Here is a 144,179-nt window from a genome sequence, read left to right on the forward strand (position 1 = left end):
CAACTAGCAACCCAACTCTCTATCACTGCCCATATGGCTACTATTCACTTCTTTCCCCACTGTACCATCTTATTGTGAAGAACTATTACATACCTTATTTAGAACTGTACAATGGCCCATTGTCTAACACTGGCACCCCCAGAGAGCCCCACTGACCCAAGTTATCAGGCTATGGGATACTTAAATACAGAGAGCCAAACTAAACCAATGAGCTCAGCTTTAGTGCCATATGGTAACCTGCAACCATTAAAGTGGTTGTAAACCCTTACAAACCACTTTGACCTACAGGTAAGCCTAGATTAAGGCTTACCTGTAGGTCCCAGCAATATCTCCTAAACCTATATGGTTTAGGAGATATTTGCCCGAAAACGGGCACCACTGTCTACGGCGCATGCGCCATAGACAGCGGCGCGCAGGCGCACTGAGCGCGGCATTCTCAGCGACGGAGCTGCCGTGCGTGTCGGCTCCCGTGTGCATGCGCGGGAGTGACGTCATCGCGGCTTCGCCGAATGACAGCGGCGGAGCTGCGAGACCCCACCAACAAGATGGATGCGGTGGACTACAGGGGACAGCGGCGTCTTCGCTGGCTCCTGTGTCAGGTAAGTGACACATAATGGGCTACTATTCGATGCATAGTAGTCCATTATGCTTTGCCTTTGCAGGGAATGAAAGCGGAAGTAAACTCATCAGGGTTTACTTCCTCTTTAATATAACAATGAAATGTACGTCTAGTTTTAATATTAATCTATTCATGAATGTGGCATCCAGTTTATATACCTGATAGTGCCGAGGCTCCTATATTTCAGAAATGAGGTCTGTGTTTAATTCAAATATTATCAGAACATTGGCAGATAAAAAAAATTCCCTTTTTTTTTGGCCAACTAATGCCGCGTACACACGCTCGAAAAATTTCCGACAACAAATGTGCGATGGGAGCTTGTTGTCGGAAATTTCCGACCGCGTGTAGGCTCCAACGGACATTTCCCATCGCAATTTCCGACGAACAAAATTTGAGAGCTGGATCTCAAATTTTCCCGACAATGAAATCCGTTGTCGGAAATAGTACACAATTCCGAACGCACAAAGTTCCACGCGTGCTCGGAATCAAGCAGAAGGAGCCGCACTGGCGATTTTGAACTTCCTTTTTCTCGGCCTCGTCGTACGTGTTTGTACGTCGCCGCGTTCTCGGCGTTCGGAATTTCCGACAACATTTGTGTGACCGTGCGTATGCAAGACAAGTTTGAGGCGGAAAAAAAAACAAAAAAAACATGAATTTTGTTGTCGGAATGTGCGATCGTGTGTACGCGGCATTGGAAGGTGGTACACGGAAGCTGTCAGAGCACATTTGTTTTCTTTTCATACGAGATCCTGGATCTGAAAACGACAAACCTCTACACAAAGTAGAAGAAATATAATGCCGCGTACACACGATCGAATTGTCCGGCGTACTTAGTCCGGCAAACAATCCGGCGGATAGTCCGGCGGACTTTCTACCGAACGGACTTGGCCACACAGGGACACACGGAAAGTCCGGCGTTTGCTGGCGTGATGACGTACAGCACGTACGACGGGACTAGAAAAGGGAAGTTCAATAGCCAGTAGCCAATAGCTTCCTTTTCGTACTTGCTTCTGAGCATGCGTCATTCTTAGTCCGCCGGACTAGCACACTGACGGACGTATTGTCCGCTGAAACCCAAGTCCGGCGGGAAGATTGGACTGCAAAAATACTTTCTAAGTCCGCCGGACTTCACGCTGACAAAGTCCGCTGAAGCCCACACACTATCGAATTGTCTGGTAAAATGCGTTTCGGCGGACTAAGTACGCCGGACAATTTGATCGCGTGTACGCGGTATTAGTGATCCTCTTGAGATATATGAGGGTAACTAATTATTTGTAATTTTTTAGGCTCTATCAACTATAAATGAATGCTGAGTTTATTGTTCTGCATCTAAAGCTTTGATAAGGACCGGTAATGAGTTTTGTCTGTTTCCTTTCCTAGACTTGGGGGGTAAAATGTTCGTCTTCCCTAAAGAAACCAACACGGCTCATGTCATTCTAAGACCTACAATTACAAGACCATTGCAGGATGTCAGTGTCTGTCTACGTACCTACAGTGAACTTTCCCGCCAGTATTCCCTCTTCTCTTTAGCTACTCCAACATACAGAGATGCTTTTCTAATCAGGTTCCAGGCTCCAACCACGTATACGGTATACATAAACCATGGAAGCAATGTTATCAAGAGAGACTCAGAGCCTTTGGACTGGAGCCATACCTGTGTGACTTGGGACTCGAAAACTTTTGTGATCCAACTTTGGGCCAATGGGAAGAATTCCTCCCATGAATATATTTGGGGACAGTTTTCTAGTGTAACTGAAACCAGTATTATTCTTGGACAGCAACAAGGTTCTTATGGTGGAGGGTTTGATGCTTCTCAGTCATTGGTTGGCGAAATAAGTGACGTCCACATGTGGGATTATGTCCTGACTCAGGAAGACATCCAGAAAGTCATCTCTGGTGATCTCCATGGAAATGTCATTAATTGGAAGGCTCTAGTCTATGAAATGAACGGGGACGTTCTTCTCCAGCCTACAAATTTGCGTAAGTCTGTCATCTTATCTAAATACACTTTCATTTTTAAGATCCTCCAGCGTTCAATACAGAATAACTCTAAAAAATGATGATTTATTTGTCATGTACATCAGCATTGAGAGGTGACAATGACAATTATAAGTGAAAAAAATCACACAAGGAATCAATGTTCTCATGGAGTACAAGCAGAAGTGCTATCCCAGATTCCAGATAGGACTTTCGGTGGTTATACTTCAAAATGTGATCAGCCTGGAAATCCAAATCCGACCACTAACAGCGCTTATACTACATATCAGTGTAACCATCAATCACCTATTCAAATCATGAAGTACCTTTAGATCCAATACCTAATTCAAGAGCTTATAACCACTAACACAAAAAAAAAAGGATTATGTTCAATAGATGTGAACACACACTGTTCCACGTTAGTCAGTCCAGCATCACAGAATAGAGCCCTTCACATTCATTTGTATTTATATCATTAGCATGTATATTCTGTGCTCTATCTTCCAATGTGCCTGGATATGCGTGGGTACAGTCCTACACCTTCACCAAACTTTTCACCTCCGTGAATATGCACTCAGATGGCCGCTTACCAGACACTAGTCTCTTTTGAGCCTATCTCCGCTGTGCGGAACTCCTCTGTATGGTTCTGTGTGCTCCGTTGGTTTCTCACTCATTAGTTGCGGACATAGAAAAGATTCAAGGGGTCTGATATAGTGTAGTATCTTTTATTAAGAATCAGATTACCCTGCCCCCCTTACAAATTATGCTTACATTATAATCATTTTAAAAAAGCCAGTAAAATTTGGGGTGTCAGATGTGCCATACAAGCGCCTCACCAGTGGGCTGCAGCTCTCGTCCGTCGCAGTCCCCGTCTGAAGACCCGGGTCCTTGTCGGCTCTCACTCCCCTTCTCTGCTCGCGTGACCACGCCCTGACGCGTTTCGTGTTTACGTCTGCAGAGGGCGTGGTCACGCGACCTACGTAGCAGTCTTTTATACTAATGTTGTTGTAGGTGAGGGGCGTCGCTAACCTGGTGGTTATACTGGGATGATATTCAGCCACAGGCATCACCCCCATACTATATTTTTAAAGCCAGTGGCCGGCTGTCTTGTTAAAGTAATCCTAGCGGCTAGATAACCACTAGACTGCTTTTGCAACCCCCCCCCCCGTTGCTTTCTACGGCTTCCTCAGGCTCTCTCATCCAGCAGAGCAGGGACAAGGGGTAGGCAAGAGAAGCAGCTGCCCCAGGCGCAATGGTTTATTGCAGGGATGTGTGCACCTTGACCCTAAACCAGAGGGTAGGGGGGGTGCAGTTCAGTTTGGCATTGTTGCCCTGGGCGCTGGATGGCCTTGTCCTACCACTGCCGCCTGGGATCAGCTTTGATTGGGTCTCCGCTATGGTAACCTGGAAGTATGACCTGACATCACTTCAATCAAAAGCGCAGAGCTTGGTCTTTTAAATGCTTTTAAGGGCAGAGGAGGGATTTGGGGGGTCTTAAAGACTCCAGATCTCTCCATATAGAGGACCCGTCACATGCCTATTGCTGTCACAAGGATGTTTACATTCCTTGTGACAGCAATAACAGTGAATAATTAAAAAAAAGTAAAAACACTGAAAAAATATGTGCCCCTGCCCCCTCATGCTCGCACACAAAGGCGAACGCGCGCGTCGATCCCGCAAGCATGCAAACAGCAATCATCTCACACGTGTGAGGTATCACTGCGGATCGTGGGCAGTACTTCCAGCACCAGACCCCCTCTGTACATCTAAAGTGGTGACCTGTAAAGGCTTTTAAAAGCCTTGCCTATGGATAGTAAAATTGACGTTGTTTGTCGCCGTTGCAGGGGCGTGCTCAATTTTAAAGCGTGACATGTTTGGCGCAACATCATATTTTACAAAGAATCGGGTTATGTATTGTGCTTTTTTGCATTCAAATTCAAAAAGGTGTATTTTTGTCCCCAAATACTGTGTGACTTAAAAAAAAAAAAATTGCAACAACCGCAATTGTATTCTCTAGGGCCCCTGCTTTTTTTAACCACTTGCTTACTGGGCACTTAAACCCCCCTCAGTCCCAGACCAATTTTCAGCTTTCAGGCGCTGATGCACTTTGAATGACAATTGCGCGGTCATACAACACTGTACCCAAATGAAATTTTTATCATTTTTTCCCTACAAATAGAGCTTTCTTTTGGTGGTATTTAGTTACAGCTCGGAGTTTTATTTTTTGCTAAACAAACAAAAAAAGATGCAAAAAAAAAATAAATAAATAAATCATGTTTTAATAGTTTGTTATAAAATTTTGCAAACGGGTCATTTTTCTCCTTCATTGAAGTGCGCTGATTAGGCGGCACTGATAGGCTGCATTGGTGGGCACTGATGGGCTGCATTGGTGGGCACTGATGGGCTGCATTGGTGGGCACTGATAGGCTGCACTGGTGGGCACTGATAGGCATAGTTAAGGCGGCACTAATAGGCACAGATAAGGCGGCACCGATGGGCACAGATAAGGCGGCACTGATGGGCAAAGATGGGCACAGATAAGATGGCACGGATGGGTGGCACGGATAAGTGGCACGGATGGGTGGCACGGATGGGCACTGATAGGTACCACAGATAGATGGGACTGATGGGCACTGATAGGTGGCACTGATAGGTGGCTCTGATAGGTGGCACTGCTGGGCACTGATGGGCGGCACTGCTGGGCACTGATGGGCAGCACTGCTGGGCACTGATGGGCGGCACTGGGGTGCAGCACCTTTGAGGCAGATTTTGGGTGGCACTGTGGGTGGCACTGCTGGGTGGCACTGTGGGTGGCACTGTGGGCACTGCTGGGTGGCACTGTGGGCACTGCGGGCACTATGGGCACTGCTGGGTGGCACTGACAGGGGGGCACTTACTTTATTTCAGGATGGCACTGCGGGTGGCAGGTGGGCACTGGCAGGGGGCAGGTGTCCGCTTAAATTGCTGGCCGTGATCGGGACTGATGTCCCGAACACGGCCGCCGGCGATCGGCTTTTTTTTTTTCTCCTCGCGCTGTCAGCGCGAGGAGGAATACTAGCCGATTACCGGCTCCGTTTTATCACATGATCAGCTGTCATTGGCTGACAGCTGATCACGTGATAAGGGGTCGGGATCGACCCCTTACACGGATCGGTGATCAGGCGAGTCTCACGGACTCGCCGATCACAGAGCGCGCCGCGCGCGCCCCTCAGGGGGCGCGCAGGCCGCTCGTATCCGGGACGACGTCAATAGACGTAGTCCCGGAAATGTGGGTCCGCGCTATTGCCGTCATTTTGCAATAGCGCGGTACCCAAGTGGTTAAAAAAAAAAAAGCATATATGACCTTTTAGAGTTGTAAGTCATTTTCTAGCAAAAAATACTGATTGTAACACGTAAGCAAAGAATTTCGGAAAAAAGTCTGGAAGTGAGCTAAAAAACCTTTTCTAGGCTGAAAACAATATACCAGTGGTTCTCAACCCTCGGGGGTCAAATGATGATTTTCCAGGGGTTACTGAATCCTGGGCTGTTCCTGAAGCCCGCACTGCTCTCCCAGCCTTTTTGCGGCTGCCCGGCTGGGCTGTTCCTGGAGACCGCGGCCGCCCACTCAGCCTCTTCGCAGCCACCCATTCAGTTCATGGCATGGCTGGGGGGGGGGGTGGCAGAAACTAGAGGTCAGCTGACTGGTGAGGAATGCGAAATGGGAGGGGCTGGAGGAGACCCTATCTCCTGATTTTGGTATAGGTGTCACTGCTACGAGACACCACAAGGTCGGAGACACAGTGAGTAACACCACCTGTGATTATAGTTGCCATTAAAAGTCCCCACTACAGTTCTCAGATCAGCAGATGACCTCGATCAAGAGCACCTAAGTTGGCTGATCAGAACTCGCCGCCGGCACTGCCACTCATCCCGTTCCCCCCACCAAGGAGTAAGAGAAGGAAGAAAACTAGAGAATACATGGAAGGGAGAGGAAAGAGGGGGAGGAACAAAGAAAAAGTGAGAGAAAGAATAAGAGAAAGAACAAAGACGGCTAGAGAGAGGGATGGGGGAAAAAAAGTGAAAGGGACTCAGGGAGCGCTAAATGTCCGTGGGTTGGGGCGCAAATTGAAATTTCTTGTCTTGCCTTGGGTGCTGACAAACCACGCTACGAAAATAATTTTACTGTTATGCCGCGTACACACGATCGGAATTTCGGCCAGGAAAAAGACAGATGGGAGCTTTTCATCGGAAAATGCGACCGTGTGTAGGCTCCATCGGAATTCTGCTGGCCTAATTCCCGCCAGCAAAAATTTGAGAGCCTGTTCTTAATTTTTTTCCGACGGAAAAGGTTTCTATCGGAAATTCCGATCGTCTGCGGCAATTCCGACACGCAAAATTCCTACGCATGCTCGGAAACAATTCGACGCACGCTTGGAAGCATTGAACTTAATTTTTTCCTCGGCTTGTCATAGTGTTGTACGTCACCGCGTTCTTGGCAGGCGGAATTTGGTGTGACTGTGTAGGCAAGACAGTTTGAGCGGAATTCCATCGGAATTCCGTCGGGAAAACCATCAGAGCTTTTTCCGACGAGAATTCCGATCGTGTGTACGCGGCATTAGGGGTCCCCACAACTTGGGAAATTTTATCAAGGGGTCACGCCACTAGAAAGGTTGAGAACCGCTGCAATATACAGTTAAAGCGAAACTAAACCCTCCTAAACTTCTCCGCCCAAGGGTGCGGCCACCATATCCTCTGTTTGATCTGCAACTGCCATGGTGTTGAACATGTGATCAGTTATGACTCCAGCCATTTCATGGTTTGACAGTTTGGTGGAGGGCACAAGCGAATGTGACAGTTAGCAATCCCGGCATGCCAGAAATGTAACTGTTACATTGATGGGCTTAGTTCAGCTTCAACCCCTTCAATACCAGGCACTTTCACCCACTTCCTTCCCAGACCAATTTTCAGCTCTGAGGGCTCTCACACTTTGAATGACAATTGTGCGGTCATACTACACTGTACCCATATGACATTTTTATCATATATGGGGATTGAACAAGTCTCCCTCTCATTATGTGCCCACAAAGTCCACCAATTTTTTGACTTGTTCAATCCCTATATATATATTTTGGATGTTGGCCAGGGTTAGGGGTAGGGTTAGGGTTAGGGTTTCCCCTAGAAGAACAAGGTTAGGACTCAGAGATTTGAATATGGACCTCCGCCAAAGGTCAGGAGGCGTGTCCCCAGAGGTCTTCCCTTCCGACATTTTTATCTTTTTTTTTTTTACACAAATAGAGCTTTCTTTTGGTAGTATTTAATCACCACCAGATTTTTCTTTTCTTTTTTTTTTTTTTGGGGGGGGATATGAGTGAAAAAAGAGCATCAATTTTGTAAAGTTTCTATTATAACATTTAGCAAATAAGTAATTTTTTGTTCATAAATTTGGGCCAAAATTTATACTACTACACATCTTTGGTAAAAAATAACACAAGTTAGTGGATATTATTTAATCTGTGTGAAAGGTATAGAGTCTACAAGCTATGGTGCCAATCATTGAAAATTGATCACACCTGATATACTGACGGACTATCTAATTTCTTGAGGCCCTAAAATGTTAGGAAAGGACAAATACCCCCCAAATGTCCCCTTTTTTTTGGAAAGTAGACAGTCCAAGGTATTTAGTGATGGTGGCATGGTGAGTTTTTTGAAGTTGCAATTTTTTTCCACAATTCTTGGTAAAATTAAGAAATTATATATAAATAAATATATATATATATATATATATATATATATATATATATATATATATATACAGTATATATATATATATATATATATATATATATATATATATATATATATATATACAGTATATGTATATATATATATATATATTTATCTATTTATTTATTTATTTTTACACAGAATTGTTATATTAACACGTTATTTCTCACACACACAGCATATGACACCCCAAAATACATTCTGCTACTCCTCCTGAGTATGGTGATACTGTGGGACTTTTCCACAGCCTGACAACATACAGAGGCCCAACATGCAGGGAGCACCTTCAGGCGTTGTAGGGGCATAAATTAGTAATCTAATTTCCTGACGACCTATTAGCCCTTGTACACACGGTCGGACATTCCGACAACAAAATCCGTCGGATTTTGTCCGAAACTTGTGTTGCATACACACGGCCGGACAAAGTTTTCGGACAATCTGATCGTTCAGAACGTGAAGACATTATTTCGTTACGACGGGACTACGTTCAGGCTAGTAGCCAATAGCTTTGGTCTAGGAATTTGATCTGAGCATGCGTGGCACTTTGTCCAATCGGAATTCTCTACACACAATGGGACAAAGTCCGATCGGATCATGTTGTCGGAAAATTTTATAGCCCTGCTCTAAAACTATGTTCTGACAATTCAGGACTGTGGAGCGCATGAAGGCAATGGAGGAGACGGAAGGTCAGGGACCAGGGTCGGCAAAGAAGGGGGTGCTGGAGATGATCACCAGCAGCGTGACATACAGCAATGACACCTGCACCGTGATAGAGTCATCTGACAACAGCACCGTGATAGAGAGCACTGACATCAGCAGCGTGACATAAAGCACTCACACCAGCACCGTGATATACAGCACTGACAGCAGCACCGTGACAGAGAGCACTGACATCAGCACCGTGATATACAGCACTGACACCTTCACCGTAATCAGCCCCAGGAGGAAGTCAGCATAGCACAGGGATGGTGGGAGCCCCTCATAATGAGCATAGCACAGGGATGGTGTGAGCCCCTCATAATAAGCAGGCCCAGGAGGATGTCAGCATAGCACAGGGATGGTGTGAGCCCCTCATAATAAGCAGCCCCAGGAGTAAGTCAGCACAGGGATGATGTGAGCCCCTCATAATAAGCAGCCCCAGGAATAGGTCAGAACAGCACAGGGATGGTGTGAGCCCCTCATAATAAGCAGCCCCAGGAGTAAGTCAGCACAGCACAGGGATAGTGTGAGCCCCTCATAATAAGCAGCCCCATGAGTAAGTCAGAACAGCACAGGGATGGTGTGAGCCCCTCATAATAAGCAGCCCCAGGAGTAAGTCAGCACAGCACAGGGATGGTGTGAGCCCCTCATAATAAGCAGCCCCAGGAGTAAGTCAGAAAAGCACAGGGATGGTGTGAGCCCCTCATAATAAGCAGCCCCAGGAGTAAGTCAGCACAGCACAGGGATGGTGTGAGCCCCTCATAATAAGCAGCCCCAGGAGTAAGTCAGAACAGCACAGGGATGGTGTGAGCCCCTCATAATAAGCAGCCCCAGGAGTAAGTCAGAGCAGCACAGGGATGGTGTGAGCCCCTCATAATAAGCAGCCCCAGGAGTAAGTCAGCACAGCACAGGGATGGTGTGAGCCCCTCATAATAAGCAGCCCCAGGAGGATGTCAGCATAGCACTGGGATGGTGTGAGCCCCTCATAATAAGCATAGAACAGGGATGGTGTGAGCCCCTCATAATGAGCATAGCACAGGGATGGTGTGAGCCCCTCATAATAAGCAGCCCCAGGAGTAAGTCAGAACAGCACAGGGATGGTGTGAGCCCCTCATAATAAGCAGCCCCAGGAGTAAGTCAGCACAGCACAGGGATGGTGTGAGCCCCTCATAATAAGCAGCCCCAGGAGTAAGTCAGAACAGCACAGGGATGGTGTGAGCCCCTCATAATAAGCAGCCCCAGGAGTAAGTCAGCACAGCACAGGGATGGTGTGAGCCCCTCATAATAAGCAGCCCCAGGAGTAAGTCAGCACAGCACAGGGATGGTGTGAGCCCCTCATAATGAGCATAGAACAGGGATGGTGTGAGCCCCTCATAATGAGCATAGCACAGGGATGGTGTGAGCCCCTCATAATAAGCAGCCCCAGGAGGATGTCAGCACAGCACAGGGATGGTGTGAGCCCCTCATAATAAGCAGGCCCAGGAGGAAGTCAACACAGCACAGGGATCCTTTAAAGTAATTGAACGCACCTTCTGCAACTTCCCACTTTGGCTCAAGCCTGTTGCTCCTGCCCTACCCCTACCACCCCTGCGAAAGGGCCTGCCTCTTCCTCTGCCTGTCATTTTTTAAATGACCCTGTGACAAAACTATCAGTCCCTATACCGATGAAGGACTGCTGCAGTATAGGGCAGCGGTCAGCAGTAGTGCACCTCAAATCTATGTATTGTGGACCGATACCAGTCCTTATAGAATAGCAGACTGTACCTCACTCAACCCTATGTACTGTAGCACCCTACACCAAGTTACCAGTCCTTATAAGGACCTTTGTGGACCAAGTAGGTTGTGTGTGACTGATTAGCAGACTGTACGTCAGTCCCTATACTGCTGAAGGACTGCTGCAGTATAGGGCAGCGGTCAGCAGTAGTGCACCTCAACCCTATGTATTGTGGACCGATACCAGTCCTTATAGAATAGCAGACTGTACCTCACTCAACCCTATGTACTGTAGCACCCTAGACCAAGTTACCAGTCCTTATAAGGACCTTTGTGGACCAAGTAGGTTGTGTGTGACTGATTAGCAGACTGTACGTCAGTCCCTATACTGCTGAAGGACTGCTGCAGTATAGGGCAGCGGTCAGCAGTAGTGCACCTCAACCCTATGTATTGTGGACCGATACCAGTCCTTATAGAATAGCAGACTGTACCTCACTCAACCCTATGTACTGTAGCACCCTAGACCAAGTTACCAGTCCTTATAAGGACCTTTGTGGACCAAGTAGGTTGTGTGTGACTGATTAGCAGACTGTACGTCAGTCCCTATACTGCTGAAGGACTGCTGCAGTATAGGGCAGCAGTCAGCAGTAGTGCACCTCAACCCTATGTATTGTGGACCGATACCAGTCCTTACAGAATAGCAGACTGTACCTCACTCAACCCTATGTACTGTAGCACCCTAGGCAGACCAAGTTACCAGTCCTGATAAAGAGCTTTGTGGAACAAGTGAGTTGTGACTGATTAGCAGACTGCAGCAGAAGGGCAGCAGTCAAGTATAATATTCTTTCTATATTTGGAAGAAAGAATATTATACGTGCACAAGCCTATTACCATACCACTGATACCAGTCCTGAAAAGAACCTTTGTGGAACTAATAGTAACAGCTACTGTTTAAACTGACCCTCACTGCCTGACACACTGCTTCCTGCCTGTTCCTATATAAACTGGCAAAACAGAGGCTACTGGAACAATAACTGGTTACTGGAATAGCACTTTTGTGGACCTGATAGTAACAGCTAATGATGATGATGATGACTAATCTGGCTGTCCCTACAACAGCAACACACAGCGCCCTGTCCCTTTCTCTAAACTGACAAAAGACACTCAGGCTGCTGCAACAATCAGTAGCACAGCAAACCTATATACACCTAACACCTATACCAGTCCTGAAAAGAACTTTTGTGTACCAAATAGCTAGTGATTTATCTCTCCCTACTCCACACAGCAACCTCTCCCTATAGTGACAGAAGAAAGAATGTAAAATGGCCACCGGATCGGGTGTATTTATAAGTTAGGGGGAATGTCCAAGTGTCCATGTGCTGTCATGTCTCAATTGGCTGTCCTGTACCCCATGATGGATGTGTCATCATAGGTCAAAGTTCTTTTACACAGAAAAATGCGGAAGTCCGCCGGGCGAACGGCGCCAATAGTCCGCCGATTGGGCGGACGGCGAACGACCGGAATTCGCCGCAAAACGACCGCCGGGCGAACCGTTTGGCCATCACTACTACCAGGTTCCCTTACCCGCATTTGCGGCGGCAGCACCCGACAGCTGATGGAAACGACACTGCTGGACTCCAGGTCCTATTGTTAAAAGTCAGCAGCTGCAGTATGCATAGAAATTTGTCCAAATTTCATCCGAATTTCGTTCCATTAATTCAGATTCTTTTACGTTTGTTACTATTGTAATTCAGAAATTCGGATACATCTGAATTTCCGAATAATAATAAAAAAATTTCAGAATTTTGATTCGGAACGAAATGGACCACACCGTCTAATGCACATTAGTTTCTGGATACAAAACATAAATATTTAGAAACAAAATGAAATGGAATCTACTGATCTCTGAGAGTACCCAATTTAAAAAAAAAAACGTTTTATTCCAAATTCTATTATCTGTAAATGTACTTTGAGTTTATTGTTCAGCATCTAAAAGCTTTGATATGTAGCAGTAATGGTCGTTATTTTCTTCCGTAGACCTGGAAGGTAAAGTCTTCGTCTTCCCCTATGAAACCAACACAGCTCATGTCCTTCTAAGACCTACAATCACAAGGCCATTGCAGAAAGTCGGCGTCTGTCTACACTCTTATTCTGATCTTTCACGCCCCTATACGGTCTTCTCTCTTAGTACTCCCGAAGAGGAAAAGGCCTTTCTAATCAACATACAGCCTCCGGACACTTGTTCTGTATATATCAACCAGGAAGTCATTCGTTTTAAGACAGACTCAGAGTCTTTGAGACACACCTGTGTGACCTGGGACTCCGACACTGGAGTGGTCCAACTTTGGGTCAATGGGAAACTCTACCCGGAAGGAGCCTCCATGAAAGGATCTTCTATCCCAGCCGAAACCAACATTATTTTGGGGCAGAAACAAGACTCTTTTGATGCTTCTCAGTCATTGGTCGGTGAAATAGGTGACGTCCACATGTGGGATTATGTCCTGACTCCAGAAGACATCAAGAAGGTCATCTCTGGTGACCTCCATGGAAATGTCATTAACTGGCTATCTCTACACTACGAAATCAAGGGGGACGTTCTCGTCCAGCTAAAACACCAGCGTAAGTCTGTCATCTGTCTATATTCAGCTTTTTAATTAATAAGATTCTCCAACTGTTAGTATATAATTACATTGAAAATGATGATATAGTCCTCATGCTCATGAATAATAAGAGGTGACGATGACAATTATGAGTGACATAACACCCAACAAAAAAAGCAACGTTCTCATGGAGTAACTAGAACAACAAAAAATTTGGAACGGGATTCCTAATTATAAAAACACTTTCTTGTGATTTTATGATCCGTTTACAATTTTTTTTTTCAAAGTGAACACATTGAACACATTTTACTGAACCATAAGTAGGGATGAGGTTTGGGATCCCCATTACTGTGAGTTTATCAGAATCACAGCTTGAAACTCAAAGCTCCAAAATGCTCACCAGCCGAAGTCTAATGGTGCTTGTGTATATATGAGCCCTCAGGGGATTGCAGCTCCATGCCTGAACTTTAAAGGCTTCCCAGTCTTAGGGTTCAATATTGAGTTGGCCCACCCCTTGCATCTATAGCAGTTTAAATTCTTCTGGGAATGCTGTCCACAAGGTTTAGGAGTGTGGGAATGTTTGACCATCCTTCTTTGTGCAGTGGTCCAAATCATTGGGTGTGGGGTTGTTTTTCAGGGGTTGGGCTTGGTCCCTTAGTTCCCTTAGGTCCCTAAGTTCCAGTGACAGGAACTCTTAAGGCATCAGCATACCAAGACATTTTGGACAATTTCATACTCCCAACCAGTGCACAAATAAAGGTCCATAAAGACATGGATGAGTGAGTTTGGGGTGGAGGAACTTGACGAGTCGTGACCTTGACCCGATAGAATACCTTTGGGATGAATTAGAGCGCAGACTGCGAGCTAGACCTCCTTGTCCAACATCAGTGCCTGACCTCACACATGGGCTTTTGGAAGACTGGTCAAACATTCCCATAGACACACTCTAAGCCCTTGTACACACGGTCGGACATTCTGACAACCAAATTCGTTGGATTTTGTCCGACGGATTTTGTCTAATGGATTTTGTCTGAAACTGTTGCATACACACGGTCGGACAAAGTTGTCGGACAATCCGATCGTCCAGAATGTGGTGACGTTATTTCATTACGACGGGACTACGTTCAGGCTAGTAGCCAATAGCTTTGGTCTAGGAATTTGATCTGCGCATAGGTGGCACTTTGTCCGATCGGAATTCTCTAGACATAATCGGACAAAGTCCGATCGGATCATGTTGTCGGAAAATTTTATAGCCCTGCTCTAAAACTATGTTGGTCGGATATTCCGACGGAAACAGTCCGATGGAGCCCACACAGAGTCGGATTATCCGACAACGCGGTCCGATCGGACATTTTCCGGAGGAATGTTCGACCGTGTGTACAAGGGCTTAAACCTCGTGGACAGCTTTCCCAGAAGAGTTGAAGCTGTTATAGCTGAAAATGGTGGGCCAACTCAATATTGAACCCTACGAACTAAGATTGGGATGCAATCAAAGTTCATGTGTGTGTAAGGGCAGGTGTCCCAATACTTTTAAAAATATAGTGTATCATGAATGACTTTCATTCATGACTTATGGTTTACTATTGTGATGCTGTGACTGGCCACAGCTATCATATGGTACAGGGTGCTGTGATTGGCCAAGCACCCAATAGATTCCATTCATGCCTGTTGTTTACTAGGTGTCATGTGATTGCACAGGGATAACATAGTATCTGGGCAGATCACAGTGGTCCAATACCGAGCACCAAATTCCACTGTGTCCATTTGACACAGAGGTAGCAGATCGCTCCACCGCCACCCAGGGGGCACACCAGTGTGCATAAGTGGGGCAACATACAGGTACGTTGCGGCACCTTCTCAAGCCACCAGCCAGCAGTAAAATTACTGTTGGCCGGACCAGCAAGTGGTTAAAGGTTGGGGATGGCAAGGTTCTTCTGCCTTCTCCATTGTGAGTCCATAACTACCCTTCCTGGAAGTCTAGAGGGCTCTCTCTTCCACTCAGGTACACAGGCTACAGGCCTACATAGTGTTGGTCAGGGGTGACCCGTTTCCGAAACCTGAACTGCCAGACCTCACCCATGACATCACCAAAGGATTGGCAACAAATAAAGGGCACTACACTTGCCAAAAAAATCTGTCAAAACACATACCGTAAGTTTTCCTTGTGTTCATGGTCCAAGATCTGCAAACTATACATGCAGTAAAAAGGAATATATTTACCTTCCTGAGCTTTATCAGTGGATCTGTTTTTTTTTTATTTTAGATTTTAGCTTTCATTAACATGTCACAGTAATGATTATTTTCTTCCCTAGATTTGGAGGGTAAAGTCTTCGTCTTCCCCAAAGAAACCAACACTTCTCATGTCATTCTAAGACCTACAATTACTAAGCCATTGTTTGAAGTCAGCCTGTGTCTGCGTACCTACAGTGAACTATCCCGCCCCTATTCTTTGTTCTCTATGGCTGCTCCACGATACCCTGATGCCTTTCATATATACTTAGAGCCTCCATACACCTATAAGGTATTCAAAAGTAATGCAATGACTGCTTTCACACCAAACTGGAAACCTTTTTACTGGAGGCACATCTGTGTGACCTGGGACAACAGATATGAAGGGACCTATCTTTGGCTCAATGGAAAGCTCTCCTCCCAAAGGGGGCGCCTAAGTGGATATTATATCGATGCTGAAAGCAGTATTGTTCTGGGACAGCATCAGAGTTCTTTTGGTGGAGGGTTTGATGCTTCTCAGTCATTGGTTGGTGAAATAAGTGACATCCACATGTGGGATTATGTCCTGAATCGGGAAGACATCCAGAAGGTCCTCTCTGGTGATCTCCAAGGAAATTTCATTAATTGGAACTCCTTACGTTGTGAAATTAAAGGGGAGGTTCTCGTCAAGCCCGAACCTCAACGTAAGTCTGTCCTCTTACTATATACACCTTCCCTTTCTTTCTTTTCTTCCTACACATTTCCTTTTATGAGTATTTTTAACCACTTCGTACGCTTAGGCAGTATATAAACAACCTCGGGTTGAAGCGGTTATACCAGGATCATGGACACAGCGACAGTCATAATCCTGGTATCTGTTTCAGCCTATGATCCTCTTTTTTGTAAAAGCGATCTGAGCATCTATATAGCTGCCCAAACACTTTTACAAGGAGTGGACCGAACCCCCCCCCCCCCCCCCCCCGCCACCACATGCCACCTGAGTCCAAGTGACAGATGCACCCCGTTGGGGTCAGGAGTGCACCACAAGGTAGTGAACCCTATGGCTGACTGCTGTGGATGGCGCTCTAGGTGATTCCGGAGAGCAGGTATTCTGGAGCACCAACAGGTATTTCCCAGGGCGCGGAATCTAAGAGCCAGCGGGTGTTCCCCAGAGGATCCTAGTGGTGGGGATAGATTTAGCTGCAGTTTGGCTCCAGGTCGCGACCCCCAGGGCCTTCCAGTTCATGCTCACGGTAGAGTACAGGAAGTTAGAGAGGAAGCAGCAGACTGCGACAACAGGATAGTCAGGAGATAGCCAAAGGTCGGGCAACAAGCACGTAAGGATAATCAAGGAACACACCAAGGTCGGGATATGAAGCAGACAAGAACAGTCAGGAACAAGCCAAGACCAGTAACTATAATCAGACTTAGAACACACAGCAAGGGGCACACAGAAGCCAAACACAATATTGATCAGCAGGGTTGGCTTGCAGTGCACAGGCTAATATAATGTTTCCTGATAGGGATTGGGGTGGAGCCATGCTTTGAGGAGAGATTACATAAAACAACCAGGTAAAGGGCAGCTGGTCTCTCAAGCTGAACACATGGAAAGGTAAGCTGACAGACAAACATTACTGCAGATCCATGACACCACTGTTTCCAGGTTTTCCCATCCTACTAGGGACCTTGAAACCACTGTGGATGATCGTGCTGACTAGGGTTTAATCACTTCCAGTTTCGGTTGTTCACAGTGGCGGCTGGTCGGTCATCAAGACCCCATCTAGGTTGCAGGCGGGCAGTGGGCGGGTTGCAGGCTCCTACATGCAGCGGGCAGTGGCTCCTGTGTTCTCTCCTCTTCTGAATCACGGCGGCTTCCACCACGGTGTCTCCTCCCTCCAAGGTGTCTAATAGGATCACGTGTCCTTTCAGCTAACTGGCTTCCTGACTGGCCGGGGTGAGCATCAGTGTGGCAATAGGGAATATTCATTCGCTATTGTCCCACAACTTGGTGAGCTCAGAGTCCAGTGCTCTGCGCCCCGAGCCCACCCTTTTTTGAAGCCCATTAGAGCCTCTGACTCTAAACACATGCTTTAAAAAAAACACACACCCCCATTGGAATCCATTGTCCGGCGCCCTGAATGTAGATCAGGGGGCCGGATGCATGGATAGGTGCCCTTGCGGCCCTAATGGATGGGCCAACACTGGTTATTCATTTACCGGCCATCACCGGCTAGTAAAGCAGCTGATCAACCAATCTCAGTTTGATCAGATGCTTTGGGGAGCAGTGGAGCAATCTCCCAGACCCCAGATGTCTTTAGTGAGACGTCTGGGGCCCAATCTGGCCCCAGACTCCAGATTTCTCACTAAAGAGTACCTGTCATCATGTTGTTCATCCCTTGTGAAGGCAATAAAGTTCATCCAAAAAACATTTTAGGAACATAATGTAATAAAATGTTAATAAAATAAATAATTAAAAAAAAAAAAAAAACCTTAAAGCTCCCCCGTTGCCCTGTGCCCACGTGTAAAATGCACGTAGGTCCTTCGCCCAGAGCTTTTTTTTCTGTCGGAAAGTGGCAGGACGTTGTTCAGCATTCCTGTCCTCTCCATCCTGTCACTGAACACAGAAGGCGATAGAGGACGTTTTTGCACTACTCACTTCCTCCACCGTCTTATGTGTCCTTATGTCAGGCACTCAGGACTTGTGTAGAGCAGTGCATAGATCAGTGGGTAATTGAAACACAGCATGGAATTCAGTGGCGCCTGGTGCTCCATCTTTTGGGGGTAAGGCAAACAAACCACGGCCACCCCCCCCACCTTTGGTCCGTCGGTTGGTCCACCATCAGTCCAATTAACCAACTCTCCCCGTCACTCGCTCGTTCGTCTGCCCACCAGCCCCACACTTACCCCATCTAGGTTGCAGGCAGCTTCGACTCCTCCTCGGTGGCTTCACCCTTTTTTCTCCTCCTCATCGAAGGCTTCCTCCACATCGGCCAATATGGGAGCTTCTCCTCTCGGCCAATTGAATCTTAAGTCCCACTTCCCGATTGGCCGGGAGGAGAAGCAGGAAGACAAAAGTGAATATGAATTAGTTATTATCACACAACTGGACGGGCTCTGAGCCTCGAGCCCACCCTTTTTTGAAGCCAATTAGAGCCTCAGGCTGTAATCATGTGCTTCAAAAAAAACATTGAAATCCATGCGTCTGGCACCCTGCATGTAGATTATTCGCCAGCGCGTGGATTAGGGGGGTGGCGCCCCTGCACCCTGTATGGAGTGGTCATCACTGATGGAGGTAATAGTAATCTCCCCAATTGCTTGCCTCCACACAGTGTGGGTAGTTCTCTTGTAACCTCATAGAAACTATACTAACAGAATTTTGAATTAAAGATATAGTATCAACACACCAGAAAAGCGGTTACCTACAGAGAGACTATGGTGTCAATGGGGTTAATGAAAACTTAAAAGTTTATTGAAAAAGTCTATCACATTGTATAAAAAAAAAAAAATCACTAAATTTAACGTAGATACTATTTAGATTCATCAGCATAAAAAAAAGACAACCTTGTCTTCCCACACCTTCCATCCCCTCGCCCATTACATCAAAACAAGGGCCATAAACACCAGTGGATGTGTCTAAACCTTATAGCAAGTCTTCAGGCTCATCAACACCCGTGCATGAGTGCCCCTGGGAGCACACAATGATTAGGCAGAGAAGCAATGATTCCTCCAACCGTGTAGGTGGTCTGGTGTAGTGGTCATCAACCCTGTCCTCCAGGGCCCACTAACAGGCCAGGTTTTATGTATAACCTTGGGGGAGATGCAGACTAGAATACTGTAATCCAGTGATTCTCAACCAGGGTTCCGTGGAACCCTAGGGTTCCTCCAGAGGTTGCTAGGGTTTCCTTCAGCATTAGGCCATTTCTGCCTGATAAGTTCCCACTGACTCCATTGATCTTTTTAGCTATCTGTAAGGAGGTAATTCTTCCCAATGACCACAAGTGTAAGGACCATTCTTCCCAACTGACCATCACACCATTGTATCATAAGTTGTAGATTTCTCATTTTTAGCAGGGGGTTCCCCGAGACTGGAGAACTATTTCAAGGGCTCCTCCTTGCTGAAAAGGTTGAGAAAGGCTGCCGTAATCACTGAGCAGCAAATGATATCACCTGTGATGTATTTCAGTTATCTTGCAAACCTGGCCTGTTAGTGGGCCCTGAGGACAGGATTTGATGACCACTGGTCTGGTGTGTTGTTAAAGAGGAAGTAAACCCTGATGGGTTTACTTCTTCTTTCATTCCCTGCAAAGGTAAAGCATAATGGACTACTATGCATCGCATTTCATCGCATTGCATCGCATAGTAGTCCATTATGTGTCACTTACCTGACACAGGAGCCAGCAAAGTCACTGTTGTCCCCTGTACTTTCGAGCGTCCATCTTCTCGGTGGGTCTCGCTGCTCCACCGCTGTCGCTGGCATGCGCACGGGAGCCGCCACTCACAGCATATCGCCGTATCAGTGCGCCTGCGCGCCTCTGTCTACACCGCAAGCGTCGTAGACAGGGGTGCCTATCTTTCAGCAAATATCTATACGGTTTAGGAGATATTTTTGGACCTACAGGTGAGCCTTAATCTAGGCTTACCTGTAGGTCAAAGTTGGTTGTAAGGGTTTACAACCACTTTAACTGCAAGGAAAGTCAACTCCCTTATTAGATGCTGTATAAGCAGGGGAAACCCACGGTAGAATATGTGATCCCTCCGTGGGGGTATATAACCCCTCAAGAAAGCTCAAATGACACAATTTTCCCATCTAGTGGATCTTTGTAGACCTGCGGTGTGTGCAACAGAGTCACAATGTATCTCACGGTTCAGCTGATAGTATCTTAACCACTTGCCACCAAATCATGTAGCTCCAGGCATCACCCACGGGACCGTATTTTTAGATCCGACGGTTGGCTTTCTTGTAATAACAACCGATGTGGCTCGTCTGGGTTCCACCAGGAGACCAGAGGCACCAGCCAGCGGACGTTCTCGCCGGTGGGACGGGAAAGCCCTGACAAGAAGCACCGATTGTTATAACAAGGATTGGGAAGGGACATCCCTCCCCCTGCCGCCGCTCTGCCTGGGTCTCCCGTTTCACCGGGAGACCCGAGCGACAAGCCAACATGTTACTCAACACAACCCAATCTTTATTTTTATTTTTTTCCATAGGTTTGGGTAGAATATTTTGTACATTTGCCTTGAAAGTCATTTCTGAATATATGCATTTGATGCATTTGATCTATGCAAAAATGTTTTTTTTTTTTTTTTAAATGCCCCAGTAGGCAAGCGATTGATGTTACTTGGTAACCTGAAAAAAGTGAGCCAACTAATAAAGTGTATAGTGGTGGTCTTAGGCTGGATTCCCACTAGAGCATGCAGTAGTTCACAGCCGAAGTCCGGTGCGTCTCTATTTACTGTTTCGGGTACGATTTCAGCACAAATTTTGCGCTGAATTCGGACCGGAAATGGACCAAAAAATGCACAGGGCTCGTGTGCAATTCACACCGAAGCCGCTGCAGGGATATGTGGACTGGCTCCATAGAGAGCCAGTCAAAACCTCCTGCCATGCAGAAACCCGCATCCAGTTTGCATTATTGTGAACACAGCGTTAGGGCTCCTATACTTCTACAACTTTGGTTGTCAAGGTTGTCATTTTAACCACTTCCCGACCAGCCACCGCGGTTATACTGTGGCAGTTTGGCTCCCCTGGGGCCAGAATAGCAGGCACGCGGGTGCCCGCTGCACATCGGGGGTGCCAATGCTCGTGGTCGATGGTCGCGATGAGCGCCGGCCACGAGTGATCGTGACCAGGAGACACAGAACAACACACACTTCCCTGTTCTGACAGGAGTCACAGATCGTGTGTTCTTATTAGCTAGGAACCACAATCCGTCACTTCTTCTAGTTAGTCCCTCCCCCCAGTGTTAACCCCTTCACTGCCAGTGACATTTTTACAGTAATCAATGCACTTTTATAGCACTGATCGTTGTATTAATGCCAATTGTCCCAAAAATGTGTCAACATTTTCTGTGTTCGCCATAACGTCGTGGACACGATAAAAATCGCAGATCGCCGCCATTACTAGTAAAAATCCTGTAAATCTATCCCCTATTTTCTAGACGGTATAACTTTTGTGCAAACCAATCAATATACGCTTATTGCAATTTTATTGTTACCAAAAATATGTAGAAGAATACGTATGGGCCTAAACTGAGAAAAAAATTGCTTTTAAAAAAAAAAAGGAATATATTTATTATAGCAAAAAGTATAAAACGTTTTGGGTTTTTTTTCAAAATTGTCGCTTTTTTTTGTTTATAGCACAAAAAATAAAAAACAGCAGAGGCGATCAAATACCACCAAAAGAAAGCTCTATTTGTGGGAAAAAAAAGGACATTGATTTTGTTTGGGTGTAACGTTGCACGACCGCACAATTGTCAGTTAAAGCGACGCAGTGCCGAATCGCAAAAAAGTGCTCTGGTCAAAAAGGGGGTAAATTCTTCCGGGGCTGAAGTAGTTAATTAAAAAATTAGCAGGACAAAATTAGTAAGGTTGAATAAAGACAACAGTCCATCCTGAGTGAGTGTCTACAATTGTCCCTATCCCTATTAGGGATGAGCCAAACACCCCCCGGTTTGGTTCGCACCAGAACTTTCGAACGGACCGCAAATTTGTGCGAACTTTAGAACCCCATTGAAGTCTATGGGACTCGAACGTTCGAAATAAAAAGTACAAATTTTAATGGCTAATATGCAAGATATTGTCCTAAAAAGGGTTTGGGGACCTGACTCCTGCCTCAGGGGACATGGGTCAATGCCTAAAATGTTTTTAAAAACTGCCGTTTTTTCGGGAGCACTGATTTTTTTTTTTTTTTTTCAAATAGTTTTATTGAAAATAATGAGTGAAATACAAAGTAGGACATAAGAAGAAGGAGAAAAAAATAAAAGGGATTACAGACAAACCATAAGTGAGATACAATGTCAATAAACAACAGTGACAAGGAGCATAAAGCTCGAGCAAGTGCATATAGTCGAGGGAATATTCCAGTTCCACAGGAAGGAAGGGAGCTGGAGGGGGGGAAGGGAAGGACAGGGGGAGGAAGGAAGAAGTAAGAGGGATGGATACCAGTAAGGGATCAAGGTTAGTATATAGTTAGTAAGCTGTATTGTCTATCGTCGTGTCATTCACATCGCAGTGGGTTCAGGTTATTCTAGGGAAGAGTAGATGGGAGCACTGATTTTAATGACGATTAAATTGAAAAAAAAAGTGAAATATTCCTTTAAATATCGTGCCTGGGGGGTGTCTATAGTATGCCTGTGAAGTGCCACATGTTTCCCGTGTTTAGAACAGTCCCTGCACAAATTGACATTTAACGGAAAAAAAAAGTCATTTAAAACTGCTTGCGGTTTTAATGTAATATCTAGTTCCGGCAATATGGATGAAAATCATTGAGAAAAATGGCATGGGTAGCCCTCCCTGCCCATTACCAGCCCCTTTGGGTCTTGTACGGATATAAAGGGGAACCCCGTACCCATATTAAAAAAAGGAAAGGCGTGGTGCCCCCAGGCCCTATATACTCAGAACAGCAGTATACAGGCGGTGCAAACAAGACAGGGACTGTGTAGGTTTGATGTGTTAAGTAGAATCTGTTTGTAATTTTCAACTGGTACATTTTTAAAGTGTAGCTCCAGTCAAAAAATCAATTTTTAAGCTTTTTGGAAAACATAGGGAAGGGTTATTACCCCTGTATAATTTGTTTTGCCGTCCGTCTTTTTTCATCTCACTTGCTGTTGTCTCCTTCCGTTTGCAAGTAGGAGATGTTTGTAAGTTTGATGTTTGAAAGTAGGGGCCTGCCCTATATGCTCTGCAGAAATGTCCGAACAAGGTGTTGGTGTTGGTGGAGTGACTCTTGGTGGGTGCTGGATCGCCCTGCTGTGAACAATTATGTCAAGAATTGTAATTACATGCCATTGTTGAACAGTGGTAGAAAAATTGGGCCTTTGGTGGTTGTGTTGCTGGTGCCACAACACTAAAAGTCCTCACAGTTACTCTCGGTGGGCACAGGAACGGGCCCTGCTTTGAAATATTATATCAAGAATTGTAATTACATGCACCTGTTAAACAGGGGCTGAAAAATCTCCCATATACTCTAGTTGTAGTGCAGGAATGAGCCCTGCTGCAAAGCATTGCATCAAAAATTGTAATTAAACGCCCCTGTTAAACAGGGGCTGAAAAATTGGGCCTTAGGCATTGGTGCTGGTGCCACGACACTGCAACCTCTCCCATATACTCTAGTTGTAGTGCAGGAATGAGCCCTGCTGCAAAGCATTGCTTCAAAAATTGCAATTAAACGTCCCTGTTAAACAGGGGCAGAAAAATTGGGCTGGTGGTATCACTCAGAATCAAAAATGTTCTTCCAAGATATCAGCGGAGGAGGAAGAGGATAGACAATCAACATAACAGGACAGTCACTCAGCATCAGCATAGGCAGTCTTGAAGGGATGTGATATTTAAAAAAAAAATGATTTGGTTACATCAGCTTCAGGTGCTTGGTAGCTGGTGGTGATCCAAGACTGATTCATCTTTATGAAGGTCAGTCGATCAACCGAGTTGGTGGACAGGCGCACCCTGTGATCAGTAACAAAGCCACCAGCAGCACTGAAGGTGCTATCCAAAAGAACGCTGGATGCAGGACAGGCCAGTAGCTCAATTGCATACTGTGCAAGCTCTGGCCAGTGATCCATCCTCAAGACTCAGTAAGCCAGAGGATTTTCGGTGGGAAAGGTGTCCAAGTCTGACCTTGCCCATAGGTATTCCTGCACCATGTAAATCAGACGCTGACGATGGTTGCTGGAGCCGATCATACCTTGGGGCTGCGGACTAAAAAATTGTCTGAACGCATCGGTCAGACGGCCACCTTCTCCACCGCTCCTTCTGACCGATGCCTCAGCAACACGTTGTCCAGGACCAGGAGTTTGTAACCTCCCAGTCTCTGGGAACGCGTTGCACAGACCTTTCTGCAAGGCCTCCCGGAGATGTCTCATCCTCTGCTCCCTCTGCGATGGCAAGATAAGGTCGGCAACCTTACCCTTGTACCGTGGATCAAGGAGAGTGGCCAGCCAGTAATGGTCCCTCTCCTTGATCCGAAGAATACGAGGATCCTTCCGCAGGCTTTGCAGGATCAGGGAGGCCATGCAGCGTAGGTTAGCTGAGGCATTCGGTCTGGAGTCCTCTGGGTCACTAAGGACAACATGATCCACAGCTACCTCCTCCCAGCCACGTACAAGTCCACGGGTTTCTTGGGACTGTAAATCATCCCTACAAGACTGTTGCTGCTGCTGATGCTGAGTGCCAGCCTCCACCTCCGTGCTGACACAATCATCCTCCTCCTCCTCGTCCTCTTCCTGTGTGATGGGTGGGACAGCAGGAACACTGTCTAGATAAAGGGGGCCTTGAGAGGCAAGGAAGTCCTCCTCTTCCTGCCTCTGTTCTGCCTCAAGTGCCCTGTCCATTATTCCACGCAGCGTATGCTCCAAGAGGTGGACAATAGGTACAGTGTCACTGATGCATGCACTGTCACTGCTCACCATCCTTGTGGCCTCCTCAAACGGTGACAGGACAGTGCATGCATCCCTGATCATGCCCCACTGGCGTGGTAAGAAAAAACTGAGCTCCCCTGACCCTGTCCTGGTGCCGTAGTTGCACAGGTACTCATTGATGGCCCTCTGCTGCGTCTGCAGCCGCTGCAGCATGGCCGACGTTGAGTTCCACCTGGTGGACATTTCAGGTGGTTCTTGGGCAGGTTCAACTCCTTTTGGAGCTCAGCCAGCCGAGCACAGGCATTAAATGATCGGCGGAAATGCACACACTTTCCTGGCCTGCTTCAGGACATCCTGTAAGCCCGGGTACCTGCCCAAGAACCACTGCACCACCAGGTTAAGGATGTGAGCCACACAGGGCACATGGGTCAGTTGTCCCTGTTGGAGGGCGGAGAGGCGGTTGGTGCCATTGTCGCAAACCACCAATCCTGGCTTAAGCTGGCGTGGTGTCAACCACCTCTCGGCCTGCCCCTGCAGAGCTGACAAAATATCTGCCCCAGTGTGGCTCTTGTCCCCTAAACAAACCAGCGCAAGCACGGCATGCCATCGTTTTACCTGCGTACTTGCGTAGCCCCTTGAATGCCTACGGAGCACCGCTGGTTCTGAGGACAGAGCACTGGAAGAGGCCATGGAGGAAGAAGAAGAGAAGGGGGGAGAGAGGTGTGTCACAACCTGTAGTAGCATTTTGGAGGCGTGGTGGTGGAACAACCCCCAACACTACTGCACCTTCTCCTGCATCCTTCCCAGCTGCCAGAAGAGTGACCCAATGGGCCGTGAAAGACAGGTAACGTCCCTGTCCATGCCTGCTGGACCATGAGTCAGAGGTAATATGCACCTTACCGCTGACCGCCCTGTCCAGCGAGGCAAGGACATTGCCTTCCACATGCCGGTAGAGAGCCGGAATCGCCTTCCGTGAGAAAAAGTGGCGTTTGGGGACCTGCCACTGAGGAACCGCATATTGCACAAACTCACGGAAGGGGGCCGAGTCTACAAACTGAAAAGGCAGCAGTTGAAGTGCTAGCAATTTAGCCAAGCTAGCATTCAACCGCTGGGCATGTGGATGGCTGGGAGTGAACTTCTTGCGACCTTGGTCCAGCAGCTGGGGCAGGGAAATTTGCCTGCTATAATCGGACGTGGGTGTACTGGTAGCAGAGTGCCCGGAAGCACTTGGCTGTGACACACCTAATTCTACACCTTCATTCCTCTCAGTGCAGGTTTCAGAGAGGACTGAAGGACTAGTGTGGTTGGAGATCCCAGCTGATGAGGAGCAAGGAGAGGTCCGCTTTGTTCTTTGGTGTAAGTCTTTGAGGTACGCTTGCCAATGAGCTGCATGGCAGGTCAAAATTTGTCTGGTCAAGCATGTGGTGCCCAAGCGGCTGATGTTTTGGCCACACGAGATACGCTTGAGAAATATGTTGCAAATAGCAGTGGTGCGATCTGAGGCACTCGTCTCAAAAAAGGCCCACACCAAAGAACTTTTAGAATAACGAGCAGAGGCAGTGCCCTGCACAGGCGGAGCTTTGCGGTGTGATTCAGTCGGTGTGCTGCCCCTAAGCTGGCCTCGTTGGACATGTGCCTCCTCCTCCTCCTCCTCTCTCCTACCAGGCACCCACATGGAGTCAGTGCCCTCATCATCCCCTCCCTCTTCAATGCTGGAGCAAACCTGGCAGTATGCTGCAGCTTGTGAAACATGACTGCCAGATTGCTGTCCTTCTTGAGCATCCCCTCTCTCTGCGCTCACGCTACTGCCTTCCTCTAGCTGAGTATCATCATCAGAGCCTACAAAACACTGGGCATCCTCCTGGAGCATGTACCCAACACTGTGCTCAAAGAGTTCAGGGGACTCCTCAGGAGGACGTGGTGGGTCTAGGGAAGGAGTCACTGATGATGACATTGAGACGAGGGAAAACAATGTGTTGGTAGCTGCTTTGCTAGTACCCTGAGCCAGGGTGAGATGAGGAGGATGAAGAGGGCTTGGTCATCCACTCTACCAAGTCTTCGGCATGATGCGGCTCAACACGTCCAGCTGCCGAAAATAAGGACAAGCGTGTCCCATGGCCACGTGCTGAATGATGCACCGCGTCCACGACCAGCACTGTTGTCTCTAGACACAGAGCCTACTTGCCCTCTTTTATCGGCTCGTGCCTGTCTGCCTCTCCTTGTTGGCCTTCCAGACATGGTAATGGCCTGAAGGGAGATGGGAAAACCAGCAATTGGGTAGTGTATATTGTGCTGGAGGCACATAACACCCACTAACTCCTGCAAATGCCTTTATTATAGAACAACAGGAATTAAAGGGTAGATACCGGTGTATACTGTGCTGTGCTGGAGGCACACAACTAACTAACTAACTCCTGCAGATGGCAGATGGCTCAATTAGAGAAGAGCAAAATAGGTGGATAATGGTGTGGATAATGGATAACTGTGGCACACAGACAACACCCACAAACTCCTGCAGATGGCTGAAAGCTCAATTACAGAAGAGCAAGAACGCTAAATCGGTTGATAACGAATGGTGTATACTGCGTTGAAGGTACACAGAGAACACCTCCTACAGACGCCAACACACTACACAAGGCCGCTGCACTTATATAGTGTGGGGCATGTACTACACAGCCTGAGCTATCCTGCCTGTGGCCAATCATGGCTCTCCTTGCTGCTGGCACTGCGACTGACCAAGCACAGTGCATGCTTGGCCAATCATGCGCCAGCAATGCACTGTGGGCTGTAAGCACCACACAAATTTGGCATGAATGGCCCATAACGTTTGGTATTCGCTGAACAACCGATGTTCGACTTGAACACCAAGCTCATCCCTAATCCCTGTACATTGCACACTCACATTGATCCCTACCCTCAAGGAGCCCACAATACAAGGTTCCCTTTCATACACTAGGGCAAATTTTGGACAGAAGCCAATTAACCTACCAGCATGTCTTTGGAGTATGGGAGGAAACCCACACAGGCACAGCGAGAACGTGCAAACTCCAGGCAGGTGGTGTCGCATTTGGGATTTGAACCAGCGACCCTTTTTACTGCCAGGTGAGAGTGCTACCCACTACACCACTGTGCCGCCCAAATTTTGTTATCTAAATAACACCATTGACCGGATAACTGAGACGATGGAAAAAAGTACCAACACACGTCTGTTACTGGATTTGAAGGGCACATTACAAAAATGGAAATACATATAATGATCTTCCTGAGATATATGAGTATATATTTTGTTTTCATTTCTAGCATCTATAAATAATTTATGAATTTATTGTTCATAATCTAAAGCTTTGATCTGTCTCTATAATGAGTTTTGTCTGTTTTCTTCTCTAGACTTGGAGAATAAAGTCTTCGTCTTTCCCAAAGAAACCAACACAGCTCATGTCATTCTAAGACCTACAATTACAAAGCCATTGAAGAAAGTCAGCGTCTGTCTACGATCTTATACCGACCTTTCCCGCCCCTATACTACCTTCTCTCTTGCTACTCCCGGGAAGGACAACGCCTTTCTCATCTACTTACACCCTCCAAACACTTGTTCTCTATATATCAACCAGGAAATCACTAGTTTTAAGACAGACTCTGAGTCTTTGGACTGGAGGCACATCTGTGTGACCTGGGACTCTGACACTGGAGTGGTCCAACTTTTGGTCAATGGGAAACTCTACCCCAGAAGAGTCTCCATGAAAGGGTCTTCTATCGCAGCTGAGACCAGCATTGTTCTGGGACAGGAACAAGACTCTTTTGGTGGAAATTTTGATGCTAAGCAGTCATTGGTTGGTGAAATAAGTGACGTCCACATGTGGGATTATGTCCTGACTCCAGAAGACATCAAGAAAGTCATCTCTGGCAGACACAATGGGAATGTCATTAATTGGATATCTCTATACTTAGAGATCAAAGGGGAAGTTCTTGTCCAGCCCACATTTCAGTGAAAGCGAGAAGCTCATCGTATACACTTCATTGTTAAGATACCCCAGCTGCTGATTCTGAATTACAGTGATAATGAGGATTTATTTTTTCATCCCCATCAACCATGAAGGTTTATAATGACAATGATAAGTGATGATCAAACAATCAATGTTCTCTTGATGATTGGTGAAGGGAATGGTCTCATAGCTAAATGAAAACACATGAAAATTCTAAACAAGATTTTGATTTTTGTTTTTATTACCTATGCCGTGTACACACGAGTGGAATGTCCGACGGGAGCTTTTCATCGTATATTTCGATCGTTGTCTATGCCCCATCGGACTTTTTATGTCGGAAATTCCGACGGACCTAGAAAGAGAACACGTTCTAAATTTTTTCGACTGAACCAATTCCTATCGGGAAAACCGCTCGTCTGTACGCTGTTCCGACGGACCAAAAACAACGCATGCTCTGAAGCAAGTCCGAGACGGAAGCTATTGGCTACTGGCTATTGGACTTCCTTTTTCTAGGCCCGTCGTACGCGTTGTACTTCACCGAGTTTTGGACGGCCGGAATTTGGTGTGACTTTGTGTACGCAAGACAGCTTGAGCGGAATTCCGTTGGAACTCCTCCGGAAAAACCTTCAGAGTTTATTCCGAGGGGAAAAACCGGTCGTGTGTATGGGGCATAACCGTATTTCTTTCTTGTAATTTTATAATCTTGTTCAAAACATAATAATCAAAAAATAAATAGCAACATAAACCATCTGAAATAAAATATATAGAGAGGCAATATACAAGCTGCATTCTTTCTGTGTTTTGACGTTGTTATAAATCCTGAAATCTGATTGGTTACTTTCCCCCCCTTCCTTCGACTTCAAGTGTTTTCTAGGAGATAATAAGGGTTATTATCTAGAGGAGATCCATTGAACACTACCAGCCTTGCACAGGGGGCAATAAGTGAGGTACTTGCAGTTATATTAACCACCGCAGTACCGGGCACTTACACCCCCTTCCTGCCGAGGCCAGTTTCCAGCTTTCAGCGCTGTGAAAGACAATTGTGCGGTTGTGCTACACTGTACCCAAACAAATTTTGTTATCGATTTGTTCCCACAAATAGAGCTTTCCTTTGGTGGTATTTGATCACTGCTGGGGTTTTTATTTTTTGCGCAACAATTAAACAATTAACAATTAAAGTAAATAAGTACTTTTTCTCCTTCACTGATGGGCACTGATGAGGTGGCACTGATGGGCACTGATGATGTGTACTGATAGGCAGCACTGATGGGCACTGATGATGTGTACTGATAGGCAGCACTGATGGGCACTGATAGGTGGCACTGTTATGCAGCACTCATGTGCACTCATGGCCACTGATAGGAGGCACTGAAAGGTTGCACTGATGGGTACTTATGAGTGACACTGATGGGCACTGATAGGTGGCACTGTTATGCAGCACTGATATGCACTCATGGACACTGATAGGAGGCACTGAAAGGCTGCACTAATGGGTACTTATGGGTGGCACTGATAGGTGGCATGGATGGGCACTGATGGGCACAGAGGGGAAATGATAGGTGGCACTGATGGACACTGATAGGTGGCACTGATGGGCATCACTGATAAGGAGACATCTGGCAGTCATTAGTAATGGGCACTGACTGGCACCATTTGTGGGCACTGAATGTCATCCCTGGTGGCCATGGGTGGCATATATGGTCATCCATCCTTTGTGGCCATCCCTGGTGGTCCTGGTGGCATCCCTTGTGGTCCAGTGTGGGCATCCACGGGGGGGGGGGGGCGTGGGCTGTGCTGATAATCCATCAGTGCAGCCCCCCCCTGTCAGGAGACCAGCCGATCGGCTCTCCTCTACTGGCGTCTGTCAGACACGGCTTTTCCTATTTACACTGTGATCAATTTTTAATGTCATGTGACAGTGGAACTAATATGCAGCACTGATGGGCACTGATAGATGGCACTGATGGGCACTGATAGATGGCACTGATGGGCAATGATATATGGCACTGATGGGCACTGAGGAGGAGTGGACTGTGTCAGTAGTTTTTTTTTTATTACTTTTTTTATTTTAATTTTTTTACAATTTTTTTGTTATTTTTTTTTTACATTGCTTTCTTTTTTTTTTGGAGAGGGGGGAAGTGGATGGTGGATCAGTGTTTTTTTTTTTTTTTTTTTTTTTTACAATTTAAGTTTTAACTTTTAAATATTTATTAAAAAAATTTTATTATTATTATTATTATTATTTTTTTTTTTTATCAGCCCCATTGGGGGGGGGGGGGGCTTTGGTGAGATATCAGAGGTATAAACAGACCTTTTACATCTCCCCTTTGAGAGAGGGAAAGGGATTAAGGACACAGATTCCCCAGTCCCTTTCTCTGTAACCTCAGCTGCACTAAAGAAGAATGAACAGGAGACAGAGGCCCCTCCCCCTTTATAAACTGAAGCATCATAACACAGTTTACTCTGCATAGTTATGAATGGACAGTCAGTGACTCTGTACATTCAGAAAAGGAATGGAGTCGGTAAATGACGTATTTCCCGACTCCTTCCTCCACTCTCCACCATGACAGACATGGGACAGAGGGGGGCCTGAGGAGGACACGGAGGACCCAGGGGAGCATAGATGGGGACCCGGAAGAGGACACATTTGGGGACCAGAGCAGAACATGGAGGGGGGCCGGAGGAGGACACAGAGGGCCCAGGGAGCCGGAGGAGGATACATGGAACATTTGGGGGTTATCGGCACGGTGGTGGGGGAGTTACAAGCACAGATCTCCCTGTGTGGCTTTCAATAAAGCAGCTGAAAGCCGCGAGAGGAGGACAAGCGGCTGTCAGCTGCTTTATTGAAAGCCACACAGGGTGATCGGTGCTTGTAACTCCCCCACCACCATGCCGATCCTCTCTGAGACTGCAAAGGTATGGGATTAGGCATCGGGGCATTAGCACTAGTATCGGTATCGGTGCAACCCTACTATAAAGTACATACAATTATATAAGATCCTAGAACAAACCAGAATTTTTGTTACAAATACAACCAACTATGTGAGAAGGGAACCATTGACACCGATACAGTGATCAGTGCTAAAAATATACACTGTCACTGTCAGGAGTGCTGTTAGAAATCACAGGGCTCCATACAGCCTACCTGACAGGGCTCCCCCCCAGGGCCAAAAGTGACTGAGGTCCCTTTCTCTGCAACCTGAGCTTCGCAGATACATGAATAGGAAGAGCTCTGAGGCTTCATGCTTATTCACAAACTGAAGCATAGTAAATATCGTTTACAATGCTTTAGTGATGAATGGACACAGGAGTGATAATATATACTACAGTTAGTGTAATATATATAATACAGTGCAGAGTATGTAGTGTGTATAGTGCAGTGCAGAGTATATAATACAGTGTATTGAAGTGGTTAAGGGGAACCCTATGGCAGGATTAAGAAAAAAACTGCGTGGGACCCCCCCCAATCCGCACCAGGCCCTTTGGATCTGATAAAGATTTTAAGGAAAACTCCATGCTAAAAAAAAATAAAAAATGGCATGAGATCCCCCCAAAATCCATACCAGGTCCGTTGGGTCTGGTATAGATTTTAAGGGGGGAACTTCATGCCAAATTTTTCCTTTTTAAATGGCGTGGGGGTCCCCCCAAAAGTCCATACCAGACCCTTATCCAAGCATGCAGCCTGGCAGGCGAGGAGAGAATGGAACGAGCGCGTGCCCCCCCCCCCCCCCGAACCATACCAGGCCGCTTGCACTCAACATGGGGAGGGTGCTTTGGGGGTGCCCCCCCCCCCTCCAAAGCACCATGTAGCAGTAGTAGTTGCAAGTATCCCTATGTTGTGTGAGAGAAATATCCTGTTAATATGACAATTTTGTAAAAAACAAAACAAAAACAAAAATCCTAATTTTGCAAAGAATTGTGGGGGGAAAATATTACAACTTCAAAAAAACACACCATGCCTCTTACCAAATAACTTGGATTGACTCCATTATAAAAAGGGGTCATTTGGGGGATATTTTTACTTTACTGCCTTGTTAGGGGTCACTCTCATTCAATCTATTTCTTTTCCCCAGTTTCACTAGGTTGGTTGCTGTTCATTTTATCCCCCTCTGGCACTGACTTTGCACTACTGAGATAGATCACGTATACCTGGTTCAATTATACTAAGTTACCTATCTGCAGCCCATCAAAGTACCCGAGCACCTACTGTATCTGCAGCCCATGCCTCATAGAATATACGTTGGGGTGTTTGCTTTCTCAAATGGGGTAATTTTGTAGGTAATTCCACTGTCCTGGTGCACCAAGACCTGCAAAAGTGTGATAGGTTGTCAGGAAATTAGATTAATAATGTATGCCTCTAGAAAGCCTGAAGGTGCTCCCTGCATGTTGGGCCTCTGTATGTTGTCAGGCTGTGGAAAAGTCCCACACAAGGGGTATCACCATACTCAGGAGGAGAAGCAGAATGTATTTTGGGGTGTCATATGCTGTGTGTGAGAAATAACGTGTAAATATGACAATTCTGTGTAAAAAAAATATATATATAAATATAAAATAATATAAAATAATAATAATATAATATAAATATAATATAAAATCCAAGTAAAAAAAAATTAAAAAATAAATAAATAAATAAATCTAAATATATATATATTTTTTTTTTTTACTTGGATTTTATATTAGTAACATACCCCACTTGGTTTCTATACCATAGTCATGCAGGTCATCCACATTTACTATCTTTTCTCTGGAGCTACGAGGATCTGGTGGTTGGTTGCTTTTTTTCTCCCTTTTTCGGTGTATTTTTGGCACCAATTTTTTTTGTACACGTATGTATACATATATGTATTTAAGGGTTTTTTGTTTGTTTTTTACATACACTTTTATACATATTTTTCATTCTTGTCAACACCTCAGCTGTAGTTCTATTTATTTCATATATATTAATACACAGACACATTTTTCTCTAGCCATCACTTTGGAGGATATGTTGGACTGCCCTCCGTGCCCACCATTCCATCCTGTCCTGTTTGCACTGCCGGGCCCTCTTGAATCCTATACCCACGGTTCCTGGGTGAGACGTTTTTCTGAGGGCTACCATGAGCATGTTATGTCTTGCAGATTTCTAAGTAGGGGTCCCTTTTGGTTGATACCCAATGCCAGCATTAACAGAATAAATTTTTCATTTTTTTTTTTTGTGTCATACATTCCTAAACTATTTTACTTTATTTTTTTTTATAGATAATTTTATAACTTATAATTTATAATAATAATTTATATAATTTATAATTTATAATTTATAATTTATAATTTATAAAATATAATTTATAATAATTTATAATTTATAATTTTATATTTTATAGATAACTTTATAGATAATTGTGTGTGCATCAACCCCTTAGAAAGTAAACGTCATATCACGCAAATGCATCTGGTTATATAGATGCAAGTTCACACCAATCATGGACTCATTTTTGAAATGCTGTACTTGGCTACAGAATAAATATGTATATATTGATAAATCTGCTTGACAATTTGGTATTATGTTACTGTTGATCTGTTGGAAATTGTATTTACCAAAACATTTTTACATCATTGATTTTACAATTAGGTGAGTTGTGCCTCATATAAAGTCCCACGGGTAATTCATGCATAATTTTATATCTTTATACAACCCTTTGCTACATATATCCCGGCATGGAGGGGCTCAGTGAAGGTGGTGGTGAAGGTGTGGAGGTGTCGGATCGGGTCACACAGATCATAAAAGGAGATCCGCCCGGCCTCATAATCCAGATATATCCTGACTCTGTTACTGGAGAGATTGGTGGGTAAGTAGATCCGATTACTGTTGTGTAACAGATAATACTCATAATTAGACCTGACCAATCCCCAGGACTTGTTACTACATCCAATCCCTGAATCTATCCCTCTCCTCTCTATACTGGGGTAACACATCCCGACTCTCCATTCATGTGACCCCCCGACATCCACTTCCCAGTAATGTCTCCCTGAGGAGAAACTCCGACTGCTCATCACCTGAAGACACCGAAATCTCTCTGGTGTTTCTGTGAAAATGAACATATTTGACCTGAATACAGTTTTCCTGTCATCTGATATGTGTAGATAATTATGAGCTGTGTTTCCATCCAGTAATATGTCTGCAGCTCCCTGTATATAGAAGTATACATTTACCTCTGTTATTATATCAGATAAACCTGTGTGTAAGACCCCCGCCACATCCAGACCCCCTCCATCATGGAGGAGCTCCTCATGTCTCTCTCTGTCCTCATTATCTCCATCCTCAGTATCACACAAGTCACCTGTGTCTGATTCCTGTAAGACAGTCAGTGGATCCGTCACGTTACACAGCTCCTCAATGTGACGCAACTTCCTGGACAGCTCCTCCTTCTTTATTTCCAGATCCCGGATGTAGATGGAGATCCGCTCTGCCCTCCCGGAGATGTCCCTCAGGGCTCTCTTCTCCAGGTCTTCCAGACGTCTCCTGAGATCTCTAAACAGGGCAGTGACTCTCTCGGTGTCACCGGCGGCTTCTTCTTCTACTTTCCTCCTGTGTTCCTGCAGACTCTGGACTCTTTCCTCCGTCTTCTCTCTCTTTGTCAGAAGTTTCTGCAGAACATTCCTCAGTGTCTCCTTCTTCTTCTTAGAGGCCTCTTCCGGCATTTCCATCTTATGTCCTTTATGATCTCCAGTCACACAAAACTTACAGATACAGGTCTCATCCTCAGTGCAGTAATACTCCAGGATCTTCTTATGGACGGAGCATTTCCTGCTCTCCATGGACAAGGTGGGGTCACATAAGACGTGTTCTGGGGACTTTTTGTGGACTCTCAGGTGTTTATCACACAGAGAAACCTCACAGAGCAGACAGGATCTAACAGCAGGTACAGGAGAGTCCACACAGTAAGTACAGAAGACCCCAGACTCATCCCGATCTGGCTGAGGAGACAGGAAAGTCTCTGCTATGTTACGTAGTGTTATGTTCCTGTGCAGTGCAGGCCGATCCGGAAATTTCTCTCTGCATTCAGGACAGGAATATCCTCCAGACCCCTCCTGTGTATCCAGCACATGATCAATACAGACCCGGCAGAAGTTGTGACCACATCTCAGGTTTGCAGGATCGGTATAAATGTTCAGACAGACGGAACATTCCAACTCAGCTCTCAGATCACCAGACGCCATCGCTGACAGCAGAAGAGAAACTAACCTGAAAGTCTCTGACACCGGAGAGGAATGTGGATGGGGGAGGGGTGACGTCCTCCTACACAGGGTGAGGCTGAATGAGTAACATAGGACACGTAGATAAGAGTACAGATGGAGGAGGTTTTTTTCACAGTAGTAATGATAATAATACCTTTCAACATTAGAAGACAGAGAAAGAGGGAAAGACAAATATAGAGAAGAAACCGGGCACACTGCAGCCTGCTGCCACACTGCCACTGAAGACTGCACGAGTGTTATTACAGGCGGATGAGCTCTCTTCTCCAAAATGATATGTCAACGGGCTGAGGTACTGTCACTACATGTCTAGAAGACGAGGTTATTGACTGCGAAAGACACAGAACCCAAACAATGATACGTAATTTAGCATTACGGGAACTTACCTGAGTGGAGGGGTCTTATCCCATTGATAACTCTGGCACTAAAACAATGAAGGTACAGTGTGCCCGGAGATCTCTCTACCCAACGTTGCTGTCTTCCCAAAACTTGAGATCCTCTGTTACCACAACCACCATTAAGACACAGGCCGCATCTTCTGGGTGTATCCCAGTGTATCATTGGATATAAAAGTCAGACGTGAATATTACAAGATACGGTATGTGTCTATTCATCCAAGTGGACAAATGCTCATAGTTTAGAAGCTAAATTGTCTCTCAAACGCAAGTTCATTTCTCTCTACTAATAAAGGATCCTATAGGCTGGAGGCTGCAGATAAGGATGGATAACTGTTACCTCAAAAGGCATCACAAAATCCCTAAAGACCTGGAAGTTGCAAAAGTAACAAGGAGGAAGAGGTCTTTATACATTGAGGCTCCAACCTTTCCGCTATTGGTTTTCATTTTCTTAGATCACAAGGGATATGTTTCATCTATTATAGGATCACAAATATATAAGTCATAGGGAGACGGGAGTTAATTACACAACTAATGAGCTGCATGCGGATACAACATGGTATGCCCTGGCCTTATGGAACAGCCTAGGTACTGGCTAAACAGTTTTCCTGGTGCCTACATGGCAGCATACACATGGTTGGTTGCTCCGGCCCTTAAAGCGGGAGTCCGCCGGGACTCCGCGTTTTTTATTTTTTTTTAAAAGCCAGCAGCTACAAATACTGCAGCTGCTGACTTTTAAAATAGTGACACTTACCTGTCCAGCGCGCCCGCAATGTCGGCACCCGAAGCCGATCTCTCGATCGTCTCTCGGGTGCTGCCGCCGCCATCTTGGGTATGGGAATCAGGAAGTGGAGCCTTTCGGCTTCATTTCCCGGTTCCCTACTGCGCATGCGCGAGTCGCGCTGCACAATGAGGATGGACCCCGCTGCCTCTGGGATCTGTGTGTTTCCCAGCAGGCAGCGGGGGACTTTTGGAAAGGGGCGTAATCTACGCCCCTTTCCGCAGAGAGCTATCCAGGAAGTGGGTGCAGATACCTGTACTGTACAGGTACCTGCACCCCCCTCCCCCCTGAAAGGTGCCAATTGTGGCGCCGGAGGGAGGGAGGATTCCAATGAGCGGAAGGTCCACTTTAGGGTGGACCTCCGCTTTAACCAACGCACAAGACCACTTTAAATCTATAAAAGAAAGAGTCAGCCCCCCCCATATGTCATTCTTTTTTCTGTCCTCAAGCCTGCAGGATCATGGATCACCTGGAAACAGCCCTTACCACACCAATATATTGGTGCAACCATTACAGGTTCATGCTCTCCTGTACATGGAGACCCAGGACTTAGGCTGTTAAACAAGTATGGGAGTCCATTATTCTGTACATCTCTTTGAGGTTTTGTTTAAGGGACAGGGGATTTATTGCACATTCCTCCTTGACCTGCTGTAAAGTCGGCTACGCAAGTTCCCACCCTGGATGTCTATGCAGCCCTTGTCTGGTTCTTGCCTTTCTTTTTCCCTGCTCCAACCTCCTCCAGCAAGTCAGCAGCAGTTTCCCAGTTCTCGTATGGTTAATCATGGATGACCAGAAAAGTGTTCCTCTTTTGGGACTTTAAATGGGAAAAAGATTACTTAGGGAATTAATTCATATGTGGATTTATTTGGAGTAAACCACGTAGGAAAAGATTCAGTGAATGATACAGGTATAAAACGTACATAAATATGAATATACAAAAAAAAAAAACAGTACACAGGATGCAGCATACATCAAAGAAATGCAATACAATATGAGAGAATCACAATCATTAACTCCGCTAAACATGTAGGTTACATGTACGGAGGAAAAAACTACGCGTTTCGAGTAATCACCCTTCTTCAGGGGTACTGATTGGAAACAGCACAATATAAGTGTGTCATAGAGTATTGCTGGGGAGCATTCCTGCATCCACATGGATGTTGCATTAAGAACAATAAAAGACTGTCGGGGACAGCCAGGTGCCGATGATCCCAATGACTGCTACAACGAGTCGGGGGGGGACCCTCTGCTTCAAACCTGAGAGGACCCCAGGGGAGGGAGACAGAATTCTCCACAGAGGGCACCAGAACACCCGACAAGGTAGTGTAGATAGGCAAAAATGGGCCTCTGTACCCTGGGATTGTGTTATCGTGTTGGCCCAACCTGATGTTGGTTCAACGGTAATGGCTCCCCTTGACACGAAATATGGTGGTCTCAAGTGGGGGGAGGGGCAGGGGAAGAAATGAGAGAGATGTGGGGGATTTCTTAGGTAGAAGTCATAGGTGTATGGCTATGAACGTTGTGGTGACTGCTCAGCATGGCTGGATGCTGACGTATGGTTAATCAGGGCACGCCATACCTGCTCTATGCCATCTCCCTCCTTCTTGCTTGTCAGCAGCACCCTGCACGCCTCCTGGGGCTGGTTTATTGAATGCAGAGGCGGAGCCACGTCATGGAAGCATGCGCGGTAGCTTCATGAAGCCAGTGGCGGCCATCTTGGTACACCCAATTAGGCCCTGCATATATAAGTAACTTATGGGTTCATTATGGCGGCAGTATGTCCAAACATTGATAGATCAGGAAGCGGTAGTGCCAGTCCCGGGATCTGAAAAATTCTTAGGGATTTATTCCCAATCTTTTTGGTACCCAAAAAAGAGTCTGGAGGCCGGTTCTAGACCTAAAATGATTAAACAAATTTATCAACTTAGAACATTTCAAAATGGAATCCCTCAACACAGTAGCCCTAGCAGTACAACCAGAGGATTTGATGGTCTCTATAGACCTCAGAGATGCTTACCTACTCATACAAATCCATCATGTTTTCCATTCTTTTCTGTGGTTCAAAGTAAGGAAATATTGACAGCCCGCATAACCTTTACGAAGATGTTGATGGCAATTCTTGCTCAAGAGAAAGAGATACATGTTCTACATTATCTGGAGGATATACTGATCCTATCTTAAGACAAGGAAGGATTGGCTAATAAACTAAAAAGAGATCGTTTTTGCTGCACAGAAAATGACATACCTGGGGGCTTTATTCGATACCCCGAAAAGACCGGTATCACTCCCACCAGAGAAGATCCCTATGATCATAGGGAAAGTAGCAAGAGCACTGGTGAGCAGGACAATGTCAGCATCCGAATGTCTAATGCCCTGTACACGCGGTCGGACTTTCCGACGGAAAATGTGCGATCAGATCTTGTTGTCGGAAAATCCGATCATGTGTGGGCTCCATCTGACTTTTTCTGTCTGAATTTCCGACACCCAAAGTTTGAGAGTAGGATCTATAATTTTCTGACAACAAAATCCGATCGTTTAAATTCCGATCGCGCATAGACAATTCCGACTCACAAAGTGCCACACATGCTCAGAATAAATTACGAGACAAAAGCTATTGGCTACTGCCCTCTTTATAGTCCCGTTGTACATGTTCTATGTCACCGCGTTCTGAACGACTGGATTTTCTGACAACTTTGTGCGACCGTGTGTATACAAGTTTGGGCCAAAATCCGTCTGGAAAAAATCTGATTTTGTAGTCGGAATGTCTGACCGTGTGTACAAGGCATAAATCTCCTGGGATCCTTTTCCTCATGCATCCCAATGGTGAATTGGGCTCTGTATCTTTCAACTGGGTTTTCTCTCCCAGTGGAGGAAGAGATCCTTATCCCAGAGGATTCTAATTACGCTTTCAATGAAGTCCAGTCTGGGGTGGTGGACGAAACCTCCCAACCTGCTAAATCATTACCATCTTAGCCCCATCTCTTGGATCACTTTTAAATCAGACGCAAGTGGTTTGGGTTGAGGCACCCACTGCGAAGACCAGTTGGTCCTGGGAAGATGGCAGTTGAACACAGATGGCATAGCGTCCAACATTTTGGAACTATGGGCGGCCTTGATGGCACTGGGAATCTATTATGAGAGGCAGGTCCATCTTGCTACAAATGGACGACAAATCGGTAGCAGCCAAAACCATGGAGGGATGCACAGCAGGTCATTGTCCAGCGAAGTAGCTTTGATTTAATCTTGGGCCAAAATTAATCTCACCAATCTCAGAGCATCTTATATTCCAGCTCTCGAAAATCAACTGGCGGATCACCTATCAGCAGAGTTCACCTACAACAACGAATAGTCTTTGGACCAGAACGTTTTCTGGTGGATCTGCCACCAATGGGGCAGGCCTCAAATAGACCCTTTTGCATCACCACTCAATAGAAAAACATATCCTGCCTGAGAATTGGCGGGGGTGGATGCCCTAGTCCAGCCATGGGTTTTTCAAATGGGATATGCATTCCTTCCGATCCCTCTGATACTGAGATTTCTTCAACGCCTAACAGAAGAACAAGAAACCATCCTGGCAGTAATCCCTTTCTGGTGAAGGAGACCTTGGCTTACACTATTGACCAAGCTATCTCTTTGCAATCCCTTAACACTTCCGAACACACACAGCCTTCTGTCTCGGGGGAACATCTTCCATCCACATCCAGAGATCCTGGATTTGAGGGCCTGGAAATTGAGCAGAAGCTGGAAACATTGGGATGCTCCCACAAAGTAATCCAGATGCCGCTACAGGTCAGAAAGATGTCCACCAATAGCACCTACTACAAGATATGCCAAAAGTTCTCTGAATTTTCGGAAACCAACTAGTTCAGCCCGTTAAAGCCAGGTGTTTAGGAAATTCTCTATTTCTACAAAAAGGATTAGATTTAGGACTGGGACTTAGTTCCCTTAAGTTACAGGTCTCAGCTTTATCAGCCCTAACAGACACCAGATGGGCTCTAAACCCTCTGATAAAGAACTTTCTGAGGGCAGTCCTATGGTTAAGACCTCCAAAGTGGGATTTGCCTTTGATACTTAATACTCTAAGCCCTTGTACACACGGTTGGACATTCCGATGGAAAATGTCCGATCAGACCGTGTTGTTCGATAATCCGATTGTGTGCGGGCTCCATCGGACTGTTTCCGTTGAAATATCCGACGGACAAAGTTTTAGAGCTGGGCTATAAAACTTTCCGACAACATTATCCGATCGGACTTTGACCGATTCTGTGTAGATAATTCCGATCAGACAAAGTGCCACGCATGCTCAGATCAAATTCCTAGACCACAGCTATTGGCTACTAGCCTGAACGTAGTCCTATCATAACGAAATAACGTCATCACGTTACGTGACTTCTTTTGTCCCTGGGGTTGACTCTGAGTTTTAACCTCTGAGCCTGATGGAGGAACCTCTCACAGTGGGCTCCGTTAGAAAAAAAACCTTCAGAGATTGGGGCCCCCTTGAATGGGGGATGCGCAGTTTTGGGCCTGTAAAGCACCCTGCCAGGAATATGGCTGTAAAAAACAAATACTCCTAGAGTCCAGCTCTCTAAAAAGAGAAGCGTTACAGGTAAAACCTTGTTTCTTCGAACACGAGGCCCGGGTACCATCCAATTTGGCCTAGAAAAGACACTTTGAATGGATCCAGTTGCATAGCTGGCCCCAGTAAGGAATATTCCAGCGGAGCTCAGCACAGCACATCTTTACTTGTGACCAACACCTAAGACACTGGTAAAAAAACTGAGGTACCTCCAGTAGGGGGAGGGGTTATATGGGGGATTGAACTTCCTGTCTAGGGCGTGCCAGTGTCCAGTCACCTAGTGATACCCTATAACCCATCAGTAATTACTGAGTCTCTGTGTCCCGTGATGTACGTGAAAGAAATATAACTTTTAAAGTGGCCTTTCTAATTGCCATCACCTCTGGCCAAAGAGTCTCATAAAATCCAAGCTATAGGGGCTCAAGATCCCTACATTACTTTCTTCCCGGAAAGGGTGGCTCTGCAACCAATACACCAGGTTGTCCCTAAAGTCCTCTCTGTATACCGTCTTAACCAGTAATGTGTTCTCCCAGCCATCGAGGAAGACCCAGCAACTTTAAAATTACACGAGATGGACTTGGCAAGGACTCTCCAGTGTTACTGTGGAGATGTGACCCTATGTCACAGGTGCATATTTTGGCTGGAATACTAATTGCACACCTGTGGGCCGGGTTTATAAACGTCCCAGGAAAGGAGTCAGTGCTCAGACTTAGAGACAGCTCCGCCCGGCAGACAGGAAGTCTGGCCTAGGAGGCCAGGAGGGTTCCAGTAGGAGACGGCTCCAGGAGAAAGAGACAGGAGGTCTCGGAGTCTAAGACTGCAGGTGGCAGACTGTGTGTACGTCTGAAGCAGGCAGGTGTAGCCTGTGACCAAAGCAGCACAAAGCTGACAGTGAGTAAGCCAGGGGGCTATTGTTTGTTTATATAGTGATGGTGGAACCCCCTGCAAGGGAAGATTAATGTTTGTTTGAACTTTTTTGTTTCCTTTAAATAAAAGTGGGCTGCCATGCTCTAAAACGCAGTCTGGAGTGGCACGTTTTTGGAAAACTGCATCCACCACTTGAACCTAATCACCCCGGATCCTCACATTACATTGAGCTAACGCAGCCTTTTCGCAAAGATGAATGCCTTTTTATGATCCCTAAGCGCACAAGAAGGGAACAACTTTGGCAGGTTGGATTGTATGTCTCGTTGAGAGAACGCATTGTGCTAATGGCCTCCCGGTTCCAAAAACAATCAATGCTCACTTGACGCGGGAAATGGCCTCTTCTTGGGCAGCTTTAGTAGGAGTCTCTCCAGAAATTATCTGCTGTGCGGCAAGTTGGTCATCTTTTACCACCTTCATAACACACTATAGCCTGGATCCTGCCGTGCTTTCTTCTCGTGACTCTGAGAAAAAAGATTTGCAGCTGTCTGCTTTGTAATCGAAATTAAACAACATTTTTTTTTTTTTTGCAGCAACCTGCCCTGTGAGCGGGTTATTTACCATGTGTATGCTGTCATGAAGGCGCCAGGAAAATGGAAAATTGAACACCGTATTTATCGGCGTATAACACGCACTTTTTTCCCCGTTAAAGCAGGGGAAAATTGTGGGTTCGTGTTATACGCCGATCCCCCCAAATTCTGAGCCTCTGGGCAGCTTTTAGCCGCCTTCGGCTCTTCAAGGCGACTTTCGGCCGCCTTCGGCTATTATGGGTGTCTTTCGGCCATCTTCGGCTGTTCTCGGCAACTTTCGGCCGCCTTCGGCCGTTCTCGGCAGCTTTCGGCAGCCTTCGGCTCTTCTCGGCAGCTTTAGGCCACCTTCGGACGTTCTCGGCAGCTTTTGGTCGCCTTCGGCTCTTCTCGGCGGCCGAAAGCTGCCGAGAATGGCCGAAGGCAGCAGAAAGCTGGCGAGAAGAGCCGACGGCCCGCTGAGAACTACCGCACGCCGCCGCAATACACATCCGGCTCTGTATCTCGGCGGCGGCATTTAAAAAAAAAAAAAAAAAAAAATAGCAAATAAAATAGACAAGGCTGCAATGGTGGACAAGGCTGCATAAGGCTGCAATGGTGGACAAGGCTGCATAAGGCTGCAATGGTGGACAAGGCTGCATAAGGCTGCAATGTTGGACAAGGCTGCAATGGTGGACAAGGCTGCATAAGACTGCAATGGTGGACAAGGCTGCATAAGACTGCAATGGTGGACAAGGCTGCAAAAGGCTGCAATGGTGGACAAGGCTGCATAAGACTGCAATGGTGGACAAGGCTGCATAAGACTGCAATGGTGGACAAGGCTGCAATGGTGGACAAGGCTGCAGATGACACTGATGGGCATATAAATGTAAGTTTTTTTTTTCCCCTTAAACTTCCCTCCTAAAAGTTTTTTTCCTTAAAATTCCCTCCTAAACTTGGGGTGCACGTTATACGCCGGCGCGTGTTATACGCCGATAAATACGGTACTTACATTTCCATAATTTTCCTCTCCTGGTGACTATCCACTCCAGCATACGCCCTCCCTTTTCTATAATCCTTAATGTTTGAGACTAGTTACAAGCATGACGTATGAGAGGGCTGACTATTTCTTTTAAAACGTTAAAGTGAGCCTGTGGGTTGCTTGGGGGGGGGGGGGGTGGTGCAACCAACCATGTGTTTGCTTTCATGGATGGGCACCAGGAAAGGAAAATTATGGAAAGGTAAGTATTTGATTTTCTATTTTATGGATCCTGCCTCATGACAGTCATGTGGTTTTAGGACTTGAATGGGATATTTGCCTGCGATTAGGATGGTTCATCTAACTCCAACCCAGCCATCAAGACTTGCTTGTCCATATAACCTTTGGCCACTTTAAAAATAATTCTCCCAACAGCAGGCGAAATACCACCTCCAAAATGGAAAATTGTTATCAAATACTTACCGTAATTTTCCTTTCCTGGCCCATCCTCAAGGCAGCACACAATGGGTTAACACCTTCTCTAGAGCCCCACAGGACCACCTCTTCCTAGCTATATAAAAGACAACCCCTGCCCCAACATAAGTGTTCAATAACCTAGCCTGCAGCAGGCCACTAGGGAGGGAGTCCTGTGCTGACGTGGGGATGGCCCGCCTCACGTCAGCACACAAAGGGATATACAATAGCTAAATACATGGGTGGGAGAGAACAAATGAAAAAAAAAGACACTGACAATCAAAGAAAAGCTGCTAAAGCCAAAAAGAATCTCTATTGTCCCATACTTGCTGACCACACATTTAGTTTGTAAGGTTAAATGAAGGCCGCGCAAGACCTTCAAGCTAGCCATCTTACATATATCTTCCAAGCAATCCTGGCATAACTGCCACCAGAGGATGACTCTTGAGGATCTGATGGCTAAATGAAAAGATAATCCACTTTCCTCTTTTGACCAAGTACACCGTTAGTAACTTGGCCATGTGTAAGGAACTGAAGTCTTCCTGCTGTGCACTCAGTGACTCTTGTGTGAAAACTCAGAGGGACTACGTTCCAGTTTTGCTGGAAGCTGGATACTTTAAAATGGAATTTTGGAGATAGACGTAGTATCACAATTTTCATTGTATTGCACAATGGCCACCTTTTCACTCTCCTCTTCACTATCCCTTTGCTCACTTTTTATTTATTTATTTTATTTGTGTTGTGTGAGTCATGTTTGTCACTTCACGTTTGATGAGTAGGGTGTCGGTCCTCGGACCAATCCTGAAAGTCTTGTGGGAGGGTGGACATAGGCCTTTTGGCTTGGTCCAACCTCCATTGGAGGGCCTACCTTCGGGGAAGCCCCATAGTACCAAGTACCTAGGAGGTTCTGTTTTGGCAGTCCTCCCGGGGAAAGGAGCTTGTCTGGCTTCGGCTAGATGACCACTGATGAGTCTGGTACCTCAGTCCCTGTCTGGAGCCTAACGCCCCGGGGGATCAGGGTATGGTCCTTCCTAGTGGAGGACGTCAGACACCCGTCTGCACTTTTTAGTGTGTCACTCTTTATGTGTGTGCACTTTTTTTATGCACAGTTTTTTGGGTGTGTTTTGCACGCCATGGGCTTTTTCAATCGAAAAAAATCAAAATTTTTGGTAAAAAAAAAAAAAAAAAGAAAAGACACCAAAGGCCCCTTGCAGGAAAGTGTTGCAATCTTCAACCTCCTTCTCTCTGAAGTAGTTGCTCTCAGCCCTTGTACACACGGTCGGACATTCCGACGGAAAATGTCTGATCGGACCGTGTTGTCGGATAATCCGACCATGTGTGGGCTCCATCGGACTGTTTCCGTTGGAATATCCGACGGACAAAGTTTTAGAGCTGGGCTATAAAACTTTCCGACAACATGATCCGATCGGACTTTGTTCGATTGTGTGTAGAGAATTGCGATCGGACAAAGTGCCACGCGTGCTCGGATCAAATTCCTAGACCAAAGCTATTGGCTACTAGCCTGAACGTAGTCCCGTCCTAACGAAATAACGCCAGCACGTTGCGTACAATCGGATTTTCCGACAACTTTGTCCGACCGTGTGTATGCAACACAAGTTTCGGACAAAATCCGTCGAACAGAATCCGACGGATTTTGTTGTCGGAATGTCCGACCGTGTGTACAAGGGCTCAGAAGAACTAGTTTTACTGTGAGGTAATTCAATGGAAATGAAACCATTGGAGCAAAAGGTTCTTTCAGATCCAAGCATAAGCCCCACCGAGGGAACAAGGATTTCCTTCAAAGTCATCTATAGATTGTTGCCTCCAAGAAGCATCCGGTCATTGGCTTTTCCAGCCATCTGCAGCCTGTGAAAGATAAGAAAATAAGATAAGATTATTATTTTATTGTCTTTGAAACAAAGCATAATGAAATGTCTTCATATAAAACACTCACATTATATATATAAGGTAGAGATCTGTACCTTAAATGGAGTTGTATGCAAGATCAATCTCTACCGCTGACTGTAAAATGTCCAGGCTACTGACAAACTAAACAAACTTTCATATCTGCTCATATGCAGCATTCATGGATGATCTTCTGGTCACCGAGGTCTGAACAACCCCAGATTAGAATTCCTGCACCTCTAGTTTAGCCTGTTCCATAGCCAGGCTATTAAAAGTAGTCTCATTAGATTGGCGTCAGAGTCGGCTCTCTAATTAGGCAAATTAGGCGATTGCCTAAGGCCCCGCAGTCTCAGGGGCCTCACAATCGACTAATTTGCAGTTGTCCAGGTCTCATCCCATTCTGGTGGCAGCAAGTGCGGGAAGCGGGACAGTAGAGGCCTCTAGGTGGCGCAGTGGCTGGATGACAGACCCGGCTCCAAGGCATGAGGGCGGCATGTCCATATGGGACCCGCACTTTAGCTTATTTCTTGTGCCACTCACCAGACCTCTCCTCCGCACCTGCCTCCTATTTGGTTCTGGAGTCGGAGCGGGGGGGGGGTTGCTGAAAAACTATCCAGCTGGATAGTCCCATGAGTGTGAAGAGGGAGGAACTCTTATGCTGCTGAACAGAGGAAAGGTGAGTGCCCATGCGGCGCAGCATTCCCTGTGTGCCTGAATAGGAGGAGCGGTGGGGAGATTGCACATAGTGGAACTGATTTTTCCATATTACTCCATACAGCCGCTGAATATCTGCGGGGAGGAGACGTGATCATTTGATCATTCAGCGGTTGCATGGAGGAATATGGAAAAATCAATTCTACTATCTATGTGCAGTCTCCCCACCACTCCTCCTATCTAACGTCTTCTGCATCCCCCGTATTCTCTGGCCCCTCCTTGTGCTCCCCGGCTCTGCCCCTCCTTGTGCTCCCTGGCTCCGCCCCTCTGTGCGCTCCCTGGCTCTGCCCCTCCTGCTCTCCAGCCCCTCCGTGGGCTCCCTGGCTCTGCCCCTCCTTGTACTCCCTTTATCCGCGTATCCTGCTCTTCAGCCCCTCCTTTTGCTCCCTGGCTCCGCCCATCCTGCTCTCCAGCCCATTCTTGTCCTCCCTGGCTCCACCCCCATTTCTCCAGCACCCCCTGCTCTCCAATTCTTTCTGCCTCCCCTCTCAAGCTCCCCCTCAGCACTCTCCACCCCCCACCCTTAGCACTTTCTGGCCCCCAGCACTCTCCACCCTACACCCCCAGCACTCTCTGGCCCCCAGCACTCTCCACCCCACAACCCCTAGCTCTCGTTTGCCCCCAGCACTCTCTGGCCCCCACCCCCAGCACTTTCTGGCCCCCAGCACTCTCCACCCCCACCCCCAGGATTCTCTGTCCCCAGCACCCTCCAGCCCCCACCCCCCAGCACTCTGCGGTCCCCACCCCCCAGCACTCTCCAGCTCCTCCCCGCTCTTTGTCCCCCCAGGGGCTGCAGACAGGGACAGATCTCTCTCGCCCCCTTTCCCTCACCCCCCTCTTTCTCACCTCCCCCTCTCTCTCTCTTACCCCCTCTCTCTTTCTCTCCCTCCCCCCCCCTCTCTCTCTTACCCCCTCTCCCTCCCTCCCCCTCTCTCTCTCTTACCCCCTCTCCCTACACTCCTCTCTCTCTTACCCCTTCCCATCCCTCTCTCCCTTCCTTCCCTGCCTCTCTCCCTTCCCTCCCTCTCTCCCTTCCCTCCCCTCCCTCTCTCCTTACCTTCTATCTCTTCTCTCCCTCTCTCGCTCCCTTCTCTCCCTCCCTCCCTTCTCTCCCTCTCTCCCTTCTCTCCCTCTTTCCCTTCCGTCCGCCCCCTCCTTTCTCCCTTCATTCCCTCCCTCTCTCCCATCCTTCCCTCCCTCTCTCCCTCCCTCCCTCCCCTCCCTCTCTCCCTCCCCTCCCTCCCCCTCACTTCCCTCCCTCTCTCCCCCCCTTCCCTCCATCTCTCCTCCCTTCCCTCCATCTCTCCTCCCTTCCCTCCCTCTCTCCTCCCTTCCTCTCTCTTACCTTCCCTCCCTCTCTCTCTCTCCTTTCCCTTCCTTCCCTCCCTCTCTCCCTCCCTCTCCCCCTCCCTCTGCCTCTCTCCCCCTCCCCCTCCCTCTCCCCCCCGTCCCTCTCTCCTCCCTTTCTCTCTTCTCCCTTCCCTCAATCTCTTCTCCCTTCCTTCCCTCTCTCTCTCCCTTCCTTCCCTCTCTCCTTCCCTTTCTTCCCTCCCTCTCTCCTCCCCTCTCTCTCTCCCCCCTTCCTCCTCCCTTCCCTCTCTCCCTTCTCCCTTCCCTCTCTCCCCCTCCCTCTCTTCTCTCTCTCCCCCTCCCTCTCTTCTCTCTCTCCCCCTCCCTCTCTCCTCCCTCCCCCTCTCCTCCCTTCCCTCTCTTCCCTTCCCTTCCCTCTCTCCCTTCCCTCTCTCCCTTGCCTCTCTCCCTTCCCTCCCTCTCTCCCTTCCCTTCCCTCTCTCCCTTCCCTACCTCTCTCCTCCCTTCCCTCTCTCTCTCTCCCTTCCCTCCCTCTCTCCTCCCTTCCCTCCCTCTCTCCTCCCTTCTCTCCCTCTCTCCCTTCCCTCCCTCTATCCTCCCTTCCCTCCTTCTCTCCTCCCTTCCCTCCCTCTCTCTCCCCCCTCTTCTCTTATCTCTCCACCTCTCTCTCCCCTTTTGCACACCCTTTCTCTACCTCTCTCTCTCCTCCCTCTCTCTCTCCTCCCTCCCCTCCTCTCTTCTCTCCACCTCTCTCTCCCCCTTTTGTGCATTCTTTCTCTACCCCTCTCTCACCCCCTCTCTCCCTCCCTCTCAGTCACCCACTCTCCCCCCCCTCTCTCTCCCCTCCTCTCTGTCTCCCTTCCCCTCTCTTGCTCCCGCTGTGCTGGGATCCCCCCACTCTACTTCCTCTGCGGATGTTGAATGACTTAGTGACATCCCCTCCCCATTCTCCCAAATTTTTAGAGGCGTTGCCACCTTGCTGGGCCCCAGGTGTTTTAATGGCTGCATATATCTGATGGGTGCGTTGGGTGCCCTGGAAGTGGTGCAGATGAACTGTGCATCTTTTTGCAGCCATTTTTATTGCTTGAATTTTCTTCCCATTATGGTCGTGATTGGGGCCTCATGTGTAAGTTTCGCCTAAGGCCTCACAAATCCTAGAGCCGCCTCTGATTGGGATGCTGTCACTGACCTTGCCATAAAAGATTTAATTTGACCAGCAACAGGTTTGGTGGTGCTGATGACATCTGGGGGAGCAGTGAAAGCCTGGGCCTTCTTAGTAGGTGGAAAGGACTTGTATGGCATAGACATGGGCGCCGTCAATAAATTCGTTTTGTTCTGTTCCGTTACGGTTCGTATTAAAATTAAATTCATACTTCGTATTTCGTGTCCGAAATTCCGTTTCGTTTCATACGAAATACGAATTGTCGTTAGGTTCGTTAATTTGTATGAACGTTTGTTACGATTAATTTAAAGGCAAAAATATACCTCAATATGACAGTCGATGCTGATGGAAGTTTGGTTTTTATCCAAAATATGAAATTCCGTTGAAGAATTTCCTATCCGAAATATGAATTTTCATTAGATGAGAAAGAGAGAAGCGGATTGTCTGCCATGCACCGCTGGTCCAGTTTTCGCCTGCTCCTCCTGGGGCTGCTTATTATGAGGGGCTCCCACCATGCCTGTGCTGTGCTGACTTCATCCTGGGGCTGTACCTCTGCTGTGCATATTATGAGGGGCTCCCACCATCCCTGTGCTGTGCTGACTTCCTCCTGGGGCTGTGCCTCTGCTGCGCTCATTATGAGGGGCTCCCACCATCCCTGTGCTATGCTGACTTCCTCCTGGGGCTGCTTATTATGAGGGGCTCCCACCATCCCTGTGCTGTGCTGACTTCCTCCTGGGGCTGTACCTCTGCTGTGCTTATAATGAGGGGCTCCCACCATCCCTGTGCTATGCTGACTTCCTCCTGGGGCTGCTTATTATGAGGGGCTCCCACCATCCCTGTGCTATGCTGACTTCCTCCTGGGGCTGCTTATTATGAGGGGCTCCCACCATCCCTGTGCTATGCTGGCTTCCTCCTGGAGCTGCTTATTATGAGGGGCTCCCACCATCCCTGTGCTATGCTGACTTCCTCCTGGGGCTGCTTATTATGAGGGGCTCCCACCATCCCTGTGCTATGCTGACTTCGTCCTGGGGCTGCTTATTATGAGGGGCTCCCACCATCCCTGTGCTATGCTGGCTTCCTCCTGGAGCTGCTTATTATGAAGGGCTCCCACCATCCCTGTGCTATGCTGACTTCCTCCTGGGGCTGTACCTCTGCTGTGCATATTATGAGGGGCTCTCACCATCCCTGTGCTGTGCTGACTTCCTCCTGGGGCTGTACCTCTGCTGTGCTCATTATGATGGTTTCCACCATTCTTGTGCTATGCTGACTTACTCCTGGCGCTGCTTATTATGAGGGGCTCCCACCATCCCTGTGCTATGCTGACTTCCTCCTGGGGCTGCTTATTATGAGGGGCTTCCACCATCCCTGTGCTATGCTGACTTCCTCCTGAGGCTGATTATTATGAGGGGCTCCCACCATCCCTGTGCTATGCTGGCTTCCTCCTGGGGATGATTATTATGAGGGGCTCCCACCATCCCTGTGCTATGCTGACTTCCTCCTGGAGCTGTACCTCTGCTGTGCATATTATGAGGGGTTTCCACCATTCCTGTGCTGTACTGACATACTGAGCACAGCAGGGGTACAGCCCCAGGAGGAAGTCAGCACTGCACAGGGATGGTGGGAGCCCCTCATAATAAGCAGCCCCAGGAGGAAGTCAGCACAGCACAGGGATGGTGGGAGCCCCTCACAATATGCACAGCAGAGGTACAGCCCCAGGAGGAAGTCAGCACAGCACAGGGATGGTGGGAGCCCCTCATAATAAGCAGCCCCAGGAGGAAGTCAGCATAGCATAGGGATGGGGGGAGCCCCTCATAATAAGCAGCCCCAGGAGGAAGTCAGCATAGCACAGGGATGGTGGGAGCCCCTCATAATGAGCACAGCAGAGGTACAGCCCCAGGAGGAAGTCAGCATAGCACAGGGATGGTGGGAGCCCCTCATAATATGCACAGCAGAGGTATAGCCCCAGGAGGAAGTCAGCATAGCACAGGGATGGTGGGAGCCCCTCATAATAAGCAACCCCAGGAGGAAGTCAGCACAGCACAGGGATGGTGGGAGCCCCTCATAATAAGCATAATGACTGAGTCGTCGATGCGACGACAACTGATCCGAAATCCAAAATTCGTAAACAAAAGTTTGTATTGCATACAGAATTCGGACGCATGGCAATTCGTATTTTGGATCCTCCCGAACGTACAAATTTGGGGAAATTCGTACGAATTTGAGATTCGTACGAAACGAATCACACATGTCTAGTATGGCATGGACTTGTTCTGTCCATATTTTCATGGCACTGTGAACCTATATTGTATGACGGAGCCTTTGCATTGGTATCCTTTTGCAAATATCAGAAGCTGTGTGTTCAGTGGTGTCTCCCTGAGAACTACTGCTGGAAAGCCCCCATAGAGCCAATATTAGTTTGAGGCACTTGTTGAAAAATATTCTGCATAACCAAACCAATAGTTGATTTAGATTTCCTGGCAAGAAGACCAACATTCACTGGATGTAAGTGGTTCTCTGCACAGATAAAAGTTTCTTTGCAAAATGTAACAGGAAATGACTTTTGGTGTCCCCTCGGCAGGCAATGTAGGCTACTAATGTCTTGTTTCAATCAACTTTACTCAGGCCCCCTTGAAGAAGATCCTCAAAGGCTTGCAATGCTAGAAAAGGCTTCCTTGCATTCAAGATGATTGAGAAGTCTGCATTCCACCATGCTCCAATGTATAAGAAAAAGTGTTGCGCTAAAGATTGAAAATAAATGTGTACAGATCCAAAGTGGTATCTGTCTCGTGTATAACCTGTGTGAGTATGGAATTAACAACATACAACCCAGATAATAATTAAACCGTTTCCACGTACAGTCTTTCCCAAAAGGACAATCAGAAGTCCCCCTTAGTGTAATAAAAAGATGAGAATATCCTCCAATCCTCCGATATATAGTATATACACCCTTGTGTGAAGACCGCCACCTAAGACAGATGTAGGCTTACCGAACGCCTCTGACCCAAGCGAACATACCCCCGAAGGGTCAAATAGGCTTTTGATCCAAGATGACTGTAGAACACTCAAGCCGACAAAGGCTGGAGCTTGGAAATGAATGATGAAAAACTCTTCCAAAGCCAAATCACACAAAACCAATATCCTTCGATCAAAGAACAGGTCACACTTCCCAGGAAGAACATACGGGATAAAGGAATGGGGCCAAATAGCGTAATTCCATAAAACAATTCAATTTATTAAAAGAATTATCAAACTTACATTCAAGGAGTTGATTAAGCGCTTTCACATAAAAATGGCAGCAGTGGAGTCCTCTTGACGCGTTTCGTCTCCTTAGACGTCGTCTGGGGTGTCCCTCCACCATGCTCCAATGGCCTTGCACCTGATTCTTCAGCCTGTGGGCTCCCCAGCCCCACAGACTGGCATGTAGCTTCGGAATCATCCTGTCTCCTGGGCTGAGAGGCATGCCCCGAAGAAGCACAGTGGCGATGTCCAAAATTCCAGTTCTTGATGAATTTGTATAGGCACAAAGATTTTCTGATCCATGGATATCCCAGCTCATAGACTAAAGAATGCAAATTGAAACACCCTCATGTGCCACTTGGACCAAGGGCTTTGCCAATTCTGTAAAAGCTAGACACTTGAACTGGAAGTTACTTCTGGCCACTGTAAATTTGTAATACACAGTAGGATGTCCAGTAATAGCAGAACGCTGAATGTATTTGTAATCCATAGGCACGGTTACCCGGTGTGGTTGCCACTGGTGACAGCGCATAGCGAACAGTTCCTGAATTCCATGATTGGTACAGGTGTCCTTCCTAGCACGGTTGGGGCGACTGTGTAAGCAGGAGCAATAAGTGACTGCAGCTCTTGCTGGTTGATATGGACAACAACACTTGTTATAGCAGGCAGAGCACACAAGTCCTTCCCCTGAGTTCAATCCTCAATGGTGATGGAACAAAGCACAGTTCCCCAGCTCGGTCAATCTTGTTTGCTAGGGGCAACGACTAGCAGGTTACCCGTTAACAGGTGATCCGGTAACAAGCCCTCAAATGTAGCGGTACCCTCGTAGGGGCTTCTAAGTGATGTGGCCCACCTGTTACCCTGCCCAACCCGACATTCACTTCCAGACACTCCAAGACAATGAAAAGTCTGTTAGCTTTGTTCTTGTGTTTTTATTGAGGGATTAGAATTTGGATTGGGTTAAGGAATTTATGGGATGCCTAGAAAGATAGGTTTAACTTGAGACAACTTAGACACACTCCTCCTGCACAACTCTTGCTGCAGACTATGCCTCCTTCTCTCGCCAGCACAATTCTTCAGGTGCAGCTAGCACATGGTTAGGCCTTACATTGGTTTCAGCCAGGCCTCCGTAGAAATGCCTTATTACAGGCAGGGACGGCGGGCCCCTATAGTGTGACAATTGAAAGTTCTGGAGCTGCCCTCTTTGGTGCACTACTGCTCCCGGTCAGTCCTTTTCAGGCCCTGCCAACCCTCCTGGCTGCAGCTGCCTGACTTACTCGGCCATGACACCACAGTCCTCACTGGCTCTACACCCATTTCAGATTGTATCGCCCCAATCTGCTCAGGCATGCCTCCCCAGCGTTCCTGGCTGTGTGTCACTCACTGACTACAGGTGGATCCCTTCTGGAGATTTGCCCAGCAATATTCTTCACTGTCCTCTCCTGCTCCTGTTCAGGACACCCCTTTGGTTTGTTTGGGGTTCCTGTTCAGCTCCGAGCCCCAGGCCCAAGGTTACACCCCCCCCCCCAGACTGGGGAGCTTCCTCCAAGGCCCTGGCAGCCTAATACTCCATCTCCCAGTTTTTCCATCCAACAACTCCTTTCCAGCTGGGCAGCCCCTTCAAGGAGGCCTGCCCCCTGCCAATCCCAGTTGGGGATTGGTCAGAGCTCTCTGAATTACCCCAAACAGCTCCACCTCTCTTCCCCTCCTCTGCTTCTAGAATCCTCTAGAAGCCAGATGGAGGTAACCAAGGAGTGATGCTGTCTGTGAGTCACTAGCCTACCCTGGGTCACTCCCAGCACCACAGATCAAAACAAACAGGCCTAGCTTTTAGCTAGGCCTGCTAAAATGTACCTGCTCTCAAAAAAAAAAAAAAAAAAAACTCACTTTAACACTTACACTAGGTAGAGGGTGCTACATATACCTTCTACCTGGGTCAGTTGTTGCCTCTCATGGCTTCCAATACCATTTCTATACTGATGACACCCAAATCTATCCCTCTACCCCTCAGCTCACAACATCAGTCTCCTTATGTAACACTAATTTACTGAGCAACATATCAGTCCGGATGTCACACCACTTCCTCAAACTTAAAGCGTTTATTAATCCAAAGAAAATAAATGGATTCTGCTCCTTTAAAACATGTTATATGACACAGTGCTTGTCCTGTGTCATTTGCACCCCAGTAACACCTAAAAAAAAAACCTGGCTAATCATGCCAGTTTCTCCCCTCCCCTCTGAAAATTGACCACGGTAATCATGGCTGCTGAGCCCTGACACTGCGGTCAGTTTGTGTGCCTCAGTCATCTGCAGCCCTGCTGTCTTTCCTCTCTGCTCTTCTGTCCTCCTCCCCCTCCTCTCTCTGTGTGTCGGCTACTGTGTTAGTTAGGGTCCAGACCCACCCCCTTGTTCTCCCCCCCCCCACGCTACTGCTGTAATAACATCATGTACTTTATATAATCTGCTCTACCTTATAATGATATGTCCCCCTGTGTGGGTGTTGTACAAAAAAAAGTCATATATACCTTATCTATGAGCGCTGATCAGCATCTGTCAGACAGGGAGAGGAGAGATGCGGCATGTCACATGACCGCTGATCAGCGCTCACAGATAAGGTATATACATATATATATATGTTCCACTCTTCACAATCAGTATTGTATATATATTTGATTGATTTGTTTATGAGCTTGATTATTTATATGTTGTTTGTTCTTTGTAGACATTGGTGCATATAATGACTGTGGAAATATATTCCTGAAGAAGCGATCATACCTGCGAAACATGTCGAGTCTGAACTGACCTGGACGACATTCCGATTCCTTTCTGGATGGATGCACGTCCTACTGCTTAGTTCCTATTCAGAGGACCAATTTATATGCATTATATACCCTGTTTTTTTTTTTAAGACCTTTTTAACCACTTACAGACCGGACCATTTTGTTGGTCAAAGACCAGACCACTTTTTGCGATTCGGCACTGCGGCGCTTTAACTGACAATTGCGCGGTCGTACGACGTGGCTCCCAAACAAAATTGACGTCCTTTTTTTCCCACAAATAGAGCTTTCTTTTGGTGGTATTTGATCACCCCTGCGGTTTTTATTTTTTGCGCTATAAACAAAAATAGAGCGACAATTTTGAAAAAAACGCATTATTTTTTACTTTTTGCTATAATAAATATCCCCCAAAAATATATAAAAAAACATTTTTTTTCCCTCAGTTTAGGCTGATACTTAATCTTCTACATATTTTTGGTAAAAAAAAAAATCGCAATAAGCGATTATTGATTGGTTTGTGCAAAAGTTATAGCGTTTACAAAATAGGGATAGTTTTATAGCATTTTTATTGATAATTTTTTATTATTTTTTTTTTTACTAGAAATGGCGGTGATCTGCGATTTTTATTGTGACTGCGACATTATGGCGGACACATCGGACATTTTTGACACATTTTTGGGACCATTGTCATTTATACAGTAATAAATGCAGTGATTCCTGTGTAATTGACACTGGCAGTGAAGGGGTTAACCAGTGGGTGGCAGTGTAGGGGTTAAGTGTTCCTAGGGGTGTGTTACTAACTGTGGGGGGGTTGGGCTTTCATTTAGTGAACACTGATCTCTGCTCCAATCACATGGAGCAGAGATCAGCGTCACTAGTTGCTAGGCAGAATGGAGAAATGCTGTTTACACGGCATTTCCTCCATTCAACTGTCCCGTGAGACGATCGCGGGTATGCCCGCAGCGATCGAGTCCGCGGGTCCCGCGACCCAACTCACAGGGTTCCCGACCAGCGCGGGAGCGCACCGCCGGCGGCGCGCTCCCGATGGCAGGGTGGCATTGAAGATTGGACGTACCTGTACGCCAATATGCCTGCCCGTGCCATTCTGTCGAGGTACATCGGCGTGCGCTGGTCGGGAACTGGTTAATCATGTATTTTTTTCAATATATTTCTATTTTTCTATATAAATGTGTATGCAAGTCCTTACCGTACCATGAAACTCCACAGTTGCCTCAGATCTTCTGCTTTTTTAGTTTTTTCCTAAATCTATAGGACGACGGTACATTATTCTAGTTTTACTATTAGTAGCATTAATAAAAGGTATATACAGCTTTTTTTTTATACGACACACACACGGGGGGACATATTATTATAAGGCAGAGCGGATTATATAAAGTACACACACAATGTGGGTTAACAAACCCTTTAACTTGTCCAAAACAAAGCTCATAATTTCTCCTCCCCGACGTGCCTCTTCCCTGACTTCTCCATCAATATCAATGGCTCGACTATCAACCCGTCCCCACATGCCAAGGTTCTAGGTGTAGTTCTGAACTCTCCTTTCGGCCCCACATCCAATCACTGTCCAAATCTTGCCGCCTCGACCCCCTCAACATCTCCAAAAAATGTCCCTTTCTAACCAATGACACCACACCAAAGCTTCTAATCCACTCCCTGGTCATCTCTCGCCCCGACTCCTCATTGGCTTACCTTTACATAAGATATCCCCCTTCAATCCACCATGAAGGCTGCCGCCAGACTCATCCACCTTAAATTCAAAATACTGACAACGACTTACAAAGCCGTACACAACTCTGCCCCCCAGCTACATCACTAACCTCGTATCAAAATACCAACCAAACCACACTCTTCCTTCCTCCCAAGACCTCCAGATCTCTAGTTCCCTTGTCACCTCCTCCCATGCTCACCTCCAGGACTTCTCCTGAGCCTCTCCCATCCTCTGGAACACCCTGCCCCAAATCTGTCCAACTATCTCCTACTCTGTCCTCTTTCAGACGATCCCTGAAAACTCATCTCTTCAGAGAGACCTATCCTACCCCCCCCCCCCCCCCCCCCCACCTAACAACTGGACATTTATTTTCTCCATCAGCCCATCCCCCACAGTTTTTACCTTTTGTATCTCTTGACCCTCCCTTCTAGATTGTAAGCTCTAAAGGAGCAGGGCTCTCTGATTCCTCTTGTATTACACTCTAATTGTAATGTCTGCCCCTTTGTTGTAAAGCGCTGTGTAAACTGTTGGCTCTATATAAACCCTGTTTAATAATAATAATGATTTCATAAAGAATCTTTATTTCACATTAACATTTCATTTCCTAATTCTCCCCCATCACCAGGACACATCTAGTGATTATAATACACCATCACATGATACATTATATTAGGATCCATTATAAAAGAGATCCCATAGAATTCTATTGGTGATCCATTCTATGGGGACACATTATTTTGGGGACACATTCCAGTTCTAGTTATCATACATTATGAGGCTGGGTTCACACCGCTGCGGGGGGAGATCCGGATGTGATTCGCACAGCAAATCACATCCGATCTCCGTAGTGCTGCGAGTTCAGCCATACAGATAGTATGGCTGAACTCGCAGCGGTCCCGCAGCAAACTCGCACAGGACCCTTTTTTGGGTCCGCAACGGAATCGGATCGCATGGGGGTTCACACCATGCGATCCGATTCCTGTGCGAGTCGGCAGATCGCACTGCGATATGCCGACGGATCTGGGGGTGTCATTAACATAACATTGACACCCCCAGCCGTCCGCATAGGGCAGTGTGAACTGCCGGCGGGAGTCGTGCGATGCGGGAAAACGCCGCGGATTCGCGGCGTTCCCGCATCGCAGCAATGTGAACCCGGCCTTATAGTGATATCATTACATTAGTGATAAATCCCATTAATTAGCAAAACTCTATATCATTTCTTCATATATTTCCTCTGAGATTTTCATCTCTTTCTTTTTGTAGATCTATTATTCATTTCTATTTCTTCACACAATAAAAGAATCAAATAATCAATAAAATAATATCATTGTAAATGTATTAATAATAAGGAATGAGACCGTCTACACATTATAATCCTATAGCTAGATAGATAGATAGATAGATAGATAGATAGATAGATAGATAGATAGATAGATAGATAGATAGATACATACATACATAGATTTGTTCTTAAAGGGCCAGTACGCCTCTATCTGTACTTTCCACATTGGGTCCCTCGGTAGCCATTTCCCTACTATGACATCACAGCTTGGACACAGACAATAAGTCATATTGCACTCTGTGCTCTCTCTCAGCTTCGGCACTCTGTGCAATTCTTCACCGTCCTCACTATACACAGTGCTCATGTACTGGGAGGAGCCATTAGAACTAATGCCTCCGCCCCCTTCTGTAGGAGACCCAAGAGCCGTACACACCCACTTATACTTTCCATTACTGTTCCTCCATCAAAGTCCTCACTAAGTCCCCAGTTTCCTGGGTATTGAGGGATCATGTGGTCTTCTCCCAGCATACAGTGTCCAGGCCTGAGCGTCCAATCACAGGACTTACATGCTGTCACATAATGGAGGGGTGACATCAGAGCCGATCCGCCCTATACGCTCACTACGTTGGGCCCCCGCAAATAACTCGAGGCCCCGTCTCCCCCTCGTGTCATAGCCCATCAATTAATATTTACAACATCCAGTGGCGGAACTTTGGGTCGCTGCAGTTGCATTTGCTGATCCCCGGGTCAGAGGCCCCTCCCCTCTCCGCTGTATACATTCGGAGATAGAACTACTAACCCCAGGGAAAGTCCCCTGCCTGTGGACACCATAGAGCTGCTGATTGCCACCTCCCACCTCCACCAGCCAGGTACAGAGGAACCTCTGCAAGAGGGAGAGTCAGCTGTTTGGGGACCCTGATATAAGAGGGGGGGCTTTCTGGGGACACTAATGTAAGAGGGGGGCCTCTAGGGACACTAATGTAAGGATGGGGCCTTCTGGGGACACTGATGTAAGAGGGGGGCCTCTGGGGACACTAATGTAAGGACGGGGCCCTCTGGGGACACTGATGTAAGAGGAGGCCCTCTGGGGACACTAATGTAAGAGGGGGGCTCTCTAGGGACCCTGTGTAAGGAGGGGCTCTCTGGGGACCCTGTGTAAGGAGGGGCTCTCTGGGGACCCTGTGTAAGGAGGGGCTCTCTGGGGACCCTGTGTAAGGAGGGGCTCTCTGGGGACACTAATGTAAGAGGGAAGGCTCTCTGGGGACACTAATGTAAGGGGAGGCTCTCTTGGGACCCTGGTGTAAGGGGAGGCTCTTTGGGGACCCTGGTGTAAGGGGAGGCTCTCTGGGGACCCTGGTGTAGGGGGGCTCTCTGGGGACCCCGATTTAAGGGGGGCTCTCTGAGGACCTTGATGTAAGGAGGGGCTCTCTGTGGACCCTAATGTAAGGGGAGGATCTCTTGGGATACTGATGTAAGGGGAGGCTCTCTGGGGACCCTGATGTCAGGAGGGGCTCTCTGGGGACCCTGATGTCAGGAGGGGCTCTCTGGGGACCCTGATATAAGGGGAGGCTCTCTGGGGACCCTGATGTAAGGGGTGGCTCTCTGGGGACCCTGATGTAAGGGGAGGCTCTCTAGGGACCCTAATGTAGGGGGAGGCTCTCTGGTGACCCTGATGTAAGGGGAGGCTCTCTGGTGACCCTGATGTAAGGGGAGGCTCTCTGGTGACCCTAATGTAGGGGGAGGCTCTCTGGTGACCCTGATGTAAGGGGGCCTCTCTGGGGACCCTAATGTAGGGAAGGCTCTCTGGGGACCCTGATGTAAGGGGGCCTCTCTGGGGACCCTAATGTAGGGGGAGACTCTATTCAATAAATATTGTTTGTTTGAACCTCATTCTGTTCTATATTGTTGTACTTATTCTTTGACTGTTTGGTTTAAAGGAAGGAGGATTGTATTGGGAGCACTGAAGTGTCAGGTGTGACTGTGTGGCAATGGTAAATGGTTTACATAGCTCATGGCATCATGGTTCAGGTAGAGGGCCCCTTAGCAGAGTTTTTCTTAGGGCCCCAGGGTAGTCAGGATCGGCACTGAGTTACATAAGCTCTGACATAACCCACCATGCATCTTACATGGGTGAGGACTCAGGGCTCTGACATGGATTGATGAAGAAGCTATGAAAGTGGATAGTGGTCAGCAAATGACAAAGAGACTTATTAATGTAATTTGGAACCCTAAAGTAGCATGACACATAAAGGATCCCTTAGTAATGGGACATAGTTGGGGACCCAGACAAGACAAAATGGCCAACATGTGCCCCTCATGAACTGTGAGCTACTTTAGCACCATAGATTGCAGGTCCCACCCATTTCTTTGCCCCCTTCCTGATGAAGCCCCCAAGGTGGCCCTCTCTTTTACAAAACTCTTAGCTTGGCCCCGTCCCCCAGACCTTTCAAAATATTTAGGGCCCCCAGACAATGTTATATTACCCAGTATTCCTGGTAAAAGTGACCTATTTGTGGGCCCTAGAAAGTGTCACCTACTATAAGGCCCCAGGCCATGTGACATATGTGGCCCCGGCTTTCCTCAGATACTTTAAGAAAGATAAAGTGACAGATGAACCCCGTGTTCTCCTCTCTCCCTTCCCCCTCATATATCTCATCTTATTCAGTGCAGAATGTGAGACCCGGAGCAACCAATCAGAAAGTGTGACTGCAGGCAGCACTGTGATGTATATTACTGATCAGCATGTTCCCCGATCTCACCCTCTTCCCCTTGCCATCTATTCTACATATTAAAAGACTAATCGGTGGTGGCTGGTGCTCCGTCAGTCGGGGGCGGCAGACAGACCTGGCCACAGACATCCCCTCCATCATTCCAGGCCTCCACCCCACACTAACCCCCACCTCCCCTCTGTCGCCAGCTCGCTTGCTCGACCTCTCGCCCGCCAGGCCACCCGTGGTCAGCCCTGCACCTACCCCATGGAGGTCATGGCTGTGGTGGCTTCCCACATGCATCTTCTCCGTGTCCCGGTCGTCTATTCTCCTCCCAGCCAATTGGGTCTTAAGACTCCCGGCCAATGGGGTCTCAGGATCCATTCCCTGATTGGCCGGGAAGAGAATCGGGAAGACAATAGCAAATATTCATTCGCTAAAGTCACACAACTGTGTGGGCTCAGGGTGCAGTGCTCTGCCCCTTGAGCCCACCCTTTTTTGAAGCCAATTAGAGCCTCTAATCACGTGCCACTAAAAAAAAAAAAAAATCCATTGAAATCCATGTGTCCGGTGCCCTGCATGGATGGGGGGGGGGGGGCGGCGCCCATGCTCTTGGTGGGGAAGATGAGGAGGGTGAGACCGGAGAACATGCTGCACAGGAACATACATCTCAGTGCTGCTTACACTGACACCACCGACTCTGGCACTGACACCAAAACTACCACCACCGACTCGAACACTACCGACACCGACACCACCGACACCAACACTACAGATACCACCGACATCAAAGGGCAAATTGCGGTAAAAAACCCATGGAAAGCACAGCAGAAAGGCAGAGAGTTCCCCTCATTTCTTGTCTAGATAAATGTTGTCACCGAGACAGGAAGTGAGGGGAAATCTCTGTAATGGAGCACCGGACAGAAGAAAAAACCTGACAGGGGAACTAATCCTGAGCTACTCTGCCTAAAAACAGTCTGGGCTCTCTGATCACATTTTTTCTTTCAGTAATAAATCTCTAGATGACGTCTTCATAGATTTCCTCTCAGATTGCTCCATTTATTTCCATCTCTTTGTAGTATAGATTGTATGGAGGGGGAGGGGCAGAGAGGAGAGGTGACCCCATTCCATACCATCACAGTAACCCCACCCCCCCTCTATGTCTGATCATGGCTGCCCCACGCCCCACAGAGGGACCACATGTGGGGGAGGGGCAGGGGGAGGAGATGGCTGATGTCACATACTGTGACAAAACACAGAAAGTATTATGTCAGATTGTTATGGGAGAGATAGATAGATAGATAGATAGATAGATAGATAGATAGATAGATAGATAGATAGATAGATAGATAGATAGATAGATAGATAGATAGATAGATAGATAGATAGATAGATAGATTTCTCACTGACCAATAGGAACATGTAAGGCCGCGTACACACGGGCGGACTGTCTGCCCAACTTAGTCCACTGAACAGTGTTTCAGCGGACAATCCGCTCGTGTGTGGGCTTCAGCGGACTGTTTCAGCGGACAGTCTGACGAACAAAGTCTTACGGAATTTCCGTAAGACAGTCCGTTCAAACTTGGTTTTGTCCGTCCAAACTTGGTTTCAGCGGACAGTCCGCTTGTGTGTAGGCAAGTTGGACGGACTAAGTATCGCGCATGCTCAGAACGGATTTACACGGCCGAAGTTTGCATTGCAGTGTATAGGACGTCGTTTTTCTAGTCCCGTCGTACGTGCTGTACACGTCATCGCGCACGCTTTCAGCGGACTGTCTGCTCATCGTGTGTGGTCAAGTCCGTTCATTCAAAATTTGAACGGACTGTTTGTCGGATTGTCTGACGAACTTAGTTGGGCAGACAGTCCGCCCGTGTGTACGCGGCCTTATTGTTACTCCAATAATTGGACAGATATTCTACCCAATCACAGTGATCAATAAGAAATCTCACATTTATTTATAGTAAATACTACTGCTATATACTATTGGATGAATGTTAAATGAATTCCCCTCCTTCGTCTGACATCACCAGACTGTGGGCGGAGTTCTCATATCTCCCGCCTCCCCCCACATATCTTTATACAACCTCTCCATACACCTATCACAGCATGGAGGGGCTCAGTGAAGGTGGTGGTGAAGGTGTGGAGGTGTCGGATCGGGTCACACAGATCATAAAAGGAGATCCGCCCGGCCTCATAATCCAGATATATCCTGACTCTGTTACTGGAGGGATTGGGGGGTAAGAAGGTCCATTTACTGTCATGAATCTCCGAATACTCCTCATCATTATCATCCTTGTCCAATCCCCAGGACTTATTATTACATCCAATCTCTGACTCCTTCCCTCTCCTCTCTATACTGGGGTAACACATCCCGACTCTCCAGTCATCTGACCCCCCGACATCCACATCCCAGTAATGTCTCCCTGAGGAGAAACTCCGACTGCTCATCACCTGAGAAGAAAAATCCTGGAATCTCTCTGGTGTTTCTGGGAGATTCTGCTCTATATCGGACAAGGATACAGTTTTCCTGTCATCTGATATCTGTAGATCATTATGAGCTGTGTTTCTATCCAGTAATATGTCTGCAGCCCCCTGTATATAGTATACATTTACCTCTGTTATTATATCAGATAAACCTGTGTGTAAGACCCCCGCCACATCCAGACCCCCTCCATCATGGAGGAGCTCCTCATGTCTCTCTCTGTCCTCATCATCTCCATCCTCAGTATCACACAAGTCACCTGTGTCTGATTCCTGTAAGACAGTCAGTGGATCCGTCACGTTACACAGCTCCTCAATGTGACGCAACTTCCTGGACAGCTCCGCCTTCTTTATTTCCAGATCCCGGATGGAGATGGAGATCCGATTTGCCCTCCTGGAGATGTCCCTCAGGACTCTCTTCTCCAGGTCTTCCAGACGTCTCCTGAGATCTCTAAACAGGGCAGTGACTCTCTCGGTGTCACCGGATGTTTCTTCTTCTACTTTCCTCCGGTGTTCCTGCAGACTCTGGACTTTTTCCTCCGTCTCCTCTCTCTTTGTCAGAAGTTTCTGCAGAACATTCCTCAGTGGCTCCTTCTTCTTCTCAGAAGCCTCATCCAGTGATATCATCTCATGTCCTTTATGTTCTCCAATCATACAACAAGAAACACAGACACAGATCTTATCCTGAGTGCAGAAATACTTCAAAACTTCCTTATGGACGGAGCATTTCCTGCTCTCCATGGACAAGGTGGGGTCACATAAGACGTGTTCTGGGGACTTTTTGTGGACACTCAGGTGTTTATCACACAGAGAAACCTCACAGTGCAGACAGGATCTAACAGCAGGTACAGGAAAGTCCACACAGTAAGTACAGAAGACCCCGGACTTCTCCCGATCTTGATGAGGAGACAGGAAAGTCTCTGCTATGTTATGTAGTGTTATGTTCCTCTGCAGTGCAGGACGACTCCTGAACCTTTTTCTGCATACAGGACAGAAGAAATCTCCAGACCCCTCCTGTGTATCCAGCACACGATCAATACAGACCCGGCAGAAGTTGTGACCACATCCCAGCATTACAGGATCGGTATAAATGTTCAGACAGACGGAACATTTCAGCTCGGCTCTCAGATCACCAGACGCCATCGCTGACAGGGGAAGTGAAACAAGACTGAAAGTCTCTGACACCGGAGAGGAATGTGGATGGGGGAGGGGTGACATCCTCCTACACAGGGTGAGGCTGGATGAATATTATAGGACACGGAGATCAGATTACAGAAGGGAGGAGATTCGTTTTGCAGTAGTAATGAGAATTATACCTCCCAACAATAGAAGAGAGAAAGAGGGAAAGACGGATGTGGAGAAGACATGCGGAGCACTAAGTGCAATGACATGAAAAGTGGAGATGACTACATCATGATGAAAAGGAAATTGTTTATGTAGCACTACCCCCGAAGGAGCCGCTGGTTAGATTTGGGATTACCGTTACCTTCTGTTCCAATCGCTTCACGTCTAGGGGTGTCCCGTGGTAAATGGCCCAGTAACTCGAGAGACTGACAACAGATCCACTTGACTGGATTTTATTTGCAAAACGTAAACATTGAACAGTCTGTTAAATTTGGATCAGAGGGTTGGAAAGGAAGTCCAGGTACTCTTAATGTCAAAGTCAATGTTGAAGAACTTGCTTACTTTGACTGCATCCAGAGAATAGCCATTCGCAACTGGATGTTCACTCAAGTTGGAGAGTCCCTCTCTCACAAGGTCTAGCAGCCAACAAGGTGCTTACTCAGGAACAAGTCTCTGCCACAGACGTTGTTGTAGAACATACAAGATAATGTCTCTGCCACAGACGTTGTTGTAGAACACGTAGGGAAACTAAATTCGAAGAACATTCGTAGGATACCTGGATCTTTCAGCCAGCTTGGCGATATCTACGAGACCGGATTCTCTTGGGTACTTCAGCCCTCCCAGGCTCTGACTAAGAAACCAACCCGTACGTGGTCTTCTTCTGAAGAGTCCTCCCCTGGAATGCTTGAGGTCACTTGGTCTCTCCCAAACTGGAGACGGCACCCAACCATCTCAGAATCCTCCTTTAGTTTCCTTGCCTCGCGCTAGCCAACCCCGAGACATCAAGATTGGATGGATCCGCACCCCAGGCCATAGCCTTCCTGGGGGCTGGTCAGGAGGACCAGGACCATGAAGTCAGTACATCATTCTGGATCGGAACCCCGAACCACGTGATGTCCGCATCTTAAATACCCTCTCCCAGAAAGCACAGCAAGAGTGCCACTCCCACTAGGCGGGCTCCGAGGGAGAGTAACTTAAGCACCTAACCAGACCATAGTTCCAAGCCTGCCAGAAGAGACAATGCCCCCTGTGGCCAAGCTGAACATCTCACAGTCCAGTCAGAATGATGCTGAAGTCCAAATTTAGACAATTGTACCCAAACCAAATTGCAGTTTAGGTATAACCTTAACTTTGAAAAACGCATAGCGCGTGCTCTTCAGGAGCCGCCGCTACACACTCCCCCAGCTTATTTAGATGATGTCCTCATCATCTGGGAAAGACAGGAAAAAACAAAACCCAGAGATAACAATTAACTCTATCAAAAACCTTAGAGTACCTGAACGTTGGGGGTAGGAAAGGGAGAAAGGAAGGAAAATAATAAACTTTCCAGTATGTGTGAAGACATTGTTAAACACAGAATTATCATACAGCAAAGATTACCACCCAAACCTGTCTATCTAAACCACCCATTCTCTGGCAGCTTGATAGATGCTCATTGGTGAATCCTGAAAGAGAAGAACACATGCAAACAATGCACTGTACAAAGGCTATTAGAAGGCATTGTTCCATCCAATCTCAATGGATCCCTCTCCTCTAAACTTTAAAACTTTTAAAACCCTTTTTTTTCTCTCTACTTATAAAACAGTGCTAATTGCGCCGACTCATGCAGACCGTTCCTGTGGTTCTCTTCCTAATATGATACAGGCAGGCAGTTGTTTCAGATATCTGCAGTAGTGATGGCCGAACGGTTCGCCCGGCGGTCGTTTCGCGGCGAATTTCCGACATTCGCGGTCCGCACGTTCGAACGCCTTTTTCCGTCGTTCGCCGCGGCGGACTTACGTGTTTAATGTATACAAGAACTTTAACCTTTGGTGACACGTTTATCATGTGATACAGGACAGCCAATTGAGACATGACAGCACATGGACACTTGTACATTCCCCCTAACCTATAAATACACCCGATCCGGTGGCCATTTTACATTCTTTCTTCTGTTACGATAGGGACAGGTTCCTGTGTGGAGTAGGGAGAGATAAACCACTAGCTATTTGGTACACAAAAGTTCTTTTCAGGACTGGTATAGGTGTTAGGTGTTGATAGGTTTGCTGTGCTGCTGATTCTTGCAGCAGCCTGAGTGTCTTTTGTTAGTTTAGAGAAAGGGAAAGGACGGTGTATGCTACAGGGACAGCCAGATTAGTCTTTCATCATCATCATCATCATCATCATCATTAGCTGTTACTATCAAGGTCCACAAAAGAGCTGTTCCAGTAACCACTAATCGTTCTCTTTTTTTGCCAATTTGTATAGGGACAGGAAGGAAGCAGTGTTGTCAGGCAGTGAGGGTAATTTTAAAGACTTGCTGTTATTATTAGTTCCACAAAGGTTCTTTTCAGGACTGGTATCAGTGGTACAGTAATAGGCTTGTACATGTATAATATTCTTTCTTCCAAATATAGAAAGGATATTATACTTGACTGCTGCCCTTCTGCTGCAGTCTGCTAAACATTCACAACTCACTTGTTCCACAAAAGTTCTTATAAGGACTGGTAACTTGGTATAGGGTGCTACGGTACATAGGCTTGAGTGCGGTACAGTCTGCTGTTCTGTAAGGACCGCTATCGGTCCACAATAGATAGGGTTGACGTGCACCACTGCTGACCGCTCACCTATACTGCAGCAGTCCTTCAGCGGTATAGGGACTGACGTACAGTCTGCTAATCACTAACACACAACCTGCTTGTTCCACAAAAGTTCTTATAAGGACTGGTAACTTGGTATAGGGTGCTACGGTACATAGGCTTGAGTGCGGTACAGTCTGCTGTTCTGTAAGGACCGCTATCGGTCCACAATAGATAGGGTTGACGTGCACCACTGCTGACCGCTGCCCTATACTGCAGCAGTCCTTCAGCGGTATAGGGACTGACGTACAGTCTGCTAAACACTAATACACAACCTGCTTGGTCCACAAAAGTTCTTATAAGGACTGGTAACTTGGTATAGGGTGCTACGGTACATAGGCTTGAGTGCGGTACAGTCTGCTGTTCTGTAAGGACCGCTATCGGTCCACAATAGATAGGGTTGACGTGCACCACTGCTGACCGCTCACCTATACTGCAGCAGTCCTTCAGCGGTATAGGGACTGACGTACAGTCTGCTAATCACTAACACACAACCTGCTTGTTCCACAAAAGTTCTTATAAGGACTGGTAACTTGGTATAGGGTGCTACGGTACATAGGCTTGAGTGCGGTACAGTCTGCTGTTCTGTAAGGACCGCTATCGGTCCACAATAGATAGGGTTGACGTGCACCACTGCTGACCGCTGCCCTATACTGCAGCAGTCCTTCAGCGGTATAGGGACTGACGTACAGTCTGCTAAACACTAATACACAACCTGCTTGGTCCACAAAAGTTCTTATAAGGACTGGTAACTTGGTATAGGGTGCTACGGTACATAGGCTTGAGTGCGGTACAGTCTGCTGTTCTGTAAGGACCGCTATAGGTCCACAATAGATAGGGTTGACGTGCACCACTGCTGACCGCTCACCTATACTGCAGCAGTCCTTCAGCGGTATAGGGACTGACGTACAGTCTGCTAATCACTAACACACAACCTGCTTGTTCCACAAAAGTTCTTATAAGGACTGGTAACTTGGTATAGGGTGCTACGGTACATAGGCTTGAGTGCGGTACAGTCTGCTGTTCTGTAAGGACCGCTATCGGTCCACAATAGATAGGGTTGACGTGCACCACTGCTGACCGCTGCCCTATACTGCAGCAGTCCTTCATCGGTATAGGGACTAAGAGTTTTGTCACAGGGTCATTTAAAAAATGACAGGCAGAGGAAGAGGCAGGCCCTTCCGCAGGGGTGGTAGGGGTAGGGCAGGAGCAACAGGCTTGAGCCAAAGTGGGAAGTTGCAGAAGGTGCGTTCAATTACTTTAAAGGATGCACCAGACTTGGTTGAGTGGCTCGCTCAGCCTTACTCTTCTGCACCCTCCTCATCCTCTCGATCTGCACCCTCTTCTTCACTCTCTGCTATGTGCACCCCCAAAGACACTACCACCAACAACACGACCACCACCACCACCACCACATACCTTCCGCTTGAGTCACTGGAATTATTTTCCGATCCATATCAAGAGGACATTTCTGATGCGCAGCCACTCTTGGTATTGGATCAGGAAGAGGAGGTAGCAACAAGCGCTACTCAGCAGTCTGACGCCAGTACCCAGATCAGCCCAAGGAGGAGGTTGGTCCCCGGTGTTGCTGCCTACTCCGAGATCTCTACTTATAGCGGTGGGGAAGGTGACGTTGATGATGACGTGTCTAGTGATGTCACGTGGGTGCCCACAAGAGAGGAAGAGGAGGGGAGTTCAGAGGGAGATATGGACCAGCAGATAGGGAGGAGAAGCAGCAATGACTTACATTGCACAGCAGGGACAAAGCAGACTGCAAATGTATCAGGAGCGAGTCATCGACCATGTACGGTCACATCTGGCGCTCCCAGGACACCGGCACATGGCTCCGCAGTGTGGGCTTTTTTTAACGTGTCCGCTGCTGACAATAGCGTTGCCATCTGCAATCTTTGCAGTCAACGCGTTAGTCGCGGTAAGCCCAATACTCACCTAGGGACGACCGCCTTAAGAAGGCACATGAGCAGCCATCACCGAGCCCAGTGGGAGCAACGGAACACACAAAGCCACACTGCAGGCTCTCACCGTCCAGCCTCGTCTTCTACTTCTCCTTCTCCTCTCTCCTCACAATTGTCCTCCACTCCACCTTCCATCACGCCAAGCTCACATTTTTCTGCAAAAAGGCAGGCTTCCGTGGGCCTAATGTTTGAGCGTAAAAAAATGATGACGCCGGATAACCCTCTTGCCCAACGGTTGGCGGCTGGCTTGTCAGAACTCATAGCCCGCCAACTACTGCCATATAAACTGGTGGACTCGGAGGCCTTTCGCAAATTTGTGGCCATTGGAACACCACAATGGAAGGTCCCAGGAAGGAAGTATTTCTCAGAGAAGGGCATCCCAGAGCTATATGGCCATGTTCAGCGGCAAGTGAATGTATCTCTGGCACACAGTGTCGGTGCCAAGATACATCTGACCACAGACACGTGGTCTAGCAAACACGGGCAGGGAAGGTATATCAGTTTTACTGCCCACTGGGTGAACCTTCTGACGGCCGTCAAGCATGTAACCCGTGGCACCCGTGTAGATTTGGTTTTACCGCCACGGATTGCATGCAGGCCTGACTCTTCTTCTCCTCCTCCTACTCCATCCTCCTCCCTCTCCTCCTCAGCTGCCTCCTCCTTTTCCGCTGCTAGCGTCTCTTCCACTGCACCGCCCAAGCTCCCCAGAACCTATTCCACATGCCAGGTGAGACGTTGCCATGCCGTGCTGCGTCTGTTGTGCCTGGAAGCAAAGAGCCACACTGGCCCGGCACTCCTTTCAGCTTTGCGTTCACAGGCAGATGAGTGGCTAACACCGCTCAATTTGACAGTTGGTAAAGTGGTGTGTGACAACGGTGCCAATCTGCTTAGCGCATTGAAACAGGGCAAAATCACGCACGTGCCGTGCATGGCACACGTCTTAAACTTGGTCGTGCAGCGATTCCTTGTCAAATACCCTGGGGTCCAGGACATCTTGCGGCAGGCAAGGAAAATCTCGGCCCATTTCAGAAGATCTTACACGGCCATGGCTCGCCTTGCTGACATTCAGCGGCGACACCATCTGCCGGTCAGACGTCTTATTTGCGATTGCCCGACGCGATGGAACTCAACCTTCTATATGCTTGATAGGCTGCTCCAGCAGAAACGTGCAGTTAACGTCTACCTGTATGAACTCTGCGAAAGAAACGGTTCTGGGGAGCTGGGTTTTTTTTCACCGCGCCAGTGGCTGCTCATGCGCGACACATGCAGACTTCTGCGGCCATTTGAGGAGATCACCAAACTGGTCAGTCGCAGCCATGGCGCCATCAGTGACATGGTACCTTATGCCTTCTTTCTGGAGCGTGCATTGCGTCGTGTCATTGATCAGGCTGTGGAGGAGCAGGAGCGGGAAGATGAGGAAGTCGCAATGCTGGATGAATTCCCAGGGGGGGCTACTCTATCTGAGACAAGTCAACAACAGGAGTCTGATGAGGAGTCAGAGGAGGATGGTGCCGGGGCGGATGAGCAGGAGCAAGAAGAGCATGCTTTAAACCTTTCTGGGATCCCTGTTGTGCGAGGATGGGGAGAGGAGAATGAAGAGGACGACATTATCCTGGATGATGAGCAGGAGCCAGGCCACCACACCGCTTCCACTTTAGTGCAAATGGGGGCCTTCATGCTCCAGTGTTTTAATAGGGACCCCCGTATAAAAAGCATGAGGGTCAAGGACCAGTACTGGGTGGCAACGTACTTAGACCCCCGGTACAAACACAAAATGGCGGAAATGTTACCGCCGTCGCAGAGGGCTGTCAGAATGCAGCACTTCCAGGCCTTGCTTCGAGAAATGCTGCATTCTGCTTTTGCGTGCGCTGGCAGAGGAGCAATTCCCACTCCCAGAGAAGGATTTGCGGGTACCAATCCAACAGCGCCTGCAAGAAGAGGCCGGTTTGAAGATGTGTTGGTGACTTCGGATATGAGGTCATTCTTTCAGCCGACCCATCGACAGGTGTCATCCGGATCCAGCATCAGGGAACGCCTAGACCGTCAGGTGTCCGACTACATTGGGTTAACGGCCGATGTGGACGCTCTGAGGAGTGATGAACCCCTAGACTACTGGGTGGGCAGGCTTGACCTCTGGCCAGAGCTTGCCCAATTTGCAATCGAACTGTTGGCTTGCCCCTCATCCAGTGTCCTGTCCGAAAGGACGTTCAGCGCAGCAGGGGGGATTGTGACCGATAAGCGTACTCGCCTAGCTCACCACAGTGTTAACTACCTCACATTTCTAAAAATGAATGAGGCATGGATCTCGGAGGAATTCAACACATGTGATCAGTAGACCATGTATATGTCTATAAACAATTTTTGGAATCAAGCACACAGACCTTCTTAATTCATTTGGCTCACTTCCCTGACCCAAAAAAGCACACCGTACTATATGCCCCTACCCTCCTCTTTGAAGAGGTTGAGCGGTGTCATATTTCTACTGGGGCTGCTTATTATGAGGGGTTCCCACCATCCCTGTGCTGTGCTGACTTCCTCCTGGGTGTTCTTATTATGAGGGGCTCCCACCATCCCTGTGCTGTGCTGACTTCCTCCTGGGGGTTCTTATTATGAGGGGATCACACCATCCCTGTGCTGTGCTGACTTCCTCCTGGGGCTGCTTACGGTGCTGCTGTCAGCGCTGTATGTCACGGAGCTGCTGTCAGCGCTGTATGTCACGGAGCTGCTGTCAGCGCTGTATGTCACGGAGCTGCTGTCAGCGCTGTATGTCACGGAGCTGCTGTCAGCGCTGTATGTCACGGAGCTGCTGTCAGCGCTGTATGTCACGGAGCTGCTGTCAGCGCTGTATGTCACGGAGCTGCTGTCAGCGCTGTATGTCACGGAGCTGCTGTCAGCGCTGTATGTCACGGAGCTGCTGTCAGCGCTGTATGTCACGGAGCTGCTGTCAGCGCTGTATGTCACGGTGCTGCTGTCAGCGCTGTATGTCACGGAGCTGCTGTCAGCGCTGTATGTCACGGAGCTGCTGTCAGTGCTGTATGTCACGGAGCTGCTGTCAGCGCTGTATGTCACGGAGCTGCTGTCAGCGCTGTATGTCACGGAGCTGCTGTCAGCGCTGTATGTCACGGTGCTGCTGTCAGCGCTGTATGTCACGGAGCTGCTGTCAGCGCTGTATGTCACGGAGCTGCTGTCAGCGCTGTATGTCACGGAGCTGCTGTCAGCGCTGTATGTCACGGAGCTGCTGTCAGCGCTGTATGTCACGGAGCTGCTGTCAGCGCTGTATGTCACGGTGCTGATGTCAGTGCTCTGTATTACGGTGCTGCTGTCAGTGCTCTGTATCTCCTGCACCCTCTTGTTTGCCTACCCTGGTCCCTGACCTTCCCTCTCCTCCATTGCCTTCATTAGCTCCATAGTCCTGAATTGTCAGAACAATTTCCCAAATAAAAAAAAAATGCTTGTAGTTATCGATCCCAAATTCACCTCATACATGTATTATGCTATTGTCCAGGTGGTGGGACTACGTGCTACCCCCTAATAATTACCCCGTGGCCGCAAATTCGACCTAAAGGTTTGCGAAATTCGCCTCCCATTGAAGTCAATGGAGCCCGCGGCGAACGGTCGTTTTCGCGAACGTTTGTGTCCGTTCGCGTTTCGCGTTCGCGAAACGTCCCGTCGGAAGTTCGTCCATCACTAATCTGCAGTATATTCAGTATACTGTATCCAGTATCCAACCGTTCCTGTTGTTCTGTTCCTAATATACACACACACATTCCATATATATATATATATATATATATATATATATATATATATATACTGTATACAGTTTAGCTAGTTTCTAATATACTACAGGCAAGCGGTTTACTCAGTTAGCTGCAGTATATTCAGTATACTGTATCCAGTTTAGCTAGATCTCACTGCAGACCGTTCTTGTTGTTCTCTTCCTAATATACTACAGGCAGGCAGTTGATTCAGTTAGCTGCAGTATATTCAGTACTGTATCCTTTGCAGCTAGATCTCACTGCAGACTGTTCCTGTTGTTCTGTTCCTAATTTACTACAGGCTGGCAGATGATTCAGATATCTGCAGTATATTCAGTATACTGTATTCTGTTTAGCTAGATCTCACTGCAGACCGTTCCTGTTGTTCTGTTCCTAATATACTACAGGCATGCAGTTGATTCAGTTAGCTGTAGTATATTCAGTATATATATATATATATATATATATATATATATATATATATATATATATATATACACATCCCAGCTTTGTGCCGCTACATCTCACTACAGGCCATTCCTGGTGCACCTATTCAAATACATTACAAATACATCAAACACAGTATGTCTGGAAGGCCAACAAGGAGAGGCAGATGCTCACAGGCCACTAAAAGAGGGCAAGCAGGCTCTGTGTCTACAGCCAACATTGCTAGTAAAGGACACGGTGCATCCTCATCACGTGGACGTGGGGCCCGCTTGTCCTTTTTTTTGGCAGCTGGCCGTGTTGAACCACAACATGCAGAAGAGTTAGTTCAGTGGATGACCAAGCCGTCCTCATCCTCCTCATCCTGTGTCACCAGGCTCAGAGTACTTTGGCTGCCAATGCAGCTGCCAAATCGGCCTATTCCATTGGCACCAGGTCATCAGTTACTCCTTCCCTATCCCCTCCATCATGCACGGAGGAGTCCCCCAGACCACAGTGTTGGGTACAACCTGCAGGAGGATGCACAGTGTTTTGAAGGCTCCAATGATGGTATCCAGCTTAAGCAAAGCAGTAACGTGAGCGCAGAGAGATGGGGTGCCCAAGAAGGACAACAAACTGGCAGTCATGTTCCTCCAGCTGCAGCATACTGCCAGGTTTTCTCCAGTGACGAGGAGGGAGGGGATGATGAGGTCACTGACTCTACGTGGGTGCCTGATAGGAGAGAGGAGGAGGAGGAGGCACATCTCCAACGAGACAGGATGCCCTCCAGGGGCCAGCTTAAGGGTAGCCAACCAACTGCAACACACTGCAGAGCTCTGCACTGTTGCTGTTTGCAACATATGTCTAAAGCGTATCAAGCGTGGCCAAAACAGCAGCCGCTTGGGCACCACAAGCTTGACCAGACATATGTCGAACTCCCATGCAGTCTGTTGACAAGCGTACTTAACTACTTCCCACCCTGCCAATGTATATATACAGCTGAGTGGGAGCTCTCTCCTTCTGACTGGACGTTCAGGAACGTCCTTCAGAAGGAGGGGGATCACGCGTGCCTGCACAGCAGCATGATCTCGATGCGCTGGTGTCACCCGGACACTGATCGGAAGGAGGGTTCTGTGATTGGCCCTCCTGATCACATGACGGCCATTCCAATCACAGCCGTCATGTGATGTAAACAATCAGCCGGTTGCTAGGCAATCGGCTCTCCTCTTCTCACACGGAAGTTGTCGCTGAGGAGAGGAGAGCGGATCGCTGACGCCAGCTGGTGATCAGTGAGTATGAGCTGTTTTTTTACAGCTTTTTACTCACTGATCACCAATCTAGTGAAAAACACACATGTCCTCACACAATGTCCCCATAACACACATGTCCACAAATAATAAAAACACATGTACCCCACATATGTCCCACTAAAATCACATGTCCCAGTGATTATCTGCACACATATGTCCATGATCACCTGCACACATCTGCACATGATCATTTGCGTACATATGTTCGTGATCACACAAACCAATTATTATACACTTAACAGAATTTTTTTCCCCAAAAACATGTAGTAGAATACATTTTGGCTTAAATTTATGACAAAATTCAATTTTATTGGATTTCTTTTAAAATAGAAAGAAGAAAATATTGGGGATTTTTTCAAAATTTACACTCTTTTTTTGCTTATATCGCAAAAAATAAAAAAACTGAGTCGTGAATAAATACCACCAAAATAAAGCTCTATTTGTGTGAACAAAATTATAAAAATTTAATTTGGGTACAGCGTAGCATGACCGTGCAATTGTCATTGAAAGTGTGACAGTGCTGAAAGCTGAAAATTGGTCTGGGAAGGAAAGGGGTGAAAGTGCCCGGTATTGTAGTGGTTAAAAGACCCAAACCAAAGAATGGACCTCTCCTTGCTCCTCATCAGCTGGGATCTCCAACTCCACTATACCTTCAGTTCTCTCAGAAACCTGCACTGAGAGTAATGAAGGTGTAGAATTAGGTTTGCCAAGTACTTGCGGGCAATCTGCTATCGCTACACCAACGTCCGATTGTACCAGGCAAATTTCCCTAACCCCCGTTGCTAAATCGGCAAAAGAAATTTGGTCCCAGACATCCACATGCCCAGCGGCTGAATGCTAGCTTGGATAAATTGCTAGCACTCCAACTGCTTCATTTTCAGCTGGTAGACTCTGCCCCCTTCCGTGAATTTGTGGAATGTGCGGTACCTCAGTGGCAGCTTCCCAAACGCTAATTTTTTTCACAGAAGGCGATTCCGGCTCTCTACCAGCTTGTGGAAGGCAATGTTTTGGCCTCGCTGGACAGGGCAGTCAGTGGTAAGGTGCATATTATCGCTGACTCATGGTCCAGCAGGCATGGACCGGGATGTTACTTATACTACTGCTATCCACGGCTCGGAAGGCTCATCCGCTTCCTCCAATTGGAGACTACGAGGAATTCCAAGGGGAATCACCATTTGGCGTGTTGCAACTTGGGTGGCATTGGAGCCCCCTACAAGCCCTTACGACACACTACTATATGGTGGATGTGTCCAACTTATCTGGTAAGTGTATCCAATTTTTTGTTTTGTCCTATAATCCGTTCTCAAGAAGTTTTTGAGGTCTGAGAAGGTTGAGAGTCATTTTTCCAGGAATGTCATCTGATTTCTCCAGAAGTCCTAAACACATCACTTTGAAGCTCATGACGATTGTCTTCACCTCATTTGGACTTTAGTGGACTCTTGGTCATTGTTATTTGATTATTTTCACTTCCATTATACTTACACTTATTCACTTAGGTGCCTAGAAGCGCTGCACTTATTTATATATTTTTGTTCTTAACTTGGTTTGTTTGAAACTCCATATACTGTCATTCAGGCATGGACTGGCCATAGGGCAGACTGGGCATTTGCCCGGCGGGCCGGGGGCCACCCGCTCCGTGGCCTGCTGATGATCAGGCCGCAGAACGGGAGGTAAGCGGCGACTGCGGCCTGATCATGGGTAACAGAGGCCACGGCCGCCGCTCACCTACCGCCATGCGGCCGTGCCTGTGTCATGCGGAACTGGCGGCTGCATGGGCTGAGCTGTGTGTCTCTCTCACACACAGCTCAGCCTCAGAGCCGCGCTGACAGTCCTGCTCTCCTCCTCCAGCCGTGGGCGTCTGCACGGTGGGGAGAGCTGCAGGCTGCTGTCACAATATTCCCCCCTCGCTCCCCCTCCCCTTCTCATGTCGGCAGCAGGGGAAGAGGAGGCTTTCCTGTCTGTTCGTTTTCCCTCCCCATTGGACAAAACAGAGGGCCAATCAGAAGCAACTAGAGGGGCATCATGGGAAATGTAGTCCCAGAAATACATGGCACCATTGGTCTTAGCAGGGAGCAGACTACAGTCCCCAGCAAGCACTCTGCTGGGGTGAAAGAGAAAACCCAGAAACAAGCTGAGGAGTGCTTGTAGCAGCTACTACAGGAGACATGGAAAACGAAAGAGAGGACTGTGCTGGGGGAACTGTGCGGGGGGTTATACAGGGTGTGAACTTCCTGTATTGGGTATACCAGTGTCCATCACCTGAAGGTGCCTATATACCCACACCACATAGTAATTACTACTGTGCTCTGTGTCCCATGATGTACTCCAAGAAAAAGTTTTTTACAGGCAAGCTGTGTAATTTTTACTTTTTGTTATAAAACACTTCCAATAAAAAAGATTTTAAAAATCAAATTTCTTCATCAATTTAGGCTAATATGTATTCTGCTACATGATTTTGGTAAAAAAAAAAAAATCTCAATAAGTGTGAATTGATTGGTTTGCAGAAATGTTAAAGTGTCTACAAACTATGGGATAGATCAGGTTGTAGGCAACTCCCAGCAAATGTATCATACGCATACACAGTACGTCACTTCAGCTGATATCCCGATCAGCTGGCATGACGTATCGACTGGGCATGCTCAGTTTGTCGGATGCATTTTCCGATGAGAGGCAAGCCACGGAGAGCGTGCGGAGATAGAGAATCTAAATGTAAGATTCCGCCTCGCTCTCCATGCATTGTTGTCCTATTACAATAGGAGCTGTTTACACCCTGCGGGGGGTCTTGGTGGTTCTAGGAAGCCAGCATGGGGGGAGCTCTGTTGACCTTCTAACTCTCAGAGCCAAATACTGTGTGGTACTTGGGACAGGAGTGTATGCTTAAGACGTTTTATTTCATGTTTTATGTAACTTTGGCGTTTATGGATATATTACATAGTTACATGGTTGGTGGGGTTGAGTGGAGACACCAGTCCATCCAGTTTGACCTGAGTGAGTGCAGGTCTGCGGTTGTCCCTATCCCTGTGCATTGTGTCTCATTAAGATGCTCATATTTGTTTAAGGTGCCCATATAGTAACAACGGTTTGCTCACGCTCACATCGGTCCCTGCCCTCAGGAAGCCCACAGTCCGGGGTCCCCGGCTTGCTTTCATATACTAGGGTCAATTTTGGACGGAGGCCAGTTGGCCTACCAGCATGTCTTTGGAGTGTGGGAGGAAACCGGAGTACCCGGAGGAGACCCACGCAGGCACAAGGAGAGCATGCAAAGACCAGGCAGGTAGTGTCACGGTTGGGATTCAAACCAGCGACCCTTTTTTACTGCTAGGTGAGAGTGCTACCCACTACACCACTGTGCCGCCCGATATTGTTTAGGTAAATATGCCTATATTTTAGTACGGGCCCTAACTGACATAAAGCCTAAAGTGTGTCTAGAGATAAGTGTTCATTTTGATGTCTCTGTTTTTGTAGGGAGAAATCCTGGTTTGTCACGGTTTCCTAAAATGTTTGTAAATGTTCATGTGGTATCTCAAATGTGTAGTTTTGTGAGCAGAAGTTTGTGTAGCTAAGCGAAGAAATTTGGGGTTTGGCGGGAAAATGCGCCATTTTGTAGACATGTGCGCCGTCAAAAAATTAATTGTGCTTCATTCCGTTTCGTATTTAAAAAAAATTGTACTTCGTAATTCATGTCAGAAATTCAATTCGGATTCGTACGAGATACGAATTTTCGTTAGAATCGTAATTATTTTTTTTTTAAACAACGAATGTTCGTTGTGATGAATTTATCATTATGAGGGGTTCCCACCATCCCTGTGCTGAGTTCCCAGGTCTGTACACCCGCTGTGCCAATTATGAGGGGTTCCCACCATCCCTGTGCTGAGTTCCCAGGTCTGTACACCCGCTGTGCCCATTATGAGGGCTTCCCACCATCCCAGTGCTGAGTTCCCAGGTCTGTACACCGGCTGTGCCCATTATGAGGGCTTCCCACCATCGCTGTGTTGAGTTCCCAGGTCTGTACACCTGCTGTGCCCATTATGAGGGGTTCCCACCATCCCTGTGCTGAGTTCCCGGGTCTGTACACCCGCTGTGCCCATTATGAGGGCTTCCCACCATCCCTGTGCTGAGTTCCCAGGTCTGTACAACCGCTGTGCCCATTATGAGGGCTTCCCACCATCCCAGTGCTGAGTTCCCAGGTCTGTACACCCGCTGTGCCCATTATGAGGGGTTCCCACCATCCCTGTGCTGAGTTCCCGGGTCTGTACACCCGCTGTGCCCATTATGAGGGCTTCCCACCATCGCTGTGTTGAGTTCCCAGGTCTGTACACCTGCTGTGCCCATTATGAGGGGTTCCCACCATCCCTGTGCTGAGTTCCCGGGTCTGTACACCCGCTGTGCCCATTATGAGGGCTTCCCACCATCCCTTTGCTGAGTTTCCGGGTCTGTACACCCGCTGTGCCCATTATGAGGGCTTTCCACCATCCCTTTGCTGAGTTCCCAGGTCTGTACACCCGCTGTGCCCATTATGAGGGCTTCCCACCATCCCTGTGCTGAGTTCCTGGGTCTGTACACCCGCTGTGCCCATTATGAGGGGTTCCCACCATCCCTGTGCTGAGTTCCCAGGTCTGTACACCCGCTGTGTCCATTATGAGGGGTCCCACCATCCCTGTGCTGAGTTCCCGGGTCTGTACACCCGCTGTGTCCATTATGAGGGGTCCCACCATCCCTGTGCCGAGTTCCCAGGTCTGTACACCCACTGTGCCCATTATGAGGGGTTCCCACCATCCCTGTGCTGAGTTCCCGGGTCTGTACACCCGCTGTGCCCATTATGAGGAGTTCCCACCATCCCTGTGCTGAGTTCCCAAGTCCCCATTATGAGGGGTTCCCACCATCCCTGTGCTGAGTTCCCAGATCCCCATTATGAGGGGTTCCCACCATCCCTGTGCTGAGTTCCCGGGTCTGTACACCCGCTGTGCCCATTATGAGGGGTTCCCACCATCCCTGTGTTGAGTTCCTGGGTCTGTACACCTGCTGTGCCCATTATGAGGGGTTCCCACCATCCCTGTGCTGAGTTCCCAGGTCTGTACACCTGCTCTGCCCATTATGAGGGGTTCCCACCATCCCTGTGCTGAGTTCCCAGGTTTGTACACCCGCTGTGCCCATTATGAGGGGTTCCCACCATCCCTGTGCTGAGTTCCCAGGTTTGTACACCCGCTGTGCCCATTATGAGGGGTTCCCACCATCCCTGTGCTGAGTTCCCAGGTCTGTACACCCGCTGTGCCCATTATGAGGGGTTCCCACCATCCCTGTGCTGAGTTCCCAGGTTTGTACACCCGCTGTGCCCATTATGAGGAGTTCCCACCATCCCTGTGCTGAGTTCCCAGGTCTGTAAACCTGCTATGTGTCCATTATGAGGGGCTCTCACCATCCCTGTGCTGTGCTGACTTCCTGGGGTTTTTAACTTCATCATAACGAATAATCGTAGTTATCGAACGTTCTGTCCCATTCTGTTGTAACGGAATTTGGATCCAAAGTTTGCATATGAAATTTCGTACAAAATTTGTATGCATAACAATTCATATGTCGGATTCTTACGAATGTACAAATTTCTGGAAATTCATACGCATTTTCGGTTCATACGAAAAAGAATCGCACACGTCCACCATTTTGTCGTGGACTGGCTTTTCTTGTAGTCACCATGTGGCCATTGTCTTGATTTTGCTGCCATTTTGTATCCGCTGTGTTTGGGTGGAATTGCTATTTTGGTTTATAGAGACGTAGTTTAAGGCGCCATTTCCTTTTGAGTGAATTCTATTTTTGTACTTTTTACATACTTTTCAGTAGAGCTATTGCGTTTTCCGTATTGAATTTTGGTTTTGAGTGAAATCTCTACTTTGCACTGAATTTCACCGGATGACAAGACTAGCTTTAACTGTGAGGTTTTTTGTGCTTCTAGCGCTGAGTGTTTTGAAATATTTTGGAGTTCCTCGGAGGGCAATTCATTGTTGTGAGACTTGTATTGGTAGAGCTGAGGTTTGGATTGAATAGCTTGCAGTACAAACAATGCTTCCCCTCCCCCCCCCCCCCCATTTCCTGTTCAGGTGTGCAACAGGAAGTTGGTGGGAGGAGCTTGGGGGTCTTTAGAAACAAGCATGTTGACACAAAGGGACTCGTGTTTGGAAGATGACGAAATCATTTTAATGAAGGTTTATACTGTAATACAGTTTTGGGTAGAGGGTAGGGATGAGCCAAACACCCCCCCCCCCCCCCCGGGTTCGGTTCGCACCAGAACTTGCGAACAGACCGATAGTCGCACAAACTTTCGAACACCGTTAAAGTCTATGGGACTCGAATGTGAGAAATCAAAAATGTGAATTTTAAAGGCTAATATGCAAGTTATTGTCCTAAAAAGTGTTTGGGGACCCGGGTCCTGCCGCATATCAGTGCCTATCTGTGTTGCATATCAGTGCCACCTATTCTGCCCCAGGGGACATGGATCAATGCAAAAAAAAGTTTTAAAAGCGGCTGTTTTTTCTGGAGCAGTGATTTTAATAATGATTAAAGTGAAACAATAAAAGTGTAATATTCCTTTAAATGTGGTACCTGGGGGGTGTCTATAGTATGCCTGTGAAGGGGCGCATGTTTCCCGTGCTTAGAACTGTCCCTGCACAAAATAAAATTTCTAAAGTAATAAAAGTAATTTAACCACTTGCCGCCCGCCATATAGCAGAATGACAATGGCAAAGTGGTTTCAATATCCTGACTGGGCGTCATGTGACGTCCTCAGGATATTGAGCCGTGGCGCGCCCCTGGAGGGCACTCATCGCGGCGATCGTTGTTGCGGTGTGTCAGTCCGATGGAGACTCTTTACCATGAGATCAGCCGTGTCCAATCACGGCTGATCACAGAGTAAATAGGAAGAGCCATTGATCGGCTTTTCCTCACTCGCGTCTGTCAGACTTGAGTAGAGGAGAGCCGATCGGCTGCTCTTCTGACAGGGAGGGTCTGTGCTGATTGATTATCAGAGCAGCCCCCCCCCCCCCGAGGATGCCCACACTGGACCACCAGGGATGCCACCAGACCACCAGGGATGCCCAGCACCAGGTATGCCACCCTAGACCACCAGGGATGCTAGTCAGTGCCCACAATGGGCATCACTGATTGGCATGTATTTTTGTTTGACAATGATTGGCATCCATACAATACTTTACACTACAATGCCACCTATCAGTGCCCATCCGTGCCACCTATCAGTGCCCATCCATTCCGCCTATCAGTGCCCATCCATGCCGCCTATCCATACCCATCCATGCCGCCTATCCATGCCCATCTGTGCCAACTATCAGTGCCTATCTGTGTCGCATATCAGTGCCACCTATCAGTGCCACATATCAGTGCCCATCAATGCCACTTCATTGGTGCCACATCATAGGTGCCCATATGCCTTATCAGTGCCCGTCAGTACAGCCCCATCAGTGCCCATCACTGAAGGAGAAAACTTATTTATTTACAAAGTTTTGTAACTGAAACAAAAAAAAAACATTTTTTTTTTCAAAAATTTCGGTCTATTTGTTTAGCAGAAAATAAAAATCCCAGGGGTGATCAAATACCACCAAAAGAAAGCCCTATTTGTGGGAACAAAATGATAAAAATTTAGTTTGGGTACAGTGCAGCATGACCGTGCAATTGTCATTCAAAGTGCGACAGAGCTGAAAGCTCAAAATTCATCTGGGCAGGAAGGTGTATAAGTGGCCGGTATTACATTTTTAAAGGAATAAAAGTCATTTAAAACTGCTTGCGGCTTTAATGTAATGTCTGGTTCCGGCAATATGGATGAAAATCAGTGAGACAAATGGCATGGGTAGCCCCCCCAGTCCATTACCAGCCCCTTTGGGTCTTGTATGGATATTAAGGGGAACCCCGCACCCAAATTTAAAAAAAGGTAAGGCATGGGGCCCCCAGGCCCTATTTACTCAGAACAGCAGTATACAGGCAGTGTAAACAAGACAGGGACTGTGTAGGTTTGTCCTTATGTAGAATCTGTTTGTAATTTGGAACAAGTACATTCTGTAAGTGTATCTCCAGTCACAAAAACTATTTTAAAGCTTTTTGGAAAACATAGGGAAGGGTTATCACCCCTGTAACATTTGTTTTGCTGTCTGTGCACCTCTTTAGAAGAGTTCACCTCACTTTCTGTCCCAATAAAAATTGGATTTTGAAAATGTGGGGTTTTTAGGGAAACAAGGATTGGTGATAAAGTATCAGTGAAGGAGACACCCTTTCCCATACTGACTCTTACAGGAGAGAATTTCCCTTCCTATGGGTAGATTTCATCTCACTTCCTGTTGTCTCCTTCCATTTGTGAGTAGGAGTCCTTTGTAAGTTGGATGTTTGAAAGTAGGGGCCAGCCCTATATACTCTGCAGAAAATTGGGTCTTAGGTGTTGGTGGTACCAGAACACTGTAAGCCCTCACAGTTACTCTTGGTGGGCACTGGAATGGGCCCTGCTGTGAAATATTAGATCAAGAATTGTAATTACATGCCCCTGTTAAACAGGGGCAAAAAAATTGGGCCTTAGGCACTGGTGCCACAACACTGCAACCCCTCACAAATACTCTAGTTGGAGCGCAGGAATGAGCTCTGCTGCAAAGTATTGCATCAAAAATTGTAATTACACGCCTCTTTTAAACAGGGACAGAAAAATTGGGCCTTAGCCACTGGTGGTGTTTCCCAGAACCAAAAATGTTCTTCCAAGCTATCAGCATGAACATTGAGGAGGAAGAGGATAGTCACTCAGCATAGGCAGTATTGAAGGGATCTCACATTCAAAAAACAAATTATTTGGTTACATCAGCATCAGGTGCTTGGTAGCTGGTGATCCAAGACTGATTCATTTTTATGAAGGTCATCCAATCGACCAATTTGACCAATCCGGTGGACAAGCGCACCCTGTGATCGGTTACAAAGCTTCCAGCAGCACTGAATGTGCATTCCGAAAGAACGCTGGATGCAGGACAGGCCAGTAGCTCAATTGCAGATGCAATCTCTGGCCAGTGATCCATCCTCAAGACCCAGTAACCCAGAGGATTTTCAGTGCGAAAGGTGTCCAAGTCTGACCTTGCCCCTAGGTATTCCTGCACCATGTAAATCAGACGCTGGTGACGGTTGCTGGAACCGATCATACCTTGGGGCTGCGGACTAAAAAATTGTCTGAACGCATCGGTCAGACGGCCACCTTCTCCACCGCTCCTTCTGTGACTGACCGAAGCCTCAGCAACACGTTGTCCAGGAGGACCAGGAAATTGTAACCTCCCAGGCTCTGGAAATGCATTGCACAAACCTTTCTGCAAGGCCTCCCGAAGATGTTTCATCCTCTGCTCCCTCTGTGACGGCAAGATAAGTTCCGCAACCTTAGCCTTGTAACGTGGATCAAGGAGGGTTGCCAGCCAGTAATGATCCCTCTCCTTGATACCACGAATACAAGGATCCTTCCACGGGCTTTGCAGGATCAGGGAGGCCATGCAGCGTAGGTTTGCTGAGGCATTTAGTCTGGAGTCCTCTGGGTCACTAAGGACGACCTGATCCACAGCCACCTCCTCCCAGCCACGTACAAGTCCATGCATTTCTTCGGACTGTAAATGATCCCTTGAAGACTGCTGGTGATGCTGAGTGATAGGCTCCAACTCCATGCTGACACAATCCTCCTCCTCCTCTTCCTGTGTGATCGGCAGGCACGCAGGAACACTGTCTGGATAAAGGGGGCCTTCAAAGGTAAGGAAGTCCTCCTCTTCCTGCCTCTGTTCTGAGGATCTCTCGATATTCAAATGCAGCCTACTAGAAGAGCTTATATGGTGTGCAGTGTGTCTCTGTAGGGTCTCTGCCTCTTGTCTCTGGTTTAATCCAATGCATTTTCTATTTCTGGATAAAAAAAAAATTTAATTTCTCCTTCTTTAAAAGAGGCCTGCCACCAAGGCTTACAGGATGTTCATCATGTCCCTGTAATACTTCTTATTTGTGTCTTTAACATAATCAGTGTAATATTTATTTCTTGCTAAAAATAAAACCTCCTTGATTCTCTCCCTCTTCCAATTAGACCCACATAAAAGCCTACATGATTTGCAGCATGTCTCCACAATATTTCGGTATAATCACTGTCATTTTTATTTTTAAAAAACCTGCCTTGTCTCTCCATCTTACATTGCTGCCAATCAAGCTACTTACATACTCTCCAGCCACTGTGCTATTTGTCTGACTACTGTCTCTGAAATACAGATGTGTCATTTTTATTTCTTCATAACAATTGCTCCATCTATGGAACGTGTGACTATCTATTGAAGTGCTTTGTTCACTCTGTAATGACATTTGATTAAGATCTGCAGACAATACAGTGTGGTTAGGCATTAAATGAAGATCACATGTTATGCTATGAAACATGCTTTGCCACTCTTTGGAAATTGTTGCAAAGTATTTATCATTATTTTATTTAGAAATGTAATTGCATTCTACGCATTACGATAAAGAACCTTCAATGTGCAGCCTCAGCTCCCCTAATACTTACCTGAGGTCCCTCTAGATCCAGCAATGTTGCAGGAGTGTCTTGCCCATCCGGAACTCCCCTCCTCATTGGCTGAGACAGCAGCGCGGTGCCATTGGCTCCTGCTACTGTGAATTAAAATTAGCCAATAAGGAGAGAAAGGGATGGGCTTCGGCATCCGTATCTGAATAGACACAAGATGCTGTAACTGGGCTCGTGTGCCCCCATAGCAAGCTGCTTAATGTGGGGGCACTCAACAGGAGGGAGGGGCCAGGAACACAGAATAGGGACCCAAGAAGAGGAAGATCAGGGATGCTCTGTGCAAAACCATTACACAGAGCAGGTAAGCATAACACCAACACTTCACATCTACAACCAAGAAAAACTTTATTCACATTAACATCTTTCCAAATTCCTCCTCCATCACCGGGACACATCTAGTGATTATAATACACCATCACATGATACATTATATTAGGATCCATTATAAAAGAGATCCCATAGAATTCTATTGGTGATCCATTCTATGGGGACACATTATATTGGGGACACATTCCAGTTCTAGTAATCATACATTATTATAGTGATATCATTATATTAGTGATAAATCCCATTATTTCTGTCATTAGTAAATGCATTGATGTGAACGTGTTCCATAGGGATCTATGTTAAAAAAAAAACGCATTGGCGTGAATGGAGCCTGCTTTTTATGGTTCAATAGACTTCAATGGAGGAGGTACAGAAAAGCATGTAGTGCGTTATTACAGCGATTTTGCCGCAATTTGCATTTTTTTATTTGCCCAAACAGCAAATTATCTGAAACAAAAAATACAATAAAAACCTCCAAACGGCAAATCGCACTAAAACCTGCGGAAAGCACATCAGAAAGGCTGAAAAGCCCCCTGCATAGGTGTGAATGGAGCCTTAGGCTGGGATGAGACTTGTGGGATGCGGGAACCAGTGCGATTCCTGTGCGGGTTCCCTCATCACACCTCAATCACCGGACGCTCACACTGACATCTGAGAACCGCTGCGGGGGGGGGGGGGTCAATGGAAAGTTAATGACACCCCCAGATCGCTTCGCAGATCGCAGTGCAAACGCTGAAATGGTGCAGGAATCGGATTGTATAGATGTGACACCCAATGTGATCCGATTCCAGTGAGGACCAAAAAAAGGGTCCGGCACCATTCTGGTGTGAATGTGATTTCAGTCACACAGTTTGTACGGCTGAATTCACAGCACACAGACATGACATGTGATCTGCACAGCAATGTGATCCCAGCCTTAGAGAGATTTCCTCTCACTTCCTGTCCTGGTGACACCAATACAAGGAGCGAGAGAAATCTGTACAGGGACACAGACATATAAAAATCTGACAGGGGCTCTAATCCTTCCCCTTCCTTATTATACTAAACATATCATTCTTATTTCAGTCTGTGTTCCTGTTGGAGAGTTCCCCTCATTTCCTGTCTAGATAAATGTTGTCACCGGGACAGGAAGTGAGGGGAAATCTCTGTAATGGAGCCCCGGACAGAAGAAAAAACCTGACAGGGGATCTAATCCTGACCCACTCTGTCTAAAAACAGCCTGGGCTCTCTGATCACATTTTTTCTTTCAGTAATAAATCTCTAGATGACGTCTTCATAGATTTCCTCTAAGATTGTTCCATTTATTTCCTATGCCATCACAGTGACCCCACCCCCTCTATGTCTGATCATGGCTGCCCCACGCCCCACAGAGGGACCACATGTGGGGGAGGGGCAGGGGGGAGGAGATGGCTGATGTCACATACTGTGACAAAACACAGAAAGTATTATGTCAGATTGTTATGGGAGAGATAGATAGATAGATAGATAGATAGATAGATAGATAGATAGATAGATAGATAGATAGATAGATAGATAGATTTCTCACTGACCAATAGGAACATGTTATTGTTACTCCAATAATTGGACAGATATTCTACCCAATCACAGCGATCAAGAAATCTCACATTTATTTATAGTAGAAAAACTTGCAGGAAGCCCCGCCCACTGCTATATACTATTGGATGAATGTTAAATGAATTCCCCTCCTTCGTCTGACATCACCAGACTGTGGGCGGAGTTCTCACATCTCCCGCCTCCCCCCCACATATCTTTATACAACCTCTCCATACACCTATCACAGCATGGAGGGGCTCAGTGAAGGTGGTGGTTAAGGTGTGGAGGTGTCGGATCGGGTCACACAGATCATAAAAGGAGATCCGCCCGGCCTCATAATCCAGATATATCCTGACTCTGTTACTGGGATTGGGGGGTAAGAAGGTCCATTTACTGTCATGTATCAACTTATACTCCTCATCATTATCATCCTTGTCCAATGCCCAGGACTTATTATTACATCCAATCTCTGACTCCTTCCCTCTCCTCTCTATACTGGGGTAACACATCCCGACTCTCCAGTCATCTGACCCCCCGACATCCACTTCCCAGTAATGTCTCCCTGAGGAGAAACTCCGACTGCTCATCACCTGAAAAGAAAAATCCTGGAATCTCTCTGGTGTTTCTGGGTAATTCTGTTTTATATCTGACCTGGATACAGTTTTCCTGTCATCTGATATCTGTAGATCATTATGAGCTGTGTTTACATCCAGTAATATGTCTGCAGTCCCCTGTAAATAGTATACATTTACCTCTGTTATTATATCAGATAAACCTTTCTGTAAGACCCCGGCCACATCCAGACCCCCTCCATCATGGAGGAGCTCCTCATGTCTCTCTCTGTCCTCATTATCTCCATCCTCAGTATCACACAAGTCACCTGTGTCTGATTCCTGTAAGACAGTCAGTGGATCCGTCACGTTACACAGCTCCTCAATGTGACGCAACTTCCTGGACAGCTCCTCCTTCTTTATTTCCAGATCCCGGATGGAGATGGAGATCCGATTTGCCCTCCTGGAGATGTCCCTCAGGACTCTCTTCTCCAGGTCTTCCAGACGTCTCCTGAGATCTCTAAACAGGGCAGTGACTCTCTCGGTGTCACCAGCGGCTTCTTCTTCTACTTTCCTCCGGTGTTCCTGCAGACTCTGGACTCTTTCCTCCGTCTCCTCTCTCTTTGTCAGAAGTTTCTGGAGAACATTCCTCAGTGGCTCCTTCTTCTTCTCAGAAGCCTCATCCAGTGACTCCATCTTATGTCCTTTATGTTCTCCAATCATACAACAAGAAATACAGATACAGGTCTCATCCTCAGTGCAGAAATACTTCAAAACTTCCTTATGGACGGAGCATTTCCTGCTCTCCATGGACAAGGTGGGGTCACATAAGACGTGTTCTGGGGACTTTTTGTGGACTCTCAGGTGTTTATCACACAGAGAAACCTCACAGAGGAGACAGGATCTAACAGCAGGTACAGGAAAGTCCACACAGTGAGTACAGAAGACCCCGGACTCCTCTTGATCTTGATGAGCAGACAGGAAAGTCTCTGCTATGTTACGTAGTGTTATGTTCCTCTGCAGTGCAGGACGACTCCTGAACCTTTTTCTGCATACAGGACAGAAGAAATCTCCAGACCCCTCCTGTGTATCCAGCACACGATCAATACAGACCCGGCAGAAGTTGTGACCACATCTCAGGGTTACAGGATCGGTATAAATGTTCAGACAGACGGAACATTTCAGCTCGGCTCTCAGATCACCAGACGCCATCGCTGACAGGGGAAGTGAAACAAGACTGAAAGTCTCTGACACCGGAGAGGAATGTGGATGGGGGAGGGGTGACATCCTCCTACACAGGGTGAGGCTGGATGAATATTATAGGTCACGGAGATCAGATTACAGAAGGGAGGAGATTCGTTTTGCAGTAGTAATGAGAATTATACCTCCCAACATTAGAAGAGAGAAAGAGGGAAAGACGGATGTGGAGAAGACATGCGGAGCACTAAGTGCAATGACATGAAAAGTGGAGATGACTACATCATGATGAAAAGGAAATTGGTTATGTAGCACTACCCCCGAAGGAGCCGCTGGTTAGATTTGGGATTACCGTTACCTTCTGTTCCAATCGCTTCACGTCTAGGGGTGTCCCGTGGTAAATGGCCCAGTAACTTGAGAGACTGACAACAGATCCACTTGACTGGATTTTATTTGCAAAACATAGACAATGAACAGTCTGTTAAATTGGGATCAGAGGGTTGGAAAGGAAGTTCAGGTTCTCTTAGTGTCAAAGTCAATGTTGAAGAACTTGCTTACTTTGACTGAATCCAGAGAATAGCCATTCGCAACTGGATGATCACTCAGGTTGGACAGTCCCTCTCTCACAAGGTCTAGCAGCCAACAAGGTGCTTACTCAGGAACAAGTCTCTGCCACAGACGTTGTTGTAGAACATACAAGATAATGTCTCTGCCACAGATGTTTTTGTAGAACACGTAGGGAAACTAAATTAGAAGAACACTCGTAGGATACCTGGATCTTTCAGCCAGCTTGGCGATATCTACGAGACTGGATTCTCTTGGGTACTTCAGCCCTCCCAGGCTCTTACTAAGAAACCAACCCGTACGTGGTCTTCTTCTGAAGAGTCCTCCACTGAAGAGTCCTCCACTGGAATGCTTGAAGTCACTGGGTCTCTCCCAAACCGGAGACGGCACCCAACCACCTCAGAATCCTCCTTTAGTTTCCTTGCCTCGGGCTAGCCAGCCTTGAGACATCAAGATCGGATGGATCCGCACCCCAGGCCATAGCCTTCCTGGGGGCTGGTCAGGAGGACCAGGACCATGAAGTCAGTACATCATTCTGGATCGGAACCCCGAACCACGTGATGTCGGCATTTTAAATACCTTCTCCCAGAAAGCACAGCAAGAGCGCCACTCCCACTGGGCGGGCTCCGAGAGAGAGTAACTTAAGCACCTAACCAGACCATAGTTCCATGCCTACCAGAAGAGACAATGCCCCCTGTGGCCAGGCTGAACATCTCACAGTCTAATCAGACTGATGCTGAAGTCCAAATTTAGACAATTGTATCCAAACCAAATTGCAGTTTAGGTATGACCTTAACTTTGAAAAACGCATAGCTGAACGTTGGGGGTAGGAAAGGGAGAAAGGAAGGAAAATAATAAACTTTCCAGTATGTGTGAAGACATTGTTAAAAACAGAATTATCATACAGCAAAGATTACCACCCAAAACTATCTATCTAAACCACCCATTCTCTGGCAGCTTGATAGATGCTCATTGGTGAATCCTGAAAGAGAAGAACACATGCAAACAATACACTGTACAAAGGCTATTAGAAGGCATTGTTCCATCCAATCTCAATGGATCCCTCTCCTCTAAACTTTAAAACTTTTAAAACCCTTTTATTTTTCTCTCTACTTATAAAACAGTGCTAATTGCGCCGACCAGTATCCAACCGTTCCTGTTGTTCTGTTCCTAATATACACACACACATTCCATATATATATATATATATTTTATATATATATATATATATATATATATATATATATATATATATATATATATATATATATACTGTATACAGTTTAGCTAGTTTCTAATATACTACAGGCAAGCGGTTTACCTCAGTTAGCTGCAGTATATTCAGTATACCGTATCCAGTTTAGCTAGATCTCATTGCAGACCGTTCTTGTTGCTCTCTTCCTAATATACTACAGGCAGGCAGTTGATTCAGTTAGCTGCAGTATATTCAGTACTGTATCCTTTGCAGCTAGATCTCACTGCAGACTGTTCCTGTTATTCTGTTCCTAATTTACTACAGGCTGGCAGATGATTCAGATATCTGCAGTATATTCAGTATACTGTATTCAGTTTAGCTAGATCTCACTGCAGACCGTTCCTGTTGTTCTGTTCCTAATATACAACAGGCATGCAGTTGATTCAGTTAGCTGTAGCATATTCAGTATATATATATACACACAATATATATATATATATATATATATATATATATATATATATATATATATATATATATATATATATACACACATCCCAGCTTTGTGCCGCTACATCTCACTACAGGCCATTCCTGGTGCACCTATTCAAATACATTACAAATACATCAAACACAGTATGTCTGGAAGGCCAACAAGGAGAGGCAGACGCTCACAGGCCACTAAAAGAGGGCAAGCAGGCTCTGTGTCTACAGCCAACATTGCTAGTAAAGGACACGGTGCATCCTCAGCACATGGCCGTGGGGCCCGCTTGTCCTTTTTTTTGGCAGCTGGCAGTGTTGAACCACAGCATGCCGAAGAGTTAGTTCAGTGGATGACCAAGCCGTCCTCATCCTCCTCATCCTGTGTCACCAGGCTCAGAGTACTTTGGCTGCCAATGCAGCTGCCAAATCGGCCTATTCCATTGGCTCCAGGTCATCAGTTACTCCTTCCCTAGCCCTACCATCATGCACGGAGGAGTCCCCCAGACCACAGTGTTGGGTACAACCTGCAGTCGGATGCACAGTGTTTTGAAGGCTCCAATGATGGTATCCAGCTTAAGCAAAGCAGTAACGTGAGCGCAGAGAGATGGGGTGCCCAAGAAGGACAACAAACTGGCAGTCATGTTCCTCCAGCTGCAGCATACTGCCAGGTTTTCTCCAGTGACGAGGAGGGAGGGGATGATGAGGTCACTGACTCTACGTGGGTGCCTGATAGGAGAGAGGAGGAGGAGGAGGCACATCTCCAACGAGACAGGATGCCCTCCAGGGGCCAGCTTAAGGGTAGCCAACCAACTGCAACACACTGCAGAGCTCTGCATGTGCAGGGCGCTGCTGACTCCATGCGTTTTCCAAAAGTTCTTTGGTGTGTGCCTTTTTTTGAGACATGTGCAGCAGATCGCACTGTTGCTGTTTGCAACATATGTTTAAAGCGTATCAAGCGTGGCCAAAACAGCAGCCGCTTGGGCACCACAAGCTTGACCAGACATATGTCGAACTCCCATGCAGTCTGTTGGCAAGCGTACTTTACTTCCCACCCTGCCAATGTATATATACGGCTGAGTGGGAGCTCTCTCCTTCTGACTGGACGTTCAGGAACGTCCTTCAGAAGGAGGGGGATCGCGCGTGCCTGCACAGCAGCATGATCCCGATGCGCTGGTGTCACCCGGACACTGATCGGAAGGAGGGTTCTGTGATTGGCCCTCCTGATCACATGACGGCCATTCCAATCACAGCCGTCATGTGATGTAAACAATCAGCCGGTTGCTAGGCAATCGGCTCTCCTCTCCTCACACGGAAGTTGTCGCTGAGGAGAGGAGAGCGGATCGCTGACGCCAGCTGGTGATCAGTGAGTATGAGCTGTTTTTTTACAGCTTTTTACTCACTGATCACCAATCTAGTGAAAAACACACATGTCCTCACACAATGTCCCCATAACACACATGTCCACAAATAATAAAAACACATGTCCCCAAATAATAAAAACACATGTACCCCACATATGTCCCACTAAAATCACATGTCCCAGTGATTATCTGCACACATATGTCCGTGATCACCTGCACACATCTGCACATGATCATTTGCGTACATATGTTCGTGATCACACAAACCAATTATTATACACTTAACAGAATTTTTTCCCCAAAAACATGTAGTAGAATACATTTTGGCTTAAATTTATGACAAAATTCAATTTTATTGGATTTCTTTTAAAATAGAAAGAAGAAAATATTGGGGATTTTTTCAAAATTTACACTCTTTTTTTGCTTATATCGCAAAAAATAAAAAAACTGAGTCGTGAATAAATACCACCAAAATAAAGCTCGATTTGTGTGAACAAAATGATAAAAATGTAATTTGGGTACAGCGTAGCATGACCGCGCAATTGTCATTAAAAGTGTGACAGTGCTGAAAGCTGAAAATTGGTCTGGGAAGGAAAGGGGTGAAAGTGCCCGGTATTGTAGTGGTTAAAAGACCCAAACCAAAGAATGGACCTCTCCTTGCTCCTCATCAGCTGGGATCTCCAACTCCACTATACCTTCAGTTCTCTCAGAAACCTGCACTGAGAGTAATGAAGGTGTAGAATTAGGTTTGCCAAGTACTTGCGGGCAATCTGCTATCGCTACACCAACGTCCGATTGTACCAGGCAAATTTCCCTACCCCAGTTGCTAAATCGGCAAAAGAAATTTGGTCCCAGACATCCACATGCCCAGCGGCTGAATGCTAGCTTGGATAAATCGCTAGCACTCCAACTGCTGCCTTTTCAGCTGGTAGACTCTGCCCCCTTCCGTGAATTTGTGGAATGTGCGGTACCTCAGTGGCAGCTTCCCAAACGCTACTTTTTTTCACAGAAGGCGATTCCGGCTCTCTACCAGCTTGTGGAAGGCAATGTTTTGGCCTCGCTGGACAGGGCAGTCAGTGGTAAGGTGCATATTATCGCTGACTCATGGTCCAGCAGGCATGGACCGGGATGTTACCTATACTACTGCTATCCACGGCTCGGAAGGCTCATCCGCTTCCTCCAAATGGAGACTACAAGGAATTCCAAGGGGAATCACCATTTGGCGTGTTGCATCTTGGGTGGCATTGGAGCCCCCTACAAGCCCTTACGACACACTACTATATGGTGGATGTGTCCAACTTATCTGGTAAGTGTATCCAATTTTTTGTTTTGTCCTATAATCCGTTCTCAAGAAGTTTTTGAGGTCTGAGAAGGTTGAGAGTCATTTTTCCAGGAATGTCATCTGATTTCTCCAGAAGTCCTAAACACATCACTTTGAAGCCCATGACGATTGTCTTCACCTCATTTGGACTTTAGTGGACTCTTGGTCATTGTTATTTGATTATTTTCACTTCCATTATACTTACACTTATTCACTTAGGTGCCTAGAAGTGCTGCACTTATTTATATATTTTTGTTCTTAACTTGGTTTGTTTGAAACTCCATATACTGTCATTCAGGCCCGGACTGGCCATAGGGCAGACTGGGCATTTGCCCGGCGGGCCGGGGGCCGCCCGCTCCGTGGCCTGTTGATGATCAGGCCGCACAGCGGGAGGTAAGCGGCGACTGCGGCCTGATCATGGGTAACACAGGCCATGGCCGCCGCTCACCTACCGCCATGCGGCCGTGCCTGTGTCATGCGGAACTGGCGGCTGCATGGGCTGAGCTGTGTGTCTCTCTCACACACAGCTCAGCCTCAGAGCCGCGCTGACAGTCCTGCTCTCCTCCTCCAGCCGTGGGCGTCCGCACGGTGGGGAGAGCTGCAGGCTGCTGTCACAATATTCCCCCCTCGCTCCCCCTCCCCTTCTCATGTCGGCAGCAGGGGAAGAGGAGGCTTTCCTGTCTGTTCGTTTTCCCTCCCCATTGGACAAAACAGAGGGCCAATCAGAAGCAACTAGAGGGGCATCATGGGAAATGTAGTCCCAGAGATACATGGCACCATTGGTCTTAGCAGGGAGCAGACTACAGTCCCCAGCAAGCACTCTGCTGGGGTGAAAGAGAAAACCCAGAAACCAGCTGAGGAGTTCTTGTAGCAGCTACTATAGGAGACATGGAAAACGAAAGAGAGGACTGTGCTGGGGGAACTGTGCCGGGGGTTATACAGGGTGTGAACTTCCTGTATTGGGTATACCAGTGTCCATCACCTGAAGGTGCCTATATACCCACACCACATAGTAATTACTACTGTGCTCTGTGTCCCATGATGTACTCCAAGAAAAAGTTTTTTACAGGCAAGCTGTGTAATTTTTACTTTTTGTTATAGAACACTTTCAATAAAAAGATTTTAAAAATCAAATTTCTTCATCAATTTAGGCTAATATGTATTCTGCTACATGATTTTGGTAAAAAAAAAAAAATCTCAATAAGTATTAATTGATTGGTTTGCAGAAATGCTAAAGTGTCTACAAACTATGGGATAGATCAGGTGGTAGGCAACTCCCAGCAAATGTATCCTACGCATACACAGTACATCACTTCAGCTGATATCCCGATCAGCTGGCATGACGTATCGACTGGGCATGCTCAGTTTGTCGGATGCATTTTCCGATGAGAGGCAAGCCACGGAGAGCGTGCGGAGAGAGAGAATCTAAATGTAAGATTCCGCCTCGCTCTCCATGCATTGTTGTCCCATTACAATAGGAGCTGTTTACACCCTGCGGGGGGTCTTGGTGGTTCTAGGAAGCCAGCATGGGGGGAGCTCTGTTGACCTTCTAACTCTCAGAGCCAAATATTGTGTGGTACTTGGGACAGGAGTGTATGGTTAAGACGTTTTATTTCATGTTTTATGTAACTTTGGCGTTTATGGATATATTACATAGTTACATGGTTGGTGGGGTTGAGTGGAGACACCAGTCCATCCAGTTTGACCTTAGTGAGTGCAGGGTGTGGGTCTGCGGTTGTCCCTATCCCTGTGCATTCTGTCTCATTAAGATGCTCATATTTGTTTAAGGTGCCCATATAGTAACAACGGTTTGCTCACGCTCACGTCGGTCCCTGCCCTCAGGGAGCCCACAGTCCGGGGTCCCCGGCTTGCTTTCATATACTAGGGTCAATTTTGGATGGAGGCCAGTTGGCCTACCAGCATGTCTTTGGAGTGTGGGAGGAAACCGGAGTACCCGGAGGAGACCCACACAGGCACAAGGAGAGCATGCAGAGACCAGGCAGGTAGTGTCACGGTTGGGATTCAAACCAGCGACCCTTTTTTACTGCTAGGTGAGAGTGCTACCCACTACACCACTGTGCCACCCGATATTGTTTAGGTAAATATGCCTATATTTTAGTATGGGCCCTAACTGACATAAAGCCTAAAGTGTGTCTAGAGATAAGTGTTCATTTTGATGTCTCTGTTTTTGTAGGGGGAAATCCTGGTTTGTCACGGTTTCCTAAAATGTTTGTAAATGTTCATGTGGTATCTCAAATGTGTTTTGTGAGCAGTAGTTTGTGTAGCTAAGCGAAGAAATTTGGGTTTTGGCGGGAAAATGCGCCATTTTGTAGACATGTGCGCCGTCAAAAAATTAATTGTGCTTCATTCCGTTTTGTATTAAAAATTGTATTTCGTAATTCGTGTCAGAAATTCAATTCGGATTCGTACGAGATACGAATTTTCGTTAGAATCGTAATTTTTTTTTTTAAATAACGAATGTTCGTTGTGATGAATTTATCATTATGAGGGGTTCCCACCATCCCTGTGCTGAGTTCCCAGGTCTGTACACCCGCCGTGCCAATTATGAGGGGTTCCCACCATCCCTGTGCTGAGTTCCCAGGTCTGTACACCCGCTGTGCCCATTATGAGGGCTTCCCACCATCCCAGTGCTGAGTTCCCAGGTCTGTACACCCGCTGTGCCCATTATGAGGGCTTCCCACCATCGCTGTGTTGAGTTCCCAGGTCTGTACACCTGCTGTGCCCATTATGAGGGGTTCCCACCATCCCTGTGCTGAGTTCCTGGGTCTGTACACCCGCTGTGCCCATTATGAGGGCTTCCCACCATCCCTGTGCTGAGTTCCCAGGTCTGTACAACCGCTGTGCCCATTATGAGGGCTTCCCACCATCCCAGTGCTGAGTTCCCAGGTCTGTACACCCGCTGTGCCCATTATGAGGGCTTCCCACCATTGCTGTGTTGAGTTCCCAGGTCTGTACACCTGCTGTGCCCATTATGAGGGGTTCCCACCATCCCTGTGCTGAGTTCCCGGGTCTGTACACCCGCTGTGCCCATTATGAGGGCTTCCCACCATCCCTTTGCTGAGTTTCCGGGTCTGTACACCCGCTGTGCCCATTATGAGGGCTTTCCACCATCCCTTTGCTGAGTTCCCGGGTCTGTACACCCGCTGTGCCCATTATGAGGGCTTCCCACCATCCCTGTGCTGAGTTCCCAGGTCTGTACACCCGCTGTGTCCATTATGAGGGGTCCCACCATCCCTGTGCTGAGTTCCCGGGTCTGTACACCCGCTGTGTCCATTATGAGGGGTCCCACCATCCCTGTGCCGAGTTCCCAGGTCTGTACACCCACTGTGCCCATTATGAGGGGTTCCCACCATCCCTGTGCTGAGTTCCCGGGTCTGTACACCCGCTGTGCCCATTATGAGGAGTTCCCACCATCCCTGTGCTGAGTTCCCAAGTCCCCATTATGAGGGGTTCCCACCATCCCTGTGCTGAGTTCCCAGATCCCCATTATGAGGGGTTCCCACCATCCCTGTGCTGAGTTCCCGGGTCTGTACACCCGCTGTGCCCATTATGAGGGGTTCCCACCATCCCTGTGTTGAGTTCCTGGGTCTGTACACCTGCTGTGTCCATTATGAGGGGTTCCCACCATCCCTATGCTGAGTTCCCAGGTCTGTACACCTGCTCTGCCCATTATGAGGGGTTCCCACCATCCCTGTGCTGAGTTCCCAGGTTTGTACACCCGCTGTGCCCATTATGAGGGGTTCCCACCATCCCTGTGCTGAGTTCCCAGGTCTGTACACCCGCTGTGCCCATTATGAGGGCTTCCCACCATCCCTGTGCTGAGTTCCCAGGTTTGTACACCCGCTGTGCCCATTATGAGGAGTTCCCACCATCCCTGTGCTGAGTTCCCAGGTCTGTAAACCTGCTATGTGTCCATTATGAGGGGTTCCCACCATCCCTGTGCTGTGCTGAGTTCCTGGGGTTTTTAACTTCATCATAACGAATAATCGTAGTTATCGAACGTTCTGTCCCATTCTGTTGTAACGGAATTTGGATCCAAAGTTTGCATATGAAATTTCGTACAAAATTTGTATGCATAACAATTCATATGTCGGATTCTTAGGAATGTACAAATTTCTGGAAATTCATACGCATTTTCGGTTCATACGAAAAAGAATCGCACACGTCCACCATTTTGTCGTGCCCTGGCTTTTCTTGTAGTCACCATGTGGCCATTGTCTTGATTTTGCTGCCATTTTGTATCCACTGTGTTTGGGTGGAATTGCTATTTTGGTTTATAGAGACGCAGTTTAAGGCGCCATTTCCTTTTAAGTGAATTCTATTTTTGTACTTTTTACATACTTTTCAGTAGAGCTATGGCGTTTTCCGTATTGAATTTTGGTTTTGAGTGAAATCTCTACTTTGCACTGAATTTCACCGGATGACAAGACTAGCTTTAACTGTGAGGTTTTTTGTACTTCTAGCGCTGTGTGTTTTGAAATATTTTGGAGTTCCTCAGAGGGCAATTCATTGTTGTGAGACTTGTATTGGTAGAGCTGAGGTTTGGATTGAATAGCTTGCAGTACAAACAATGCTTTCCCTCCCCCCCCCATTTCCTGTTCAGGTGTGCAACAGGAAGTTGGTGGGAGGAGCTTGGGGGTCTTTAGAAACAAGCATGTTGACACAAAGGGACTCGTGTTTGGAAGATGACGAAATCATTTTAATGAAGGTTTATACTGTAATACAGTTTTGGGTAGAGGGTAGGGATGAGCCAAACACCCCCCCCCCCCCCGGTTCGGTTCGCACCAGAACTTGAGAACAGACCGATAGTCGCACAAACTTTCGAACACCGTTAAAGTCTATGGGACTCGAATGTGAGAAATCAAAAATGTGAATTTTAAAGGCTAATATGCAAGTTATTGTCCTAAAAAGTGTTTGGGGACCCGGGTCCTGCCGCATATCAGTGCCTATCTGTGTTGCATATCAGTGCCACCTATTCTGCCCCAGGGGACATGGATCAATGCAAAAAAAAGTTTTAAAAGCGGCTGTTTTTTCTGGAGCAGTGATTTTAATAATGATTAACGTGAAACAATAAAAGTGTAATATTCCTTTAAATGTTGTACCTGGGGGGTGTCTATAGTATGCCTGTGAAGGGGCGCATGTTTCCCGTGCTTAGAACTGTCCCTGCACAAAATAAAACTTCTAAAGTAATAAAAGTAATTTAACCACTTGCCGCCCACCATATAGCAGAATGACAATGGCAAAGTGGTTTCAATATCCTGACTGGGCGTCATGTGACGTCCTCAGGATATTAAGCCGTGGCGCGCCCCTGGAGGGCACTCATCGCGGCGATCGTTGTTGCGGTGTGTCAGTCCGATGGAGACTCTTTACCATGAGATCAGCCGTGTCCAATCACGGCTGATCACAGAGTAAATAGGAAGAGCCATTGATCGGCTTTTCCTCACTCGCGTCTGTCAGACTTGAGTAGAGGAGAGCCGATCGGCTGCTCTTCTGACAGGGAGGGTCTGTGCTGATTGATTATCAGAGCAGCCCCCCCCCCCCCCCGAGGATGCCCACACTGGACCACCAGGGATGCCACCAGACCACCAGGGATGCCCAGCACCAGGTATACCACCCTAGACCACCAGGGATGCTAGTCAGTGCCCACAATGGGCATCACTGATTGGCATGTATTTTTGTTTGACAATGATTGGCATTCATACAATACTTTACACTACAATGCCACCTATCAGTGCCCATCCGTGCCGCCTATCAGTGCCCATCCATTCCGCCTATCAGTGCCCATCCATGCCGCCTATCCATACCCATCCATGCCGCCTATCCATGCCCATCTGTGCCAACTATCAGTGCCTATCTGTGTCGCATATCAGTGCCACCTATCAGTGCCACATATCAGTGCCCATCAATGCCATTTTATTGATGCCACATCATAGGTGCCCATATGCCTTATCAGTGCCCGTCAGTACAGCCCCATCAGTGCCCATCAGTGAAGGAGAAAACTTATTTATTTACAAAGTTTTGTAACTGAAACAAAAAAAAACATTTTTTTTTCAAAAATTTCGGTCTATTTGTTTAGCAGAAAATAAAAATCCCAGAGGTGATCAAATACCACCAAAAGAAAGCCCTATTTGTGGGAACAAAATGATAAAAATTTAGTTTAGGTACAGTGCAGCATGACCGTGCAATTGTCATTCAAAGTGCGACAGGGCTGAAAGCTCAAAATTCATCTGGGCAGGAAGGTGTATAAGTGGCCGGTATTACATTTTTAAAGGAATAAAAGTCATTTAAAACTGCTTGCGGCTTTAATGTAATGTCTGGTTCCGGCAATATGGATGAAAATCAGTGAGACAAATGGCATGGGTAGCCCCCCCAGTCCATTACCAGCCCCTTTGGGTCTTGTATGGATATTAAGGGGAACCCCGCACCGAAATTTAAAAAAAGGAAAGGCATGGGGCCCCCAGGCCCTATTTACTCAGAACAGCAGTATACAGGCAGTGTAAACAAGACAGGGACTGTGTAGGTTTTTCCTTATGTAGAATCTGTTTGTAATTTGGAACAGGTACATTCTGTAAGTGTATCTCCAGTCACAAAAAACTATTTTAAAGCTTTTTGGAAAACATAGGGAAGGGTTATCACCCCTGTAACATTTGTTTAGCTGTCTGTGCACCTCTTTAGAAGAGTTCACCTCACTTTCTGTCCCAATAAAAATTGGATTTTGAAAATGTGGAGTTTTTAGGGAAACAAGGATTGGTGATAAAGCATCAGTGAAGGAGACACCCTTTCCCATACTGACTCTTACAGGAGAGAATTTCCCTTCCTTGGGGTAGATTTCATCTCACTTCCTGTTGTCTCCTTCCATTTGTGAGTAGGAGTCCTTTGTAAGTTGGATGTTTGAAAGTAGGGGCCTGCCCTATATACTCTGCAGAAAATTGGGTCTTAGGTGTTGGTGGTACCAGAACACTGTAAGCCCTCACAGTTACTCTTGGTGGGCACTGGAAGGGGCCCTGCTGTGAAATATTAGATCAAGAATTGTAATTACATGCCCCTGTTAAACAGGGGCTAAAAAATTGGGCCTTAGGCACTGGTGCCACAACACTGCAACCCCTCACAAATACTCTAGTTGGAGCGCAGGAATGAGCTCTGCTGCAAAGTATTGCATCAAAAATTGTAATTACACGCCTCTTTTAAACAGGGACAGAAAAATTGGGCCTTAGCCACTGCATGAACATTGAGGAGGAAGAGGATAGTCACTCAGCATCAGCATAGGCAGTATTGAAGGGATCTCACATTCAAAAAACAAATTATTTGGTTACATCAGCATCAGGTGCTTGGTAGCTGGTGATCCAAGACTGATTCATTTTTATGAAGGTCATCCAATCGACCAATTTGACCAATTCGGTGGACAAGCGCACCCTGTGATCGGTTACAAAGCCTCTAGCAGCACTGAATGTGCATTCCGAAAGAACGCTGGATGCAGGACAGGTCAGTAGCTCAATTGCATACTGTGCAGTCTCTGGCCAGTGATCCATCCTCAAGACCCAGTAACCCAGAGGATTTTCAGTGCGAAAGGTGTCCAAGTCTGACCTTGCCCCTAGGTATTCCTGCACCATGTAAATCAGACGCTGGTGATGGTTGCTGGAACCGATCATACCTTGGGGCTGCGGACTAAAAAATTGTCTGAACGCATCGGTCAGACGGCCACCTTCTCCACCGCTCCTTCTGTGACTGACCGAAGCCTCAGCAACACGTTGTCCAGGAGGACCAGGAAATTGTAACCTCCCAGGCTCTGGAAACGCATTGCACAAACCTTTCTGCAAGGCCTCCCGAAGATGTTTCATCCTCTGCTCCCTCTGTGATGGCAAGATAAGGTCCGCAACCTTAGCCTTGTAACGTGGATCAAGGAGGGTTGCCAGCCAGTAATGATCCCTCTACTTGATACCACGAATACAAGGATCCTTCCATGGGCTTTGCAGGATCAGTGAGGCCATGCAGCGTAGGTTTGCTGAGGCATTTAGTCTGGAGTCCTCTGGGTCACTAAGGACGACCTGATCCACAGCCACCTCCTCCCAGCCACGTACAAGTCCATGCATTTCTTCGGACTCTAAATGATCCCTTGAAGACTGCTGGTGATGCTGAGTGATAGGCTCCAACTCCATGCTGACACAATCCTCCTCCTCCTCTTCCTGTGTGATCGGCAGGCACGCAGGAACACTGTCTGGATAAAGGGGGCCTTCAAAGGTAAGGAAGTCCTCCTCTTCCTGCCTCTGTTCTGAGGATCTCTCGATATTCAAATGCAGCCTACTAGAAGAGCTTATATGGTGTGCAGTGTGTCTCTGTAGGGTCTCTGCCTCTTGTCTCTGGTTTAATCCAATGCATTTTCTATTTCTGGATAAAAAAAAATTGTAATTTCTCCTTCTTTAAAAGAGGCCTGCCACCAAGGCTTACAGGATGTTCATCATGTCCCTGTAATACTTCTTATTTGTGTCTTTAACATAATCAGTGTAATATTTATTTCTTGCTAAAAATAAAACCTCCTTGATTCTCTCTCTCTTCCAATTAGACCCACATAAAAGCCTACATGATTTGCAGCATGTCTCCACAATATTTCGGTATAATCACTGTCATTTTTATTTTTAAAAAACCTGCCTTGTCTCTCCATCTTACATTGCTGCCAATCAAGCTGCTTACATACTCTCCAGCCACTGTGCTATTTGTCTGACTACTGTCTCTGAAATACAGATGTGTCATTTTTATTTCTTCATAACAATTGCTCCATCTATGGAACGTGTGACTATCTATTGAAGTGCTTTGTTCACTCTGTAATGACATTTGATTAAGATCTGCAGACAATACAGTGTGGTTAGGCATTAAATGAAGATCACATGTTATGCTATGAAACATGCTTTGCCACTCTTTGGAAATTGTTGCAAAGTATTTATCATTATTTTATTTAGAAATGTAATTGCATTCTACGCATTACGATAAAGAACCTTCCATGTGCAGCCTCAGCTCCGCTAATACTTACCTGAGGTCCCTCTAGATCCAGCAATGTTGCAGGAGTGTCTTGCCCATCCGGAACTCCCCTCCTCATTGGCTGAGACAGCAGCGCGGTGCCATTGGCTCCTGCTACTGTGAATTAAAATTAGCCAATAAGGAGAGAAAGGGATGGGCTTCGGCATCCGTATCTGAATAGACACAAGATGCTGTAACTGGGCTCGTGTGCCCCCATAGCAAGCTGCTTAATGTGGGGGCACTCAACAGGAGGGAGGGGCCAGGAGCACAGAATAGGGACCCAAGAAGAGGAGGATCAGGGATGCTCTGTGCAAAACCATTACACAGAGCAGGTAAGCATAACACCAACACTTCACATCTACAACCAAGAAAAACTTTATTCACATTAACATCTTTCCAAATTCCTCCTCCATCACCAGGACACATCTAGTGATTATAATACACCATCACATGATACATTATATTAGGATCCATTATAAAAGAGATCCCATAGAATTCTATTGGTGATCCATTCTATGGGGACACATTATATTGGGGACACATTCCAGTTCTAGTAATCATACATTATTATAGTGATATCATTATATTAGTGATAAATCCCATTATTTCTTTCATTAGTAAATGCATTGATGTGAACGTGTTCCATAGTTTAAAAAAACGAAAAAAAAAAAAAACGCATTGGCGTGAATGGAGTCTTAAACGCATAAAAGGTTTTTGCTTTTTATGGTTCAATAGACTTCAATGGAGGAGGTGCAGAAAAGCATGTAGTGCGTTATTACAGCGATTTTGCCGCAATTTGCATTTTTTAATTTGCCCAAACAGCAAATTATCTGAAACAAAAAATACAATAAAAACCTCCAAACGGCAAATCGCACTAAAACCTGCGGAAAGCACATAAGAAAGGCTGAAAAGCACCCTGCATAGGTGTGAAAGGAGCCTTAGGCTGGGATGAGACTTGTGGGATGCGGGAACCAGTGCGATTCCTGTGCGGGTTCCCTCATCACACCTCAATCACCGGACGGTCACACTGACATCTGAGAACCGCTGCGGGGGGGGGGGGGGTCAATGGAAAGTTAATGACACCCCCAGATCGCTTCGCAGATCGCAGTGCAAACGCTGAAATGGTACAGGAATCGGATTGTATAGATGTGACACCCAATGTGATCCGATTCCAGTGAGGACCAAAAAAAGGGTCCGGCACCATTCTGGTGTGAATGTGATTTCAGTCACACAGTTTGTACGGCTGAATTCACAGCACACAGACATGACATGTGATCTGCACAGCAATGTGATCCCAGCCTTAGAGAGATTTCCTCTCACTTCCTGTCCTGGTGACACCAATACAAGGAGCGAGAGAAATCTGTACAGGGACACAGACATATAAAAGTCTGACAGGGGCTCTAATCCTTCCCCTTCCTTATTATACTAAACATATCATTCTTATTTCAGTCTGTGTTCCTGTTGGAGAGTTCCTCTCATTTCCTGTCTAGATAAATGTTGTCACCGGGACAGGAAGTGAGGGGAAATCTCTGTAATGGAGCCCCGGACAGAAGAAAAAACCTGACAGGGGACCTAATCCTGACCCACTCTGTCTAAAAACAGCCTGGGCTCTCTGATCACATTTTTTCTTTCAGTAATAAATCTCTAGATGACGTCTTCATAGATTTCCTCTAAGATTGTTCCATTTATTTCCTATCCCATCACAGTGACCCCACCCCCTCTATGTCTGATCATGGCTGCCCCACGCCCCACAGAGGGACCACATGTGGGGGAGGGGCAGGGGGAGGAGATGGCTGATGTCACATACTGTGACAAAACACAGAAATTATTATGTCAGATTGTTATGGGAGAGATAGATAGATAGATAGATAGATAGATAGATAGATAGATAGATAGATAGATAGATAGATAGATAGATAGATAGATAAATGAATTCCCCTCCTTCGTTTGACATCACCAAACTGTGGGCGGAGTTCTCACATCTCCCGCCTCCCCCCACATATCTTTATACAACCTCCCCATACACCTATCAAAGCATGGAGGGGTTCAGTGAAGGTGGTGGTTAAGGTGTGGAGGTGTCGGATCGGGTCACACAGATCATAAAAGGAGATCCGCCCGGCCTCATAATCCAGATATATCCTGACTCTGTTACTGGAGGGATTGGGGGGTAAGAAGGTCCATTTACTGTCATGTATCACCTTATACTCCTCATCATTATCATCCTTGTCCAATGCCCAGGACTTATTACATCCAATCTCTGACTCCTTCCCTCTCCTCTCTATACTGGGGTAACACATCCCGACTCTCCAGTCATCTGACCCCCCGACATCCACTTCCCAGTAATGTCTCCCTGAGGAGAAACTCCGACTGCTCAACACCTGAGAAGAAAAATCCTGGAATCTCTCTGGTGTTTCTGGGTAATTCTGCTTTATATCTGACCTGGATACAGTTTTCCTGTCATCTGATAGCTGTAGATAATTATGAGCTGTGTTTCCATCCAGTAATATGTCTGCAGCCCCCTGTATATAGTATACATTTACCTCTGTTATTATATCAGATAAACCTTTCTGTAAGACCCCCGCCATATCCAGACCCCCTCCATCATGGAGGAGCTCCTCATGTCTCTCTCTGTCCTCATTATCTCCATCCTCAGTATCACACAAGTCACCTGTGTCTGATTCCTGTAAGACAGTCAGTGGATCCGTCACGTTACACAGCTCCTCAATGTGACGCAACTTCCTGGACAGCTCCTCCTTCTTTATTTCCAGATCCCGGATGGAGATGGAGATCCGATTTGCCCTCCTGGAGATTTCCCTCAGGACTCTCTTCTCCAGGTCTTCCAGACGTCTCCTGAGATCTCTAAACAGGGCAGTGACTCTCTCGGTGTCACCAGCGGCTTCTTCTTCTACTTTCCTCCGGTGTTCCTGCAGACTCTGGACTCTTTCCTCCGTCTTCTCTCTCTTTGTCAGAAGTTTCTGCAGAACATTCCTCAGTGGCTCCTTCTTCTTCTCAGAAGCCTCATCCAGTGACTCCATATTATGTCCTTTATGTTCTCCAATCATACAACAAGAAATACAGATACAGGTCTCATCCTCAGTGCAGAAATACTTCAAAACCTCCTTATGGACGGAGCATTTCCTGCTCTCCATGGACAAGGTGGGGTTACATAAGACGTGTTCTGGGGACTTTTTGTGGACTCTCAGGTGTTTATCACACAGAGAAACCTCACAGAGCAGACAGGATCTAACAGCAGGTACAGGAAAGTCCACACAGTGAGTACAGAAGACCCCGGACTCCTCTTGATCTTGATGAGCAGACAGGAAAGTCTCTGCTATGTTACGTAGTGTTATGTTCCTCTGCAGTGTAGGACGACTCCTGAACCTTTTTCTGCATACAGGACAGAAGAAATCTCCAGACCCCTCCTGTGTATCCAGCACACGATCAATACAGACCCGGCAGAAGTTGTGACCACATCCCAGCATTACAGGATCGGTATAAATGTTCAGACAGACGGAACATTTCAGCTCGGCTCTCAGATCACCAGACGCCATCGCTGACAGGGGAAGTGAAACAAGACTGAAAGTCTCTGACACCGGAGAGGAATGTGGATGGGGGAGGGGTGACGTCCTCCTACACAGGGTGAGGCTGGATGAATATTATAGGTCACGGAGATCAGAGTACAGAAGGGAGGAGATTCGTTTTGCAGTAGTAATGAGAATTATACCTCCCAACAATAGAAGAGAGAAAGAGGGAAAGACGGATGTGGAGAAGACATGCGGAGCACTAAGTGCAATGACATGAAAAGTGGAGATGACTACATCATGATGAAAAGGAAATTGGTTATGTAGCACTACCCCCGAAGGAGCCGCTGGTTAGATCTTGGATTACCGTTACCTTCTGTTCCAATCGCTTCACGTCTAGGGGTGTCCCGTGGTAAATGGCCCAGTAACTCGAGAGACTGACAACAGATCCACTTGACTGGATTTTATTTGCAAAACATAGACAATGAACAGTCTGTTAAATTGGGATCAGAGGGTTGGAAAGGAAGTCCAGGTTCTCTTAGTGTCAAAGTCAATGTTGAAGAACTTGCTTACTTTGACTGCATCCAGAGAATAGCCATTCGCAACTGGATGATCACTCAGGTTGGACAGTCCCTCTCTCACAAGGTCTAGCAGCCAACAAGGTGCTTACTCAGGAACAAGTCTCTGCCACAGACGTTGTTGTAGAACATACAAGATAATGTCTCTGCCACAGATGTTTTTGTAGAACACGTAGGGAAACTAAATTCGAAGAACACTCGTAGGATACCTGGATCTTTCAGCCAGCTTGGCGATATCTACGAGACTGGATTCTCTTGGGTACTTCAGCCCTCCCAGGCTCTTACTAAGAAACCAACCCGTACGTGGTCTTCTTCTGAAGAGTCCTCCCCTGAAGAGTCCTCCACTGAAATGCTTGAAGTCACTGGGTCTCTCCCAAACCGGAGACGGCACCCAACCACCTCAGAATCCTCCTTTAGTTTCCTTGCCTCGGGCTAGCCAGCCTTGAGACATCAAGATTGGATGGATCCGCACCGCAGGCCATAGCCTTCCTGGGGGCTGGTCAGGAGGACCAGGACCATGAAGTCAGTACATCATTCTGGATCGGAACCCCGAACCACGTGATGTCGGCATCTTAAATACCTTCTCCCAGAAAGCACAGCAAGAGCGCCACTCCCACTGGGCGGGCTCCGAGAGAGAGTAACTTAAGCACCTAACCAGACCATAGTTCCATGCCTGCCAGAAGAGACAATGACCCCTGTGGCCAGACTGAACATCTCACAGTCTAATCAGACTGATGCTGAAGTCCAATTTAGACAATTGTATCCAAACCAAATTGCAGTTTAGGTATGACCTTAACTTTGAAAAACGCATAGCTGAACGTTGGGGGTAGGAAAGGGAGAAAGGAAGGAAAATAATAAACTTTCCAGTATGTGTGAAGACATTGTTAAAAACAGAATTATCATACAGCAAAGATTACCACCCAAACCTATCTATCTAAACCACCCATTCTCTGGCAGCTTGATAGATGCTCATTGGTGAATCCTGAAAGAGAAGAACACATGCAAACAATACACTGTACAAAGGCTATTAGAAGGCATTGTTTCATCCAATCTCAATGGATCCCTCTCCTCTAAACTTTAAAACTTTTAAAACCCTTTTTTTTTTCTCTGTACTTATAAAACAGTGCTAATTGCGCCGACCAGTATCCAACCGTTCCTGTTGTTCTGTTCCTAATATACACACACACATTCAATATATATATATATATATATATATATATATATATATATATATATATATATATATATATATATACTGTATACAGTTTAGCTAGTTTCTAATATACTACAGGCAAGCGGTTTACCTCAGTTAGCTGCAGTATATTCAGTATACCGTATCCAGTTTAGCTAGATCTCATTGCAGACCTCTTGTTGCTCTCTTCCTAATATACTACAGGCAGGCAGTTGATTCAGTTAGCTGCAGTATATTCAGTACTGTATCCTTTGCAGCTAGATCTCACTGCAGACTGTTCCTGTTATTCTGTTCCTAATTTACTACAGGCTGGCAGATGATTCAGATATCTGCAGTATATTCAGTATACTGTATTCAGTTTAGCTAGATCTCACTGCAGACCGTTCCTGTTGTTCTGTTCCTAATATCCCCTTCCCGCCGAGCGTACGCAGATCTGCGTACTCGGCTTCCGGGGGGTATACCGGGATGATGCCCGCACCTGCAGGCATCATCCCGGTACCGTTTTTTACAGCGGGCGATTGGCTTTCCAGCCATAACAACCGATGCGGCTAAAAGCCGCTCGGCTGTTATGCCGGAGGAGCGGGAGGGGACGTCCCCCCCTCCCGCCACCTCTCGCCGCTGTTACCGGTGCTCCCGCTCGATCGGGAGCACCGATTCCCTGTCCGACGCCTCCGGCTGCTGCGGAGGAACTGGAACGAAGCCGTAATCGGCTTCGTTCCAGTCTCCTCATCGTAAACACGGAAGCGACGTCATGACGTCACTTCCCGTTTACTCGGCTGCCAATGGCGCCGGTTTTAAAAAAAATCCGGTATTCAGAATTGCCGTTTTCGGCGATCTGAATACATTGAAGTGTAAAGGAGGGGTGGGGGGTCTTTTAGACCCCCGATCCCTCCATAAAGAGTACCTGTCACCGCCTATTACTGTCACAAGGGATGTTTACATTCCTTGTGACAGCAATAAAAGTGATCAAATTTTTATTTATTTTTTTAAAACAATTTAGTCGTTTTAAAATAAATAAAATAAATAAAAAAATAAAAAAAAAATTTTCAAAGCGCCTGCCGTCCCCGCGAGCTCGCGAAGCAAAGAAAACGCATACAGAAGTCGCGCCCGCGTATGTAAACGGTGTTCAAAACACACATGTGAGGTATCGCCGCGATCGTCAGAGCGAGAGCAATAATTCTAGCAGTAGACCTCCTCTGTAACGCTAACCTGGTAACCGTAAAAAAAATTTAAAGCGTCGCCTATTGAGATTTTTAGGTACCGTACTTTGTCGTCAATCTACAAGTGCGCGCAATTATAAAGTGTGACATGTTTGGTATCTATTTACTCGGCGTAACATTATCTTTCACATTACGCAAAAAAATTGGGCTATTTTGTTTTTTTTTTATTCATGAAAGTGTCCCTTTTCCCAAAAAGTTGCGTTTAAAACACCACTGCGCAAATACCGTGTGACATAAAATATTGCAACAATCGCCGTTTTATTCTCTAGAGCATCTGCTAAAAAAATATATATAATGTTTGGGGGTTCCAAGTAATTTTCTAGCAAAAAATATGGATTTTAACTTGTAAACACCAAATTCCAAAAATAGGCTTAGTCATGAAAGGGATATACTACAGGCATGCAGTTGATTCAGTTAGCTGTAGTATATTCAGTATATATATATATACACAATATATATATATATATATATATATATATATATATATATATATATACATCCCAGCTTTGTGCCGCTACATCTCACTACAGGCCATTCCTGGTGCACCTATTCAAATACATTACAAATACATCAAACACAGTATGTCTGGAAGGCCAACAAGGAGAGGCAGACGCTCACAGGCCACTAAAAGAGGGCAAGCAGGCTCTGTGTCTACAGCCAACATTGCTAGTAAAGGACACGGTGCATCCTCAGCACGTGGCCGTGGGGCCCGCTTGTCCTTTTTTTTGGCAGCTGGCCGTGTTGAACCACAACATGCAGAAGAGTTAGTTCAGTGGATGACCAAGCCGTCCTCATCCTCCTCATCCTGTGTCACCAGGCTCAGAGTACTTTGGCTGCCAATGCAGCTGCCAAATCGGCCTATTCCATTGGCTCCAGGTCATCAGTTACTCCTTCCCTAGCCCCACCATCATGCACGGAGGAGTCCCCCAGACCACAGTGTTGGGTACAACCTGCAGTCGGATGCACAGTGTTTTGAAGGCTCCAATGATGGTATCCAGCTTAAGCAAAGCAGTAACGTGAGCGCAGAGAGATGGGGTGCCCAAGAAGGACAACAAACTGGCAGTCATGTTCCTCCAGCTGCAGCATACTGCCAGGTTTTCTCCAGTGACGAGGAGGGAGGGGATGATGAGGTCACTGACTCTACGTGGGTGCCTGATAGGAGAGAGGAGGAGGAGGAGGCACATCTCCAACGAGACAGGATGCCCTCCAGGGGCCAGCTTAAGGGTAGCCAACCAACTGCAACACACTGCAGAGCTCTGCATGTGCAGGGCGCTGCTGACTCCAATGCGTTTTCCAAAAGTTCTTTGGTGTGTGCCTTTTTTTGAGACGTGTGCAGCAGATCGCACTGTTGCTGTTTGCAACATATGTCTAAAGCGTATCAAGCGTGGCCAAAACAGCAGCCGCTTGGGCACCACAAGCTTGACCAGACATATGTCGAACCCATGCAGTCTGTTGGCAAGCGTACTTAACTACTTCCCACCCTGCTAATGTATATATACGGCTGAGTGGGAGCTCTCTCCTTCTGACTGGACGTTCAGGAACGTCCTTCAGAAGGAGAGGGATCGCGCGTGCCTGCACAGCAGCATGATCCCGATGCGCTGGTGTCACCCGGACACTGATCGGAAGGAGGGTTCTGTGATTGGCCCTCCTGATCACATGAAGGCCATTCCAGTCACAGCCGTCATGTGATGTAAACAATCAGCCGGTTGCTAGGCAATCGGCTCTCCTCTCCTCACACGGAAGTTGTCGCTGAGGAGAGGAGAGCGGATCGCTAACGCCAGCTGGTGATCAGTGAGTATGAGCTGTTTTTTTACAGCTTTTTACTCACTGATCACCAATCTAGTGAAAAACACACATGTCCTCACACAATGTCCCCATAACACAAATGTCCACAAATAATAAAAACACATGTCCCCAAATAATAAAAACACATGTACCCCACATATGTCCCACTAAAATCACATGTCCCAGTGATTATCTGCACACATATGTCCGTGATCACCTGCACACATCTGCACATGATCATTTGCGTACATATGTCCGTGATCAAACAAACCAATTATTATACACTTAACAGAATTTTTTTCCCCAAAAACATGTAGTAGAATACATTTTGGCTTAAATATATGACAAAATTCAATTTTATTGGATTTCTTTTAAAATAGAAAGAAGAAAATATTGGGGATTTTTTCAAAATTTACACTCTTTTTTTGCTTAAATCGCAAAAAATAAAAAAACTGAGTCGTGAATAAATACCACCAAAATAAAGCTCTATTTGTGTGAACAAAATTATAAAAATTTAATTTGGGTACAGCGTAGCATGACTGTGCAATTTTTATTGAAAGTGTGACAGTGCTGAAAGCTGAAAATTGGTCTGGGAAGGAAAGGGGTGAAAGTGCCCGGTATTGTAGTGGTTAAAAGACCCAAACCAAAGAATGGACCTCTCCTTGCTCCTCATCAGCTGGGATCTCCAACTCCACTATACCTTCAGTTCTCTCAAAAACCTGCACTGAGAGTAATGAAGGTGTAGAATTAGGTTTGCCAAGTACTTGCGGGCAATCTGCTATCGCTACACCAACGTCCGGCAAATTTCCCTACCCCAGTTGCTAAATTGGCAAAAGAAATTTGGTCCCAGCCATCCACATGCCCAGCGGCTGAATGCTAGCTTGGCAAAATTGCTAGCACTCCAACTGCTGCCTTTTCAGCTGGTAGACTCTGCTCCCTTCCGTGAATTTGTGGAATGTGCGGTACATCAGTGGCAGCTTCCCAAACGCTACTTTTTTTCACGGAAGGCGATTCCGGCTCTCTACCAGCTTGTGGAAGGCAATGTCCTTGCCTCGCTGGACAGGGCAGTCAGTGGTAAGGTGCATATTACCGCCGACTCATGGTCCAGCAGGCATGGACCGGGATGTTACCTATACTACTGCTATCCACGGCTCGGAAAGGCTCATCCCCTTCCTCCGATTGGAGACTACGAGGAATTCCAAGGGGAATCACCATTTGGCGTGTTGCATCTTGGGTGGCATTGGAGCCCCCTACAAGCCCTTACGACACACTACTATATGGTGGATGTGTCCAACTTATCTGGTAAGTGTATCCAATTTTTTGTTTTGTCCTATAATCCGTTCTCAAGAAGTTTTTGAGGTCTGAGAAGGTTGAGAGTCATTTTTCCAGGAATGTCATCTGATTTCTCCAGAAGTCCTAAACACATCACTTTGAAGCTCATGACGATTGTCTTCACCTCATTTGGACTTTAGTGGACTCTTGGTCATTGTTATTTGATTATTTTCACTTCCATTATACTTACACTTATTCACTTAGGTGCCTAGAAGCGCTGCACTTATTTATATATTTTTGTTCTTAACTTGGTTTGTTTGAAACTCCATATACTGTCATTCAGGCCCGGACTGGCCATAGGGCAGACCAGGCATTTGCCCGGTGGGCCGGGGGCCACTCGCTCCATGGCCTGTTGATGATCAGGCCTCACAGCGGGAGGTAAGCGGCGACTGCGGCCTGATCATGGGTAACACAGGCCACGGCCGCCGCTCACCTACCGCCATGCGGCCGTGCCGGTGTCATACGGAACTGGCGGCTGCATGGGCTGAGCTGTGTGTCTCTCTCACACACAGCTCAGCCTCAGAGCCGCGATGACAGTCCCGCTCTCCTCCTCCAGCCATGGGCGTCTGCACGGTGGGGAGAGCTGCAGGCTGCTGTCACAATATTCCCCCCTCGCTCCCCCTCCCCTTCTCATGTCGGCAGCAGGGGAAGAGGAGGCTTTCCTGTCTGTTCGTTTTCCCTCCCCATTGGACAAAACAGAGGGCCAATCAGAAGCAACTAGAGGGGCATCATGGGAAATGTAGTCCCAGAGATACATGGCACCATTGGTCTTAGCAGGGAGCAGACTACAGTCCCCAGCAAGCACTCTGCTGGGGTGAAAGAGAAAACCCAGAAACCAGCTGAGGAGTTCTTGTAGCAGCTACTACAGGAGACATGGAAAACGAAAGAGAGGACTGTGCTGGGGGAACTGTGCCGGGGGTTATACAGGGTGTGAACTTCCTGTATTGGGTATACCAGTGTCCATCACCTGAAGGTGCCTATATACCCACACCACATAGTAATTACTACTGTGCTCTGTGTCCCATGATGTACTCCAAGAAAAAGTTTTTTACAGGCAAGCTGTGTAATTTTTACTTTTTGTTATAAAACACTTCCAATAAAAAGATTTTAAAAATCAAATTTCTTCATCAATTTAGGCTAATATGTATTCTGCTACATGATTTTGGTAAAAAAAAAAAAAATCTCAATAAGTATTAATTGATTGGTTTGCAGAAATGCTAAAGTGTCTACAAACTATGGGATAGATCAGGTGGTAGGCAACTCCCAGCAAATGTATCATACGCATACACAGTACATCACTTCAGCTGATATCCCGATCAGCTGGCATGACGTATCGACTGGGCATGCTCAGTTTGTCGGATGCATTTTCCGATGAGAGGCAAGCCACGGAGAGCGTGCGGAGAGAGAGAATCTAAATGTAAGATTCCGCCTCGCTCTCCATGCATTGTTGTCCCATTACAATAGGAGCTGTTTACACCCTGCGGGGGGTCTTGGTGGTTCTAGGAAGCCAGCATGGGGGGAGCTCTGTTGACCTTCTAACTCTCAGAGCCAAATATTGTGTGGTACTTGGGACAGGAGTGTATGGTTAAGACGTTTTATTTCATGTTTTATGTAACTTTGGCGTTTATGGATATATTACATAGTTACATGGTTGGTGGGGTTGAGTGGAGACACCAGTCCATCCAGTTTGACCTTAGTGAGTGCAGGGTGTGGGTCTGCGGTTGTCCCTATCCCTGTGCATTCTGTCTCATTAAGATGCTCATATTTGTTTAAGGTGCCCATATAGTAACAACGGTTTGCTCACGCTCACGCTCACGTCGGTCCCTGCCCTCAGGGAGCCCACAGTCCGGGGTCCCCGGCTTGCTTTCATATACTAGGGTCAATTTTGGACGGAGGCCAGTTGGCCTACCAGCATGTCTTTGGAGTGTGGGAGGAAACCGGAGTGCCGGGAGGAGACCCACACAGGCACAAGGAGAGCATGCAGAGACCAGGCAGGTAGTGTCACGGTTGGGATTCAAACCAGCAACCCTTTTTTACTGCTAGGTGAGAGTGCTACCCACTACACCACTGTGCCACCCGATATTGTTTAGGTAAATATGCCTATATTTTAGTATGGGCCCTAACTGACATAAAGCCTAAAGTGTGTCTAGAGATAAGTGTTCATTTTGATGTCTCTGTTTTTGTAGGGGGAAATCCTGGTTTGTCACGGTTTCCTAAAATGTTTGTAAATGTTCATGTGGTATCTCAAATGTGTTTTGTGAGCAGAAGTTTGTGTAGCTAAGCGAAGAAATTTGGGTTTTGGCGGGAAAATGCGCCATTTTGTAGACATGTGCGCCGTCAAAAAATTAATTGTGCTTCATTCCGTTTTGTATTAAAAATTGTATTTCGTAATTCGTGTCAGAAATTCAATTCGGATTCGTACGAGATACGAATTTTCGTTAGAATCGTATTTTTTTTTTTTTAAATAACGAATGTTCGTTGTGATAAATTTATCATTATGAGGGGTTCCCACCATCCCTGTGCTGAGTTCCCAGGTCTGTACACCCGCCGTGCCAATTATGAGGGGTTCCCACCATCCCTGTGCTGAGTTCCCAGGTCTGTACACCCGCTGTGCCCATTATGAGGGGTTCCCACCATCCCTGTGCTGAGTTCCCAGGTCCCCATTATGAGGGCTTCCCACCATCCCAGTGCTGAGTTCCCAGGTCTGTACACCCGCTGTGCCCATTATGAGGGCTTCCCACCATCGCTGTGTTGAGTTCCCAGGTCTGTACACCTGCTGTGCCCATTATGAGGGGTTCCCACCATCCCTGTGCTGAGTTCCTGGGTCTGTACACCCGCTGTGCCCATTATGAGGGCTTCCCACCATCCCTGTGCTGAGTTCCCAGGTCTGTACAACCGCTGTGCCCATTATGAGGGCTTCCCACCATCCCAGTGCTGAGTTCCCAGGTCTGTACACCCGCTGTGCCCATTATGAGGGCTTCCCACCATTGCTGTGTTGAGTTCCCAGGTCTGTACACCTGCTGTGCCCATTATGAGGGGTTCCCACCATCCCTGTGCTGAGTTCCCGGGTCTGTACACCCGCTGTGCCCATTATGAGGGCTTCCCACCATCCCTTTGCTGAGTTTCCGGGTCTGTACACCCGCTGTGCCCATTATGAGGGCTTTCCACCATCCCTTTGCTGAGTTCCCGGGTCTGTACACCCGCTGTGCCCATTATGAGGGCTTCCCACCATCCCTGTGCTGAGTTCCTGGGTCTGTACACCCGCTGTGCCCATTATGAGGGCTTCCCACCATCCCTGTGCTGAGTTCCCAGGTCTGTACAACCGCTGTGCCCATTATGAGGGCTTCCCACCATCCCAGTGCTGAGTTCCCAGGTCTGTACACCCGCTGTGCCCATTATGAGGGCTTCCCACCATTGCTGTGTTGAGTTCCCAGGTCTGTACACCTGCTGTGCCCATTATGAGGGGTTCCCACCATCCCTGTGCTGAGTTCCCGGGTCTGTACACCCGCTGTGCCCATTATGAGGGCTTCCCACCATCCCTTTGCTGAGTTTCCGGGTCTGTACACCCGCTGTGCCCATTATGAGGGCTTTCCACCATCCCTTTGCTGAGTTCCCGGGTCTGTACACCCGCTGTGCCCATTATGAGGGCTTCCCACCATCCCTGTGCTGAGTTCCCAGGTCTGTACACCCGCTGTGTCCATTATGAGGGGTCCCACCATCCCTGTGCTGAGTTCCCGGGTCTGTACACCCGCTGTGTCCATTATGAGGGGTCCCACCATCCCTGTGCCGAGTTCCCAGGTCTGTACACCCACTGTGCCCATTATGAGGGGTTCCCACCATCCCTGTGCTGAGTTCCCGGGTCTGTACACCCGCTGTGCCCATTATGAGGAGTTCCCACCATCCCTGTGCTGAGTTCCCAAGTCCCCATTATGAGGGGTTCCCACCATCCCTGTGCTGAGTTCCCAGATCCCCATTATGAGGGGTTCCCACCATCCCTGTGCTGAGTTCCCGGGTCTGTACACCCGCTGTGCCCATTATGAGGGGTTCCCACCATCCCTGTGTTGAGTTCCTGGGTCTGTACACCTGCTGTGTCCATTATGAGGGGTTCCCACCATCCCTATGCTGAGTTCCCAGGTCTGTACACCTGCTCTGCCCATTATGAGGGGTTCCCACCATCCCTGTGCTGAGTTCCCAGGTTTGTACACCCGCTGTGCCCATTATGAGGGGTTCCCACCATCCCTGTGCTGAGTTCCCAGGTCTGTACACCCGCTGTGCCCATTATGAGGGCTTCCCACCATCCCTGTGCTGAGTTCCCAGGTTTGTACACCCGCTGTGCCCATTATGAGGAGTTCCCACCATCCCTGTGCTGAGTTCCCAGGTCTGTAAACCTGCTATGTGTCCATTATGAGGGGCTCTCACCATCCCTGTGCTGTGCTGAGTTCCTGGGGTTTTTAACTTCATCATAACGAATAATCGTAGTTATCGAACGTTCTGTCCCATTCTGTTGTAACGGAATTTGGATCCAAAGTTTGCATATGAAATTTCGTACAAAATTTGTATGCATAACAATTCATATGTCGGATTCTTAGGAATGTACAAATTTCTGGAAATTCATACGCATTTTCGGTTCATACGAAAAAGAATCGCACACGTCCACCATTTTGTCGTGCCCTGGCTTTTCTTGTAGTCACCATGTGGCCATTGTCTTGATTTTGCTGCCATTTTGTATCCGCTGTGTTTGGGTGGAATTGCTATTTTGGTTTATAGAGACGCAGTTTAAGGCGCCATTTCCTTTTGAGTGAATTCTATTTTTGTACTTTTTACATACTTTTCAGTAGAGCTATGGCGTTTTCCGTATTGAATTTTGGTTTTGAGTGAAATCTCTACTTTGCACTGAATTTCACCGGATGACAAGACTAGCTTTAACTGTGAGGTTTTTTGTGCTTCTAGCGCTGTGTGTTTTGAAATATTTTGGAGTTCCTCGGAGGGCAATTCATTGTTGTGAGACTTGTATTGGTAGAGCTGAGGTTTGGATTGAATAGCTTGCAGTACAAACAATGCTTCCCCTCCCCCCCATTTCCTGTTCAGGTGTGCAACAGGAAGTTGGTGGGAGGAGCTTGGGGGTCTTTAGAAACAAGCATGTTGACACAAAGGGACTCGTGTTTGGAAGATGACTAAATCATTTTAATGAAGGTTTATACTGTAATACAGTTTTGGGTAGAGGGTAGGGATGAGCCAAACACCCCCCTCCCCCCCCGGGTTCGGTTCGCACCAGAACTTGCGAACAGACCGATAGTCGCACAAACTTTCGAACACCGTTAAAGTCTATGGGACTCGAATGTGAGAAATCAAAAATGTGAATTTTAAAGGCTAATATGCAAGTTATTGTCCTAAAAAGTGTTTGGGGACCCGGGTCCTGCCGCATATCAGTGCCTATCTGTGTTGCATATCAGTGCCACCTATTCTGCCCCAGGGGACATGGATCAATGCAAAAAAAAGTTTTAAAAGCGGCTGTTTTTTCTGGAGCAGTGATTTTAATAATGATTAAAGTGAAACAATAAAAGTGTAATATTCCTTTAAATGTGGTACCTGGGGGGTGTCTATAGTATGCCTGTGAAGGGGCGCATGTTTCCCGTGCTTAGAACTGTCCCTGCACAAAATAAAATTTCTAAAGTAATAAAAGTAATTTAACCACTTGCCGCCCGCCATATAGAGGAATGAGGATGGCAAAGTGGTTTCAATATCCTGACTGTGCGTCATGTGACGTGATCGGGATATTGAGCCGTGGTGCACCCCTGGGGGCGCGCATCGCGGCGATTGTTGTTGCGGTGTGTGAGTCAGTCTGACACACCGCAACTACGATCTCGGTAAAAAGTCTCTGATGGAGACTCTTTACCATGAGATCAGCCGTGTCCAATCACGGCTGATCACAGAGTAAATAGGAAGAGCCATTGATCGGCTTTTCCTCACTCGCGTCTGTCAGACTTGAGTAGAGGAGAGCCGATCGGCTGCTCTTCTGACAGGGAGGGTATGTGCTGATTGATTATCAGAGCAGCCCCCCCCCCCCCGAGGATGCCCACACTGGACCACCAGGGATGCCACCAGACCACCAGGGATGCCCAGCACCAGGTATGCCACCCTAGACCACCAGGGATGCTAGTCAGTGCCCACAATGGGCATCACTGATTGGCATGTATTTTTGTTTGACAATGATTGGCATCCATACAATACTTTACACTACAATGCCACCTATCAGTGCCCATCCGTGCCACCTATCAGTGCCCATCCATTCCGCCTATCAGTGCCCATCCATGCCGCCTATCCATACCCATCCATGCCGCCTATCCATGCCCATCTGTGCCAACTATCAGTGCCTATCTGTGTCGCATATCAGTGCCACCTATCAGTGCCACATATCAGTGCCCATCAATGCCACTTCATTGGTGCCACATCATAGGTGCCCATATGCCTTATCAGTGCCCGTCAGTACAGCCCCATCAGTGCCCATCACTGAAGGAGAAAACTTATTTATTTACAAAGTTTTGTAACTGAAACAAAAAAAAAACATTTTTTTTTTCAAAAATTTCGGTCTATTTGTTTAGCAGAAAATAAAAATCCCAGGGGTGATCAAATACCACCAAAAGAAAGCCCTATTTGTGGGAACAAAATGATAAAAATTTAGTTTGGGTACAGTGCAGCATGACCGTGCAATTGTCATTCAAAGTGCGACAGAGCTGAAAGCTCAAAATTCATCTGGGCAGGAAGGTGTATAAGTGGCCGGTATTACATTTTTAAAGGAATAAAAGTCATTTAAAACTGCTTGCGGCTTTAATGTAATGTCTGGTTCCGGCAATATGGATGAAAATCAGTGAGACAAATGGCATGGGTAGCCCCCCCAGTCCATTACCAGCCCCTTTGGGTCTTGTATGGATATTAAGGGGAACCCCGCACCCAAATTTAAAAAAAGGTAAGGCATGGGGCCCCCAGGCCCTATTTACTCAGAACAGCAGTATACAGGCAGTGTAAACAAGACAGGGACTGTGTAGGTTTGTCCTTATGTAGAATCTGTTTGTAATTTGGAACAAGTACATTCTGTAAGTGTATCTCCAGTCACAAAAACTATTTTAAAGCTTTTTGGAAAACATAGGGAAGGGTTATCACCCCTGTAACATTTGTTTTGCTGTCTGTGCACCTCTTTAGAAGAGTTCACCTCACTTTCTGTCCCAATAAAAATTGGATTTTGAAAATGTGGGGTTTTTAGGGAAACAAGGATTGGTGATAAAGTATCAGTGAAGGAGACACCCTTTCCCATACTGACTCTTACAGAAGAGAATTTCCCTTCCTATGGGTAGATTTCATCTCACTTCCTGTTGTCTCCTTCCATTTGTGAGTAGGAGTCCTTTGTAAGTTGGATGTTTGAAAGTAGGGGCCTGCCCTATATACTCTGCAGAAAATTGGGTCTTAGGTGTTGGTGGTACCAGAACACTGTAAGCCCTCACAGTTACTCTTGGTGGGCACTGGAATGGGCCCTGCTGTGAAATATTAGATCAAGAATTGTAATTACATGCCCCTGTTAAACAGGGGCTAAAAAATTGGGCCTTAGGCACTGGTGCCACAACACTGCAACCCCTCACAAATACTCTAGTTGGAGCGCAGGAATGAGCTCTGCTGCAAAGTATTGCATCAAAAATTGTAATTACACGCCTCTTTTAAACAGGGACAGAAAAATTGGGCCTTAGCCACTGGTGGTGGTTCCCAGAACCAAAAATGTTCTTCCAAGCTATCAGCATGAACATTGAGGAGGAAGAGGATAGTCACTCAGCATAGGCAGTATTGAAGGGATCTCACATTCAAAAAACAAATTATTTGGTTACATCAGCATCAGGTGCTTGGTAGCTGGTGATCCAAGACTGATTCATTTTTATGAAGGTCATCCAATCGACCAATTTGACCAATCCGGTGGACAAGCGCACCCTGTGATCGGTTACAAAGCCTCCAGCAGCACTGAATGTGCATTCCGAAAGAACGCTGGATGCAGGACAGGCCAGTAGCTCAATTGCAGATGCAATCTCTGGCCAGTGATCCATCCTCAAGACCCAGTAACCCAGAGGATTTTCAGTGCGAAAGGTGTCCAAGTCTGACCTTGCCCCTAGGTATTCCTGCACCATGTAAATCAGACGCTGGTGACGGTTGCTGGAACCGATCATACCTTGGGGCTGCGGACTAAAAAATTGTCTGAACGCATCGGTCAGACGGCCACCTTCTCCACCGCTCCTTCTGTGACTGACCGAAGCCTCAGCAACACGTTGTCCAGGAGGACCAGGAAATTGTAACCTCCCAGGCTCTGGAAATGCATTGCACAAACCTTTCTGCAAGGCCTCCCGAAGATGTTTCATCCTCTGCTCCCTCTGTGATGGCAAGATAAGTTCCGCAACCTTAGCCTTGTAACGTGGATCAAGGAGGGTTGCCAGCCAGTAATGATCCCTCTACTTGATACCACGAATACAAGGACCCTTCCACAGGCTTTGCAGGATCAGGGAGGCCATGCAGCGTAGGTTTGCTGAGGCATTTAGTCTGGAGTCCTCTGGGTCACTAAGGACGACCTGATCCACAGCCACCTCCTCCCAGCCACGTACAAGTCCATGCATTTCTTCGGACTGTAAATGATCCCTTGAAGACTGCTGGTGATGCTGAGTGATAGGCTCCAACTCCATGCTGACACAATCCTCCTCCTCCTCTTCCTGTGTGATCGGCAGGCACGCAGGAACACTGTCTGGATGAAGGGGGCCTTCAAAGGTAAGGAAGTTCTCCTCTTCCTGCCTCTGTTCTGAGGATCTCTCGATATTCAAATGCAGCCTACTAGAAGAGCTTATATGGTGTGCAGTGTGTCTCCGTAGGGTCTCTGCCTCTTGTCTCTGGTTTAATCCAATGCATTTTCTATTTCTGGATAAAAAAAATTAGTAATTTCTCCTTCTTTAAAAGAGGCCTGCCACCAAGGCTTACAGGATGTTCATCATGTCCCTGTAATACTTCTTATTTGTGTCTTTAACATAATCAGTGTAATATTTATTTCTCGCTAAAAATAAAACCTCCTTGATTCTCTCCCTCTTCAAATTAGACCCACATAAAAAGCTTAAATGATTTAAAGCATGTCTCCACAATATTTCAGTATAATCACTGCCATTTTTATTTTATATTTAAAAAACTTGCCTTGTCTCTCCATCTTACATTGCTGCCAATCAAGCTGCTTACATACTCTCCAGCCACTGTGCTATTTGTCTGACTACTGTCTCTGAAATACAGATGTGTCATTTTTATTTCTTCATAACAATTGCCCCATCTATGGAATGTGTGACTATCTATTGAGGTGCTTTTTACACTCTGTAATGACATTTGATTAAGGTCTGCAGACAATACTGTGTGGTACGGCATTAAATGAAGATCACATGTTATGCTATGAAACATGCTTTGCCACTCTTTGGAAATTGTTGAAAAGTATTTAGCATTATTTTATTTATAAATATAATTGTATTCTATGCATTACAATAAAGAGCCTTCCATGTGCAGCCTCAGCTCCCCTAATACTTACCTGAGGTCCCTCTAGATCCAACAATGTTACAGGAGTGTCTTGCCCATCCGGAACTCCCCTCTTCATTGGCTGAGACAGCAGCGTGGTGCCATTGGCTCCTGCTACTGTCAATTAAAGTTAGCCAATAAGGAGAGAAAGGGGCGGGACTGGGCTTCGGTATCCATATGTGAATGGACACAAGAAGCTGTAACTTGGCTCGGGTGCCCCCATAGCTGCTTACTGTGGGGGCACTCAACAGAAGGGAGGGGCCAGGAACACAGAATAGGGACCCAAGAAGAGGAGGATCAGGGATGCTCTGTGCAAAACCATTACACAGAGCAGGTAAGCATAACACCAACACTTCACATCTACAACCGAGAAAAACTTTATTCACATTAACATCTTTCCAAATTCCTCCTCCATCACCAGGACACATCTTGTGATTATAATACACCATCACATTATACATTATATTAGGATCCATTATAAAAAGTGATCCCATAGAATTCTATTGGTGATCCATTCTATGGGGACACATTATATTGGGGACACATTCCAGTTCTAGTAATCATACATTATTATAGTGATATCATTATTTCTGTCATTAGTAAATGCATTGATGTGAACGTGTTCCATAGGGATCTATGTTAAAAAAAAACGCATTGGCGTGAATGGAGCCTTAAACGCAAAAAAGGTTTTTGCTTTTTATGGTTCAATAGACTTCAATGGAGAAGGTGCAAAAAAGCATGTAGTGCGTTATTACAGCGATTTTGCCGCAATTTGCATTTTTTAATTTGCCCAAACAGCAAATTATCTGAAACAAAAAATACAATAAAAACCTCCAAACGGCAAATCGCACTAAAACCTGCGGAAAGCACATAAGAAAGGCTGAAAAGCACCCTGCATAGGTGTGAAAGGAGCCTTAGGCTGGGATGAGACTTGTGGGATGCGGGAACCAGTGCGATTCCTGTGCGGGTTCCCTCATCACACCTCAATCACCGGACGGTCACACTGACATCTGAGAACCGCTGCGGGGGGGTCAATGGAAAGTTAATGACACCCCCAGATGGCTTCGCAGATCGCAGTGCAAACGCTGAAATGGTGCAGGAATCGGATTGTATAGATGTGACACCCAATGTGATCCGATTCCAGTGAGGACCAAAAAAAGGGTCCGGCGCCATTCTGGTGTGAATGTGATTTCAGTCACACAGTTTGTACGGCTAAATTCACAGCACACAGACATGACATGTGATCTGCACAGCAATGTGATCCCAGCCTTAGAAGAGATTTCCTCTCACTTCCTGTCCTGGTGACACCAATACAAGGAGGGAGAGAAATCTGTACAGGGACACAGACATATAAACATCTGACAGGGGCTCTAATCCTTCCCCTTCCTTATTATACTAAACATATCATTCTTATTTCAGTCTGTGTTCCTGTTGGAGAGTTCCCCTCATTTCCTGTCTAGATAAATGTTGTCACCGGGACAGGAAGTGAGGGGAAATCTCTGTAATGGAGCCCCGGACAGAAGAAAAAACCTGACAGGGGATCTAATCCTGACCCACTCTGTCTAAAAACAGCCTGGGCTCTCTGATCACATTTTTTCTTTCAGTAATAAATCTCTAGATGACGTCTTCATAGATTTCCTCTAAGATTGTTCCATTTATTTCCTATGCCATCACAGTGACCCCACCCCCTCTATGTCTGATCATGGCTGCCCCACGCCCCACAGAGGGACCACATGTGGGGGAGGGGCAGGGGGGAGGAGATGGCTGATGTCACATACTGTGACAAAACACAGAAAGTATTATGTCAGATTGTTATGGGAGAGATAGATAGATAGATAGATAGATAGATAGATAGATAGATAGATAGATAGATAGATAGATAGATAGATAGATAGATAGATAGATAGATAGATAGATAGATAGATAGATTTCTCACTGACCAATAGGAACATGTTATTGTTACTCCAATAATTGGACAGATATTCTACCCAATCACAGCGATCAAGAAATCTCACATTTATTTATAGTAGAAAAACTTGCAGGAAGCCCCGCCCACTGCTATATACTATTGGATGAATGTTAAATGAATTCCCCTCCTTCGTCTGACATCACCAGACTGTGGGCGGAGTTCTCACATCTCCCGACTCCCCCCACATATCTTTATACAACCTCTCCATACACCTATCACAGCATGGAGGGGCTCAGTGAAGGTGGTGGTTAAGGTGTGGAGGTGTCGGATCGGGTCACACAGATCATAAAAGGAGATCCGCCCGGCCTCATAATCCAGATCTATCCTGACTCTGTTACTGGGATTGGGGGGTAAGAAGGTCCATTTACTGTCATGTATCAACTTATACTCCTCATCATTATCATCCTTGTCCAATGCCCAGGACTTATTATTACATCCAATCTCTGACTCCTTCCCTCTCCTCTCTATACTGGGGTAACACATCCCGACTCTCCAGTCATCTGACCCCCCGACATCCACTTCCCAGTAATGTCTCCCTGAGGAGAAACTCCGACTGCTCAACACCTGAGAAGAAAAATCCTGGAATCTCTCTGGTGTTTCTGGGTAATTCTGTTTTATATCTGACCTGGATACAGTTTTCCTGTCATCTGATATCTGTAGATCATTATGAGCTGTGTTTACATCCAGTAATATGTCTGCAGTCCCCTGTAAATAGTATACATTTACCTCTGTTATTATATCAGATAAACCTTTCTGTAAGACCCCGGCCACATCCAGACCCCCTCCATCATGGAGGAGCTCCTCATGTCTCTCTCTGTCCTCATTATCTCCATCCTCAGTATCACACAAGTCACCTGTGTCTGATTCCTGTAAGACAGTCAGTGGATCCGTCACGTTACACAGCTCCTCAATGTGACGCAACTTCCTGGACAGCTCCTCCTTCTTTATTTCCAGATCCCGGATGGAGATGGAGATCCGATTTGCCCTCCTGGAGATGTCCCTCAGGACTCTCTTCTCCAGGTCTTCCAGACGTCTCCTGAGATCTCTAAACAGGGCAGTGACTCTCTCGGTGTCACCAGCGGCTTCTTCTTCTACTTTCCTCCGGTGTTCCTGCAGACTCTGGACTCTTTCCTCCGTCTCCTCTCTCTTTGTCAGAAGTTTCTGGAGAACATTCCTCAGTGGCTCCTTCTTCTTCTCAGAAGCCTCATCCAGTGACTCCATCTTATGTCCTTTATGTTCTCCAATCATACAACAAGATATACAGATACAGGTCTCATCCTCAGTGCAGAAATACTTCAAAACTTCCTTATGGACGGAGCATTTCCTGCTCTCCATGGACAAGGTGGGGTCACATAAGACGTGTTCTGGGGACTTTTTGTGGACTCTCAGGTGTTTATCACACAGAGAAACCTCACAGAGGAGACAGGATCTAACAGCAGGTACAGGAAAGTCCACACAGTGAGTACAGAAGACCCCGGACTCCTCTTGATCTTGATGAGCAGACAGGAAAGTCTCTGCTATGTTACGTAGTGTTATGTTCCTCTGCAGTGCAGGACGACTCTTGAACCTTTTTCTGCATACAGGACAGAAGAAATCTCCAGACCCCTCCTGTGTATCCAGCACACGATCAATACAGACCCGGCAGAAGTTGTGACCACATCCCAGCATTACAGGATCGGTATAAATGTTCAGACAGACGGAACATTTCAGCTCGGCTCTCAGATCACCAGACGCCATCGCTGACAGGGGAAGTGAAACAAGACTGAAAGTCTCTGACACCGGAGAGGAATGTGGATGGGGGAGGGGTGACATCCTCCTACACAGGGTGAGGCTGGATGAATATTATAGGTCACGGAGATCAGAGTACAGAAGGGAGGAGATTCGTTTTGCAGTAGTAATGAGAATTATACCTCCCAACATTAGAAGAGAGAAAGAGGGAAAGACGGATGTGGAGAAGACATGCGGAGCACTAAGTGCAATGACATGAAAAGTGGAGATGACTACATCATGATGAAAAGGAAATTGGTTATGTAGCACTACCCCCGAAGGAGCCGCTGGTTAGATTTGGGATTACCGTTACCTTCTGTTCCAATCGCTTCACGTCTAGGGGTGTCCCGTGGTAAATGGCCCAGTAACTTGAGAGACTGACAACAGATCCACTTGACTGGATTTTATTTGCAAAACATAGACAATGAACAGTCTGTTAAATTGGGATCAGAGGGTTGGAAAGGAAGTTCAGGTTCTCTTAGTGTCAAAGTCAATGTTGAAGAACTTGCTTACTTTGACTGCATCCAGAGAATAGCCATTCGCAACTGGATGATCACTCAAGTTGGACAGTCCCTCTCTCACAAGGTCTAGCAGCCAACAAGGTGCTTACTCAGGAACAAGTCTCTGCCACAGACGTTGTTGTAGAACATACAAGATAATGTCTCTGCCACAGATGTTTTTGTAGAACACGTAGGGAAACTAAATTCGAAGAACACTCGTAGGATACCTGGATCTTTCAGCCAGCTTGGCGATATCTACGAGACTGGATTCTCTTGGGTACTTCAGCCCTCCCAGGCTCTTACTAAGAAACCAACCCGTACGTGGTCTTCTTCTGAAGAGTCCTCCACTGAAGAGTCCTCCACTGGAATGCTTGAAGTCACTGGGTCTCTCCCAAACCGGAGACGGCACCCAACCACCTCAGAATCCTCCTTTAGTTTCCTTGCCTCGGGCTAGCCAGCCTTGAGACATCAAGATCGGATGGATCCGCACCCCAGGCCATAGCCTTCCTGGGGGCTGGTCAGGAGGACCAGGACCATGAAGTCAGTACATCATTCTGGATCGGAACCCCGAACCACGTGATGTCGGCATTTTAAATACCTTCTCCCAGAAAGCACAGCAAGAGCGCCACTCCCACTGGGCGGGCTCCGAGAGAGAGTAACTTAAGCACCTAACCAGACCATAGTTCCATGCCTACCAGAAGAGACAATGCCCCCTGTGGCCAGGCTGAACATCTCACAGTCTAATCAGACTGATGCTGAAGTCCAAATTTAGACAATTGTATCCAAACCAAATTGCAGTTTAGGTATGACCTTAACTTTGAAAAACGCATAGCTGAACGTTGGGGGTAGGAAAGGGAGAAAGGAAGGAAAATAATAAACTTTCCAGTATGTGTGAAGACATTGTTAAAAACAGAATTATCATACAGCAAAGATTACCACCCAAAACTATCTATCTAAACCACCCATTCTCTGGCAGCTTGATAGATGCTCATTGGTGAATCCTGAAAGAGAAGAACACATGCAAACAATACACTGTACAAAGGCTATTAGAAGGCATTGTTCCATCCAATCTCAATGGATCCCTCTCCTCTAAACTTTAAAACTTTTAAAACCCTTTTATTTTTCTCTCTACTTATAAAACAGTGCTAATTGCGCCGACCAGTATCCAACCGTTCCTGTTGTTCTGTTCCTAATATACACACACACATTCCATATATATATATATATATATTTTTATATATATATATATATATATATATATATATATATATATATATATATACTGTATACAGTTTAGCTAGTTTCTAATATACTACAGGCAAGCGGTTTACCTCAGTTAGCTGCAGTATATTCAGTATACCGTATCCAGTTTAGCTAGATCTCATTGCAGACCGTTCTTGTTGCTCTCTTCCTAATATACTACAGGCAGGCAGTTGATTCAGTTAGCTGCAGTATATTCAGTACTGTATCCTTTGCAGCTAGATCTCACTGCAGACTGTTCCTGTTATTCTGTTCCTAATTTACTACAGGCTGGCAGATGATTCAGATATCTGCAGTATATTCAGTATACTGTATTCAGTTTAGCTAGATCTCACTGCAGACCGTTCCTGTTGTTCTGTTCCTAATATACAACAGGCATGCAGTTGATTCAGTTAGCTGTAGTATATTCAGTATATATATATATATACACACAATATATATATATATATATATATATATATATATATATATATATATATATATATATATATATATACACATCCCAGCTTTGTGCCGCTACATCTCACTACAGGCCATTCCTGGTGCACCTATTCAAATACATTACAAATACATCAAACACAGTATGTCTGGAAGGCCAACAAGGAGAGGCAGACGCTCACAGGCCACTAAAAGAGGGCAAGCAGGCTCTGTGTCTACAGCCAACATTGCTAGTAAAGGACACGGTGCATCCTCAGCACATGGCCGTGGGGCCCGCTTGTCCTTTTTTTTGGCAGCTGGCAGTGTTGAACCACAGCATGCCGAAGAGTTAGTTCAGTGGATAACCAAGCCGTCCTCATCCTCCTCATCCTGTGTCACCAGGCTCAGAGTACTTTGGCTGCCAATGCAGCTGCCAAATCGGCCTATTCCATTGGCTCCAGGTCATCAGTTACTCCTTCCCTAGCCCTACCATCATGCACGGAGGAGTCCCCCAGACCACAGTGTTGGGTACAACCTGCAGTCGGATGCACAGTGTTTTGAAGGCTCCAATGATGGTATCCAGCTTAAGCAAAGCAGTAACGTGAGCGCAGAGAGATGGGGTGCCCAAGAAGGACAACAAACTGGCAGTCATGTTCCTCCAGCTGCAGCATACTGCCAGGTTTTCTCCAGTGACGAGGAGGGAGGGGATGATGAGGTCACTGACTCTACGTGGGTGCCTGATAGGAGAGAGGAGGAGGAGGAGGCACATCTCCAACGAGACAGGATGCCCTCCAGGGGCCAGCTTAAGGGTAGCCAACCAACTGCAACACACTGCAGAGCTCTGCATGTGCAGGGCGCTGCTGACTCCATGCGTTTTCCAAAAGTTCTTTGGTGTGTGCCTTTTTTTGAGACATGTGCAGCAGATCGCACTGTTGCTGTTTGCAACATATGTTTAAAGCGTATCAAGCGTGGCCAAAACAGCAGCCGCTTGGGCACCACAAGCTTGACCAGACATATGTCGAACTCCCATGCAGTCTGTTGGCAAGCGTACTTTACTTCCCACCCTGCCAATGTATATATACGGCTGAGTGGGAGCTCTCTCCTTCTGACTGGACGTTCAGGAACGTCCTTCAGAAGGAGGGGGATCGCGCGTGCCTGCACAGCAGCATGATCCCGATGCGCTGGTGTCACCCGGACACTGATCGGAAGGAGGGTTCTGTGATTGGCCCTCCTGATCACATGACGGCCATTCCAATCACAGCCGTCATGTGATGTAAACAATCAGCCGGTTGCTAGGCAATTCGGCTCTCCTCTCCTCACACGGAAGTTGTCGCTGAGGAGAGGAGAGCGGATCGCTGACGCCAGCTGGTGATCAGTGAGTATGAGCTGTTTTTTTTACAGCTTTTTACTCACTGATCACCAATCTAGTGAAAAACACACATGTCCTCACACAATGTCCCCATAACACACATGTCCACAAATAATAAAAACACATGTCCCCAAATAATAAAAACACATGTACCCCACATATGTCCCACTAAAATCACATGTCCCAGTGATTATCTGCACACATATGTCCGTGATCACCTGCACACATCTGCACATGATCATTTGCATATGTTCGTGATCACACAAACCAATTATTATACACTTAACAGAATTTTTTTCCCCAAAAACATGTAGTAGAATACATTTTGGCTTAAATTTATGACAAAATTCAATTTTATTGGATTTCTTTTAAAATAGAAAGAAGAAAATATTGGGGATTTTTTCAAAATTTACACTCTTTTTTTGCTTATATCGCAAAAAATAAAAAAACTGAGTCGTGAATAAATACCACCAAAATAAAGCTCTATTTGTGTGAACAAAATTATAAAAATTTAATTTGGGTACAGCGTAGCATGACCGCGCAATTTTTATTGAAAGTGTGACAGTGCTGAAAGCTGAAAATTGGTCTGGGAAGGAAAGGGGTGAAAGTGCCCGGTATTGTAGTGGTTAAAAGACCCAAACCAAAGAACGGACCTCTCCTTGCTCCTCATCAGCTGGGATCTCCAACTCCACTACACCTTCAGTTCTCTCAAAAACCTGCACTGAGAGTAATGAAGGTGTAGAATTAGGTTTGCCAAGTACTTGCGGGCAATCTGCTATCGCTACACCAACGTCCGATTGTACCAGGCAAATTTCCCTACCCCAGTTGCTAAATCGGCAAAAGAAATTTGGTCCCAGCCATCCACATGCCCAGCGGCTGAATGCTAGCTTGGATAAATTGCTAGCACTCCAACTGCTGCCTTTTCAGCTGGTAGACTCTGCCCCCTTCCGTGAATTTGTGGAATGTGCGGTACCTCATTGGCAGCTTCCCAAACGCTACTTTTTTTCACAGAAGGCGATTCCGGCTCTCTACCAGCTTGTGGAAGGCAATGTTTTGGCCTCGCTGAACAGGGCAGTCAGTGGTAAGGTGCATATTACCACTGACTCATGGTCCAGCAGGCATGGACCGGGATGTTACCTATACTACTGCTATCCACGGCTCGGAAGGCTCATCCGCTTCCTCCAAATGGAGACTACAAGGAATTCCAAGGGGAATCACCATTTGGCGTGTTGCATCTTGGGTGGCATTGGAGCCCCCTACAAGCCCTTACGACACACTACTATATGGTGGATGTGTCCAACTTATCTGGTAAGTGTATCCAATTTTTTGTTTTGTCCTATAATCCGTTCTCAAGAAGTTTTTGAGGTCTGAGAAGGTTGAGAGTCATTTTTCCAGGAATGTCATCTGATTTCTCCAGAAGTCCTAAACACATCACTTTGAAGCTCATGACGATTGTCTTCACCTCATTTGGACTTTAGTGGACTCTTGGCCATTGTTATTTAATTATTTTCACTTCTATTATACTTACACTTATTCACTTAGGTGCCTAGAAGCGCTGCACTTATTTATATATTTTTGTTCTTAACTTGGTTTGTTTGAAACTCCATATACTGTCATTCAGGCCCGGACTGGCCCTAGGGCAGACCGGGAATTTGCCCGGTGGGCCGGAGGCCGCCCGCTCCGTGGCCTGTTGATGATCAGGCCGCACAACGGGAGGTAAGCGGCGACTGCGGCCTGATCATGGGTAACACAGGCCACGACCGCCACTTGCCTACCGCCATGCGGCCTTGCCTGTGTCATGCGGAACTGGCGGCTGCATGGGCTGAGCTGTGTGTCTCTCTCACACACAGCTCAGCCTCAGAGCCGCGCTGACAGTTCCGCTCTCCTCCTCCAGCCATGGGCGTCCGCATGGTGGGGAGAGCTGCAGGCTGCTGTCACAATATTCCCCCCTCGCTCCCCCTCCCCTTCTCATGTCGGCAGCAGGGGAAGAGGAGGCTTTCCTGTCTGTTCGTTTTCCTTCCCCATTGGACAAAACAGAGGGCCAATCAGAAGCAACTAGAGGGGCATCATGGGAAATGTAGTCCCAGAGATACATGGCACCATCGGTCTCAGCAGGGAGCAGACTACAGTCCCCAGCAAGCACTCTGCTGGGGTGAAAGAGAAAACCCAGAAACAAGCTGAGGAGTGCTTGTAGCAGCTACTACAGGAGACATGGAAAACGAAAGAGAGGACTGTGCTGGGGGAACTAATAGTCCCAGCACCACCAGAGAGAGAGAGAGACACTCTGTACCCGCACCACCAGAGAGAGAGCTATGCTGTACCCACACCACCAGAAAGAGAGCCGCGCTGTACCCGTACCAGCAGAGAGAGAACCCGCACCACCAGAGAGAGAGCAACGCTGTACCCACACCACCAGAGAGAGCCACGCTGTACCCACACAACTAGAGAGAGCCACGCTGTACCCACACCACTAGAGAGCCACGCTGTATCTGCACCACTAGAGAGAGAGCCACGCTGCACCACACCACCAGAGGGAGCCACGCTGCACCGCACCACTAGAGAGAGCCACGCTGTATCCGCACCACTAGAGAGAGAGCCACGCTGCACTGCACCACCAGAGAGAGCCACGCTGCACCACACCACCAGAGAGAGCCACGCTGTACCCGCACCACTAGAGAGAGCCACCCTGTACCCGCACCATCAGAGGGAGCCACGCTGTACCACACCACCAGAGAGAGAGCCACGCTCTACCGCACTGCCAGAAAGAGAGCAGGTCAGTGTCACTGTGCCGTGGGCACAATAGGAGACAGACAGTACTGGCATTGTATGGCCACAATAGGACTGGGACACTGTAATATAAAGGGGACTGCCCTTTTTAGTACAGTTCCCTTTATATCACAGTGTCCCTGCACATTAGAGTGTGGAGGGCCGACACCAGCCACTCCCACAAATGTCTACCGATCCCCCCCCCCCCCCGGTCCCTGGAAAAGTTAGCTGCTCAATCTAAAATGCCCGGGCCTATTTTTTGTCCCAGTCCAGGCCTGCTGTCATTTCTTGTAAGTCTGTGATTTTTTTTATACCTCCGTGAAACTCCCCCTTCTCTTTCCTCCCCCCCCCCCCCCCATTTCCAGTGGGCGGGATGAGTGGTAGGAACATCACGGCAGCAGGCCCAGGATTACCCTCAGAGAAAGTGTAGGCCTTTTTCACACACCCAAATGAAAGCCTCTGCTTGAATTAACGAATCGGTGGAATTGGTAAATATTACATGTGAACATTAATTGCTGTAATTGTTTTCATAATTCATGTACTAAGCGATGTATGTATTTCCATCCATTTATGTGTTCAAACAACATGTACCAGAGCTTGAATTTTAACTTATGATGGCTACAATGTTTTTTTGATTAATAAAATCATTTTATATATCTATCCGTGTTTCTCATTGCTGCCAAGGGTAACCCATTTTTTATATATTTTTTTATATTGGTTGCTATATGCTTAGCAAGGAGGGTTTCAGAATTGGCTGCTCTTTCTTGTAAAGAACCATACTTGATTATTCATGAGGACAGAGTGGTGTTGCGCTTTCGTCCAAATTTTTTTGCCAAAAGTGGTCTCAGGTGTTCACCTGAACCAAGATATTGTCCTGCCATCGTTTTTTTCCAAAACCATGTTCCAGGGAAGAGAAGTCACTACATTGTCTTGATGTGGTGAGAGCGGTCAAAGTCTATTTAAAGACGACTGCTCAGATTCGGAAGACTGATGTCTTATTTGTACTGCCAGAGTGTCCAAAGAAAGGACAGGCAGCGTGAAAATCCACTGTCGCTAAGTGGATTTGGCAAGTTATAATTCAGACTTATGATTTAAAGGGTAAGATTCCACCTTTTCAAGTCAAAGCGCACTCTACCAGGACGGTTAGTGCTTCTTGGGCAGTGCATCACCAAGCCTCCATGGCTCAGGTCTGTAAGGCCGCAACTTGGTCTTCAGTACATACATTCACCAAGTTTTATCAGGGGGTCTTCAGTACATACATTCACCAAGTTTTATCAGGTGGTCTTCTGTACATACATTCACCAAGTTTTATCAGGTGGTCTTCAGTACATACATTCACCAAGTTTTATCAGGTGGTCTTCTGTACATACATTCACCAAGTTTTATCAGGTGGTCTTCAGTACATACATTCACCAAGTTTTATCAGGTGGTCTTCTGTACATACATTCACCAAGTTTTATCAGGGGGTCTTCAGTACATACATTCACCACGTTTTATCAGGTGGTCTTCAGTACATACATTCACCAAGTTTTATCAGGTGGTCTTCTGTACAAGTTTTATCAGGTGGTCTTCTGTACATACATTCACCAAGTTTTATCAGGGGGTCTTCAGTACATACATTCACCAAGTTTTATCAGGTGGTCTTCAGTACATACATTCACCAAGTTTTATCAGGGGGTCTTCAGTACATACATTCACCAAGTTTTATCAGGTGGTCTTCAGTATATACATTCACCAAGTTTTATCAGGTGGTCTTCAGTACATACATTCACCAAGTTTTATCAGGTGGTCTTCTGTACATACATTCACCAAGTTTTATCAGGTGGTCTTCAGTACATACATTCACCAAGTTTTATGAGGTGGGGTAAGAAGGCATGAGGATATCACCTTTGGGCGCAGTGTGCTGCAGGCAGCAGTATAGATCCCCAAGTCTGGGGGTGCCCTACGGGTTGTCTCTCCCTCCCCTCAAATAGCAAAGCATGGGACTTCCCCCATAGTAATTACTATGGTGCTCTGTGTCCCATGATGTACGATAAAGAAAATAGGATTTTTATAACAGCTTACCTGTAAAATCCTTTTCTTGGAGTACATCATGGGACACAAAGGTCCTTCCCCTCTTTCTGGGGTTTAAGTATATTGCTTTGCTACAAAAACTGAGGCACTCCTGGTAGTAGGAGGGGTTATATAGGGAGTGAACTTCCTGTATTGGGTATAGCAGTGTCCATCACCTGAAGGTGCCTATATACCCACACCACATAGTAATTACTATGGTGCTCTGTGTCCCATGATGTACGATAAAGGAAATAGTATTTTTATAACAGCTTACCTGTAAAATCCTTTTCTTGGAGTACATCATGGGACACAGAGGTCCTTCCCCTCTTTCTTGGGTTTAAGTATATTGCTTTGCTACAAAAACTGAGGCACTCCTGGTAGTAGGAGGGGTTATATAGGGAGTGAACTTCCTGTATTGGGTATACCAGTGTCCATCACCTGAAGGTGCCTATATACCCACACCACATAGTAATTACTACTGTGCCCTGTGTCCCATGATGTACTCCAAGAAAAAGTTTTTTTACAGGTAATTTTTACTTTTTGTTATAAAACACTTCCAATAAAAAGATTTTAAAAATCAAATTTCTTCATCAATTTAGGCTAATATGTATTCTGCTACATGATTTTGGTAAAAAAAAAAAAAATCTCAATAAGTGTGAATTGATTGGTTTGCAGAAATGTTAAAGTGTCTACAAACTATGGGATAGATCAGGTGGTAGGCAACTCCCAGCAAATGTATCATATGCATACACGGTACGTCACTTCAGCTGATATCCCGATCAGCTGGCATGACGTATCGACTGGGCATGCTCAGTTTGTCGGATGCATTTTCCGATGAGAGGCAAGCCACGGAGAGCGCGCAGAGAAAGAGAATCTAAATGTAAAATTCCGCCTCGCTCTCCATGCATTGTTGTCCCATTACAATAGGAGCTGTTTACACCCTGCGGGGGGTCTTGGTGGTTCTAGGAAGCCAGCATGGGGGGAGCTCTGTTGAACTTCTAACTCCCAGAGCCAAATATTGTGTGGTACTTGGGACAGGAGTGTATGGTTAAGACGTTTTATTTCATGTTTTATGTAACTTTGGCGTTTATGGATATATTACATAGTTACATGGTTGGTGGGGTTGAGTGGAGACACCAGTCCATCCAGTTTGACCTGAGTGAGTGCAGGGTGTGGGTCTGCGGTTGTCCCTATCCCTGTGCATTGTGTCTCATTAAGATGCTCATATTTGTTTAAGGTGCCCATATAGTAACAACGGTTTGCTCACGCTCACGTCGGTCCCTGCCCTCAGGGAGCCCACAGTCCGGGGTCCCCGGCTTGCTTTCATATACTAGGGTCAATTTTGGATGGAAGCCAGTTGGCCTACCAGCATGTCTTTGGAGTGTGGGAGGAAACTGGAGTGCTGGGAGGAGACCCACGCAGGCACAAGGAGAGCATGCAGAGACCAGGCAGGTAGTGTCATGGTTGGGATTCAAACCAGCGACCCTTTTTTACTGCTAGGTGAGAGTGCTAACCACTACACCACTGTGCCACCCCATATTGTTTAGGTAAATATGCCTATATTTTAGTATGGGCCCTAACTGACATAAAGCCTAAAGTGTGTCTAGAGATAAGTGTTCATTTTGATGTCTCAGTTTTTGTAGGGAGAAATCCTGGTTTGTCACGGTTTCCTAAAATGTTTGTAAATGTTCATGTGGTATCTCAAATGTGTTTTGTGAGCAGTAGTTTGTGTAGCTAAGCAAAGAAATTTGGGTTTTGGCGGGAAAATGCGCCATTTTGTAGACATGTGCGCCGTCAAAAAAGTAATTTTGCTTCGTTCCGTTTTGTATTAAAAAAAATTGTATTTCGCAATTCATGTCAGAAATTCAATTTGGATTCGTACAAAATACAAATTTTCGTTAGATTCGTATTTTTTTTAAAAAAAATAACGAATGTTCGTTGTGATGAATTTATCATTATGAGGGGTTCCCACCATCCCTGTGCTGAGTTCCCGGGTCTGTACGCCTGCTGTGCCCATTATGAGGGGCTCCCACCATCCCTGTGCTGAGTTCCCGGATCTGTACACCCGCTGTGTCCATTATGAGGGGTTCCCATCATCCCTGTGCTGAGTTCCCGAGTCTGTACACCCGCTGTGTCCATTATGAGGGGTTCCCACCATCCCTGTGCTCAGTTCCCAGGTCCCCATTATGAGGGGTTCCCACCATCCCTCTGCTGAGTTCCCAGGTCTGTACACCTGATGTGCGCATTATGAGGGGTTCCCACCAACTCTGTGCTGAGTTCCCGGGTCTGTACACCCGCTATGCCCATTATGAGGGGTTCCCACCATCCCTGTGCTGAGTTCCCAGGTCTGTACACCTGCTGTGCCCATTATGAGGGGTTTCCACCATCCCTGTGCTGAGTTCCCAGGTCCCCATTATGAGGGGTTCCCACCATCCCTGTGCTGAGTTCCCAGGTCTGTACACCCGCTGTGTCCATTATGAGGGGTCCCACCATCCCTGTGCTGAGTTCCCGGGTCTGTACACCCGCTGTGCCCATTATGAGGGGTCCCACCATCCCTGTGCTGAGTTCCCGGGTCTGTACACCCGCTGTGCCCATTATGAGGAGTTCCCACCATCCCTGTGCTGAGTTCCCAGGTCCCCATTATGAGGGATTCCCACCATCCCTGTGCTGAGTTCCCAGGTCCCCATTATGAGGGTTTCCCACCATCCCTGTGCTGAGTTCCCTGGTCTGTACACCCGCTGTGTCCATTATGAGGGGTTCCTATCATCCCTGTGCTGAGTTCCCAGGTCTGTACACCCGCTGTGCCCATTATGAGGGGTTCCCACCATCCCTGTGCTGAGTTCCTAGGTCTGTACACCCGCTGTGTGTCCATTATGAGGGGTTCCCACCATCCCTGTGCTGTGCTGACTTCCTGGGGTAACTTCATCATAACGAATAATCGTAGTTAACGAACATTCTGTCCGATTCTGTTGTAACGGAATTTGGATCCAAAGCTCGTATACGAAATTTCGTATTTCGTACAAAATTTGTATGCATAACAATTCATATGTCGGATTCTTACGAATGTACAAATTTTTGGAAATTCATACGAATTTTCGATTTATACGAAACGAATTGCACACGTCCACCATTTTGTCGTGGCCTGGCTTTTCTTGTAGTAGTCACCATGTGGCCATGTCTTGATTTTCAGTATCCGCTGTGTTTGGGTGGAATTGCTATTTTGGTTTATAGAGACGTGGTTTAAGGCGCCATTTCCTTTTAAGTGAATTCTATTTTTGTACTTTTTACATACTTTTCAGTAGAGCTATTGCGTTTTCTGTATTGAATTTTGGTTTTGAGTGAAATCTCTACTTTGCACTGAATTTCACCGGATGACAAGACTAGCTTTAACTGTGAGGTTTTTTGTGCTTCTAGCGCTGTGTGTTTTGAGATATTTTGGAGTTCCTCAGAGGGCAATTCATTGTTGTGAGGCTTGTATTGGTAGAGCTGAGGTTTGGATTGAATAGCTTGCAGTACAAACAATGCTTCCCCCCCCCATTTCCTGTTCAGGTGTGCAACAGGAAGTTGGTGGGAGGAGCTTTGGGTCTTTAGAAACAAGCATGTTGACACAAAGGGACTCGTGTTTGGAAGATGATGAAATAATTTTAATGAAAGTTTATACTGTAATACAGTTTTGGGTAGAGGGTAAGGATGAGCCGAACACCCCCGGGTTCGGTTCGCACCAGAACTTGCGCACAGACGGATAGTCGCACAAACTTTCGAACCCCGTTAAAGTCTATGGGACTCGAATGTGAGAAATCAAAAGTGCGAATTTTAAAGGCTAATATCTAAGTTATTGTCCTAAAAAGTGTTTGGGGACCCGGGTACTGCCCCAGGGGACATGGATCAATGCAAACAAAAGTTTTGAAAACGGTCATTTTTTCGGGAGCAGTGAATTTAATAATGATTAACATGAAACAATAAAAGTGTAATATTCCTTTAAATGTTGTACTTGGGGGGTGTCTATAGTATGCCTGTGAAGGGGCGCATCTTTCCCATGCTTAGAACTGTCCCTGCACAAAATAAAAGTTCTAAAGTAATAAAAGTCATTTAACCACTTGCCGCCCACCATATAGCAGAATGACAATGGCAAAGTGGTTTCAATATCCTGACTGGGCGTCATGTGACGTCCTCAGGATATTGAGCCGTGGCGCGCCCCTGGAGAGCGCTCATGGCGGCGATCGTTGTTGCGGTGTGTCAGTCTGACACACCGCAACTACGATCTTGGTAAAAAGTCTCCTACGGAGACTCTTTACCATGAGATCAGCCGTGTCCAATCACGCCTGATCACAGAGTAAATTGGAAGAGCCATTGATCGGCTTTTCCTCACTCGCGTCTGTCAGATGTGAGTAGAGGAGAGCCGATCGGCTTCTCTTCTGACAGGGAGGGTCTGTGCTGATCGATTATCAGCGCAGCCCCCCGAGGATGCCCACACTTTACCACCAGGGATGCTCAGCACCAGGTATGCCACCCTAGACCACCAGGGATGCTAGTCAGTACCCACAATGGATGCCAATCAGTGCCCACAATGGGCATCACTGATTGTCATATATTTTTGTTTGACCCTAATAGGCATCCATACAATACTTTACACTACAATGCCACCTATCAGTGTCCATCCGTGCCGCCTATCAGTGCCCATCCTTTCTGCATATCAGTGCCCATCCATGCCGCCTATCCATACCCATCCGTGCCACCTATCCATGCCCATCTGTGCCACCTATCTGTGTCGCATATCAGTGCCACCTATCAGTGCCACATATCAGTGCCCATCAATGCCACTTCATTGGTGCCACATCATAGGTGCCCATATGCCTTATCAGTGCCTGTCAGTACAGCCCCATCAGTGCCCATCAGTGAAGGAGAAAACTTATTTATTTACAAAGTTTTGTAACTGAAACAAAAAAAAACATTTTTTTTTCAAAAATTTTGGTCTATTTGTTTAGCAGAAAATAAAAATCCCAGGGGTGATCAAATACCACCAAAAGAAAGCTCTATTTGTGGGAACAAAATGATAAAAATTTCATTTGGATACAGTGCAGCATGACCGCGCAATTGTCATTCAAAAGTGCGACAGAGCTGAAAGTTCAAAATTCATCTGGGCAGGAAGATGTATAAGTGGCCAATATTACATTTTTAAAGGAATAAAAGTCATTTAAAACTGCTTGCGGCTTTAATGTAATGTCTGGTTCCGGCAATATGGATGAAAATCAGTGAGACAAATGGCATGGGTAGCCCCCCCCCCCCAGTCCATTACCAGCCCCTTTGGGTCTTGTGTGGATATTAAGGGGAACCCCGCACCTCAGGCCCTATTTACTCAGAACAGCAGTATACAGGCGGTGCAAACAAGACAGGGACTGTGTAGGTTTGTTCTTATGTAGAATCTGTTTGTAATTTGGAACAGGTACAGTCTGTAAGTGTATCTCCAGTCAAAAAATCTATTTTAAAGCTTTTTGGAAAACATAGGGAAAGGTTATCACCCCTGTAACATTTGTTTTGCTGTCTGTGCACCTCTTTAGAAGAGTTCACCTCACTTTCTGTCCCAATAAAAATTGGATTTTGAAAATGTGGGGTTTTTTAGGGAAACAAGGATTGGTGATAAAGCATCAGTGGAGGAGACACCCTTTCCCATACTGACTCTTACAGGAGAGAATTTCCCTTCCTAGGGGTAGATTTCATCTCACTTCCTGTTGTCTCCTTCCATTTGTGAGTAGGAGTCATTTGTAAGTTGGATGTTTGAAAGTAGGGGCCTGCCCTATATACTCTGCAGATAATTGGGTCTTAGATGTTGGTGGTACCAGAACACTGTAAGCCCTCACAGTTACTCTTGGTGGGCACTGGAATGGGCCCTGCTGTGAAATATTAGATCAAGAATTGTAATTACATGCCCCTGTTAAACAGGGGCTGAACAATTGGGTCTTAGGCACTGGTGCCACAACACTGCAACCCCTCACAGATACTCTAGTTGGAGCGCAGGAATGAGCCCTGCTGCAAAGTATTGCATCAAAAATTGTAATTACACGCTTCTTTTAAACAGGGACAGAAAAATTGGGCCTTAGCCACTGCATGAACATTGAGGAGGAAGAGGATAGTCACTCAGCATCAGCATAGGCAGTATTGAAGGGATCTCACATTCAAAAAACAAATTATTTGGTTACATCAGCATCAGGTGCTTGGTAGCTGGTGATCCAAGACTGATTCATTTTTATGAAGGTCATCCAATCGACCAATTTGACCAATTCGGTGGACAAGCGCACCCTGTGATTGGTTACAAAGCCTCCAGCAGCACTGAATGTGCATTCCGAAAGAACGCTGGATGCAGGACAGGTCAGTAGCTCAATTGCATACTGTGCAGTCTCTGGCCAGTGATCCATCCTCAAGACCCAGTAACCCAGAGGATTTTCAGTGCGAAAGGTGTCCAAGTCTGACCTTGCCCCTAGGTATTCCTGCACCATGTAAATCAGACGCTGGTGACGGTTGCTGGAACCGATCATACCTTGGGGCTGCGGACTAAAAAATTGTCTGAATGCATCAGTCAGACGGCCACCTTCTCCACCGCTCCTTCTGTGACTGACCGAAGCCTCAGCAACACGTTGTCCAGGAGGACCAGGAAATTGTAACCTCCCAGGCTCTGGAAACGCATTGCACAAACCTTTCTGCAAGGCCTCCCGAAGATGTTTCATCCTCTGCTCCCTCTGTGATGGCAAGATAAGGTCCACAACCTTAGCCTTGTAACGTGGGTTGCCAGCCAGTAATGATCCCTCTCCTTGATACCACGAATACAAGAATCCTTCCGCGGGCTTTGCAGGATCAGGGAGGCCATGCATCGTAGGTTTGCTGAGGCATGCAGTCTGGAGTCCCCTGGGTCACTAAGGATGACCTGATCCACAGCCACCTCCTCCCAGCCACGTACAAGTCCATGGGTTTCTTCGGACTGTAAATGATCCCGTGAAGACTGTTGGTGATGCTGAGTGATAGGCTCCAACTCCATGCTGACACAATCCTCCTCCTCCTCCTCCTCCTCCTCTTCCTGTGTGATCGGCAGGCACACAGGAAAACTGTCTGGATGAAGGGGGCCTTCAAAGGTAAGGAAGTTCTCCTCTTCCTGCCTCTGTTCTGAGGATCTCTCGATATTCAAATGCAGCCTACTAGAAGAGCTTATATGGCGTGCAGTGTGTCTCTGTAGGGTTTCTGCCTCTTGTCTCTGGTTTAATCCAATGCATTTTCTATTTCTGGACAAAAAATGCCTAATTTCTCCTTCTTTAAAACAGGCCTACCACCAAGGCTTACAGGATGTTCATCATGTCCCTGTAATACTTCTTATTTGTGTCTTTAACATAATCAGTGTAATATTTATTTCTCGCTAAAAATAAAACCTCCTTGATTCTCTCCCTCTTCAAATTAGACCCACATAAAAAGCTTAAATGATTTACAGCATGTCTCCACAATATTTCAGTATAATCACTGCCATTTTTATTTTATATTTAAAAAACTTGCCTTGTCTCTCCATCTTACATTGCTGCCAATCAAGCTGCTTACATACTCTCCAGCCACTGTGCTATTTGTCTGACTACTGTCTCTGAAATACAGATGTGTCATTTTTATTTCTTCATAACAATTGCCCCATCTATGGAACGTGTGACTATCTATTAAGGTGCTTTGTACACTCTGTAATGAAATTTGATTATGGTCTGCAGACAATACAGTGTGGTACGGCATTAAATGAAGATCACATGTTATGCTATGAAACATGCTTTGCTACTCTTTGGAAATTGTTGAAAAGTATTTAGCATTATTTTATTTAGAAATATAATTGTATGCTATGCATTAAAATAAAGAGCCTTCCATGTGCAGCCTCAGCTCCCCTAATACTTACCAACAATGTTACAGGAGTGTCTTGCCCATCCGGAACTCCCCTCTTCATTGGCTGAGACAGCAGCCTGGTGCCATTGGCTCCTGCTACTGTCAATTAAAGTTAGCCAATAAGGAGAGAAAGGGGCGGGACTGGGCTTCGGTATCCATATGTGAATGGACACAAGAAGCTGTAACTTGGCTCGGGTGCCCCCATAGCTGCTTACTGTGGGGGCACTCAACAGGAGGGAGGGGCCAGGAACACAGAATAGGGACCCAAGAAGAGGAGGATCAGGGATGCTTTGTTTAAAACCATTACACAGAGCAGGTAAGCATAACACCAACACTTCACATCTACAACCGAGAAAAACTTTATTCACATTAACATCTTTCCAAATTCCTCCTCCATCACTGGGACACATCTAGTGATTATAATACACCATCACATTATACATTATATTAGGATCCATTATAAAAGTGATCCCATAGAATTCTATTGGTGATCCATTCTATGGGGACACATTATATTGGGGACACATTCCAGTTCTAGTAATCATACATTATTATAGTGATATCATTATATTAGTGATAAATCCCATTATTTCTGTCATTAGTAAATGCATTGATGTGAACGTGTTCCATAGGGATCTATGTTAAAAAAAAACGCATTGGCGTGAATGGAGCCTTAAACGCAAAAAAGGTTTTTGCTTTTTATGGTTCAATAGACTTCAATGGAGGAGGTGCAGAAAAGCATGTAGTGCGTTATTACAGCGATTTTGCCGCAATTTGCATTTTTTAATTTGCCCAAACAGCAAATTATCTGAAACAAAAAATACAATAAAAACCTCCAAACGGCAAATCGCACTATAACCTGCGGAAAGCACATAAGAAAGGCTGAAAAGCACCCTGCATAGGTGTGAATGGAGCCTTAGGCTGGGATGAGACTTGTGGGATGCGGGAACCAGTGCGATTCCTGTGCGGGTTCCCTCATCACACCTCAATCACCGGACGGTCACACTGACATCTGAGAACCGCTGCGGGGGGGGGGGTCAATGGAAAGTTAATGACACCCCCAGATGGCTTCGCAGATCGCAG

At 46.8% G+C, this 144,179-nt stretch overlaps 7 protein-coding genes across 7 annotated transcripts in view; 1 reads left to right on the forward strand and 6 right to left on the reverse strand.

Annotated features, from left to right (window-relative positions):
- The first annotated feature begins 15,928 nt into the window (after window positions 1–15,928).
- LOC143962150 (C-reactive protein-like) lies at window positions 15,929–29,265 on the forward strand. The gene is made up of 2 exons (XM_077471481.1): window positions 15,929–16,283; window positions 28,542–29,265. The coding sequence occupies exons 1-2, from the start codon at window positions 16,151–16,153 to the stop codon at window positions 29,141–29,143; spliced, it is 735 nt and encodes a 244-aa protein (XP_077327607.1). The 5' UTR covers window positions 15,929–16,150; the 3' UTR covers window positions 29,144–29,265.
- A 5,403-nt stretch (window positions 29,266–34,668) lies between these two features.
- Window positions 34,669–36,374, reverse strand: LOC143962146 (nuclear factor 7, ovary-like). Its single transcript, XM_077471477.1, has one exon. The coding sequence runs from the start codon at window positions 36,332–36,334 to the stop codon at window positions 34,793–34,795; it is 1,542 nt and encodes a 513-aa protein (XP_077327603.1). The 5' UTR covers window positions 36,335–36,374; the 3' UTR covers window positions 34,669–34,792.
- Window positions 36,375–58,404: 22,030 nt separating this feature from the next.
- Window positions 58,405–65,535, reverse strand: LOC143962154 (E3 ubiquitin-protein ligase TRIM39-like). The gene is made up of 2 exons (XM_077471485.1): window positions 59,295–65,535; window positions 58,405–59,222 (listed from the first exon to the last, which is right to left on the reverse strand). The coding sequence occupies exon 1, from the start codon at window positions 65,527–65,529 to the stop codon at window positions 63,877–63,879; it is 1,653 nt and encodes a 550-aa protein (XP_077327611.1). The 5' UTR covers window positions 65,530–65,535; the 3' UTR covers window positions 58,405–59,222; window positions 59,295–63,876.
- Window positions 65,536–86,632: 21,097 nt separating this feature from the next.
- On the reverse strand, window positions 86,633–90,038 carry LOC143962156 (E3 ubiquitin-protein ligase TRIM39-like). Its single transcript, XM_077471486.1, has one exon. It carries the CDS (start codon window positions 90,021–90,023, stop codon window positions 88,350–88,352), a length of 1,674 nt encoding a protein of 557 aa, XP_077327612.1. The 5' UTR covers window positions 90,024–90,038; the 3' UTR covers window positions 86,633–88,349.
- A 14,211-nt stretch (window positions 90,039–104,249) lies between these two features.
- LOC143962157 (E3 ubiquitin-protein ligase TRIM39-like) lies at window positions 104,250–107,511 on the reverse strand. The gene has a single exon (XM_077471487.1). The coding sequence runs from the start codon at window positions 107,439–107,441 to the stop codon at window positions 105,867–105,869; it is 1,575 nt and encodes a 524-aa protein (XP_077327613.1). The 5' UTR covers window positions 107,442–107,511; the 3' UTR covers window positions 104,250–105,866.
- A 15,944-nt stretch (window positions 107,512–123,455) lies between these two features.
- Window positions 123,456–126,882, reverse strand: LOC143962158 (E3 ubiquitin-protein ligase TRIM39-like). Its single transcript, XM_077471488.1, has one exon. The coding sequence runs from the start codon at window positions 126,873–126,875 to the stop codon at window positions 125,226–125,228; it is 1,650 nt and encodes a 549-aa protein (XP_077327614.1). The 5' UTR covers window positions 126,876–126,882; the 3' UTR covers window positions 123,456–125,225.
- Window positions 126,883–143,439: 16,557 nt separating this feature from the next.
- Window positions 143,440–144,179, reverse strand: part of LOC143962159 (E3 ubiquitin-protein ligase TRIM39-like) — a 3,334-nt gene continuing 2,594 nt past the window's right edge. The window contains exon 1 of the mRNA XM_077471489.1: window positions 143,440–144,179. This exon is cut by the window's right edge and continues 2,594 nt beyond it. The gene's annotated coding sequence lies outside the window, so the exon portion shown is untranslated.

The sequence above is a fragment of the Lithobates pipiens genome, unplaced genomic scaffold, assembly GCF_037356315.1.
Source record: "Lithobates pipiens isolate NorthernLeopardFrog02 unplaced genomic scaffold, aLitPip1_a1.2 Scaffold_8, whole genome shotgun sequence".
NCBI classification, from domain to species: domain Eukaryota; kingdom Metazoa; phylum Chordata; class Amphibia; order Anura; family Ranidae; genus Lithobates; species Lithobates pipiens.

Bases quoted from the DNA above. Each gene is read 5' to 3' on its own strand.
- LOC143962154 (XM_077471485.1), bottom strand. From the start codon at position 65,529: ATGTCACCCCTCCCCCATCCACATTCCTCTCCGGTGTCAGAGACTTTC.
- LOC143962146 (XM_077471477.1), bottom strand. From the start codon at position 36,334: ATGGCGTCTGGTGATCTGAGAGCTGAGTTGGAATGTTCCGTCTGTCTG.
- LOC143962157 (XM_077471487.1), bottom strand. From the start codon at position 107,441: ATGGCGTCTGGTGATCTGAGAGCCGAGCTGAAATGTTCCGTCTGTCTG.
- LOC143962158 (XM_077471488.1), bottom strand. From the start codon at position 126,875: ATGTCACCCCTCCCCCATCCACATTCCTCTCCGGTGTCAGAGACTTTC.
- LOC143962150 (XM_077471481.1), top strand. From the start codon at position 16,151: ATGTGGGATTATGTCCTGAATCGGGAAGACATCCAGAAGGTCCTCTCT. The intron at 16,284-28,541 runs GTAAGTCTGTCC...TTTCTTCTCTAG, and splicing joins CGTCAAGCCCGAACCTCAAC to ACTTGGAGAATAAAGTCTTC.
- LOC143962156 (XM_077471486.1), bottom strand. From the start codon at position 90,023: ATGTCACCCCTCCCCCATCCACATTCCTCTCCGGTGTCAGAGACTTTC.